General features: G+C 54.0%; 3 protein-coding genes across 14 annotated transcripts in view; 1 reads left to right on the forward strand and 2 right to left on the reverse strand.

Annotated features, from left to right (window-relative positions):
- LOC311164693 (fructose-bisphosphate aldolase A) overlaps nucleotides 1-16,226 on the reverse strand; it is a 34,344-nt gene extending 18,118 nt beyond the window's left edge. For 2 of the 5 annotated variants that reach the window (XM_084224239.1, XM_084224240.1), the window contains exons 1-2: nucleotides 8,110-8,269; nucleotides 4,859-4,983 (exon numbers count right to left, since the gene is read on the reverse strand). In XM_084224239.1, the coding sequence (XP_084080365.1) occupies nucleotides 4,859-4,970 (112 nt within the window). In that variant the 5' untranslated portion in view covers nucleotides 4,971-4,983; nucleotides 8,110-8,269. Of the gene's footprint in view, nucleotides 1-3,852; nucleotides 3,902-4,858; nucleotides 4,984-8,109; nucleotides 8,270-11,762; nucleotides 11,809-16,154 lie in introns of those variants that run through there. The other 3 variants (XM_084224237.1, XM_084224238.1, XM_084224241.1) reach the window with 3 other exon arrangements.
- A 4,928-nt stretch (nucleotides 16,227-21,154) lies between these two features.
- On the forward strand, nucleotides 21,155-42,561 carry LOC311164707 (ceramide synthase-like; the record flags this gene model as incomplete). Its single annotated transcript, XM_084224270.1, has 7 exons — nucleotides 21,155-21,225; nucleotides 22,765-23,163; nucleotides 29,975-30,061; nucleotides 30,656-30,872; nucleotides 30,984-31,046; nucleotides 36,302-36,397; nucleotides 42,289-42,561. 7 exons carry the CDS (start codon nucleotides 21,155-21,157, stop codon nucleotides 42,559-42,561), a joined length of 1,206 nt encoding a protein of 401 aa, XP_084080396.1.
- Nucleotides 42,562-50,521: 7,960 nt separating this feature from the next.
- Nucleotides 50,522-115,959, reverse strand: LOC311164721 (E3 ubiquitin-protein ligase BRE1B-like). 8 transcript variants are annotated; one of them, XR_014616880.1, is made up of 21 exons: nucleotides 115,940-115,959; nucleotides 112,167-112,304; nucleotides 111,179-111,346; nucleotides 108,894-109,050; nucleotides 107,654-107,803; nucleotides 100,757-100,869; nucleotides 98,628-98,774; nucleotides 95,840-95,914; nucleotides 94,134-94,253; nucleotides 87,838-88,017; nucleotides 83,068-83,203; nucleotides 80,524-80,645; nucleotides 77,267-77,763; nucleotides 73,717-73,834; nucleotides 70,400-70,549; nucleotides 65,163-65,375; nucleotides 61,332-61,457; nucleotides 59,390-59,530; nucleotides 56,693-56,794; nucleotides 51,720-52,801; nucleotides 50,522-51,375 (listed from the first exon to the last, which is right to left on the reverse strand). XR_014616880.1 is itself a non-coding variant. In XM_084224286.1 (21 exons), the coding sequence occupies exons 2-20, from the start codon at nucleotides 112,296-112,298 to the stop codon at nucleotides 52,625-52,627; spliced, it is 3,024 nt and encodes a 1,007-aa protein (XP_084080412.1). In that variant the 5' UTR covers nucleotides 112,299-112,304; nucleotides 115,940-115,959; the 3' UTR covers nucleotides 50,522-51,998; nucleotides 52,609-52,624. The 8 variants fall into 8 exon arrangements, 4 of the variants coding, with proteins under 4 accessions (XP_084080412.1, XP_084080414.1, XP_084080413.1 ...); XR_014616881.1 differs by having other exon boundaries at nucleotides 51,488-52,801; XR_014616882.1 differs by having other exon boundaries at nucleotides 50,522-51,354; nucleotides 51,466-52,801.
- Between the last annotated feature and the right edge of the window lie 8,098 nt (nucleotides 115,960-124,057).

The raw sequence follows: 124,057 nt of genomic DNA on the forward strand, positions 1-124,057 counted from the left end.
AACCAGTATGGACCAGTATAAGCCAGTACAGACCAGTATAAACCAGTTTGGCCCCTATGGACCAGTATAAACCAGTCTGGCTCAGCCGCTTGGCGATGCTGCCTGAGGGGGCACGGACCAGTTAGAACCAGTTCGAACCAGTATAAACCAGTACAGACCAGTATAAACCAGTACGGACCAGTTTAAATCAGTACGGAGCAGTATAAACCAGTATAAACCAGTACGGACCTGTATGGACCAGTATAACCCAGTCTGGCTCAGCCGCTTGGCGATGCTGCCTGAGGGAGCACAGACCAGTTAGAACCAGTATAAACCAGTACGGACCAGTATAAACCAGTACGGACCAGCATAAACCAGTATAAGCCACCATGGTCCAGTATAAGCCAGTTAGAACCAGTATAAACCACTATGGACCTGTATGGACCAGTATAAACCAGTTTGGCTCAGCCGCTTGGCGATGCTGCCTGAAATGGGGCATGGACCAGTCAGAACCAGTATAAACCAGTATGGACCAGTATGGACCACTATAAGCCAGTCAGAACCAGTATAAACCAGTATGGACCAGTATGGACCACTATAAGCCAGTCAGAACCAGTATAAACCAGTACAAACTGGTATAAGCCAGTATGGAGCAGTATAAACCAGTATGGACCTGTATGGACCAGTATAAACCAGTCTGGCTCAGCCGCTTGGCGATGCTGCCTGCGGGGGGCACGGACCAGTCAGAACCAGTATAAACCAGTATAAACCAGTATAAACCAGTATAAGCCACTATGGACCAGTAGAAGCCAGCTAGAACCAGTATAAACCAGTATGGACCTGTATGGACCAGTATAAACCAGTCTGGCTCAGCCGCTTGGCGATGCTGCCTACGGGGGGCACGGACCAGTCAGAACCAGTATAAACCAGTATAGACCAGTATAAACCAGTATAAACCAGTATAAACCAGTATGGACCTGTATGGACCAGTATAAACCAGTCTGGCTCAGCTGCTCTGAGATGCTGCCTGAAATGGGGCACAGACCAGTCAGAACCAGTATAAACCAGTATGGACCAGTATGGACCACTATAAGCCAGTCAGAACCAGTATAAACCAGTATAAACTGGTATAAGCCACTATGGACCAGTATAAACCAGTATGGACCAGTATGGACCAGTATAAACCAGTCTGGCTCAGCCGCTTGGCGATGCTGCCTGAGGGGGCACGGACCAGTCAGAACCAGTATAAACCAGTATGGACCAGTACGGAGCACTATAAACCAGTCAGAACCAGTATGGACCAGTATAAACTGGTATAAACCAGTATAAACCAGCCAGAACCAGTATAAACCAGTTTGGCTCAACCGCTTGGCGATGCTGCCTGAGGGGGCACGGACCAGTCAGAACCAGTATAAACCAGTATGGACCAGTACGGAGCACTATAAACCAGTCAGAACCAGTATGGACCAGTATAAACTGGTATAAACCAGTATAAACCAGCCAGAACCAGTATAAACCAGTTTGGCTCAACCGCTTGGCCATGCTGCCTATAGGGGGCACAGACCAGTTAGAACCAGTATAAACCAGTATGGACCAGTATAAACTGGTATAGACCAGTTAGAACCAGTATGGACCAGTACAAACCGGTATAAACCAGTATAAACCAGCCAGAACCAGTATAAACCAGTCTGCCTGAACTGCTTGGCGATGCTGCCTATAGGGAGCACAGACCAGTTAGAACCAGTATAAACCAGTATGGACCAGTATAGACCAATTAGAACCAATATGGACCAGCATAAACCAGTATAGACCAGTCAGAACCAGTATAAACCACTATGGACCAGTATAAACCAGTTTGGCTCAGCCGCTTGGCAATGCCGCCTGTGGGGGGCATGGACCAGTAAGAACCAGTAAAAACCAGTATAAACCAGTACGGACCAGTTAGAACCAGTACAAACCAGTATGGCTCAGCTGCTTGGTGATGCTGCCTGTAGGGGGACAGACCAGTCAGAACCAGTATGGACCAGTATAAACCAGTATGGACTGGTACAGAGCTGCTAGAACCAGTACAGACCAGTATAAACCAGTATGGACTGGTATGGAGCCATTAGAACCAGTACAGACCAGTATAAACCAGTATGGACTGGGATGGAGCCATTAGAACCAGTACAGACCAGTATAAACCAGTATGGACTGGTATGGACCCTCAGAACCAGTACAGACCAGTATAAACCAGTATGGACTGGTACAGAGCTGCTAGAACCAGTACAGACCAGTACAGACCAGTATAAACCAGTATGGACTGGTACAGAGCTGCTAGAACCAGTACAGACCAGTATAAACCAGTATGGACTGGTACAGAGCTGCTAGAACCAGTACAGACCAGTATAGACCAGTATGGACCGGTATGGACCCTCAGAACCAGTACAGACCAGTACAGACCAGTATAGACCAGTATAAACCAGTATAGACCAGTATGGACTGGTATGGACCCTCAGAACCAGTACAGACCAGTATAAACCAGTATGGACTGGTACAGAGCTGATAGAACCAGTACAGACCAGTATAAACCAGTATGGACTGGTATGGACCCTCAGAACCAGTACAGACCAGTATAAACCAGTATGGACTGGTATGGACCCTCAGAACCAGTACAGACCAGTATAAACCAGTATGGACTGGTATGGAGCCCTCAGAACCAAACCAGTTGATTTCCAGTATAAACCAGTATAAACCAACATAAACCAGTATAAACCAGTATAAACCAGTATAAACCAGTATAAACCAGTACGGAGCGGGTGCTGTGGGTGTGTTTGGGGTCTCCCCATTGCCATCCCAGTATAAACCAGTATAAACCAGTATAAACCAGTATAAACCAGTATAAACCAGTATAAACCAGTACGGAGCGGGTGCTGTGGGTGTGTTTGGGGTCTCCCCATTGCCATCCCAGTATAAACCAGTATGAACCAGTATAAACCAGTATGTGCTGGGTGCTGTGGGTGTGTTTGGGGTGTCCCCATTGCCATCCCAGTATAAACCAGTATGAACCAGTATAGACCAGAAACCCCAGCCAGGCTCCGGGCATTGCCTCGGTGCTTCCCAGTACAAACCAGTGCCTTCCAGTATAAACCAGTGCCTCCCAGTATAAACCAGTGCCTCCCAGTAACCCCCCCAGTCCCCCCCAGTCCATTCCCAGTCCCTCCCAGTCCCCCCCAGTCCATTCCCAGTCCATTCCCAGTCCATCCCAGTTTGTCCCAGTCCATTCCCAGTCCATTCCCAGTCCATCCCAGTTTGTCCCAGTCCATTCCCAGTCCATTCCCAGTCCATCCCAGTCCATCCCAGTCCATTCCCAGACCATCCCAGTCTGTCCCAGTCCATTCCCAGTCTGTCCCAGTCCATTCCCAGTCCATCCCAGTTTGTCCCAGTCCATTCCCAGTCCATTCCCAGTCCATCCCAGTCCATCCCAGTCCATTCCCAGTCTGTCCCAGTCCATCCCAGTCCATTCCCAGTCTGTCCCAGTCCATCCCAGTCCATTCCCAGTCCATCCCAGTCTGTCCCAGTCCATCCCAGTCTGTCCCAGTCCATCCCAGTCCATCCCAGTCTGTCCCAGTCCATACCAGTCCATTCCCAGTCTGTCCCAGTCCATCCCAGTCTGTCCCAGTCCATTCCCAGTCCATTCCCAGTCCATCCCAGTCTATTCCCAGTCTGTCCCAGTGTCTCCCAGTCCATCCCAGTCTGTCCCAGTCCATTCCCAGTATAACCCAGTCCCTCTCAGTCCCTCCCAGTCCATTCCCAGTATAACCCAGTATAACCCAGTATAACCCAGTCCATCCCAGTCCCTCCCAGTATAAACCAGTATGTCCCAGTCCGTACCAGTGGACTCATCGGCGGCCAGGATGCCCTTGCCGGGGGCCACGATGCGCTGGGCGATGGCCGCCAGCCCCTCCCAGTCCATTCCCAGTCCATTCCCAGTATAACCCAGTCCATCCCAGTCCCTCCCAGTATAAACCAGTATGTCCCAGTCCGTACCAGTGGACTCATCGGCGGCCAGGATGCCCTTGCCGGGGGCCACGATGCGCTGGGCGATGGCCGCCAGCCCCTCCCAGTCCATTCCCAGTATAACCCAGTCCCTCCCAGTCCCTCCCAGTATAAACCAGTATGTCCCAGTCCGTACCAGTGGACTCATCGGCGGCCAGGATGCCCTTGCCGGGGGCCACGATGCGCTGGGCGATGGCCGCCAGCCCCTCCCAGTCCATTCCCAGTCCATTCCCAGTATAACCCAGTCCATCCCAGTCCCTCCCAGTACAAACCAGTATGTCCCAGTCCGTACCAGTGGACTCATCGGCGGCCAGGATGCCCTTGCCGGGGGCCACGATGCGCTGGGCGATGGCCGCCAGTCCCTCCCAGTCCATTCCCAGTATAACCCAGACCATTCCCAGTATATCCCAGTATAACCCAGTCCCTCCCAGTCCCTCCCAGTATAAACCAGTATGTCCCAGTCCGTACCAGTGGACTCATCGGCGGCCAGGATGCCCTTGCCGGGGGCCACGATGCGCTGGGCGATGGCCGCCAGTCCCTCCCAGTCCATTCCCAGTATAACCCAGTCCATTCCCAGTATAACCCAGTCTGTTCCAGTCCATTCCCAGTATAACCCAGTCCATCCCAGTCCCTCCCAGTATAAACCAGTACGTCCCAGTCCGTACCAGTGGACTCATCAGCAGCCAGGATGCCCTTGCCGGGGGCCACGATGCGCTGGGCGATGGCCGCCAGTCCCTCCCAGTCCATTCCCAGTATAACCCAGTATAACCCAGTCCATTCCCAGTCTAACCCAGTCCATCCCAGTCCCTCCCAGTACAAACCAGTATGTCCCAGTCCGTACCAGTGGACTCATCGGCGGCCAGGATGCCCTTGCCGGGGGCCACGATGCGCTGGGCGATGGCCGCCAGCTCCTGCTTCTGCTCGGGGGTCAGCGCGGGCACGGGCGGTGACATCCTGACGGTGGCACTGAGGGGACACCGTGACGTCACAGGGGTGGCCGTGACGTCATCGGGCACGCCTGGGATGGGGGAGGGGCAGGGAGATGGACGCACCCCCGGGGGGGGTCCAGAAAGGGAGTGAGGGGCACTGGGAGGGACTGGGAAGGGACTGGGATGGACTGGGAGGGACTGGGAGGGGACTGGGAGGGACTGGGAGGGGACTGGGGGGGACTGGGAGGGAACTGGGAGCACTGGGGGGGACTGGGAGGGGACTGGGAGGGACTGGGGCATACTGGGAGGGGACTGGAGGGACTGGGAGGGGACTGGGAGGGACTGGGGCATACTGGGAGGGGACTGGAGGGACTGGGAGGGGACTGGGGGGGACTGGGAAGGGACTGGGAGGGGACTGGGAGGGACTGGGGCATACTGGGAGGGGACTGGAGGGACTGGGAGGGGACTGGGGGGGACTGGGAAGGGACTGGAGGGACTGGGAGGGGACTGGGAGGGACTTGGAGGGGCTGGGAAGGACTGGGGGCACTGGGGGGGACTGGGAGGGGACTGGGAGGGACTGGGAGGGAACTGGAAGGGACTGGGGGATACTGGGAGGGAACTGGGGGGGACTGGGAGGGACTTGGAGGGGCTGGGAAGGACTGGAAGCACTGGGGGGGACTGGGAGGAGACTGGGAGGGACTGGGAGGGGACTGGGAGGGACTGGGAGGGGACTGGGAGGGACTGGGAGGGACTGGGAGAGGACTGGGATGGACTGGGAGGGATTGGGGGATACTGGGAGGGAACTGGGGGGGGACTGGGAGGGACTGGGACGGCACTGGGAGGGACTGGGAGGGACTGGGAGGGAACTGGGGGGGACTGGGGGGGACTGGGGGATACTGGGAGAGAACTGGGAGTGAACTGGGAGTGAACTGGGAGTGACTGCCAAAGGTCAGAGAGCGCTGGGAGCACTGGGAGGAGATAAGGAGCGCACTGATAAGGACTGGGAGCACTGGGAGGGGACTGGGAGGGGACTGGGGACACTGGGAGGGAACTGGGAGGGGACTGGGAGGGACTGGGGACACTGGGGACACTGGGAGGGGACTGGAGGGGACTGGGAATGAACTGAGAGCACTGGGAGTGGACTGGGAGGGACTGGGAAGTGAACTGTGAGGGAGTGGGACTGAACTGGGGGGGACTGGGAAGTGAACTGGGAATGGACTGGGGACACTGGGAGGGAACTGGGAGGGGACTGGAGAGAACCGGGACTGAACTGGGAGGGACTGGGAATGAACTGGGGGCACTGGGGGAGGACTGGGAGGGGACTGGAGAGAACCGGGATTGAACTGGGAGGGACTGGGAATGAACTGAGGGCACTGGGTGTGACTGGGAGGGACTGGGAAGTGAACTGGGAGGGACTGGGACTCAACTGGGAGGGACTGGGAATGAACTGGGGGGGACTGGGGGCACTGGGAGTGTACTGGGAGGGAGTGGGAAGTGAACTGGGAGGGACTGGGAAGTGAACTGGGAGGGACTGGGACTGAACTGGGAGGGACTGAGACTGAACTGGGAGGGACTGGGGACACTGGGAGGGAACTGGGAGGGGACTGGAGAGAACCGGGACTGAACTGGGAGGGACTGGGACTGAACTGGGAGGGACTGGGACTGAACTGGGGCACTGGGAGTGGACTGGGAGGGACCGGGACTGAACTGGGAGGGACTGGGACTGAACTGGGGGCACTGGGACTGAACTGGGAGGGACTGGGACTGAACTGGGAGGGACTGGGGGGCACTGGGAGGGACTGGGACTGAACTGGGAGGGACTGGGGGGCACTGGGAGGGGAAGAACTCCGGGATTTTTGGGAAGAGCCCCAGGATTCCGAGGGGAATCCCCGGGATTTTGAGGAGGAAAATCCCCAAATTCTGAGGGGAAAAAAAAATCCAAATTTTTGAGGGGAAAGCCCCCAAAATTTTGAGATAAAAACCCCAAAATTTAAAAAGAAAAACCCCAAAATTTTGAGGGGAAACCTTGAAGATTTTTAAAGGAAAACCCCCACAATTTTAAGGGAAAAAATCCCAAAATTTTGAGGGCAGAACCCCAAAATTTTGAGGGAAAAACCCCAAAATCTTGAAAGGGAACCCTCAAGATTTTGAGGGCAAAATCCCAAAATGTTGAGGGAAAAACCCCAAGATTTTTGAGGAGAAAACCCCAAGATTTGGAGGTAAAAACTCCAAAATTTTGAAGGGAAATTCCCAAAATTTTGAGGGGGAAATCCATGAAATTTTAAGGAGAAAACCCAAAGATTTTGAGGTAAAAACCCCAAGATTTTAAGGGTGAAACCCCAAAATTTTGAGGTGAAACCCCCAGGATTTTAAGGTAAAACCCCCAAGATTTTAAGGGTAAAACCCCAAGATTTTGAGGAAAAACTCCCAAGATTTTAAGGTAAAACCCAAAGATTTTGAGGTGAAACCCCCAAGATTTTGAGGTGAAACCCCCAAGATTTTGAGAAAAAAGCCCCAAGATTTTGAGGTAAAACCCCCAAGATTTTAAGGGTAAAACCCCAAGATTTTGAGGTGAAACCCCCAAAATTTGAGGTGAAACCTCCAAGATTTTAAGGGTGAAACCCAAAATTTTAAGGTAAAACCCCCAAATTTTGAGGTGAAACCCCCAGGATTTTAAGGTAAAACCCCCAAGATTTTGAGGTGAAACCCCCAAGATTTTAAGGGTAAAACCCCAAGATTTTGAGGTGAAACCCCCAAGATTTTAAGGTAAAACCCCCAAGATTTTAAGGTGAAACCCCCCAAGATTTTAAGGTGAAACCCCTGAAAATTTGAGGTGAAATCCCTGAAATTTTGAGGTAAAACCCCCAAGATTTTGAGGTGAAACCCCAAGATTTTGAGGTTAAAACTCCAAAATTTTGAAGGGAAATCCCAAAAATTTTGAGGTAAAACCCCCAAGATTTTAAGGGTGAAACCCCCAAGATTTTAAGGGTGAAACCCCCAAAATTTTGAGGTGAAATCCCTGAAATTTTGAGGTAAAACCCCAAGATTTTAAGGTAAAACCCCCAAATTTTAAGGTAAAACCCCCAAAATCCGCAGGGGAAGCCCCAGGATTTATGGGACAGGGAGGGAGGGAGAACCGGGGGCTGTTCCGGGGGGCACCCACCGAGTGTCCGGGAGTGTCCGGGAGTGTCCGGTGGTGTCCGGTGGTGTCCGGTGGTGTCCGGGAGTGTCCGGAGTGTCCGGCGGTGTCCGGAGTGTCCGGCGGTGTCCGGGAGCTGCGGGAGCCGAGCCGGGAATGGCCGAGGGAGCCCCGGACCGGGCCCGCCCCGCCCCCGCCAAGGGCGTTTCAAGGGGAGGACGAGGAGGAGGAGGAGGAGGAGGAGGAAGGAGGAGAACCGGGAAAGGCTCGGGAAAGCCCCGGGCAGCGGCCGCTCCCTTCCCCCGCCGCCTTTGGAACCCCAAATCTGCCTTTGGGACCCCAAATCTGCCTTTGGAACCCCAAATCCGCCTTTGGGACCCCAAATCTGCCTTTGGGATCCCAAATCTGCTTTTGGGACCCCAAATTTGCCTTTGGGATTGGCAAATCCTCACTTTGCACCCCAAATCTGTCTTTGGGATCCCAAATCCGCCTTTGGGACCCCAAATCTGCCTTTAGAACCCCAAATCTGCACTTTGCACCCCAAATCTGCCTTTGGGACCCCAAATCTGCCTTTGAGATTGGCAAATCTGCACTTTGCACCCCAAATCTGCCTTTGGAACCCCAAATCTGCCTTTGGGATCAGCAAATCCTCACTTTGCACCCCAAATCCGCCTTTGGAACCCCAAATCTGCCTTTGGGACCCCAAATCTGCCTTTGGGATCATCAAATCCTCACTTTGCACCCCAAATCCTCACTTTGCACCCCAAATCCACACTTTGCACCCCAAATCCGCCTTTGGGACCCCAAATCCTCACTTTGGGACCCCAAATCTGCCTTTGGGACCCCAAATCTGCCTTTGGGATTATCAAATCCTCACTTTGGAACCCCAAATCTGCCTTTGGGACCCCAAATCCGCCTTTGGGATCATCAAATCCTCACTTTGCACCCCAAATCTGCCTCTGGGATCATCAAATCTGCCTTTGGGACCCCAAATCTGCCTTTGGAACCCCAAATCTGCCTTTGGGATCAGCAAATCCTCGCTTTGCACCCCAAATCTGCCTTTGGGACCCCAAATCTGCCTTTGGGACCCCAAATCTGTCTTTGGGATCAGCAAATCCTCACTTTGGAACCCCAAATCCGCCTTTGGGACCCCAAATCTGCCTTTGGAATCCCAAATCTGCCTTTAGAACCCCAAATCCGCCTTTGGGACCCCAAATCTGCCTTTGGGACCCCAAATCTGCCTTTGGGATCATCAAATCTGCACTTTGCACCCCAAATCTGCCTTTGGGACCCCAAATCTGCCTTAGGGACCCCAAATCCGCCTTAGGGACCCCAAATCCTCACTTTGCAGCCCAAATCCGCCTTTGGGATCATCAAATCCTCACTTTGCACCCCAAATCCGCCTCTGGGATCATCAAATCTGCACTTTGCACCCCAAATCTGCCTTTGGGACCCCAAATCCGCCTTTGGGATCATCAAATCTGCACTTTGCACCCCAAATCTGCCTTTGGGATCATCAAATCCACCCTTTGCACCCCAAATCCGCCCTTTGCACCCCAAATCCTCCTTCAGGATCATCAAATCCGCCCTTTGCACCCCAAATCCACCTTTGGACCCCATAAATTCAGACTTTTTTTCAATCTCGAGATTCGCCTTTTGAACACCGAGTTTGAATTTTGCACCCCCAAATTTCGATTTTTCCACCCCCAAATCCGACTTTAGGACCCTCAAATTCTCCTTTTCCACACCAAATCCGGTTTTTACACCCCAAAATTCAACTTTTTCACCCCAAAATTCAACTTTTATACCCCCAAATCCGACTTTTTCACCCCAAAATCAACTATTAGAACCCCAAAATTCGACTTTTCCCCCCAATATTCCCCCTTTTCCCCCCAAAATTCAACTTTTTCACCCCCAAATTCGACCTTTCGCACCCCAAATTCGAATTTTTCCCCCCAAAATTCGGCTTTTTCACCCCCCAAATCCACCTTTGGCACCCCAAATTTATCTTTATTTTACCCCCAAATTCACCCCAGACCCCAAAATCTGCACTTTTCACCTCAAAATTTGCATTTTTCGCCTCAAAAGCGCCAACTTCTTACTTCACAATTTCCTCCTACACCCCAAAATCTGCCTTTTTAACCCCAAAATCTGCTTTTTTACCCCAAAATCTGCCCTTTTAACCCCAAAATCTGCCTTTTTAACCCCAAAATCTGCTTTTTTACCCCAAAATCTGCCTTTTTTACCTCAAAATTTCCACTTTTTACCTCACGATTTCATCCCACATCACAAAATCTGCCCCAGAGCCCAAAATCTGCACTTTTCACCTCAAAATTTGCACTTTTCACCTCAAAATCTGCCTTTTCCACCCCAAAATCTGCTTTTTTCACCCCAAAATCTGTTTTTTTACCCTAAAATCTGATTTTTTACCCCAAAATCTGCCTTTTTTACCTCTAAATCTCCACTTTTTACCTCACGATTTCCTCACCCACATCACAAAATCTTCCCCACATCCCAAAATCTGCACTTTTCACCTCAAAATCTGCCATTTCCACCCCAAAATCTGCCTTTTTAACCCCAAAATCTGCTTTTTCACCCCAAAATCTGCATTTTTTACCTCTAAATCTCCACTTTTTGCCTCACGATTTCCTCACCCGCCACAAAATCTGCCCCAGATCCCAAAATCCGCTCTTTTCACCTCAAAATTTGCCATTTCCACCTCAAAATCTGCCTTTTTAACCTCAAAATCTGATTTTTTACCCCAAAATCTCCACTTTTTACCTCATGATTTCCTCACCCGCCACAAAATCTGCCCCAGAGCCCAAAATCCGCTCTTTTCACCTCAAAATTTGCCATTTCCACCCCAAAATCTGCCCTTTTTACCTCAAAATCTGATTTTTTACCCCAAAATCTCCACTTTTTACCTCACGATTTCCTCACCCGCCACAAAATCTGCCCCAGAGCCCAAAATCCGCTCTTTTCACCTCAAAATCTGCACTTTTCACATCAAAATTTGCCATTTCCACCTCAAAATCTGCCTTTTTAACCTCAAAATCTGATTTTTACCTCAAAATCTCCACTTTTTACCTCACGATTTCCTCACCCACATCACAAAATCTTCCCAACATTCCAAAATTTGCACTTTTCACCTCAAAATCTGCACTTTTTTTCCTTCAGGATTGCTCTCCGATCCCAAAATCTACTATTTCCCCCCCAAAATCTGCTTTTTTACCTCAAAATTTCCACTTTTTACCTCACGATTTCCTCCCACATCACAAAATCTGCCCCAGAGCCCAAAATCCGCTCCTTTCACCTCAAAATCTGCACTTTTCACCTCAAAACCACCACTTTTCACCTCAAAACCTGCACTTTTTAACTTCAGCATTTCCTCCCACTCCTCAAAATCCGCCCTTTTCACCCCAAAATCCACTTTTTTCCCTCAAACCCGGCACTTTTCCCCTCCAAACCTGCGCCTTTCCCCTCACGACTTCCTCCAACCGCCCAAAACGTTCCCCCCCGAGCGCCAAAATTCGCCTTTTTCCCCTCAAATTTCGCCCTTTCTGCCCAAATCCCGCCTTTCCCATTCCACCCTCACCCCTTTTTCCCTCACAATTCCCCGCCCGGCCCCAAATTTTCCCTTTTTCACCCCAAAATTCCGCCCCCCCCCCCGCCCCCACCTCAGCTCCGCTGCGGCGATCGCCGGCTGTGGGCGGGGCTTGCGCTGGTGACGTCACCGCGCGTCCGCCCCTAATGGGCGGAGCCTTAAAAGGGCAACGCCGCGAGCTGAGTCACGGTGGGGCCCACCGGGGGTTTTGGGGTTCCCGGGGGGATTTTGGGGTTCCCGGGGGGGATTTTGGGGTCCTGAGGGGATTTTGGGGTTTTTGAGGGGTTACCCTGCGAATTATGGGGCGCCTCAGGGGTTTTTGGGGTTCGGGGAGTGGTTTTTGGGGAGATTTTTGGGGTCCAGGGTCAGTTTTGGGGCATCAATTTTGGGGTTCGGGGTAATTTTTGGGGATTCCATTTGGTGGTTTTGGGGTCGCTTTGGGGTTTTTGGGGGGATTTTGGGGGTCCAGGAGCAGTTCGGGGGTTCAGGGTGGGATTTTTGGGGTTCCCGGGGGGAAATTTTGGGGGTTCAGGGCCATTTTTGGGGTTCCGGGGGAGCCGAGGGGGAAATTTTGGGGGTTCTGAGTCAATTTTGGGGGATTTTGGGGTTTCGGGGTCATTTTGGGGGTCCGGGGGGAATTTGGGGACAATCCCGGGGGATTTGGGGGTCCCTGAGGGGATTTGGGGACAATCCCGGTGGATTTTGGGGTCCCTGAAGGGATTTGGGGACAATCCCGGGGGGATTTTGGGGTCCCTGAGGGGATTTGGGGACAATCCCGGGAGGATTTTGGGGTCCCTGAGGGGATTTGGGGACAATCCCGGGGGGGATTTTGGGGTCCGGGGGGGATTTGGGGACAATCCCGGGGGATTTTGGGGTCCCTGAGGGGATTTGGGGACAAACCCGGGGGGATTTTGGGGTCCGGGGGCGATTTGGGGACAATCCCGGGGGGATTTTGGGGTCCCAGGGGGGATTTGGGGACAATCCCGGGGGGATTTTGGGGTCCCTGAAGGGATTTGGGGACAATCCCGGGGGATTTTGGGGTCCCAGGGGGGATTTGGGGACAATCCCGGGGGGATTTTGGGGTCCCTGAAGGGATTTGGGGACAATCCCGGGGGATTTTGGGGTCCCTGAAGGGATTTGGGGACAATCCCGGGGGGATTTTGGGGTCCCTGAAGGGATTTGGGGACAATCCCGGGGGATTTTGGGGTCCGGGGGGGATTTTGGGGTCCGGGGGGGATTTGGGGACAATCCCGGGGGGATTTTGGGGTCCCTGAGGGGATTTGGGGACAATCCCGGGGGGATTTTGGGGTCCCTGAGGGGATTTGGGGACAATCCCGGGGGATTTTGGGGTCCCTGAGGGGATTTGGGGACAATCCCGGGGGGATTTTGGGGTCCCTGAAGGGATTTGGGGACAATCCCGGGGGATTTTGGGGTCCGGAGGGGATTTGGGGACAATCCCGGGGGGATTTTGGGGTCCCAGGGTGGATTTGGGGACAATCCCGGGGGGATTTTGGGGTCCCAGGGGGGATTTGGGGACAATCCCGGGGGGATTTTGGGGTCCCAGGGTGGATTTGGGGACAATCCCGGGGGGATTTTGGGGTCCCAGGGGGGATTTGGGGACAATCCCGGGGGGATTTTGGGGTCCCTGATGGGATTTGGGGACAATCCCGGGGGGATTTTGGGGTCCGGGTTGGATTTGGGGACAATCCCGGGGGGATTTTGGGGTCCCTGAAGGGATGTGGGGACAATCCCGGGGGGATTTTGGGGTCCCTGATGGGATTTGGGGACAATCCCGGGAGGATTTTGGGTCCCTGAGGGGATTTGGGGACAATCCCGGGGGGATTTTGGGGTCCCTGAAGGGATTTGGGGACAATCCCGGGGGGATTTTGGGGTCCCTGAAGGGATTTGGGGACAATCCCGGGGGGATTTTGGGGTCCGGGAAGGATTTGGGGACAATCCCGGGGGGATTTTGGGGTCCCTGAGGGGATTTGGGGACAATCCCGGGGGGATTTTGGGGTCCCTGAGGGGATTTGGGGACAATCCCGGGGGATTTTGGGGTCCCTGATGGGATTTGGGGACAATCCCGGGGGGATTTTGGGGTCCCTGAAGGGATTTGGGGACAATCCCGGGGGGATTTTGGGGTCCGGGGGGGATTTGGGGACAATCTTGGGGGATTTTGGGGTCCGGGGGGGATTTGGGGACAATCCCGGGGGGATTTTGGGGTCCGGGTTGGATTTGGGGACAATCCCGGGGGGATTTTGGGGTCCCTGATGGGATTTGGGGACAATCCCGGGGGGATTTTGGGTCCCTGAGGGGATTTGGGGACAATCCCGGGGGGATTTTGGGGTCCCTGATGGGATTTGGGGACAATCCCGGGGGGATTTTGGGGTCCCTGATGGGATTTGGGGACAATCCCGGGGGGATTTTGGGGTCCGGGGGGGATTTGGGGACAATCCCGGGGGGATTTTGGGGTCCCTGATGGGATTTGGGGACAATCCCGGGGGGATTTTGGGGTCCCTGATGGGATTTGGGGACAATCCCGGGGGATTTTGGGGTCCCTGAGGGGATTTGGGGACAATCCCGGGGGGATTTTGGGGTCCCTGATGGGATTTGGGGACAATCCCGGGGGGATTTTGGGGTCCCTGAGTGGATTTGGGGACAATCCCGGGGGGATTTTGGGGTCCCAGGGGGGATTTGGGGACAATCCCGGGGGGATTTTGGGGTCCCTGATGGGATTTGGGGACAATCCCGGGGGATTTTGGGGTCCCTGAGGGGATTTGGGGACAATCCCGGTGGATTTTGGGGTCCGGGGGGGATTTGGGGACAATCCCGGGGGATTTTGGGGTCCCAGGGGGGATTTGGGGACAATCCCGGGGGGATTTTGGGGTCCCTGAAGGGATTTGGGGACAATCCCGGGGGGATTTTGGGGTCCCTGAGGGGATTTGGGGACAATCCCGGGGGGATTTTGGGGTCCGGGGGGGATTTGGGGACAATCCCGGGGGATTTTGGGGTCCCTGATGGGATTTGGGGACAATCCCGGGGGGATTTTGGGGTCCCTGATGGGATTTGGGGACAATCCCGGGGGGATTTTGGGGTCCCTGATGGGATTTGGGGACAATCCCGGGGGGATTTTGGGGTCCCTGAAGGGATTTGGGGACAATCCCGGGGGGATTTTGGGTCCCTGAGGGGATTTGGGGACAATCCCGGGGGGATTTTGGGGTCCCTGAAGGGATTTGGGGACAATCCCGGGGGGATTTTGGGGTCCCTGAAGGGATTTGGGGACAATCCCGGGGGGATTTTGGGGTCCGGGAAGGATTTGGGGACAATCCCGGGGGGATTTTGGGGTCCCTGAGGGGATTTGGGGACAATCCCGGGGGGATTTTGGGGTCCCTGAGGGGATTTGGGGACAATCCCGGGAGGATTTTGGGGTCCGGGGGGGATTTGGGGTCAATCCCGGGGGGAGTTTGGGGTCCAGGGGGGGATTTGGGGACAATCCCGGGGGGATTTTGGGGTCCCTGAGGGGATTTGGGGACAATCCCGGGGGATTTTGGGGTCCCTGAAGGGATTTGGGGACAATCCCGGGGGATTTTGGGGTCCCTGATGGGATTTGGGGACAATCCCGGGGGATTTTGGGATCCCAGGGGGGATTTGGGGACAATCCCGGGGGGATTTTGGGGTCCCTGAAGGGATTTGGGGACAATCCCGGGGGAATTTTGGGGTCCCTGAGGGGATTTGGGGACAATCCCGGGGGGATTTTGGGGTCCCTGAAGGGATTTGGGGACAATCCCGGGGGGATTTTGGGGTCCCTGAAGGGATTTGGGGACAATCCCGGGGGGATTTTGGGGTCCGGGGTGGATTTGGGGACAATCCCGGGGGGATTTTGGGGTCCCAGGGGGGATTTGGGGACAATCCCGGGGGGATTTTGGGGTCCCTGATGGGATTTGGGGACAATCCCGGGGGGATTTTGGTGTCCCTGAGGGGATTTGGGGACAATCCCGGGGGATTTTGGGGTCTCTGAAGGGATTTGGGGACAATCCCGGGGGGATTTTGGGGTCCCTGAGGGGATTTGGGGACAATCCCGGGGGATTTTGGGGTCCCTGATGGGATTTGGGGACAATCCCGGGAGGATTTTGGGGTCCGGGAGGGATTTGGGCACAATCCCGGTGGATTTTGGGGCTAATTTAGGGGATTTGGGGCCATTTTAGGGCATTTTTGGGCTCTTTCTCCCTCCCACCCCAATTTTGATTTTTTTGGGTTTTTTTCTCCTCCCTCCCCAGGCGGATTTTGGGGTTTTTTTTCGGGGTGTCCCTCCCGCCACCCCAGCACAGATTTGGGGTCATTTCCCCATTTTTGGGGTCATTTCAGCATTTTTGGGGTCATTTCACCATTTCCCCTCCTCTTTTCCCCTCCCTCCCCCAATGGGATTTTGGGTTCATTTCGGGCGTTTTTGGGGTTTCTCACTCACCGTGGGGAGTCCGTGGGGGGCGGCTCGGGGGGATCCGGGGGCTCCCCCTTATATCCCCCTGGGGACCCCCCCCCTTCCCTCCTCCCCTCCCCCCCCCCGTGACCTTCTCGGGTCCCCTTTGCCCTTTCGGGAGCCCCAAAATAGCCCCGCCCCTCCCCCACCCCCGCGCGTCCTTTGCCGGTGGGGGGAGGGGTGAGCCCGCCCCTCCCCCACCCCGCTCCATTTTTGGGGGGTTTCCCCTCCCCCCTCTCAAATTTTGGGTTTTTTTCCCCAAAATTTCCCCTCCCCCCGATGGTTTTTCCGCCCCTCCCCCCACTTTTTCCGCCCCTCCCCCCATTTTTTGGGTCTCCCCCCCTCCCCCACCCCTTTTTACCCCTCCCCCATTTGGGCTCCGATCCCCTCCCCCCCCCACTCCCTCTTTTTGCCCCTCCCCCACCTCATCTCGGGACCCTCCCCCCCAAATTTTTGGGACCCCCCCCCACCAAATTGGCCCCTCCCCCTTTTTGGGAACTCAAATTTTGGGGCCCCTCCCCCTTTTTGGCACCCCCCAATATGGCTCCTCCCCTTTTTTGGGAGGATTTGGCCCCTCCCCTTTTTCTGAACCCCCAATTTTGGCCCCTCCCCCTTTTATTGAACCCCAATTTGGCCCCTCCCCCTTTTATTGAACCCCTTTTTTGCCCCTCCCCCCTTTTGAGACCCCCAAAATTGGCTCCTCCCCTTTTTTTGAACCCCAAGTTTGGCCTATCCCCCCATTTTGGAAACGCCAAATTTTGGCCCCTCCCCCTTTTTCTGAACCCCAAATTTGGCCCCTCCCCTTTTTCTGAACCCAAATTTTTGCCCCTCCCCCTTTTATTGAACCCCAAATTTGGCCCCTCCCCCTTTAATTGAACCCCAATTTGTGCCCCTCCCCCTTTTTGAGACCCCCAAATTTGGCCCCTCCCCCTTTTTGGGGATGCTTCTAATTTGGCTCCTCCCCGTTTTTGAGCCCCCAAATTTGGCCCCTCCCCCTTTTTTGATCCCCGAATTTTGGCCCCTCCCCCTTTTATTGAACCCCAAATTTGGCCCCTCCCCCCTTTTGGGAACCCCAAATTTGGCCCCTCCCCCATTTTGAGCCCCCCAAATTTGGCCCCTCCCACTTTTTGAGACCCCCAAATTTAGCCCCTCCCACTTTTTTGAACCCCAAATTTTGCCCCTCCCCCTTTCTGAGACCCAAAAATTTGGCCCCTCCCCTTTTTTTGATCCCCGAATTTTGGCCCCTACCACTTTTTTTGAACCCCAATATTTGCCCCACCCACTTTTTGGGACCCCAAAATTTGGGGCCCCTCCCCCTTCTGGGAACCCCAATTTTTGCCCCTCCCCCTTTTTTCTGATCCCCTTTTTTGGCCCCTCCCACTTTTTTGAAGCCCAAGTTTGGCCCCTCCCCTTTTTCTGAACCCCAAATTTGGCCCCTCCCCCTTTTTCTGAACCCCTAATTTTTGCCCCTCCCCCTCTTTCGGAACCTCAAATTTGGCCCCTCCCCTTTTTTTAACCCCTAATTTGGCCCCTCCCCATTTGATTGAACCCCAATTTTTGCCCCTCCCTCTTTTTGACACACCCAAATTTGGCCCCTCCCTCTTTTATTGAACCCCAAATTTGGCCCCCCCCTTTTTTGATCCCCGAATTTTTGCCCCTCCCCCTTTTATTGAACCCCAAATTTGGCCCCTCCCCCTTTTATTAACCCCAAATTTGGCTCCTCCCCCTTTTATTGAACCCCAAATTTGGCCCCTCCCCCTTTTTCTGAACCCCAAATTTGGCCCCTCCCACTTTTTTGAATCCCAAGTTTGGCCCCTCCCCCTTTTATTGAACCCCAAATTTGGCCCCTCCCACTTTTTTGAACCCCAAATTTTGCCCCTCCCCCTTTTATTGAACCCTAATTTTGGCCCCTCCCCCTTTTATTGAACCCCTATTTGGCCCCTCCCCCTTTTATTGAACCCCAATTTTTGCCCCTCCCCCTTTTTGAGACCCCCAAATTTGGCCCCTCCCCCTTTTTTGATCCCCGAATTTTGGCCCTTCCCTCTTTTAATTGAACCCCAATTTTGGCCCCTCCTCCTTTGGGGAGGCTCCTCCCCTTTTTGAGACCCCTACATTTGGCCCCTCCCCCTTGTTTGATCCCCGAATTTTGGCCCCTCCTCCTTTTATTGAACCCCAAATTTGGCCCCTCCCCCTTTTTTGAACCCCAATTTTGGCTCCTCCCCTTTTTTCTGAACCCCAAATTTGGCCCCTCCCCTTTTTCTGAACCCCAAATTTGGCCCCTCCCCCTTTTATTGAACCCCAAATTTGGCCCCTCCCCCTTTTATTGAACCCCAAATTTGGCCCCTCCCCCTTTTTGAACCCCAAATTTGGCCCCTCCCCCTTTTATTGAACCCCAAATTTTGCCCCTCCCTCTTTTAAAAACCCTAAATTTCGCCCCTCCCCCTTTTATTGAACCCCAATTTTTGCCCCTCCCCCTTTTTCTGAACCCCAAATTTGGCCCCTCCCCCTTTTATTGAACCCCAAATTTGGCCCCTCCCCCTTTTATTGAACCCCAAAATTGGCCCCTCCCCCTTTTATTGAACAACATATTTGGCCCCTCCCACTTTTTTGAACCCCAAATTTGGCTCCTCCCCCTCTTAAAAACCCCAATTTTGGCCCCTCCCCACTTTTTTTAACCCAAATTTTGGCCCCTCCCCCTTTTTGGTACCCCCAAATTTTGCCCCTCCCCCTTTTTCTGAACCCCAAAATTTACCCCCTCCCACTTTTATTGAACCCGAAATTTGGCCCCTCCCACTTTTTTTAACCCCCAAATTTGGCCCCTCCCCCTTTTTGAGACCCACAAATTTGGCCCCTCCCCCATTTATTGCACCCCAATTTTGGCCCCTCCCCCTTTTATTGAACCCCAAATTTTGGCCCCTCCCCCTTTTATTGAACCCCACATTTGGCCCCTCCCACTTTTTTGAACCCCACATTTGGCCCCTCCCCCTTTTATTGAACCCCAATTTTTGCCCCTCCCCACTTTTTTAACCCCTAATTTTGGCCCCTCCCCCTTTTATTGAACTCCAAATGTGGCCCCTCCCCCTTTTTCTGAACCCCAAATTTGGCCCCTCACACTTTTTAGAACCCCAATTTTGGCCCCTCCCCCTTTTATTGAACCCAAATTTGGCCCCTCCCCCTTTTTGAGACCCCCAATTTTGGCCCCTCCCCCTTTATTGAACCCTAAATTTGGCCCCTCCCCCTTTTATTGAACCCCAAATTTGGCCCCTCCCCCTTATTCTGAACCCCAAATTTGGCCCCTCCCCCCTTTTGAGACCCCCAAAATTGGCTCCTCCCCTTTTTTTGAACCCCAAGTTTGGCCCCTCCCCCTTTTATTAAACCCCAAATTTGGCCCCTCCCACTTTTAAAAACCCCAATTTTGGCCCCTCCCCCTTTTATTGAACCCAAATTTGGCCCCTCCCCCTTTTTGAGACCCCCAATTTTGGCCCCTCCCCCTTTATTGAACCCCAAATTTGACCCCTCCCACTTTTATTGAACCCCAAATTTGACCCCTCCCACTTTTATTGAACCCCAAATTTGGCCCCTCCCCCCTTTTGGGAACCCCAAATTTGGCCCCTCCCCCATTTTGAGACCCCCAAATGTGGCCCCTCCCCTTTTTTGAACCCCAAATTTGGCCCCTCCCCCTTTTATTGAACCCCGAATTTTGGCCCCTCCCCCTTTAATTGAACCCCAAATTTGGCCCCTCCCCCTTTTATTGCACCCCAATTTTGGCCCCTCCCCCTTTTATTGAACCCCGAATTTTGGCCCCTCCCCCTTTAATTGAACCCCAAATTTGGCCCCTCCCCCTTTTATTGAACCCCGAATTTTGGCCCCTCCCCCTTTTATTGAACCCCGAATTTTGGCCCCTCCCCCTTTTATTGACCCCCAATTTTTGCCCCTCCCCCTTTTTTGAACCCCCAATTTTGGCCCCTCCCCCTTTTTGAGACCCCCGAATTTAGCCCCTCCCCCTTTTATTGAACCCCAAATTTTGGCCCCTCCCCCTTTAATTGAACAACAAATTTGGCCCCTCCCCCTTTTATTGAACCCCAAATTTGGCCCCTCCCCCTTTAATTGAACAACTAATTTGGCCCCTCCCCCTTTTATTGAACCCAAATTTTTGCCCCTCCCCCTTTTTTAAACCCCAAATTTGGCCCCTCCCCCTTTTATTGAACCCAAATTTTTGCCCCTCCCCCTTTTATTGAACCCCGAATTTGCCCCTCCCCCTTTTTTGAACCCCAAATTTGGCCCCTCCCCTTTTTCTGAACCCAAATTTTTGCCCCTCCCCCTTTTATTGAACCCCAAAATTTGGCCCCTCCCACTTTTATTGAACCCCAATTTTTGGCCCCTCCCCTTTTTGAACCCCCAATTTTGGCCCCTCCTCCTTATGGGAGGCTCCTCCCCTTTTTGAGACCCCCACATTTGGCCCCTCCCCCTTTGGGACCCCCAATATTTGGCCCCTCCCCCTTTTTTTAAACCATAATTTTGGCCCCGCCCCCTTTTAGGGTCTTGATGAGGGGGCGTGGCCTCGGTGGCGCGAGGTGCGGGGCCTCCTCCCCCTTCCTTTCCGTCAACATTAAAATCTCATTAATATTCACAAGCACAGCCCACTTTATCATTAAAATCATTAATATTCATAAGCCCAGCCTAGTTGAGCGTTTTATGCTAATTACTACCTCCTAGCCACGCCCAGCTAATAAATATTCAACAAAAAAACGTCGCCGTCGCCATGGCAACGCCTCCCCGCCGCGCTCCCATTGGCAGCCCGTCCTCAAACCACGCCCTCCTCCTCTCAGCCAATCAGCGCCGCCGGCACCGCCCCGGCTCTGCCCCGCGACGCCCTCTGATTGGCTGCAGGGCTCGGCCAATCAGCGCGCGCGGCCTTCCCGCCGCCGCCTGAGGGGAGGCGGGGGGGGGGGAGCGGTCCTCATGGAAATCCACGCAAATTTATGCAAATGAGCGGCGCCGGCGCCGCGCTGAATATTCATGAGGCGCTGAGGGAGGCCGCAGACCCGCCCGGGTGTCGGTGAGGGGAAAATTTATGCAAATTAAGGGGTCGGGCCATGGAGGCGGAGCTGCACTTGTCCCATCCCCCTTAGCCCCGCCCCTAATCACCGTAACCACGCCCCTCCCAAGCCCCGCCCCTCCGGCGTCCCTCCAGTGTCCCCTTGTACCATCCCCCTTTGGCCCCGCCCCTAATCCCATAAACCCCGCCCCTCCATCAATTCCCGGTGTCCCTCCTGTGTCCCTTTGGCCCCGCCCCTAATCCCATAAACCCCTCCCCTCCATCAATTCCCGGTGTCCCTACGATGTCCCTTTTGCCCCGCCCCTAATCCCATAAACCCCGCCCCTCCATCAATTCCCGCTGTCCCTCCGCTCTCCCTTTGGCCCCGCCCCTAATCCCCTTAACCCCGCCCCTCCATCAATTCCCGCTGTCCCTCCTGTGTCCCTTTGGCCCCGCCCCTAATCCCATAAACCCCGCCCCTCCATCAATTCCCGGTGTCCCTACGCTGTCCCTTTGGCCCCGCCCCAATCCCATAAACCCCGCCCCTCCATCAATTCCCGGTCTCCCTACGCTGTCCCTTTGGCCCCGCCCTAATCCCATAAACCCCGCCCCTCCATCAATTCCCGGTGTCCCTCCGCTCTCCCTTTGGCCCCGCCCCTAATCCGTTTAAACCCCGCCCCTCCATCAATTCCCGGTGTCCCTCCGCTGCCCTCTGGCCCCGCCCCTAATCCGTTTAAACCCCGCCCCTCCATCAATTCCCGGTGTCCTAACGGTGTCTCTTTGGCCCCGCCCCAATCCCCTAAACCCCTCCCTCCCCAAGCCCCGCCCCTCCAGGTGTCCCTCCGGTGTCCCCTTGTCCCATCCCTTTGGCCACGCCCCTAATCCCATAAACCCCGCCCCTCCATCAATTCCCGGTGTCACTTTGGCCCCGCCCCTAATCCCCTAAACCCCGCCCCTCCATCAATTCCCGGTGTCCCTCCGCTCTCCCTTTGGCCCCGCCCCTAATCCCCTAAACCCCGCCCCTCCATCAATTCCCGGTGTCCCTCCGCTGTACCTTTGGCCCCGCCCCTAATCCCATAAACCCCGCCCCTCCATCAATTCCCGGTGTCCCTCCGCTGTACCTTTGGCCCCGCCCCTAATCCCATAAACCCCGCCCCTCCATCAATTCCCGGTGTCCCTTCGCTGTCCCTTTGGCCCCGCCCCTAATCTCCTTAACCCCGCCCCTCCATCAATTCCCGCTGTCCCTTCGCTGTCCCTTTGGCCCCGCCCCTAATCTCCTTAACCCCGCCCCTCCATCAATTCCCGCTGTCCCTACGCTCTCTCAGGCCCCGCCCCTAATCCCCTTAACCCCGCCCCTCCATCAATTCCCGCTGTCCCTATGGTGTCCCTTCGGCCCCGCCCCAATCCCCTTAACCCCGCCCCTCCATCAATTCCCGCTGTCCCTATGCTGTCACTTTGGCCCCGCCCCTAATCCCATAAACCCCGCCCCTCCATCAATTCTCCGTCTCCCTCCGGTGTCCCCTTGGCCCCGCCCCACTCCCTTTACCCCGCCCCCCCAAGCCCCGCCCCTCGCGCTGTCCCCGCCGTGCCCCGGCCCCGCCCCCTCCGGCCATGCCCGCTGTCCCCTCGGTCCCCGCCGTGCCCCGCGCTGTCCCCGCGCTGTCCCCTCGCTGTCCCCTCGCTGTCCCCTCGCCGTCCCCGGTCCGCCCATCCCCCCCCCGCCCGCCCCGCCCCCCCGGCAGGCCCCGCCCGCCCGGCCATGCCCGGCGCCGCGCTGTCGCCGCCGGTGTCGCCGCCGGTGTCGCCGCCGGTGTCGCCGCCGGTGTCGCCGCCGGTGTCGCCGGCGCTGCTCTGCCTGCCGGGGCTGCTCTTCTTCCCCGGGCTCTTCCTGCTGGCCCGCCGCGGCCTGGCCGCCATCGCCGGCTGTCCCCGGGGCCGCGCCACCGTGCTGGCCGCCAGGTGACACCGCGGGGACAACGGGGGGGGCGGGGCACGGGATGGGGACAGGGGACAGGGGACAGGGGACAGGGATGGGGATGGGGACAGGGATGGGGACAGGGGACAGGGGACAGTGATGGGGACAGGGATGGGGACAGGGCACAGGGATGGGGACAGGGATGGGGACAGGGGACAGGGATGGGGACAGAGGACAGGGGACAGGGATGGGGACAGGGGACAGTGACAGGGGACAGGGGACACGGTTCTGGCCGCCATCGCCGGCTGTCCCCGGGGCCGCGCCACCGTGCTGGCCGCCAGGTGACACCGCGGGGACAACGGGGGGGGCGGGGCACGGGGATGGGGACAGGGGACAGGGGACAGGGACAGGGATGGGGACAGGGGACAGGGGACAGGGATGGGGACAGGGATGGGGACAGGGGACAGCTGGGGGGATGGGAGAGATGGGGACAGGGATGGGGACAGGGTGCTGGCCGCCAGGTGACACCGCGGGGACAACGGGGGGGTGGGGCACGGGATGGGGACAGGGGACAGGGATGGGGATGGGGACAGGGACAGGGGACAGGGGACAGGGGAAAGGGGACAGGGATGGGGACAGGGGACAGCTGGGGGGATGGGAGAGATGGGGACAGGGATGGGGACACGGTGCTGGCCGCCAGGTGACACCGCGGGGACAACGGGGGGGCGGGGCACGGGGATGGGGACAGGGGACAGGGGACAGGGATGGGGACAGGGATGGGGACAGGGATGGTGACAGGGGACAGGGATGGGGACAGGGGACAGGGATGGGGACAGGGGACAGCTGGGGGGATGGGAGAGATGGGGACAGAGACAGGGGACAGGGACAGGGGACAGGGATGGGGACAGGGGACAGGGACAGGGGACAGCTGGGGGGATGGGAGAGATGGGGACAGGGATGGGGACAGGGGACAGGGATGGGGACAGGGACAGGGGACAGGGGACAGGGATGGGGACAGGGACAGGGGACAGGGGACACGGTGCTGGCCGCCATCGCCGGCTGTCCCCGGGGCCGCGCCACCGTGCTGGCCGCCAGGTGACACCGCGGGGACAACGGGGGGGGCGGGGCACGGGGATGGGGACGGGGACAGGGGACAGGGGACAGGGGACAGGGGACAGCTGGGGGGATGGGAGAGATGGGGACAGGGATGGGGACACGGTGCTGGCCGCCAGGTGACACCGCGGGGACAACGGGGGGGGCGGGGCACGGGGATGGGGACAGGGGACAGGGATGGGGACAGGGACAGGGGACAGGGATGGGGACAGGGATGGGGACAGGGGACAGGGATGGGGACAGGGATGGGGATGGAGACAGGGGACAGGGATGGGGACAGGGGACAGGGGACAGGGATGGGGACAGGGATGGGGACAGGGGACAGGGACGGGGATGGGGACAGGGGACAGGGATGGGGACAGGGATGGGGACAGGGACAGCTGGGGGGATGGGAGAGATGGGGACAGGGATGGGGACAGGGTGCTGGCCGCCAGGTGACACCGCGGGGACAACGGGGGGGGCGGGGCACGGGGATGGGGATGGGGACAGGGGACAGGGAGGGGACAGGGATGGGGACAGGGATGGGGACAGGGGACAGCTGGGGGGATGGGAGAGATGGGGACAGAGACAGGGGACAGGGACAGGGGACAGGGATGGGGACAGGGGACAGGGACAGGGGACAGCTGGGGGGATGGGAGAGATGGGGACAGGGATGGGGACAGGGGACAGGGATGGGGACAGGGACAGGGGACAGGGGACAGGGATGGGGACAGGGACAGGGGACAGGGGACACGGTGCTGGCCGCCATCGCCGGCTGTCCCCGGGGCCGCGCCACCGTGCTGGCCGCCAGGTGACACCGCGGGGACAACGGGGGGGCGGGGCACGGGATGGGGACGGGGACAGGGGACAGGGGACAGGGGACAGGGGATGGGGACAGGGATGGGGACAGGGGACAGGGGACAGGGGACAGGGGACAGGGGACAGCTGGGGGGATGGGAGAGATGGGGACAGGGATGGGGACACGGTGCTGGCCGCCAGGTGACACCGCGGGGACAACGGGGGGGGCGGGGCACGGGGATGGGGACAGGGGACAGGGATGGGGACAGGGACAGGGGACAGGGATGGGGACAGGGATGGGGACAGGGGACAGGGATGGGGACAGGGATGGGGACAGGGGACAGGGATGGGGACAGGGGACAGGGATGGGGACAGGGACAGGGATGGGGACAGGGATGGGGACAGGGGACAGGGATGGGGACAGGGGACAGGGATGGGGACAGGGATGGGGACAGGGATGGGGACAGGGATGGGGACAGGGGACAGGGATGGGGACAGGGACAGGGATGGGGACAGGGGACATGGGACAGGGGACAGGCATGGGGACAGGGGACAGGGGACAGGGATGGGGACAGGGGACAGGGATGGGGACAGGGCTGGGGACACGGTGCTGGCCTCCAGGTGTCACAGCAAGGACAGGGGACAGGGACAGGGGACAAGGAGGGGGGTGGGGACAAGGAAGGGACAGGGATGGGGACAGGGACAGGGGGACAGCTGGCGGCCAGGTGGGCTTGGGGACAGCCAGGGGACAGGGAGGGGACAGAAAGGGACAGGGAGGGGGAGGGGACAGGGATGACACGGGATAGGGAGGGGACAGGGATGGGGACAGGGAGGGGACAGGGATGGGGACAGGGAGGGGACAGGGAGGGGACAGAGAGGGGACAGGGATGGGGACAGAGAGGGGACAGAGAGAGGACAGGGATGGGGATGGAGGGGACAGAGAGGGGACAGGGAAGGGACAGGGAAGGGGACATGGATGGGGACAGGGATGAGGATGGAGGGGACATGGATGGGGACAGGGATGAGGATGGAGGGGACAGGGAGGGGACAGGGAGGGGACAGGGATGAGGATGGAGGGGACAGGGAGCATGGAGGGGACAGGGAGGGGACAGGGAAGGGACAGGGATGGGACAGGGAAGGAACAGGGAGGGGACAGGGAGGGGACAAGGAGGGGACAGGGATGGGGACAAGAAGGGGACAGGGATGGGGGCAAGGAGGGGACACTGCAGGGACAGGGATGGGTGGCACCGGGCCAGGGAGGGGACAGGGCAGGAGGTGACACCGTGAGGGTGACAGGGACAGGGATGAGAGGAGGGGGGAGACTGCAGGGACAGGGAGGGGACAGGGATGGGGACAGGGAGGGGACAAGGACAGGGAGGGGACAGGGACAGGGATGGGGACAGGGAAGGACAGGGAGGGGACAGGGAGGGGACAAGGACAGGGAGGGGACAGGGACAGGGATGGGGACAGGGATGGGGACAGGGAGGGGACAGGGATGGGGACAGGGAGGGGACAGGGAGCATGGATGGGACAGGGACAGGGATGGGGACAGGGATGGGGACACTGCAGGGACAGGGAGGGGACAGGGAGGGGACAAGGAGGGGGACACTGCAGGGACAGGGCTGGGGACATTGCGGGGACAGGGATGGGTGGCACCAGGCCAGGGATGGGGACAGGGAGGGGACAGGGAGGGGACAGGGAGGGGACAGGGACAGTGACAGTGACAAGGCCAGGCCGGGGGGGTTGGTGGCACTCAGGAGGGGCTCGGTGACAATCCGAGCACGGTGACACTCGGGGGGGGGGAGGGGTTGGGGACAATCCGGGGAAGGGATTGGGGACAATCCGGGGGGGGTGGGGACAATCCGGGGGGGGCTGGGGACAATCCGGGGGGGGCAGGGCAGGATTAGCCGGTGACGCGGGGACAGCGCGGGGACACGGCTTAGTGACGTCAACGCCGGCCCCGCCCCCAACGTGACACCGGCGTGTCACCCGTGTCACCCGTGTCACCACTGTCACCCCAGTGTCACCCGTATCATCTGTGTCACCCGTGTCAGACCGGTGTCACCCTGTGTCATCTGTGTCACCTGTGTCACCTGTGTCACCCGTGTGTCACCCTGTGTCACCCTGTGTCATCTGTGTCACCCTGTGTCACCCTGTGTCACCCTGTGTCACCCTGTGTCCCTGTGTCCCTGTGTCACCCTGTGTCACCCTGTGTCCCTGTGTCACCCTGTGTCACCCTGTGTCACCCTGTGTCACCCTGTGTCCCTGTGTCACCTGTGTCCCTGTGTCCCTGTGTCACCCTGTGTCACCCTGTGTCACCCGTGTGTCACCCTGTGTCCCTGTGTCACCCTGTGTCACCTGTGTCCCCCTGTGTCACCCTGTGTCACCCTGTGTCACCCTGTGTCACCTGTGTCCCTGTGTCCCTGTGTCACCCTGTGTCCCTGTGTCACCCTGTGTCACCCTGTGTCCCTGTGTCACCCTGTGTCCCTGTGTCACCTGTGTCACCCTGTGTCACCTGTGTCACCCTGTGTCCCTGTGTCCCTGTGTCACCCTGTGTCACCCTGTGTCACCCTGTGTCCCTGTGTCACCCTGTGTCACCTGTGTCACCCTGTGTCCCTGTGTCACCCTGTGTCACCTGTGTCACCCTGTGTCACCTGTGTCACCCTGTGTCCCTGTGTCCCTGTGTCACCCTGTGTCCCTGTGTCACCCTGTGTCACCTGTGTCACCCTGTGTCCCTGTGTCCCTGTGTCACCCTGTGTCACCCTGTGTCACCTGTGTCACCCTGTGTCCCTGTGTCCCTGTGTCCCTGTGTCCCTGTGTCCCCCTGTGTCACCCTGTGTCACCCTGTGTCACCCTGTGTCCCTGTGTCCCTGTGTCCCTGTGTCCCCCTGTGTCACCCTGTGTCACCCTGTGTCACTTGTGTCACCCTGTGTCACCTGTGTCCCTGTGTCACCCTGTGTCCCTGTGTCACCCTGTGTCACCCTGTGTCCCTGTGTCACCTGTGTCCCTGTGTCACCCTGTGTCACCCTGTGTCCCTGTGTCACCTGTGTCCCTGTGTCCCTGTGTCACCTGTGTCACCCTGTGTCACCCTGTGTCCCTGTGTCACCCTGTGTCACCCTGTGTCACCTGTGTCACCCTGTGTCCCTGTGTCACCCTGTGTCACCCTGTGTCCCTGTGTCCCTGTGTCCCTGTGTCACCCTGTGTCCCTGTGTCACCCTGTGTCACCCTGTGTCACCCTGTGTCCCTGTGTCACCCTGTGTCCCTGTGTCACCCTGTGTCACCCTGTGTCACCCTGTGTCCCTGTGTCACCCTGTGTCACCCTGTGTCACCCTGTGTCACCTGTGTCACCCTGTGTCACCCTGTGTCCCTGTGTCACCCTGTGTCACCCTGTGTCACCCTGTGTCACCTGTGTCACCCTGTGTCCCTGTGTCACCCTGTGTCACCCTGTGTCCCCCTCTGTCACCCTGTGTCCCTGTGTCCCTGTGTCACCCTGTGTCACCCTGTGTCCCTGTGTCACCCTGTGTCCCCCTGTGTCACCCTGTGTCCCTGTGTCACCCTGTGTCACCCTGTGTCACCTGTGTCACCTTGTGTCACCCTGTGTCCCTGTGTCACCCTGTGTCACCCTGTGTCCCTGTGTCACCCTGTGTCACCCTGTGTCACCTGTGTCACCTGTGTCACCTGTGTCCCTGTGTCACCCTGTGTCACCTGTGTCACCCTGTGTCACCCTGTGTCACCCTGTGTCCCTGTGTCACCTGTGTCACCCTGTGTCACCCTGTGTCACCTGTGTCACCTGTGTCACCCTGTGTCCCTGTGTCACCTGTGTCACCCTGTGTCACCCTGTGTCACCCTGTGTCACCTGTGTCACCTGTGTCACCCTGTGTCCCTGTGTCACCCTGTGTCCCTGTGTCCCTGTGTCACCCTGTGTCCCTGTGTCACCTGTGTCCCTGTGTCACCCTGTGTCACCCTGTGTCACCCTGTGTCACCCTGTGTCACCTGTGTCACCCTGTGTCCCTGTGTCACCCTGTGTCCCTGTGTCCCTGTGTCACCTGTGTCACCTGTGTCCCTGTGTCACCCTGTGTCACCCTGTGTCCCTGTGTCACCCTGTGTCACCCTGTGTCACCCTGTGTCACCTGTGTCACCTGTGTCACCCTGTGTCCCTGTGTCACCCTGTGTCCCTGTGTCCCTGTGTCACCCTGTGTCCCTGTGTCACCTGTGTCCCTGTGTCACCCTGTGTCACCCTGTGTCACCCTGTGTCACCCTGTGTCACCTGTGTCACCCTGTGTCCCTGTGTCACCCTGTGTCCCTGTGTCCCTGTGTCACCTGTGTCCCTGTGTCACCTGTGTCACCCTGTGTCACCCTGTGTCACCTGTGTCACCCTGTGTCCCTGTGTCACCCTGTGTCCCTGTGTCACCCTGTGTCCCTGTGTCACCTGTGTCACCCTGTGTCACCCTGTGTCCCTGTGTCACCCTGTGTCCCTGTGTCCCTGTGTCACCCTGTGTCACCCTGTGTCCCTGTGTCCCTGTGTCACCCTGTGTCACCCTGTGTCACCCTGTGTCCCTGTGTCCCTGTGTCACCCTGTGTCACCCTGTGTCACCTGTGTCCCTGTGTCACCCTGTGTCACCCTGTGTCCCTGTGTCCCTGTGTCCCTGTGTCAGCCTGTGTCACCTGTGTCACCCTGTGTCACCTGTGTCACCCTGTGTCCCTGTGTCACCCTGTGTCACCCTGTGTCCCTGTGTCACCCTGTGTCACCCTGTGTCACCCTGTCCCTCACCTCTCTCACCTGTCTCTCACCTGTCTCACCTGTCTCTCACCTGTCTCTCACCTGTCTCACCTGTCTCACCTGTCTCTCACCTGTCTCACCTGTCTCACCTGTCTCACCTGTCTCTCACCTGTCTCTCACCTGTCTCACCTGTCTCTCACCTGTCTCTCACCTGTCTCTCACCTGTCTCTCACCTGTCCCTCCAGGTTGGTCTCCTCTGTCCAGGCCGTCATGGCCTCCACAGCCGGGTACATCATCTCCAGCTCCTGCCAGCACAACGTCATCGATGACCAGTGAGGGACACACCTGGGCACACCTGGGCACACCTGGGCACACCTGGGACACACCTGGGGGTGACACACCTGGGACACCTGGGCACACCTGTGACACCTGGGGACACAACTGGGACACATCTGGGGCACACCTGGGAGATACCAGGGCTCACCTGGGAGTACTTGGGGCACACCTGGGGCACACCTGTGCCCATCTTACCCGTGCCCATCTGTGCCCACCTGTCTCACCTGTGCAGGCACTGGCTGGCCTGGGCATACCCGCCCTTCAGGGCACACCTGGGGCACACCTGGGCACACCTGGGGGCACACCTGGGGACATCTGGGCACACCTGGGCACACCTGGGGCACACCTGGGAGGTACCTGGGCACACCTGGGCACACCTGGGACATACCTGGGCACACCTGGGCACACCTGGGACATACCTGGACACACCTGGGCACATCTGAGATACACCTGGGCACAACTAGGAGTACTTGGGGCACACCTGGGGCACACCTGAGACACACCTGGGGCACACCTGGGAGATACCCGGGCACACCTGGGGCACACCTGGGTCACACCTGTGCCCACCTGTGCCCATCTCACCTGTGCAGGCACTGGCTGGCGTGGGCGTACCCGCCCTTCGCCGTGCCCTACTTCGTGTACGACGTGTACGCCATGTACCTGTGCCACCTGCAGCGCGCCCAGGTGAAGGGCCACGCCCCCGGCGCCGCGCCCGCCCGCGCCGCCGCCGCCGCCTTCCTGCGCCAGGAGCTGCTGATGGTGCTGCACCACCTGGCCATGGTGCTGGTCTGCTTCCCCGTGGCCACCGTGAGTCACCTGCGCACACCTGGGCACACCTGGGCACACCTGGGCGCACCTGGGCACACCTGGGCACACCTGGGCACACCTGGGCGCACCTGGGCACACCTGGGCGCACCTGGGGCGGGGCTGATGGTGCTGCACCACCTGGCCATGGTGCTGGTCTGCTTCCCCGTGGCCACCGTGAGTCACCTGGGCACACCTGGGCACACCTGGGGGCACCTGGGGGCACCTGGGATACACCTGGGCACAGCTGGGCACACCTGGGGGCACCTGGGGGCACCTGAGAGGGGTGGGGACACACCTGGGCACACCTGGGATAGACCTGAGATAGACCTGGGGGCACCTGGGCACACCTGGGGGCACCTGGGATAGACCTGGGCACAGCTGGGATACACCTGAGTGATACCTGGGAGCACCTGGGCACACCTGGGCACACCTGAGAGGTGTGGGAACACACCTGGGCACACCTGGGGGCACCTGGGCACACCTGGGCACACCTGGGGGCACCTGGGCACACCTGGGATAGACCTGGGCACACCTGGGCACACCTGGGATACACCTGGGCACACCTGGGATACACCTGGGCACACCTGGGTACACCTGGGCACACCTGGGCTACACCTGGGCACACCTGGGCACACCTGGGCACACCTGGGCACACCTGGGCACACCTGGGTACACCTGGGATACACCTGGGCACACCTGGGATACACCTGGGATGGACGTGGGCACACCTGGGCACACCTGGGCACACCTGGGCACACCTGGGCACAGCTGCAGAGACTTTGGGGAGGTCTGGGGACACCTTGGGGGCACCTTGGGGGGTTGGGGACACGGGGTCACACCTGGGGACACCTGGGGACAGCTCACGGGGCTTGGGGACACCTGGGGACACCTGGAGAAGGTTTGGGGACACCTTGGGGACACTTGGGGGGGGTTGGGGACACTCGGAGGGGTTGGGGGACACTTTGGGGACACCCTGGGGGGCTTGGGGACATCCTGGGGACACTCGGGGGGGACACCTGGGGACACCTTGGGGACACCTGGAGAGGGTTTGGGGACACCTTGGGGACACTCGGGGGGGGTTGGGGACACTCGGGGAGGGTTGGGGACATTCTGGGGACACCCTGGGGGGGTTGGGGACACCCTGGGGACACCTTGGGGACACTTGGAGGGGGTTGGGGACACCCTGGGGGGGGGGGGGGAGACACTCGGGGGGGGTTGGGGACACCCTGGGGACACCGTGGGGACTTTGGGGACACCCTGGGGACACCGTGGAGGGGGTTGGGGACACTCGGGGGGGGGTTGGGGACACCTTGGGGACACTGGGGACACTTGGGGGGGTTTGGGAACACTCGGGGGGGCTTGGGGACACCCTGGGGGGGTTGGTGACACTCGGGGGGGGTTTGGGGACACTTTGGGGACACTTTGGGGACACCTTGGGGACACCATGGTGGGGGTTGGGGACACTTGGGGGAGTGTTGGGGACACCTTGGGGACACCCTGGGGGGCTTGGGGACACCCTGGGGACACTTGGGGGGGCTTGGGGACACTCGGGGGGGGGGTGGGGTACACCTGGGGACACCTTGGGGACACTTGGGGGGGGTGGGGACATTTTGGAGACACTCAGAGGGGCTTGGGGACACTTTGGGGACACTCTGGGGGGTTTGGGGACACTTCGGGGGGGTTGGTGACACTCGAGGGGGGGGTTTGGGGACACCTGGGGACACCTGGGGAGGGGTTGGTGACACCTTGGGGACACCCTGGGTGACATTTGGGGGTCTTGGGGACACTCTGGGGGGGTTTGGGGACACCTTGGGGACACCTGGGTGACCTTTGGGGACACCTGGGGACACCTTGGGGACACCTTGGGGGGGTTGGGGACATTCGGGGGGGTTGGGGACACCCTGGGGACACCCTGGGGACACTTTGGGGGGGGTCGGGGACACTTTGGGGACCCTGGGGACAGTTTGGGGACACCCTGGGGGGGGTTGGGGACACTTTGGGGACCTTGGGGACACTATGGGGACACTCGGGGGGGTTGGGGACACTCGGGGGGGCTTGGGGACATTTTTGGGGGGGTTGGGGACACCCTGGGGACACTCGGGGGGGGTTGGGGACAGTTTGGTGACACTTGGGGACGCCTGGGGACACTCGGGGGGGGTTGGGGACACTCGAGGGGGGTTGGGTACACCTGGGGACCCCTTGGGGACACTCGGGGGGGTTGGGGACACCTTGGGGGAGCTTGGGGACACTTTGGGGACACTTGGGGACACCCTGGGGGGGTTGGGGACACTCGGGGGGCGGTTGGGGACACCCTGGGGGGGTTGGGGACACTTGGGGACACTGGGGACACCTTGGGGGAATTGGGGACACCTGGGGACACCTGGGGACACCCTGGGGGGGGTTGGGAACACTCGGGGGGGGGTTGGGGACACTTTGGGGACACCCTGGTGACACTTGGGGGGGTTGGGGACACGTTGGGGACACCCTGGGGGGGGTGGGGACACCTTGGGGGAGCCTGGGGACACTTTGGGGACACTTGAGGACACTTGGGGGGGTTGGGGACACCCTGGGGACACCTTGGGGGAGTTGGGGACACCTTGGAGGGTTTGGGGACACTCTGGGGGGGGTTTGGGGACACCTGGGGACACCTGGAGAGGGTTTGGGGACACTCGAGGGACACCCTGGGGGGTTGGGGACATCTTGGGGACCCTCTGGGGGGCTTGGGGACATCCTGGGGACACTTGGGGGGGTTTGGGGACACTCGGGGGGGGTTGGGGACACCTGGGGATACCTTGGGGACACCTGGGGACACTCGGGGAGGGTTGGGGACACCCTGGGGACACCTGGGGGAATTGGGGACACCCTGTGTGGGGGTTGGGGACACCCTGGGGACCTTGGGGACACTTAGGGGACCTTCTGAGGGGGTTGGGGACATTTTTGGGACACCTTGGGGACACCTTGGGGAGCCTCTGGGGGGTTGGGGACATTCGGGGGGGGGTTGGGGACATTTGGGGGGGGTTGGGGACACCCTGGGGGGGACCTTGGGGACACCTTGGGGACACTCAGGGGGGCTTGGGGACACTCGGGGGGGACACCTGGGGACACCTTGGGGACACCTGGAGAGGGTTTGGGGACACCTTGGGGACACTCGGGGGGGGTTGGGGACACTCGGGGAGGGTTGGGGACATTCTGGGGACACCCTGGGGGGGTTGGGGACACCCTGGGGACACCTTGGGGACACTTGGAGGGGGTTGGGGACACCCTGGGGTGGGGGGGGAGACACTCGGGGGGGGTTGGGGACACCCTGGGGACACCGTGGGGACTTTGGGGACACCCTGGGGACACCGTGGAGGGGGTTGGGGACACTCGGGGGGGGGTTGGGGACACCTTGGGGACACTGGGGACACTTGGGGGGGTTTGGGAACACTCGGGGGGGCTTGGGGACACCCTGGGGGGGTTGGGGACACTCAGGGGGGGTTTGGGGACACCTTGGGGACACCCTGGGGGGGTTGGTGACACTCATGGGGGGTTTGGGGACACTTTGGGGACACTTTGGGGACACCTTGGGGACACCATGGTGGGGGTTGGGGACACTCGGGGGAGTGTTGGGGACACCTTGGGGACACTCGGGGGGGGTTGGGGACACCCTGGGGACACTTGGGGGGGCTTGGGGACACTCGGGGGGGGGTGTGGGGTACACCTGGGGACACCTTGGGGACACTTGGGGGGGGGTGGGGACATTTTGGAGACACTCAGAGGGGCTTGGGGACACTTTGGGGACACTCTGGGGGGGGTTGGGGACACTTCGGGGACACCTTGGGGACACCTGGAGAGGGTTTGGGGACACCTTGGGGGGTTTGGGGACACCTGGGGACACCTGGGGAGGGGTTGGTGACACCTTGGGGGGTTTGGGGACACCTGGGGACACCTGGGGAGGGGTTGGTGACACCTTGGGGACACCCTGGGTGACATTTGGGGACACCTGGGGACACCTTGGGGACATTGGGTGACATTTGGGGGGGTTGGGGACATTTTTGGGGGGGTTGGGGACACCCTGGGGACACCCTGGGGACACTTTCGGGGGGGTTGGGGACACTTTGGGGACCTTGGGGACAGTTTGGGGACACCCTGGGGGCGGTTGGGGACACCTGGGGGCCCTCTGGGGGGGTTGGGGACACCTTGGGGACACCCTGGGGACACCTGGGGGGATTGGGGACACTCGGGGGGGGGGGTTGGGGACACTTTGGCGACACCCTGGGGGGGTTGGGGACACTTGGGGGGGGTGGGGACACCTTGGGGGGGTTGGGGACACCTTGGGGACACCCTGGGGGGGTTGGGGACACTTGGGGGGGTTGGGGACACCTGGGGGACACCCTGGTGACACTTGGGGGGGGGTTGGGGACACTCGGGGAGGGGTGGGGACACCCTGGGGACACTTGGGGACCTTGGGGACACCCTGGGGACACTCGGGGGGGCTTGGGGACACCCTGGGGGGGGTTGGGGACACTCGGGGGTGGGGTTGGGGACATCTTGGGGGCCCTCTGGGGGGCTTGGGGACATCCTGGGGACACTTGGGGGGGGCTTGGGGACACTCGGGGGGGGGGTGGGGTACATCTGGGGACACCTTGGGGACACTTGGGGGGGTTGGGGACATTTTGGAGACACTCAGAGGGGCTTGGGGACACTTTGGGGACACTCTGGGGGGGTTGGGGACACTTCGGGGGGGTTGGTGACACTTCGGGGACACCTTGGGGACACCTGGAGAGGGTTTGGGGACACCTTGGGGACACCCTGGGGACACCTTGGGGGGGTTTGGGGACACCTGGGGACATCTGGGGACACCTGGGAAGGGGTTGGTGACACCTTGGGGACACCTTGGGGACACTTGGGGGGGTTGGTGACACCTTGGGGACACCCTGGGTGACATTTGGGGACACCTGGGGACACCTTGGGTGACATTGGGTGACATTTGGGGGGGCTTGGGGACATTTTTGGGGGGTTGGGGACACCCTGGGGACACTTTGGGGGGGGGTCGGGGACACTTTGGGGACCCTGGGGACAGTTTGGGGACACCCTGGGGGGGTTGGGGACACTCGGGGGGGTTGGGGACACCCTGGGGACACTCTGGGAGGGTTGGGGACACCTTGGGGACACCTTGGGGACACTCGGGGGGGGGTGGGGACACCCTGGGGACCTTGGGGACACCCTGGGGGGGGTTGGGGACACTCTGGGGGGGGGTTTGGGGACACTCGGGGGGGGGGGGTGGGGACACTTTGGGGACACCCTGGGGACACTTGGGGAGGGTTGGGGACATCCTGGGGGGGGTGGGGACACCTTGGGGACACCCTGGGGAGGTTGGTGACACTCGAGGGGGGGGTTGGGGACAGTTGGGGACAGTTTTGGGGACAGGGCGTGGCCGCTGTCCCCAGCTGTGGCGCCAGGGCAAGGGCGATTTCTTCCTGGGCTGCCTCCTGATGGCCGAGCTGAGCACCCCCTTCGTGTGCCTGGGCAAGGTCCTCATCCTGGTGAGAGATGTCCCCAAATGTCCCCAAGTGTCCCCAAGTGTCCCCAAGTGTCCCCAAGTGTCCCCAAATCCCGAAAACCCCAAAAAAATCCCACCAAAAATGACCCAAAAATGGCCCAAAAAAGGGAAAAAAACCCCAAAATCCACCCCAAAATCCACCTGGGCACGGTCCTCATCCTGGTGAGAGCTGTCCCCAAATGTCCCCAAATGTCCCCAAATGTCCCCAAATGTCCCCAAGTGTCCCCAATGTCCCCAAGTGTCCCCAATGTCCCCAAGTCCCAAAATGCCAAAAACCCCCAAAAAATCCCACCAAAAATGACCCAAAAATGACCAAAAATGGGAAAATCCCCCAAAAATCCACCCCAAAATCCCCCTGGGCAAGGTCCTCATCCTGCTGAGAGCTGTCCCCAAATGTCCCCAAATGTCCCCAATGTCCCCAAGTGTCCCCAAGTCCCAAAATGCTGAAAACCCAAAAAAAATCCCATAAAAAATGACCCAAAAATGGAAAAAACCCAAAAAAATCCACCCCAAAATCCACCTGGGCAAGGTCCTCATCCTGGTGAGAGATGTCCCCAAATGTCCCCAAATGTCCCCAAGTGTCCCCAAGTGTCCCCAATGTCCCCAAGTGTCCCCAAGTGTCCCCAAGTCCCGAAAACCCAAAAAAAATCCCACCAAAAATGACCCAAAAATGACCCAAAAATGGGAAAAAAACCCCAAAAATCCACCCCAAAATCCACCTGGGCAAGGTCCTCATCCTGCTGAGAGCTGTCCCCAATGTCCCCAAATGTCCCCAAGTGTCCCCAAATGTCCCCAAGTGTCCCCAATGTCCCCAAGCCCCAAAATGCTGAAAACCCCAAAAAAATCCCATAAAAAATGACCCAAAAATGGGAAAATCCCATTAAAAAATCCCCCTAAAATTCCCCCCAAAAAATCCCCAAAAATTCCCCCAAAAAATCCTCAAAAATTCCTCAAAAATTCCCCAAATTCCCAAATTCCTCAAAAAATTCCCAAAAAATTCCCCAATAATTCCCCAAAAAATTCTCCAAAAAATCCCCCCAAATTCCCCAAAAAATCCCAAAAAGTTTCCCCAAAATTCCCCAAAATTCCTCCAAAAATCCCCCAAAAATTCCCCAAATTCCCCCCCAAATCCCCCCCAAATTCCCAAAAATTTCCCCAAAAATCCCCCAAAAAATCCCCCAAAAATTCCTCCACAATTCCCCCCAAAATTCTCCAAAATTTCCCCCAAAATTCAAAAAAAATTCCCAAAAATTCTCCAAAATTTTCCAAAAAATTCCCAAAAATTCCCCCCAAAAATCCTCAAAAATTCCCCCAAAATTCCCAAATTTTTTTCAAAAATTCCCAAAAAAATTCTCAAAAAATTCCCCCAAAATTCCCCCCAAAATTCTCAAAAAATTCCCCAAAAATTCCCAAATTCCTCAAAAAAATTCCCCAAAAAATTCTCCACGAATTCCCCAAAATTCTCCAAAAATTCCCCCCAAAAAATCAAAAAATCCTCCAAAAATTCCCAGAAAAATTTCCCCAAAATTCTTTAAAAATTCCTAAAAAATCCCCCCAAAATCTCTCCAAGAATCAAAAAGAAAATTCAAAAGAAATCCCCCCAAAATTCCCAAAAAATCCCCCAAAATTTTCCCAAAATTCCCAAAAATTCCTCAGGAAATTCCCAAAAATTTTCCCCAAAAATTCCCCCAAAATTCCCAAAGATTCCTCAAAAAAATCCCAAAAATTCCTCAAGAAATTCTGCAAAATTTCCCCCCAAAATAAAAAAAAAAAAATTCCCAAAATCCCCCAAAAATCCCAAAGAATTTCCACAAAAATCCCCCAAAAATTCCCAAAAAATCCTCAAAAATTCCCCCAAAATTCCCAAATTCCTCAAAAAATTCCCAAAACTTTTTCCAAAAATTCCCCATAAAATTTTCCAAAAATTCCTCCAAAAATTTTCCCAAAATTCCCAAAACTTCCCAGAAAAATTCCAAAAAAATTCCCCAAAAATCCCCCAAAGTTCCACAAAAAATCCTAAAAAATCCCCCAAAAATTTCAAAAAATCCTCAAAAATTCTCCCAAAATTCCCAAATTCCTAAAAAAAATTCCCAAAAATTTTTTCAAAAATTCCCCAAAAAATTCTCAAAAAATTCCCCCAAAATTCCAAAAAAATTCCCAGAAACCCTCCCCAAAATTTCCCAAAAATTCCTCCAAAAATCCTCCAAAATTCAAAAAAAAATCCCAAAATTTTTTTCAAAAACTCCGCCAAAATCCCCCAAAATTCCCCAAAAAATCCCCAAAAGTTTCTCCAAAATTCAAAAAAATTCCTCCAAAAATCCCCCCAAAATCCCCCAAAATTCCCAAAAAATCCCCCAAAATTCCCCCCAAAATTTCCCAAAAATTCTAAAAAATTCCTCCAAAAATTCCTCCTAAAATTCCTCAAGAAATTCTCCAAAACTTCCCCCAAAAAATCCTCAAAAATTCCCCCAAAATCCCAAAAAATTCCTCCAAAAATCCCCCAAAATTCAAAAAAAATTCCTTCAAAAAAACCCCCAAAATTTTCAAAAAATTCCCAAAAAATTTCCCTAAAAAATTCCCCAAAATTCCCTCCCAAAATCCTCAAAAATTCCTCAAAAATTCCCCCAAAATTCCCAAATTCCTCAAAAATTCCCAAAAATTTTTTCAAAAATTCCCCCCAAAATTCCCTAAAATTCCCCCATAACGACGTCGGGATCCCTTCTAGAAGGTTCCACGATGGTTCCTCAAACCCCCCTGAGATGTGGCCACCAAAAATTCCCCTGGTTCTCCCCATCCTATGAGAACTTTTGGGGTCCCCTCTGGTTTTTCCACCCCCGTAGACCCCATAACGACGTCAGGATCCCTTCTAGAAGCTTCCACAGTGGTTCCTCAAACCCCCCTTAGATGTGACCACCAAAAATTCCTCCCCTTCCCCTCACCCCACTGGAACTTTTGAGGTCCCCCCTGGTCTTTCCATCCATGGAGACCCCATAACGACGTCAGGATTCTTTCCAGAAGGTTCCACAGTGGTTCCTCAAACCCCCCTGAGATGTGGCCACCAAAAATTCTTCCCCTTCCCCTCATCCAACCAGAACTTTTGAGGTCCCCCCTGGTCATTCACCCCATGGAGACCCCATAACGACGTCAGGATCCCTTCTAGAAGCTTCCACAGTGGTTCCTCAAACCCCCCTGAGATGTGGCCACCAAGAATTCCTCCCCTTCTCCTCCACCCAGAAAAATTTTTGGGGTCCCCTCTTGTCATTTAATCCCTGGAGACCCCATAACGACGTCAGGATTCTTTCCAGAAGGTTCCACATCGGTTCCTCAAACCCCCCTGAGATGTGGCCACCAAAAATTCCTCCCCTTCCCCTCACCCAACCAGAACTTTTGAGGTCCCCCCTGGTCATTCACCCCCTGGAGACCCCATAACGACGTCAGGATCCCTTCTAGAAGCTTCCACATTGGTTCCTCAAACCCCCCTGAGATGTGGCCACCAAAAATTCCCCTGGTTCTCCCCATCCTATTAGAACTTTTGAGGTCCCCACTTGCTCTCCAAGCCTTGCAGACCCTATAACCACATCAGGATTCTTTCCAGAAGGTTCCACAGTGGTTCCTCAAACCCCCCTGAGATGTGGCCACCAAAAATTCCTCCCCTTCCCCTCACCCCACCAGAACTTTTGAGGTCCCCCCTTATCAATCAACCCCTGGAGACCCCATAACGACGTCTGGATTCTTTCCAGAAGGTTCCTCAAATGGGTCCTCAATGGTTCCTCAAACCCCCCTGAGATGTGGCCACCAAAAATTCCCCTGGTTCTGCCCATCCCATCAGAACTTTTGAGGTCCCCATGGATTCCTCACACCCCGCAGACCCCATAACCACCTCTATCCCCGTCCGTCCGTCCCTCCCCGTCCGTCTGTCCCCGCAGTTCCGCCGGCAGCACACGGCCCTGCACAAGCTGAACGCGCTGGCGCTGCTCCTGACCTTCCTGGGCTGTGCCTCCCCTTCCCCTCATCCCGCCGGAACTTTTGGGGTCCCCATGGATTCCTGACACCCCAGAGACCCCAGAACCACGTCTGGATCCCTTCTAGAAGGTTCCACGATGGTTCCTCAAACCCCATTGAGATGTGACCACCAAAAATTCCTCCCCTTCCCCTCATCCCACCAAAACCTTTAAGGTCTCCATGGATTCCTGACACCCCAGAGACCCCATAATGACGTCAGGATTCTTTCTAGAAGGTTCCACAGTGGTTCCTCAAACCCCATTGAGATGTGGCCACCAAAATTTCCTCCCTTTCCCCTCACCCCACCGGAACTTTTGAGGTCCCCCCTCATCCTCCAACCCCTGGAGACCCCATAACGACGTCAGGATCCCTTCTAGAAGGTTCCACAGTGGTTCCTCAAACCCCTCTGAGATGTGGCCACCAAAAATTCCTCCCCTTCCCCTCACCCCACTGGAACTTTTGAGGTCTCCATGGATTCCTCACACCCCAGAGACCCCAGAACGACGTCTGGATCCCTTCTAGAAGCTTCCACATTGATTCCTCAAACCCCCCTGAGATGTGGCCACCAAAAATTTTCCTGCTTCCCCCTACTGGTCTGGAATTTTTGAGGTCCCCCCTGGTCATTCAACCCCTGGAGACCCCATAACGACGTCTGGTTCCGTTCTAGAACCTTCTATATTGATTCCTCAAACCCCCCTGAGATGTGGCCACCAAAAACTCTCCTGGTTCCCCTCATCCCACCGGAACTTTTGAGGTCCCCCCTGGTCTTTCCATCCATGGAGACCCCATAACAACCTCGGGACCCCTTCCAGAAGGTTCCACATTGATTCCTCAAACCCCCCTGAGATGTGGCCACCAAGAATTCCCGGGGTTCCCCTCACCCCACCGGAACTTTTGAGGTCCCCCCTTATCATTCAACCCCTGGAGACCCCATAACGACGTCAGGATCTTTTCTAGAAGCTTCCACGATGGTTCCTCAAACCCCCCTGAGATGTGGCCACCAAAAATTTTCCTGCTTCCCCCTACTGGTCTGGAATTTTTGAGGTCCCCCCTGGTCATTCAACCCCTGGAGACCCCATAACGACCTCGGGATCCCTTCTAGAACCTTCTATATTGATTCCTCAAACCCCATTGAGATGTGGCCACCAAAAATTTTCCTGGTTCTCCCCACCCCACCGAAATTTTTAGGGTCCCCTCTTGTTCTCCAACCCTCGCAGACCCCATAACGACGTCTGGATCCCTTCCAGAAGGTTCCACAGTGGTTCCTGAAACCCCCCTGAGATGTGGCCACCAAAAATTCCCCTGGTTCCCCTCACCCAACCAGAACTTTTGAGGTCCCCCCTTATCATTCAACCCCCGGAGACCCCATAACGACGTCAGGATCCTTTCTAGAAGCTTCCACGATGGTTCCTCAAACCCCATTGAGATGTGGCCACCAAAAATTCCCCTGGTTCCCCTCATCCCACCGGAACTTTTGAGGTCCCCCCTGGTCTTTCCATCCATGGAGACCCCATAACGACGTCAGGATTCTTTCCAGAAGGTTCCTCAAATGGGTCCTCAATGGTTCCTCAAACCCCCCTGAGATGTGGCCACCAAAAATTCCCCTGGTTCTGCCCACCCCACCGGAACTTTTGAGGTCCCCCCTTATCCTCCAACCCCTGTAGACCCCATAACCACGTCAGGATTCTTTCTAGAAGGTTCCACAGTGATTCCTCAAACCCCTCTGAGATGTGGCCACCAAAAATTCCTCCCCTTCCCCTCACCCCACTGGAACTTTTGAGGTCCCCATGGATTCCTCACACCCCGCAGACCCCATAACCACGTCTATCTCCGTCCGTGTGTCTGTCTGTCCGTCCGTCTGTCCCTCTGCAGTTCCGCCGGCAGCACACGGCCCTGCACAAGCTGAACGCCCTGGCTCTTCTCCTGACCTTCCTGTCCTGCCGGGTGCTGCTGTTCCCGTACCTGTACTGGGCCTACGGGCGGCACCGGGGGCTGTCCCCGCTGCGCGTCCCGGCCGCGCTGCCGCCCGCCTACAACGCCGCCGCCGCCGCCATGGCCGCCCCCCAGCTCTACTGGTTCGGCCTCATCTGCCGCGGCGCCTGGCGGCTCTTCCGGCCGGCGGGGACGGGGACACGGCCACCGTGAGGGGACAATGTGGGGGGGAGGGGGGGGAGGGGCCTGGAGAGTGGGGGAGGGGGTGGGGGGGGGGTGGGGGGGGGGTGGGACAGCGCTGGAGGTGGATTTGGGACATTGTGAGGTGGCTTTGGGACATCTGGGACACTCTGGGGTGGCTCTGGGACATCTGGGACACTCTGGGACATCCTTGGGATACTCTGGGGTGGCTTTGGGGACACTCTGAAGAGACCTGGGGTGGCTCTGGGACACTCTGGGACATCCATGGGACACACTGAGGTGGCCTGATGGGACTTGGGGACACCCTGGGGTGGCTCTGGGGACACCCTGAAGAGTCCTGGGGTGCCTCTGGGACATCTTTGGGACACCTTGAGGTGGCTTTGGGACATCTGGGACACCTTGGGACACCTTGAGGTGGCTTTGGGACATCCGTGGGACACTCTGGGGTGGCTTTGGGACACCTGGGGACACCCTGAGGTGGCTTTGGGACGTCTAGGACATCCCTGGGACACCCTGGGGTGGCTTTGGGACAACCCTGAGGTGGCTTTGGGACAGCCTGAGGTGGCTTTGGGACATCTAGGACATCCCTGGGACACTCTGTGGTGGCTCTGGGACATCCGTGGGACATCCCTGGGACACCCTGGGGTGGCTTTGGGACAACCCTGGGGTGGCTTTGGGACATCGCAGGACACCCTGGGGTGGTTTTGGGACACTCTGGGACACCCTGGGGTGGATTTGGGACACCTGGAGGTGGCTCTGGGACACCCTGGGGTGGCTCTGGGACATCTGGGATACTCTGGGACATCCCTGGGACATCCCTCGGGTGGCTCTGGGACACCCTGGGGTGGCTCTGGGACACCCTGAGGTGGCTTTGGGACATCCTGAAGAGACCTGGGGTGGCTTTGGGACATCTGGGGACACTCTGAGGTGGCTTTGGGACATCTGGGACACCTTGGGACACGCTGGGGTGGCTTTAGGACATCCCTGGGACACCCTGGGGTGGCTCTGGGACACTCTGGGACACCCTGAGGTGGCTTTGGGACACCCTGAGGTGGCTTTGGGACATTGTGAGGTGGCTTTGGGACATCCCAGGACACCTTGGGGTGGCTTTGGGACATCTGGGACACTCTGGGACATCCTTGGGACACCTTGAGGTGGCTTTGGGACACTCTGGGACACCCTGGGGTGGCTTTGGGACATCCCTGGGGTGGCTTTGGGACAGCCTGGGACACCGTGGGGTGGCTTTGGGACATCCCTGGGGTGGCTTTGGGACACTCTGGGACACCCTGGGGTGGCTTTGGGACATCCCTGGGGTGGCTTTGGGACATCTGGGACACCCTGAAGAGACCTGGGGTGACTTTGGGACACCTTGGGACACCTTGGGACACTCAGGGGTGGCTTTGGGACAACCCTGGGACACCCTGGGGTGGCTTTGGGACATCTGGGACACCTTGGGACACCTTGGGACACTCAGGGGTGGCTTTGGGACATCCGTGGGGCACCCTGGGGTGGCTTTGGGACATCCCTGGGACACCTTGGGACACCCTGGGGTGGCTTTGGGACAACCCTGGGGTGGCTTTGGGACATCCTGGGGTGGCTTTGGGACATCTGGGGACATCCTTGGGACACTCTGGGACAGTCTGGGGTGGCTTCAGGAAATTCCTGGGACACCCTGGGGTGGCTCTGGGACACTCTGGGACACTCTGAGGTGGCTTTGGGACACCTGGGGTGGCTTTGGGACATCCTGAAGAGTCCTGAGGTGGCTCTGGGACATTCCTGGGACACCCTGGGGTGGCTCTGGGACACCTTGGGACACCCTGGGGTGGCTTTGGGACATCTGGGACACCTTGGGACACCCTGGGGTGGCTTTGGGACATCCTGAAGAGTCCTGAGGTGGCTTTGGGACACCCCTGGGACACTCTGGGACATCCTTGGGACACCTTGAGGTGGCTTTGGGACATCTGAGACACCTTGGGACACCCTGGGGTGGCTTTGGGAACACTCTGAAGAGACCTGAGCTGGCTCTGGGACATTCCTGAGACACCCTGGGGTGGCTTTGGGACATCTTGGGACACCTTGAGGTGGCTTTAGGACTGCCTGGGGTGGCTTTGGGACATCCTTGGGACATCCCTGGGGTGGCTTTGGGACAACTGAAGGTGGCTCTGGGACATCTGGGACATCCCTGGGGTGGCTTTGGGACATTCCTGGGACACCCTGGGACACCTTGGGGTGGCTTTGGGACACCTGGAGGTGGCTTTGGGGACACCCTGAAGAGTCATGGGGTGGCTTTGGGACATCTGGGATGTCCTTGGGACACCCTGGGGTGGCTTTGGGACATCCTAAGGACACTCTGGGGTGGCTTTGGGACACCTGGGGTGGCTTTGGGACATCCTGAAGAGTCCTGGGGTGGCTCTGGGACATCCGTGCACACCCTGGGGTGGCTCTGGGACACTCTGGGACACCTTGAGGTGGCTTTGGGACTGCCTGGGGTGGCTCTGGGACATCTGCGACATCCCTGGGGTGGCTTTGGGACATCAGTGGGACACCCTGGGGTGGCTTTGGGACATCCTGAAGAGTCCTGAGGTGGCTTTGGGACACCCCTGGGACATTCTGGGACATCCTTGGGACACCTTGAGGTGGCTTTGGGACATCTAGGACATCCCTGGGACACCCTGGGGTGGTTCTGGGACACCTTGAGGTGGCTTTAGGACTGCCTGAGGTGGCTTTGGGACACCCTGGGACACTCTGGGGCGGCTTTGGGACATCCTTGGGACACCTGGGGACACCCTGGGGTGGCTTTGGGACACTCTGGGACACCCTGGGGTGGCTTTGGGACATCCTTGGGACACCTTGGGACACCTTGGGGTGGCTTTGGGACATCCCTGGGACACCTTGGGGTGGCTTTGGGACATCTGGGACACCTTGAGGTGGCTTTGGGACATCTCTGGGACACCTTGAGGTGGCTTTGGGACACTCTGGGGTGGCTTTGGGACACCTTGAGGATTCCTGAGGTGGCTACAGGACATCTGGGACACCCTGGGGTGGCTCCGGGACAACCCTGGGGTGGCTTTGGGACATCTGGGATACTCTGGGACATCCCTGGGGTGGCTTTGGGACAGCCTGGGACACCCTGCGACACCTTGAGGTGGCTTTGGGACATCCCTGGGACACCCTGGGGTGGCTTTGGGACATTCCTGAGACACTTTGGGACACCCTGGGGTGGCTTTGGGACATTGTGAGGTGGCTTTGGGACATCCCAGGACACCCTGGGGTGGCTTTGGGACATCTGGGACATCCCTGGGGTGGCTTTGGGACATCGCTGGGACACCTTGAGGTGGCTTTGGGACACCTGGGGACACCCTGGGGACACTCTGGGACACCCTGGGGTGGCTTTGGGACATCTGGGACACCTTGGGACACCTTGGGGTGCCTTTGGGACTGCCTGGGGTGGCTTTGGGACATCTGGGGAGACTCTGAGGTGGCTTTGGGACATCTGGGACACCTTGGGACACGCTGAGGTGGCTTTGGGACATCTCTGGGACACTCTGGGGCATCCTTGGGACACCCTGGGACATCCCTGGGACATCTGGGGACACCTTGGGACACCCTGGGGTGGCTCTGGGACACTCTGGGACACCTTGAGGTGGCTTTAGGACTGCCTGAAGTGGCTTTGGGACACCCTGGGACACTCTGGGGCGGCTTTGGGACATCCTGAAGAGACCTGGGGTGGCTTTGGGAGAACCCTGGGACACCTGGGGACACACTGGGGTGGCTTTGGGGACACCCTGAAGAGGCCTGGTGTGGCTTTGGGACATTCCTGGGACACCTTGGGGTGGCTTTGGGACACCTTGAGGAGTCCTGAGGTGGTTCCAGGACACTCTGGGACATCCTTGGGACACCCTGGGGTGGCTCTGGGACATCTGGGACACTCTGGGACACCCTGGGGTGGCTTTGGGACATCTCTGGGACACCCTGGGGTGGCTTCAAGACATCCTTGGGACATCCTGGGGTGGCTTTGGGACATCCTGAAGAGTCCTGGGGTGGCTTTGGGACACCTTGGGACACCCTGAGACACTCTGGGACATCCTTGGGACACCCTGGGGTGGCTTTGAGGACACTCTGAAGAGACCTGGGGTGGCTTTGGGACATCTGGGACACCTTGGGACACTCAGGGGTGGCTTTGGGACATCCTTGGGACACCCTGGGGTGGCTTTGGGACATCCTTGGGACACCCTGGGGTGGCTTTGGGACATCCCTGGGACACCCTGGGGTGGCTTTGGGACACCCTGGGACACCCTGGGGTGGCTCCGGGACACTCTGGGACACTCTGGGACATCCCTGGGACACTCTGGGGTGGCTTTGGGACAGCCTGGGGTGTCTTTGGGACATCCCTGGGGTGGCTCCAGGACAATCTGGGACACTCTGGGACATCCTTGGGACACGCTGGGGTGGTTTAGGGACATCCATGGGACACCTTGGGACACCTTGAGGTGGCTTTGGGACATCTGGGGACACCTTGGGACACCCTGGGGTGGCTCTGGGACATCTGGGGACACCTTGGTACACCCTGGGGTGGCTTTGGGACACCCTGGGGTGCCTTTGGGACATTCCTGGGACACCCTGGGGTGGCTCTGGGACACTCTGGGACACCCTGGGGTGGCTTTGGGAAAACCCTGGGGTGGCTTTGGGAAAACCCTGGGGTGGCTTTGGGAAAACCCTGGGGTGGCTTTGGGAAATCTGGGACACCCCGCGAGGTCCCTGTGGGGACATTTGGGGACATTTGTGACCTCCCCTGTCCCCTCCCCCATTAAAGAATTTCCAGGCAATTCTGAGTGACCAATGAGTGACCACTGAGTGACCAATGAGTGACCAATGAGTGACCAATGAGTGACCCCTGAGTGACCACTGAGTGACCACTGAGTGACCCCTGAGTGACCACAGAGTGACCAATGAGTGACCACTGAGTGACCCCTGAGTGACCAATGAGTGACCAATGAGTGACCCTGAGTGACCCCTGAGTGACCAATGAGTGACCACTGAGTGACCACTGAGTGACCAGTGAGTGACCACTGAGTGACCACTGAGTGACCAATGAGTGACCCCTGAGTGACCACTGAGTGACCAATGAGTGACCAATGAGTGACCAATGAGTGACCACTGAGTGACCAATGAGTGACCAATGAGTGACCAATGAGTGACCCCGAGTGACCCCTGAGTGACTCCACCCGGCCCCGCCCCCACAGACTCCGCCCACCAGCATGGGAACAACTCCGAGCGATTTTATTGGCTGAGAAAGGAAAAAAGGGGGCGGGGCCAAGCAGGGGGAGGGGTCAAAGGTCACGAATAAAGGGGGAGGGGTCAAGGGTGGGGGTGGGGCAGGGTGGACACGGGGGTGACCGCGAGTTACCAGTGAGTGACCACTGAATGACCACAGTGACCAATGAGTGACCAATGAGTGACAGAGTGACCACGAGTGACCAATGAGTGACCCCTGACCAGAGTGACCACTGAGTGACCACGAGCGACCACTGAGTGACCACAGTGACCAATGAGTGACAGAGTGACCAGGAGTGACCAATGAGTGACCACTGACCAGAGTGACCACGAGTGACCAATGAGTGACCACTGAGTGACCACAAGTGACCCTTGAGTGACCAGTGGTCAGCTTAGGGTGGTCAATGGTCACTTCAGGGTGACCAGGAGTGACCAGTGATGGCCAGGAGTGACCAGTGGTCACCTCAGAGTGACCAATGAGTGACCACAAGCAGCCAGAATGACCAGTCGTCACTTTGGGGTGGCCTGGAGTGACCAGTGGTCACTTTGGGGTGGCCTGGAGTGACCAGTGGTCACTTTGGGGTGGCCTGAGGTGGTCAGTGGTCACTCCAGGATGGACACACAGTGACCACAGGTGGTCAGTGGTCACTCCAGGATGGACACAGAGTGACCACAGGTGGTCAGTGGTCACTCCAGGATGGACACACAGTGACCACAGGTGGTCAGTGGTCACTCCAGGATGGACACAGAGTGACCACAGGTGGTCAGTGGTCACTCCAAGATGGACACACAGTGACCACAGGTGGTCAGTGGTCACTCCAGGATGGACACAGAGTGACCACAGGTGGTCAGTGGTCACTCCAGGATGGACACAGAGTGACCACAGGTGGTCAGTGGTCACTCCAGGATGGACACAGAGTGACCACAGGTGGTCAGTGGTCACTCCAGGATGGACACAGAGTGACCACAGGTGGCCAGTGGTCATCATGGGTGGTCATTGGTGGTCAGTGGTCACCAAGATGGACACAGAGTGACCACAGGTGATCATTGGTCACTCCAAGACGGACAGAGTGACCACGGGTGGTCAGTGGTCACCATGGATGGACACAGAGTGACCACAGGTGGTCAATGGTAGCTGTGGTCACCAAGAGTGACCATAGATGACCACAGATGACCACTGGTCACCACAGGATGGACATTGGGTGACCACAAATGGTCAATGGTGGCCGTGATCGCCAAGAGTGACCATGGATGACCACAGAGTGACCACGGGTGGTCAGTAGGGGCTGTGGTCACCAAGGATGGACACTGGATGACCACGGGTCGTCAGTGGTGGCCATGATCATCCAGAGTGACCGTAGATGACCACAGGTGACCACTGGTCACTGCGGGATGACCACAGGATGACCAAGGGTGGTCTGTGGTGGCCGTGATCACCAAGGATGGACACGGATGACCACGGGTGACCACGGATGACCAGTGGTCACCACGGGATGGACATTGAGTGACCACTGATGGTCAATGGTGGCTGTGGTCACCAAGACTGACCCTCGATGACCACGGATGACCACTGGTCACCACAAGATGACCACGGGTGGTCAGTGGTGGCTGTAATCATCCAGAGTGACCACAGATGACCACGGATGACCACAGATGACCACTGGTCACCACAAGATAAACATTAAATGACCACTGGTGGTTGCTGGGGGCTGTGGTCACCAGAGATGGACATGGATGACCACGGATGACCACAGATGACCACTGCTCACCACAGGATGGGCATTGGATGACCACAGATGGTTGATGTTGACTGTAGACATGGTGGAAGTCGTGGTGACCACAGGATGGACACTGGATGACCACGGGTGGTCAGTGGTGGCCGTGATCATCCAGAGTGACCACAGATGACCACGGATGACCCCAGATAACCACCGGTCACTGCGGGATGGACATTGGGTGACCACAGATGGTCAACGGTGGCTGTGATCGCCAAGAGTGACCCTAGATGACCACAGATGACCCCAGATGACCACTGGTCACTGCGGGATGGACATTGGGTGACCACAGACGGTCACTGGTGGCTGTGATCACCAAATATGGACACAGATGACCACGGATGACCACTGGTCACCACGGGATGACCACAGGATACCATGGGTGGTCAGTGGGGACTGTGGTCACCACGGATGGACACAGATGACCCCGGATGACACAGATGACCATTGGTCACCACAGGATGGACACTGGATGACCACGGGTGGTCAGTGGTGGCCGTGGTCACCAAGAATGACCATCGATGACCACAGATGACCATAGGTGACCACGGATGACCATGGGTCACCACGGGATGACCACAGGATGACCAGAGGTGGTCAGTGGTGGCTGTAATCAACCAGAGTGACCACAGGTGACCACAGATGACCACTGGTCCCCACGGGATGAACATTAAATGACCACTGGTGGTCGCTGGGGGCTGTGGTCACCAAGGATGGACACTGATGACCATAGATGACCACAGGTGACCACGGATGACCAGTGGTCACCACAGGATGACTGCGCTCGCTCAGCTGATATAGATGCGGTGGAAATCGTGGTCACCAAGGGATGGACACTGGATGACCACAGATGGTCAATGGTGGCCGTGATCACCAAGGATGGACATAGATGACCACAGATGACCACTGGTCACTACTGGACGACCACGGGTGCTCAGCTGATGCAGACACGGTGGAAGTCGTGGTCACCAGGGGATGGACACTGGATGACCACGGGTGGTCACTGGTGGCTGTGGTCACCAAGAGTGACCACGGATGCCCATGGATGACCACAGGTGACCACAGAGTGACCACTGGTCACCGCGGTCGCTGAGCTGATATAGACGCAGTGGAAGTCGTGGTCACCACGGGATGACCACAGGATGACCAGAGGTGGTCAGGGGTGGCTGTAATCATCCAGAGTGACCACAGATGACCCTCAATGACCATGGATAACCAGTGGTCACCACTGGTCACCACCGGTGGCCGCGGGCGCTCAGCTGATGTTGACGCGGTGGAAGTCGTGGTCACCACAGGATGGACACTGGATGACCACAGATGGTCAATGGTGGCCATGATCACCAAGAGTGACCACCGATGACCATGGATGACCACAGATGACCACTGGTCACCATGGGATGGACATTGGATGACCGTAGGTATTCAACGGTGGCCATGATCACCAAGGATGGACACAGATGACCCCAGATGACCACTGGTCACCGCTGGATGACCGCGGTGGCTCAGCTGATGTAGACGCGGTGGAAGTCGTGTGCGCCCAAGCATGGACACTGGGTGACCACCAGTGGTCATTGGGGGATGTGGTCACCAAGGATGGACACAGATGACCACGGATGACCACAGATGACCAGTGGTCACCACAGGATGACCGCGGTGGCTCAGCTGATGTAGACGTGGTGGAAGTCGTGCGCGCCCAAGGACGGACACTGGATGACCACTGGGTGGTCACTGGGGGCTGTGGTCACCAAGAGTGACCCTAGATGACCACAGGTGACCACTGGTCACTGCGGGATGACCACAGGATGACCAAGGGTGGTCTGTGGTGGCTGTGGTCACCAAGGATGGACACAGATGACAACGGGTGAACACGGATGACCACTGGTCACCACGGGATGGACATTGGGTGACCACTGATGGTCAATGGTGGCTGAGATCACCAAGGATGGACACAGATGACCACAGGTCACCACAAGATGATCAGGGGTGGTCACTGGTGGCCGTGGTCACCAAGAGTGACCCTAGATGACCACAGATGACCACTGGTCACCACTGGATGGACACTGAATGACCACAGGTGGCTGTTGGTGGCCGTAATCATCCATAGTGACCACAGGTGACCACAGAGTGACCACTGGTCACCACAGGATGACCGCGGTGGCTCAGCTGATGTAGACACGGTGGAAGTCGTGGTCACCAGGGGATGGACACTGGATGACCACAAGTGGTTACTGGTGGCTGTGGTCACCAAGAGTGACCCTAGATGACCACAGATGACCACGGATGACCACGGGTCACCACGGGATGGACATTGGATGACCATAAGTATTCAACGGTGGCCATGATCACCAAGAGTGACCATAGATGACCACAGATAACCCCAGATGACCACTGGTCACCACGGGATGACCACAGGATGACCAGAGGTGCTCAGTGGTGGCCGTGGTCACCAAGGATGGACACAGATGACCACGGATGACCACGGATGACCACTGGTCACCACGGGATGGACATTGAGTGACCACTGATGGTCAATGGTGGCTGTGGTCACCAAGAGTGACCCTCAATGACCACAAATGACCACTGGTCACCACAAGATGACCAAGGGTGGTCAGTGGTGGCTGTGATCACCAAGAGTGACCACAGATGACCACAGATGACCACGGATGACCACGGGTCACCACAGGATGGACATTGGATGACCAGGTGCAGTCAGTAGTGGCTGTGGTCACCAAGGATGGACACAGATGAACACGGATGACCACAGATGACCACTGGTCACCAGGGGATGACCAGGGGTGGTCAGTGGTGGCCGTGATCACCAAGAGTGACCCTAGATGACCACAGAGTGACCACTGGTCACCACGGGATGACCGCGGTCGCTCAGCTGACGTAAACGCGGTGGAAGTCATGGTCACCAAGGGATGGACACTGGATGACCACCAATGGTCACTGGGGGCTGTGGTCACCAAGAGTGACCCTAGATGACCACAGATGACCACTGGTCACTGCTGGATGACCACGGTGGCTCAGCTGATGTAGACGCGGTGGAAGTCGTGGGCGCCGAAGGCGGCGTTGCACTTGGGGCACTTCCTCTGGCGCGTGTCGTAGCGGCTCTTGACGCACTCGAAGCAGAAGACGTGAAAGCACTTGGTCAGCACCGCGTCCTTCTTGCGGGCGTTGCAGCACGGGCAGGTCAGCCGGGCCTGGACGGAGAGGGGACGGAGGGTCAGCAAGGGTGACCAATGGTGGTGACCGAGGGGCGGCTGAGAGCGTTAGGGGTCGTTAGAGGTCATTAAAGGTCAATCAAAGTCATTAAAGGTCAGCTAAGGTCATTAGCGGTCAACCAAGGTCGTTAAAAATCATTAATAGTCAACCAAGGTCATTAAAGATCACTAAAGATCATTAACGGTCAACCAAGGTCGTTAAAGATCATTAATGGTCAACCAAGGTCATTAAAGGTCATTAATAATCAACCAAGGTCATTAAGAGTTACTAATGGTCAACCAAGATCATTAAAGATCAGTGAGACTCATTAAAGATCCACCAAAGTTATTAAAGGTCAGCTAAGATCATTAAAAGGTCAACCAAGGTCGTTAAAGATCATTAATGGTCAACCAAGCTCATTAATGGTCAACCAAAGTCATTAAAGATCACTAAAGGTCATTAACAGTAAACCAAGGTCGTAAAGATCATTAATGGTCAACCAAGGTCATTAAAGGTCATTAATGGTCAACCAAGGTCATTAAAGGTCAACTGAGATCATTAAGGGTTAACCAAAGTCACTAAAGGGCAGCCAAGGTAATTAAAACTCAACCAAGGCCATTAAAGGTCATTAGGGGTCAGCCAAGGTCATCAATAGTCAACCAAGGTCATTAGAGATCATTAATGGTCATTAAAGGTCATTAATGGTCAATTAAGGTGGTTAAAGATCGTCAATGGTCAAGCAAGGTCATTAAAGGTCACTAATGATCAACCAAGGTCATTAAAGGTCAGCAAAGGTCATTAAGAGTTACCAATGGTCAACCAAGGTCATTAAAGATCATTAATGGTCAACCAAGGTCATTAATAATCAACCAAGATCATTAGAAATCATTAATGATCAACCAAGGTCATTAGAGATCGCTAATGGTCAACCAAGGTCATTAATGGTCAACCAAAGGAACTAGACACCATTAATGGTCAGCCAAAGTAATTAGAGATCATTAACGGTCAGCCAAAGTCATTAATGGTCAACCAAGGTTATTAAAGGTCAACCAAAGTCATTAAGGATCATTAATGGTCAACCAAGGTCATTAATGGTCAACCAAAGTCATTAGAAATCATTAATGGTCAACTAAAATCATTAAAGGTCATTAATAGTCAACCAAAGTCATTAAACATCACTAATGGTCAACCAAAGTCATTAAAGATCACTAATAATTAACCAAGGTCATTAAAGGTAATTCAAGATCATTAGAGCTCATTAACGGTCATTAAAGGTCATGAAAGGTCAGCCAAGGTAGTTAGAAGTTATTAAGGATCAACCAAGGTCATTAAAGGTCAACCAATCATTAAAGGTCATCAAGGGTCAATCAAGGTCATTAAGGGTCATTAATGGTCAACCAAGGTCATTAGAGATCATTAATGGTTAACCAAGGTCATTAATGGTCAACTAAAGTCATTAAAGATCATTAATGGTCAACCAAAGTCATTAAAGGTCAGCCAAAATCATTAAGGGTCATCAATGGTCAACCAAGATCATTAAAGATCATCAATAGTCAACCAAAGTCATTAAGGGTCATTAATGGTCAACCAAGGTCATTAAAGGTCAACCAAGGTCATTAGAGATCATTAACGGTTGACCAAAGTCATTAAAGGTCAACGAAAGTCATTAATGGTCAACCAAGGTCATGAAAGGTCAACAAAGATCATTAGAAATCATTAATGGTTAACCAAGGTCATTAAAGGTCAACCAAGATCATTACAGGTCACTAATGGTCAACCAAGGTCATTAACGGTCAACCAAAGTCATTAGAGATCATTAATGGTCAACTAAGATCATTAAAGGTCATTAACGGGCAACCAAAGTCATAAAAGGTCAACTGAGGTCATTAGAGATCATTAATGGTCAACCAAAGTCATTAAACGTCAACCAAGATCATTAAGAGTTACCAATGGTCAACCAAAGTCGTTAATGGTCAACCAAGGTCATTAAAGATCATCAATGGTCATTAAAGGTCAACCAAAGGTCATTAAAGGTCAACCAAAGGTCATTAAAGGTCAACCAAAGGTCATTAAAGATCATCAATGGTCATTAAACATCAACCAAAGGTCATTAAAGGTAATTAATAGTCAACCAAGGTCATTAAAGGTCAGCCAAGGTCATTAAAAGTCATTAATAGTCAACCAAGGTCATTAAAGGTCAGCCAAGGTCATTAACGATCATTAATGGTCCTGGAAGCTCCACCCAAAATTCCTCAAAGTCCCGGAAGCTCCACCCCAAGGTTCCTCAAGGTTCTAGAAGGTTCCTCAAGGTCCCTAAAGCTCACCCAAGATCCTGGAAGGTCCACCCAAGATTCCTGAAGGTTCTGGAAGGTTCCTGAAAACCCTGGAAGCTCCACCCAAGGTCCCCAAAGCTCCACCCAAGGTTCCTGAAGGTTCTAGAAAGTTCCTCAAAGCCCTGGAAGCTCCACCCCAGGTCCTGGAAGCTCCACCCGAAGTTCCTGAAGGGTTCTAGAAAGTTCCTCAAGGTCCCCCAAAGCTCCACCCAAGCTCCCTAAAGCTCCACCCCAGGTCCTGGAAGCTCCACCCAAGGTTCCTCAAGGTTCTGGAAGGTTCCTCAAAGTCCCCAAAGTTCCACCCAAGGTCCTGGAAGCTCCACCCAAGCTCCCCAAAGCTCCACCCGAGGTTCCTCAAGGTTCTAGAAGGTTCCTCAAGGTCCCCAAAGTTCCACCCAAGGTCCTGGAAGCTCCACCCAAGCTCCCCAAAGCTCCACCCAAGGTTCCTCAAGGTTCTGGAAGGTTCCTCAAGGTCCCCAAAGCTCCACCCAAGGTCCTGGAAGCTCCACCCAAGGTTCCTCAAAGTTCTAGAAGGTTCCTCAAGGTCCCCAAAGTTCCACCCAAGGTCCTGGAAGCTCCACCCAAACTCCCCAAAGCTCCACCCAAGGTTCCTCAAGATTCTGGAAGGTTCCTCAAGGTCCCTAAAGCTCCACTCAAGGTCCTGGAATCTCTACCTCAGGTCCTGAAAGCTCCACCCAAGGTTCTTCAAGGTTCTGGAAAGTTCCTCAAGGTCCCCAAAGCTCCACCCAAGGTCCTGGAAGCTCCACTCAAGGTCCTGGAAGCTCCGCCCAAGGTCCCTCAAGATTCTGGAAGGTTCCTCAAAGTTCCCAAAGCTCCACCCAAGGTCCTGGAAGCTCCGCCCAAGGTTCTTCAAGGTTCTGGAAAGTTCCTCAAGGTCCCCAAAGCTCCACCCAAGGTCCTGGAAGCTCCACTCAAGGTCCTGGAAGCTCCGCCCAAGGTCCCTCAAGATTCTGGAAGGTTCCTCAAAGTTCCCAAAGCTCCACCCAAGGTCCTGGAAGCTCCGCCCAAGGTCCCGGAAACTCCACCCAAGGTTCCTCAAGGTTCTGGAAGGTTCCTCAAGGTCCCTAAAGCTCCACTCAAGATCCTGGAAGCTCCACCCAAGGTTCCTCCAAGTTCTAGAAGGTTCCTCAAGGTCCCCAAAGCTCCACCCAAGGTCCCCAAAGCTCCACCCAAGGTCCCCAAAGCTCCACCAAAAGTTCCTCAAGGTTCTGGAACGTTCCTCAAAGCCCTGGAAGCTCCACCCAAGGTCCTGTAAGCTCCGCCCAAAGTTCCTCAAGGTTCTAGAACATTCCTCCATGTCCCCAAAGCTCCACCCCAGGTCCTGAAAGCTCCACCCAAGGTCCCTGAAGGTTCTAGAAGGTTCCTCAAGGTCCCCAAAGCTCCACCCAAGGTCCTGGAAGGTTCCTCAAGTTCCCTAGAAGTCCCAAGAAGTCCTGGAAGGTCCCAGAAGGTCCTGGAAGGTCCCAGAAGTTCCCGGAAGGTTCCAGAAGGTTCCGGAAGTTCCCGGAAGGTTCCGGAAGGTTCCGCGGGGCTCACCCGGTACTCCTTGATCTCCTCCTGCAGGATCTGGTCGGCGTCGGCGTAGACCTCGACCTTGCGCTGCTTCTCCAGCTTCCGGCGCAGGCGGGACAGCTCCTCCTGAGGGGGATCCCAAAAATGACCCCAAAAGCCACAGAAATTACCCCAAAAATGTCCCCAAAATTTACAGGAATTGCCCCAAAAAGGACCTCAAAATTTACAGAAATTGCCCCAAAAATGACCCCAAAATTCGCAGGAATTGCCCCAAAAATTCCACCAAAAGTTACAAAAAATTCACAAAAATGGTCCCAAAAATAGCCCCAAAATTCACAGAAATTGTCCCAAAAATGTCCCCAAAAATCACAAAAATGGTCCCAAAAATGTCCCCAAAATTTACAGAAATGGCCCCAAAAATGACCCCAAAATTCCCAGAAAAGGCCCCAAAAATGTCCCAAAAACTTCAAAAATGGTCCCCAAAAATTCCCTAAAAATGCACAAAAGTTGCCCCAAAAATTCATTAAAATGGCCCCAAAAAAACCCCCCCAAATACACAGAAATGACCCCAAAAAATTCACACAAATTGTCCCAAAAAAACCCCGGAATTCACAGAAATGGCCCCAAAAAAATTCCCAAAAAATTCACGGAAAAAGCACCAAAAATACCCCAAAAAATTACAAAAAAATCACAAAAATGGTCCAAAAACAGTCCCAAAAATGTCCCCAAAAATTCCCAAAAACCACAAAAATAGTCCCAAAAATGGCCCCAAAATTTACAGAAATGACCCCAAAAAATTCCCAAAAAATTCACAGAAAAGACCCCAAAAATGGCCCCCAAAAAACCCAAAATTCACAGAAATGTCCCAAAAAAATTCCCCAAAAAATCACAGAAAAGGCCCCAAAAAATTACAAAAAATCACAAAAATGGTCCCCAAAAGGGTCCCAAAAATTCACAAGAATTGTCCCAAGAATGTCCCCAAAAATTCCCAAAATCTCACAAAAATAGTCCCAAAAATAGCCCCAAAGTTTACAGAAATTGTCCCCAAAAATGTCCCAAACATTCACAGAAATGGTCCCAAAAATGTCTCCAAAATTCACAGAAATTGTTCCCAAAATGGGCCCAAAAAGTCACAGGAATGGGCCCAAAAAATGACTCCAAAATTTACAGGAATTGTCCCCAAAAAGATCCCAAAATTTGCAAGAATTGTCCTAAAAATTCACAGAAATTACCCCAAAAAATTCACAGAAAAGGCACCAAAAATGGACCAAAAATTTCAGAAATGGTCCTAAAAAATCCCCTAAAAATTCACAGGAATTGTCCCAAAAACGGCCCCCAAAAATTTCAGAGAGGGTCCCAAAAAATTCCCCAAAAATTCCCAGAAATGGCCCTAAAAATGTCCCAAAAATTACAGAGATGGTCCTAAAAAATTCCCTAAAAATTCCCAGAAATGGCCCCAAAAATGGCCCCAAAAATTCCCCAAAATTCCCAAAATTGGTCCCAAAAATGGACCAAAAATTCACAGAAACTGTCCTAAAAAAATCCCACAAAATTCACAGAAATTGTCCCAAAAATGTCCCAAAAATTCACAAAAATGGTCCCAAAAAGTCCCCCAAAAAATCACAAAAATTACCCAAAATTCACAGAAATCATCCCCCAAAAAAAGCCCCCAAACTCACAAAAATGGCCCCAAAAATTCCCTAAAAATTCACAGGAATTGTCCCAAAAAATTCCCCAAAAATGTCCCAAAACCTACAGAAATTATCCCAAAAAAACCCCAAAATTCACAGAAATGGCCCCAAAAATTCATAAAAATGGCCCAAAAAAAACCCCAAAATTCACAGAAATTTTCCCCAAAAAAACCCCCAAAATTCACAGAAATTCTCCTAAAAAAACCTCCTGAAATTCACAAAAATTGTCCCAAAAATGGCACCAAAAATGACAGAAATCATCCCAAAAATACCCCCCAAAATTCACAGAAATTAACACAAAAAATGGCCCCCAAAATCCACAAAAACGTCCCTAAAAAATCACCCCAAAATTCACAAAAATGGTCCCCAAAAATTACAGAAATTGTCCCAAAAATGGCCCCCAAAATTAAAAAAATGTCCCCAAAAATTCCCTAAAAATTCCTAAAAACTGCACCAAAAAATCCCAAAAATTGCCTTAAAAATGACCCCACAAGTTCAAAAAAAAAATTACAAAAATCACAGAAATGGTCCCAAAAAAATTCCCCAAAAATTACAAAAATGGCCTCAAAAATTCATAAAAATGGCCCCAAAAATGTCCCAAAAATCCCTAAAAATTTACCAAAAATCCCCAAAAATTCACCAAAAAAATCTCTAAAAATCCACCAAAAACTCCCACAAATTCATCCAAAAACCCTCCAAAAAATCCACCAAAACCCCTCCAAATTCACCAAAAATTCACAAAAAAACCCCAAAAAAACCAGCAAAAAAAATCCCCAAAATTCACCAAAAAACCCCCTAAAAATTCATCCAAAAAAATCCCAAAAATCCACCAAAAAAAAACCCCCAAAACCCCCTTAAAATCCACCAAAAAATCCCAAAAAATCCCCAAAAAATCCCCAAAAAACTTTTAAAAATCCCCAAAAATTCACCAAAAAATACCCAAAAAATTCTGAAATTCCCCCCAATATTCCCAATCTCTCGAAATCCCCGGAAATTTGGGAATTTGGGAATTTGGGAATTCTCTCCTCACCTGGGCTCGCTTGAGGCTCAGCGACTCCTTGTCCTTCGCCGCTCGGTTCTCGGCCGCGCACACCTGGAGCTCCCGCAGCCGCGCCTGCACGTGCTCGCCCTGGGCGCGGAGATCCTCCGCCAGCTGGGCCGCCTCCACCGCCTGGGGACACACCTGAGTTACCTGAGATACACCTGAGATACACCTGGGCACACCTGGGCACACCTGGATACACCTGGGATCCACTGAGATATCCCTGAGATACACCTAGATACACCTGGGCACACCTGAGATACACCTGAGCACAGCTGGGCACACCTGAGATACACCTGAGATCCATTGGGATATCCCTGAGATACACCTGGGCACACCTGAGATACACCTGGGCACACCTGAGATACACCTGAGCACACCTTGATACACCTGAGATACACCTGGGCACACCTGAGATACACCTGGGCACACCTGCAGCTCCCGCAGCCGCGCCTGCACGTGCTCGCCCTGCGCACGGAGATCCTCCGCCAGCTGGGCCGCCTCCACCGCCTGAGAGACACCTGAGTCACACCTGGGCACACCTGAGATACACCTGGGCACACCTGGGCACACCTGGGATACACCTGAGTCACACCTGGGCACACCTGGATACACCTGGGATCCACTGAGATATCCCTGAGATACACCTGGGCACACCTGAGATACACCTGAGCACACCTGGGCACACCTGAGATACACCTGAGATCCATTGGGATATCCCTGAGATACACCTGGGCACACCCGAATACACCTGGCATACACCTGAGATAGACCTGAGCGCACCTGAGATACACCTGAGCACACCTGGGCACACCTGCAGCTCCCGCAGCCGCGCCTGCACGTGCTCACCCTGCGCACGGAGATCCTCCGCCAGCTGGGCCGCCTCCACCGCCTGAGAGACACCTGAGTTACCTGAGATACACCTGCGCACACCTGGATACACCTGGGATACACTGGGATATCCCTGAGATACACCTGGGCACACCTGAGATACACCTGGGTACACCTGGGCACACCTGGATACACCTGAGATACACCTGGATACACATGGGATACACCTGAGATCCACTGGGATATCCCTGAGATACACCTGGATGCACCTGGATACACCTGGGCACACCTGGATACACCTGGGACACACCTGAGCACACCTGGGACACACCTGGGACACACCTGTGACTCACCTAAGCTCACCTGAGCACACCTGGGACACACCTGTGACACACACCTGAGCTCACCTAAGCACACCTGGGACACACCTGGGAATACCTGTGACACACCTGGGGGTACCTGTAACACACCTGGGACACACCTGGGGGTACCTGTGCCACACCTGTCCCCACCTGTGACACACCTGTGACACACCTGGGGGTACCTATGTCACACCTGTGCCACACCTGGGGGTACCTGTGACACACCTGGGGGTACCTGGGACACACCTGGGACACACCTGGGGGTACCTGTGCCACACCTGTCCCCACCTGCGACACACCTGTGACACACCTGGGGGTACCTGTGTCACACCTGGGACACACCTGGGACACACCTGGGGGTACCTGTGCCACACCTGGGACACACCTGTGACACGCCTGGGGGTACCTGGGACACACCTGGGACACACCTGGGGGTACCTGTGACACACCTGGGGGTACCTGTGTCACACCTTTCCCCACTTGTGACACACCTGTGTCACACCTATCCCCACCTGTCCCCACCTGTGACACACCTGTGACACACCTGTGACACACCTGTCCCCACCCATGGCACACCTGGGGGTACCTGTGACACACCTGTGACACACCTGTGACACACCTGAGCTCACCTGGGACACACCTGTGTCACACCTATCCCCACCCGTCCCCACCTGTGACACACCTGTCCCCGCCCGTGCCCCGCCCGTGCCCCGCCCCCGCTCAGGTGCCGCCCTCACCTTCCTCTTGTGCAGCTCGAGCGCCTGCGAGCGCAGGCTCAGCTCCTTCTCCACCGCGCCCAGGGCGCTCTGCAGGCCCCTCTCCTTCTCCTCCAGCTTCTGCACCACCTGCAGCTGCGCCTCCACCTGCACAGGTCATTAATTAATCACTAATTAATTAATAATTAGCGAAATCGGTGCACTAATAGCCAAAAAAACAGCGGTTGTACCTAAAATTAGCAAATTATTAGGCAATTATTAGGGCTAATTAAGGGTTAATGGGTCATTTTGGGGTCCTGCACCACCTGCAGCTGTGCCTCAACCTGCACAGACCGTTAATTAGCCGTTAATTAGCTAATAATTAGCAAAATCGGCGCATTAATAGCCAAAATAACAGCGGTTCTAGCAAAAATTAGGTGATTATTAGCCAATTATTACGGTTAATTAATGGCTGATGGGTCATTTTGGGCTCCTGCACCACCTGCAGCTGTGCCTCCACCTGCACAGACTGTTAATTAGCCGTTAATTAATTAATAATTAGCAAAATCGGCGCGTTAATAGCCTAAATAACGGCAGTTGTAGCCGAAATTAAGGAATTATTAGGGAATTATTAGGGCTAATTAAGGGTTAATTGGTCATTTTGGGGTCCTGTACCACCTGCAGCTGCGCCTCCACCTGCAGACCACTAATTAGCCATTAATTAATTAATAATTAACAAAATAGGCGCGTTAATAGCCAAAATAATGACGGTTCTAGCTAAAATTAGGGAATCATTAGCTAATTATTAGGGCTAATTAAGGGCTAATGGGTCATTTTGGGGTCCTGCACCACCTGCAGCTGTGCCTCCACCTGCACAGGGGGTTAATTAGCCATTAATTAATAATTAGCAAAATCAGCTCGTTAATAGCCAAAATAACGGTGATTCTAGCCAAAATTACTGAATTATTAGCTAATTATTAGGGCTAATTAAGTACTAATTAGTCATTTTGGGGTCCTGCACCCCCTGCAGCTGCGCCTCCACCTGCACAGGTCATTAATTAATCATTAATTAATTAATAATTAGCGAAATCGGCGCGTTAATAGCCAAAATAACAGCGGTTCTTGCTAAAATTAGGGAATTATTAGGCAATTATTAGGGCTAATTAAGGGTTAATGGGTCATTTTGGGGTCCTGCACCACCTGCAGCTGAACCTCAACATATACAGACCGTTAATTAGACGTTAATTAATTAATAATTAGCGAAATCGGCGTGTTAATAGCCTAAATAATGGCAGCTCTAGCCAAAACTAGGGAATTATTAGCTAATTATTAGGGATAATTAAGGGTTAATGGGTCATTTCGGGCTTCTGCACCACCTGCAGCTGCGCCTCCACCTGCACGGGGGTTAATTAGCCGTTAATTAATTAATAATTAGCAAAAGCAGCTCGTTAATAGCCAAAATAATGGCAATTCTAGCTAAAATTAGGAAATTATTAGCTAATTATTAGGGCTAATTAGGGCCTAATTAGTCATTTTGGGCTTCTACACCACCTGCAGCTGAACCTCAATATGTACAGACCATTAATTAGCCATTAATTAATTAATAATTAGCGAAATAGGCACGTTAATAGCCAAAAAAAACGGCGGTTCTAGCTACAATTAGGGAACTATTAGCTAATTATTAGGGTTAATTAAGTCCTAATTAGTCATTTTGGGATCCTGTACCACCTGCACCTGCACCTCCACCACCACAGACCTTTAATTAATCATTAATTATTCATTAATTAATTAATAATAAGCAAAATCAGCGTGTTAATAGCAAAAAAAACAGTGGTTCTAGCTAAAATTAGGGAATTATTAGGCAATTATTAGGGCTAATTAAGGGTTAATGGGTCATTTTGGGCTTCTGCACCATCTGCAGCTGCGCCTCCACCTGCACAGACCATTAATTAGCCGCTAATTAGCTAATAATTAGCAAAATCGGCGTGTTAATAGCCAAAATAACGGTGGTTCTAGCCAAAATTAGTGAATTATTAGGCAATTATTAGGGCTAATTAAGGGTTAATGCATCATTTTAAGCTCCTGCACCACCTGCAGCTGCGCCTCCACCTGCACAGACCGTTAATTAGCCGTTAATTAATTAATAGTTAGCAAAATTGGCACGTTAATAGCCAAAATAACACCAATTCTAGCAAAAATTAGGTGATTATTAGCCAATTATTAGGGATAATTAAGGGTTAATGGGTCATTTTGGGCTTCTGCACCACCTGCAGCTGCGCCTCCACCTGCACAGAACGTTAATTAGCCGTTAATTAATTAATAATTAGCGAAATAGGCGCGTTAATAGCCAAAATAACGGCGGTTCTGGCCAAAATTAGGGGATTATTAGCCAATTATTAGGGCTAATTAAGGGTTAATGGGTCATTTTGGGCTTCTGCACCACCTGCAGCTGCGCCTCCACCTGCACAGACCGTTAATTAGCCATTAATTAATTAATAATTAGCGAAATCGGCGCATTAATAGCCAAAATAACAGCGGTTCTAGCAAAAATTAGGTGATTATTAGCCAATTATTACGGTTAATTAATGGCTGATGGGTCATTTTGGGCTCCTGCACCACCTGCAGCTGCGCCTCCACCTGCACAGACCGTTAATTAGCCGTTAATTAATTAATAATTAGCAAAATTGGCTCGTTAATAGCCTAAATAACGGCAGTTATAGCCGAAATTAAGGAATTATTAGGGAATTATTAGGGCTAATTAAGGCCTAATTAGTCACTTTGGGCTTCTGCACCACCTGCAGCTGCGCCTCCACCTGCACAGGTGAATCATTAATTAGTAATTAATCATTAATTAGTAAAATTGGCTCATTAATAGCTTAAATCAGGTCATTATTAGCCATTATTAGGTGATTATTAGCCAATTATTAGAGCTAATTAAGTCCTAATTGATATTTTGGGGCTCCTGCTCCACCTCCACCTGCACAGGTAAATCATTAATTAATAATTAATCACTAATTAGCAATTAGGAAGAGCCAGCACCATCTCAGCCAGCTCATTAATGGCTATTAGGCCCCTAATAAACCCTATTAGTAACTAATAAACCCTATTAATATCTAATAATTCATTATTAATACCTATTAAAACTTAATTAATAATAATTAATGACTAATTAAAGATGTTTTGGGGGCTCACCTGTGCCTTGAGGGCCAGCACCTGCTCATTAATGGCTAATAAGCCACTAATAAACCTATTCATAACTAATAAACCCTATTAATAACTAATAAATCATTACTAATGCCTATTAAAAGCCCATTAATTACCAATTAATGACTAATTAATGATGTTTTGGGGCTCACCTGTGCCTTGAGGGCCAGCACCTGCTCATTAATGGCTATTAAGCCCCTAATTAACCCTATTAAACCCCTAATAAACCCTATTAATATCTAATAAATCACTATTAATGCCTATTAAAACTTAATTAATGATAATTAATGATTAATTAATGACTTCTTTGGGGCTCACCTGTGCCTTGAGGGCCAGCACCTGCTCATTAATGGCTAATAAACCCCTAATACACCCTATTAATAACTAATAAACCTTATGAATAACTAATAAATCCTATTAATAACTAATAAATCATCATTAATTCCAATAAAACCTTATTAATTACCAATTAACTATTAATTAATGATGTTTGGGGGGCTCACCTGCGCCTTGAGGGCCAGCACCTGCTCATTAATGGCTAATAAACCCATAACAAGCCCTATTAAACCCCTAATAAACCCTATTAATACCTAATAAGTCATTATTAATACCTATTAAAACTCAATTAATGATAATTAACGATTAATTAACGACCTTTTCGGGGCTCACCTGTGCCTTGAGGGCCAGCACCTGCTCGGCCAGCTCGTCCTTCTCCTCTCGGAGCAGTTTGTGGATCTGGTTGGCCTTGATGCGCTCCGACATCAGCTTGAAGTTGGCGTCGTCCTTCTCGCGCAGCTGCTGCAGCAGCCGCAGGTTCTGCTCCTGCATGTCCTCGAAGGCCTGGCCCGTCACGTCCATCTCCGACAGCAGCGCCTCCTCCTCCTGACGGGGGGGCCAGAAAAGATGGCCGCCGTCAGAGGGAGGGGTAACCCAGAGAGACAAGACGGCCGCCGTCAGCGGAGGGGGTCGGCCACAGGGACAAGATGGCCGCCATCAGCGGGGTGGGGTTGGCCACAGGGACAAGATGGCCGCCATGAGTAGGTGGGATAAACCAGAGAGACAAGATGGCCGCCGTCAGTAGGTGGGATAAGCCAGAGAGACAAGATGGCCGCCGTCAGTGGAGGGGGTCAGCCACAAAGACAAGATGGCTGCCATGAGTAGGTGGGATAACTCAGAAAGACAAGATGGCCGCCGTCAGATAGAGTAACCCAGAGAGACAAGATGGCTGCCGTCAGCGGGGGGGGGGGGGTCGGCCACAGAGACAAGATGGCCGCCATGAGTAGGTGGGATAACCCAGAGAGACAAGATGGCTACCACAAGGTGATATAATAACTCAAAGAAACAAGATGGCCGCCGTCAGTAGGTGGGATCACCTGGAAAGGCAAGATGGCCGCCGTCAGATAGAGTAACTCAGAGAGACAAGATGGCTGCCGTCAGATAGAGTAACTCAGAGAGACAAGATGGCCGCCATGAACAGATAGAATAACCCAGAGAGACAAGATGGCTGCCACAAGGTGATATAATAACTCAAAGAAACAAGATGGCCACCGTCAGTGGTGGGGGGTAACCCAGAAAGACAAGATGGCCGCCATCAGATAGAGTAACCCAGAAATACAAGACGGCCGCCGTCAGATACAATAACCCAGAGAGACAAGATGGCCGCCGTCAGCAGGGTGGTCAGCCGGAGAGACAAGATGGCCGCCGTCAGATAGAGTAACCCAGACAGACAAGATGGCCACTGTGAGTGGGTGGGATCAGCCAGAGAGACAAGATGGCCGTCACCAATAGATGAAATAACCCAGAAAAACAAGATGGCCGCCATGAGAGGATAAAGTAACTCAGAGAGACAAGATGGCCTCCATCAGCAGGTGGGACAACCCAGAGAGACAAGATGGCTGCTGTCAATAGATGGGATAAGCCACAGAAACAAGATGGCTGCCGTCAGATAAAGTAACCCAGAGAGACAAGATGGCCGCTGTCAGCGGGGGGGGTAACCCAGAGAGGCAAGATGGCCGCCAGCAAGAGATGGGATGAGGCAGAAAAACAAGATGGCCACCGTCAGATAGAGTAACCCAGAGAGGCAAGATGGCCGCCAACAAGAGATGGAATAAGGCAGAGAAACAAGATGGCCACCATCAGCAGATGGGATAACCCACAGGGACAAGATGGCCGCTGTCAGCAGGGGGGGTCGGCCAGAGACAAGATGGCCGCCGTCAGCAGAGGGGGTAACCCAGAGAGACAAGATGGCCGCCATCAGATAGAGTAACCCAGAGAGACAAGATGGCTGCCACCAATAGATGGGCTAACCCAGAGAGACAAGATGGCCGCCATCAGCAGGTGGGATAACCCACAGAGACAAGATGGCCGCCATCAATAGATGGAACAAGGCAGCGAAACAAGATGGCCGCCACCAGCAGATGGGATAACCCACAGAGACAAGATGGCCGCCGTCAGCAGAGGGGGTCGGCCAGAGGAACAAGATGACCACCATCAGCAGATGGGATCACCCAGAGAGACAAGATGGCTGCCATGAATAGATGGGATAACCCAGACAGACAAGATGGCCGCCGTCAGCCGGTGGGATCACGCAGAGAGACAAGATGGCCGCCACCAAGAGATGGGATAAGCCAGAGATACAAGATGGCCGCCGTCAGATAGAGTAACCCAGAGAGACAAAATGGCCGCCGTCAGCGGGTGGGATAACCCAGAAAGACAAGATGGCCGCCATCAGATAGAGTAACCCAGAGAGACAAGATGGCCGCCGTCAGTGGGTGGGGTCAGCCACAGAGACAAGATGGCCACCATCAGTGGTGGGGGGTAACCCAGAGAGACAAGATGGCCGCCACCAAGAGATGGAATAACCCAGACAAGATGGCCGCCATCAGTAGATAGAATAACTCAGAGCGGCAAGATGGCTGCCATCAGTAGTTGGGATCACCCACAGAGACAAGATGGCCACCACGAAGTGATGCACTGACCCACAGAGACAAGATGGCCGCCTTCAGTAGATAGAATAACCCAGAGAGACAAGATGGCCGCCATGAGGTGATGCAATGACCCAGACAGACAAGATGGCTGCTACCAATAGAAACACCCAAACAGACAAGATGGCCGCCATCAATAGATAGAACAACCCAGAGAGGCAAGATGGCCGCCATCAGATACAGTAACCCAGAGAGACAAGATGGCCGCCGTGAGGTGATGCAACGACCCACAGAGACAAGATGGCCACCATCAACAGATAGATGAAGCCAGGGAAACAAGATGGCTGCCGTAAGAGTAACCCAGAGAGACAAGAGGTGCCCTCAGGTGTGCCCAGGTGTGCTCAGGTGTGCCCAGGTGTATCCCAGGTGTGCCCAGGTGTATCCCAGGTGTGTCCCAGGTGTGTCCCAGGTGTATCCCAGGTGTATCCCAGGTGTGTCCCAGGTGTATCCCAGATGTATCCCAGGTGTGCCCAGGTGTATCCCAGGTGTGCCCAGGTGTATCCCAGGTGTGTCCCAGGTGTGTCCCAGGTGTATCCCAGATGTATCCCAGGTGTCTCCCAGGTGTATCCCAGGTTTGCCCAGGTGTACCCCAGGTGTATCCCAGGTGTATCCCAGGTGTGTCCCAGGTGTATCCCAGGTGTGCCCAAGTGTATCCCAGGTGCCCCCAGGTGTGCTCAGGTATATCCCAGGTGTATCCCAGGTGTATCCCAGGTGTATCCCAGGTGTATCCCAGGTGTATCCCAGGTGTATCCCAGGTGCTCCCAGCTGTGCCCAACTGTGTCCCTGTCCCCCCCAGGTGCCCCCAGGTGTGCCCAGCTGTGCCCAGGTGTGCCCCTCCCTCCTCTCACCTGTTTGGTGGCTGCCAGCTGCCTCTGCAGGTGCTCCATCTGCCCCAGGTGTGCCCAGCTGTATTCCAGGTGTATCCCAGGTGTCTCCCAGGTGTATCCCAGGTGTATCCCAGGTGTATCCCAGGTGTGTCCCAGGTGTATCCCAGGTGTGTCCCAGGTGTGTCCCAGGTGTATCCCAGGTGTGCCCAGCTGTATTCCAGGTGTATCCCAGGTGTCTCCCAGGTGTATCCCAGGTGTGCCCAGGTGTATCCCAGGTGTGTCCCAGGCGTATCCCAGGTGTGCCCAGGTGTGGCCAGATGTGCCCCAGGTGTATCCCAGGTGTATCCCAGGTGTATCCCAGGTGTATCCCAGGTGTATCCCAGGTGTGCCCAGGTGTATCCCAGGTGCCCCCAGGTGTGCCCAGGTGTATCCCAGCTCTGCCCAGGTGTGCCCAGGTGTGTCCCTGTCCCCCCCAGGTGCCCCCAGGTGTGCCCAGGCCTATCCCAGATGTATCTCAGGTGTGCCCAGCCATGCCCAGGTGTCCCCAGGTGTGCCCAGTTGCCCCCAGGTGCCCCCAGCCATGTCCCCAGGTGTGTCCCCGCCCCCCCAGGTGTGCTCTCACCTGTTTGGTGGCTGCCAGCTGCCTCTGCAGGTGCTCAATCTGCCCCAGGTGCCCCCAGGTGCCCCCAGGTGTATCCCAGGTGTATCCCAGCCGTGCCCAGGTGTGCCCAGGTGTATCCCAGGTGTGTCCCTGTCCCCCCAGGTGTGCCCAGGTGTCCCCAGCTGTGCCCAGGTGTATCCCAGCTCCGCCTAGGTGTGCCCAGGTGTATCCCAGGTGTGCCCAGGTGTGCCCAGATGTGCCCAGGTGTATCCCAGGTGTGCCCAGGTGTGCCCAGATGTGCCCAGGTGTATCCCAGGTGTGCCCAGGTGTGCCCAGGTGTGCCCAGGTGTATCCCAGGTGTGCCCAGGTGTATCCCAGGTGTGCCCAGGTGTATCCCAGGTGTGCCCAGGTGTGCCCAGGTGTGCCCAGGTGTATCCCAGGTGTGCCCAGGTGTGCCCAGGTGTATCCCAGGTGTGCCCAGGTGTGCCTAGGCCTATCTCACGCCTATCCCAGGTGTGCCCAGGTGTGCCCAGATGTCTCCCAACCCTTCCCAGGTGTGCGCAGATGTATCTCACCTGTGCCTAGGTGTATCCCAGGTGTACCCCAGGTGTATCCCAGGTGTATCCCAGGTGTACCCCAGGTGTACCCCAGGTGTATCCCAGGTGTACCCCAGGTGTATCCCAGGTGTATCCCAGGTGTACCCCAGGTGTATCCCAGGTGTATCCCAGGTGTACCCCAGGTGTATCCCAGGTGTATCCCAGGTGTGCCCAGCTGTGCCCAGGTACCCCCAGATGTATCCCAGGTGTATCTCAGGTGTATCCCAGGTGTGCCCAGGTGTGTCCCTGTCCCCCCCAGGTGTGCCCAGGTGTCCTCAGCTGTGCCCAGCCCTGTCCCCAGGTGTGCCCAGCTGTGCTCAGGTGTGTCCCCGCCCTCCCCAGGTGTGCCCAGGTGTATCCCAGGTCCCCCCAGGTGCCCCCAGCTGTGCCCAGCTGTGCCCAGGTGTGTCCCCGCCCCCCCAGGTGTGCCCAGGTGTGCCCAGGTGTGTCCAGCTATGCCCAGGTGTGTCCCCTCCCCCCAGGTGTATCCCAGCTGTGCCCAGGTGTATCCCAGGTGCCCCCAGGTGTGCCCAGGTGTATCCCAGCTCTGCCCAGGTGTGTCCCTGTCCCCCCCAGGTGCCCCCAGGTGTGCCCAGGCCTATCCCAGGTGTATCTCAGGTGTGCCCAGCCATGCCCAGGTGCCCCCAGGTGTGCCCAGGCCTATCCCAGGTGTTCCTAGCTGTGCCCAGCCATGTCCCCAGGTGTGCCCAGGTGTGTCCCTGTCCCCCTCAGGTGTGCCCACATGTGCCCAGGTGTGTTCCTGTCCCCTCCAGGTGTGCCCAGGTGCCCCCAGCTGTGCCCAGCTGTGCCCAGGTGTATCCCAGGTGTGTCCCTGCCCCCCCAGGTGTGTCCCCTCCCCCCAGGTGTGTCCCCTCCCCCCAGGTGTGTCCCCCCTCACCTGTTTGGTGGCCGCCAGTCTCCTCTGCAGGTGCTCGATCTGCTCCTCGCTCAGCCGCAGCCGCCGCAGCGCCTCCTCGTCGGCCAGCTTCTTGGATTCCCGCCGCTCCCGCTCCTCCAGCTCCCGCCAGCGCCCGCGCAGCTCCTCCAGCTCATTAATCATTAATTAGTGATCGTTAATTAGGGATTAATAATGGGTTATTAACCACTGCTCCATTCATTAACCCACAGGAACCAACGTGAGCTTCTTCGACTCGCGCCGCTCCCGCTCCTCCAGCTCCCGCCAGCGCCCCCGCAGCTCCTCCAGCTCATTAATGAGTAATTATTAATGATTAATAAACACTAATAATCGGTTATTAACTGGTTATTAACCATTGTTCCATTCATTAACCCACAGGAACCAATGGGAGCTTCTTGGATTCCCGCCGCTCCCGCTCCTCCAGCTCTCGCCAGCGCCCACGCAGCTCCTCCAGCTCATTAATGATTAATGATCGTTAATTAGGGATTAATAATGGGTTATTAACCGGTTATTAGTCATTGTTCCGTTCATTAACCCACAGGAACCAACAGGAGCTTCTTGGACTCGCGCCACTCGCGCTCCTCCAGCTCCCGCCAGCGCCCGCGCAGCTCCTCCAGCTCATTAATTAATGATTAATTAATTAATAACTAATAATCATTAATAATGGGTTATTAACCGGTTATTAGGCATTGTTTCATTAATTAATCCATAGGAACCAACGGGATCTTCTTGGACTCGCGCCGCTCCCGCTCCTCCAGCTCCCGCCAGCGCCCACGCAGCTCCTCCAGCTCATTAATTAGTAATTAATTAATGATTAATAATGATTAATAATTGGTTATTAGTCATTGCTCCATTCATTAACCCACAAGAACCAATGGGAGCTTCTTGGACTCGCGCCGCTCCCGCTCCTCCAGCTCCCGCCAGCGCCCCCGCAGCTCCTCCAGCTCATTAATTAGTAATTAATTAATGATTAATGATCATTAATAATGGGTTATTAACTGGTTATTAGGCATTGTTCCGTTCATTAACCCACAGGAACCAACGGGAGCTTCTTCGACTCGCGCCGCTCCCGCTCCTCCAGCTCCCGCCAGCGCCCACGCAGCTCCTCCAGCTCATTAATGATTAATTATTAATGATTAATTAGGGATTAATAATCAGCTATTAACCAGTTATTAGTCATTGTTCCAGTCATTAACCCACAGGAACCAACAGGAGCTTCTTGGATTCCCGCCGCTCGCGCTCCTCCAGCTCCCGCCAGCGCCCATGCAGCTCCTCCAACTCGTTAATTAATCATTAATTAATAATTAATAATCACTAATAATCGGTTATTAACCAGTTATTAGTCATTGTTTCATTAATTAATCCATAGGGACCAACGGGAGCTTCTTGGACTCGCGCCGCTCCCGCTCCTCCAGCTCCCGCCAGCGCCCACGCAGCTCCTCCAGCTCATTAATTAATCATTAATTAATAATTAATTAGGAATTAATAATCGGTTATTAATCGGTTATTAGGCATTGTTCCATTAGTTAATCCATAGGAACCAACAGGAGCTTCTTGGACTCGCGCCGCTCCCGCTCCTCCAGCTCCCGCCAGCGCCCACGCAGCTCCTCCAGCTCATTAATTAATGATTAATTAATGATCGTTAATTAATAATAAATAATGGGTTATTAGTCATTGTTCCATTAATTAACCCACAGGAACCAACGTGAGCTTCTTCGATTCCCGCCGTTCCCGCTCCTCCAGCTCCCGCCAGCGCCCACGCAGCTCCTCCAGCTCATTAATTAGTAATTAATTAATGATTAATGATCATTAATAATGGGTTATTAACTGGTCATTAGTTATTGTTCCATTCATTAACCCACAGGAACCAACGGGAGCTTCTTGGACTCGCGCCGCTCGCGCTCCTCCAGCTCCCACCAGCGCCCCCGCAGCTCCTCCAGCTCATTAATGATTAATTAATTAATAATTAATGATCATTAATAATCAGTTATTAATCTGTTATCGGTCATTGTTCCATTCATTAACCCACAGGAACCAACGGGAGCTTCTTCAATTCCCGCCGCTCCCACTCCTCCAAATCCCGCCAGCGCCCACGCAGCTCCTCCAGCTCATTAATTAATCATTAACAAATAATTAATAATCATTAATAATGGCTTATTAGCCACTTATTAGTCATTGTTCCATTCATTAACCCACAGAAACCAACGGGAGCTTCTTGGATTCCCGCCGCTCCCGCTCCTCCAGCTCCCGCCAGCGCCCCCGCAGCTCCTCCAGCTCATTAATCATTAATTAATAATCGTTAATTAATGATTAATAATGGGTTATTAATGGGTTATCGGTCATTGTTCCATTCGTTAACCCACAGGAACCAACGGGAGCTTCTTGGACTCGCGCCGCTCCCGCTCCTCCAGCTCCCGCCAGCGCCCCCGCAGCTCCTCCAGCTAATTAATCATTAATTAATGATCGTTAATTAATGATTAATAATGGGTTATTAATGGGTTATCGGTCATTGTTCCGTTCATTAACCCACAGAAACCAACGGGAGCTTCTTGGACTCGCGCCGCTCCCGCTCCTCCAGCTCCCGCCAGCGCCCGCGCAGCTCCTCCAGCTCATTAATGATTAATTAATGATCGTTAATTAGGGATTAATAATGGGTTATTAACTGGTTATCGGTCATTGTTCCATCCATTAATCCATAGGAACCAACGGGAGCTTCTTGGATTCGCGCCGCTCCCGCTCCTCCAGCTCCCGCCAGCGCCCCCGCAGCTCCTCCAACTAATTAATGATTAATTATTAATAATTAATAATGATTAATAATGGGTTATTAACCAGTTATTAGTCACTGTTCCATTCATTAACCCACAGGAACCAACGGGAGCTTCTTGGACTCACTCCTCCAGCTCCCGCCAGCGCCCACGCAGCTCCTCCAACTAATTAATCATTAATTAATTAATAATTAATAATCATTAATAATTAGTTATTAACCACTTATTAGTCACTGTTTCATTAATTAACCCACAGGAATCAACGGGAGCTCCTCGGGCTCAAGGCCTTCCAGCTCCTCCAGCTCCCGCCAGCGCCCACGCAGCTCCTCCAGCTCGTTAATTAATCATTAATTAATAACTAATAATCGGTTATTAACCACTTATTAGTCACTGTTTCATTAATTAACTCACAGGAATTAACGGGAGCTCCTCGGGCTCAAGGCCTTCCAGCTCCTCCAGCTCCCGCCAGCGCCCACGCAGCTCCTCAGCTCGTTAATTAATTAGCATTAATTAGCGTTAATTAGCATTAATTACCTCGGCCTTGCTCTTCCTCTCGGCCGCCATCAGCGTCACCTTGTCCCGCTGCTCCTTGGGCGCCGACTTGTACATGTCCAGCAGCAGCTTCATCTCCTTCTGGTTCTCCTGCGCCTTCCTGGACGCCATTTTGAGCTCGTTTGCATCTCATTTGCATACTCACAAAGGCCATGCCCCTTTGTTTGGCTCGACACCTTTAAATTTGGCCCCAAATCCCCCCGAAATGGACCCTGAAGGACCCCAAAAATCGACCCCAAGTTTCGTTTCCTGCACCTTCCTGGGGGTAATTTCAATCTAATTTGAATCTCATTTGCATACTCCGAATTGAACACGCCCCTTTGTTTAGCTCCACCCCTTAAATTTGGCCCCAATTCCCCCTGAAATTGACCCAGAAAGGCCCCAAAAATCGACCCCAAATTCCAACTCCTGCTGCCCCTCTGCCTTTCTGTGCTCCTCTGCATCCTATTTCCATCTCATTTGCATATTTGCAAAAGCCACACCCCATTCATTTGGCTCCACCCTTTTAAATTTGGCTCAAACCCCCCAAAATTTCTTCTCAAAATTCCCCAATATCGACCCCAAATTTCGTCTCCTTCTGCTTCTCCTGCGCCTTCCTGGCCGCCATTTGCACCTCATTTGCATCTCATTTGCATATTTAGAACCCACCATGCCCATCCGTTTGGCTCCACCCATTGAATTTTACCCCAAACCGCCCCAAAATTGACCCAGAAACGCCCCCAAAATCGACCCCAAATTCCAACTCCTGCTTTCCCTCTGCCTTTCTGTACTCCTTTGCATCCTATTTGCATCTCATTTGCATAATCCAAAACGCCATGCTCCTTTGTTTGGCTCCACCCCTTTAAATTTGGCTCAAACCCCCCCAAAATTTCGCCTCAAAAAACCCCAAAATTGACCCCAAATTTCGTCTCCTTCTGGTTCTCCTGCGCCTTCCTGGCAGCCATTTTGAGCTCATTTGCATCTCATTTGCATATTCACAACTGACCATGCCCATTTGTTTGCCTCCACTCCTTGAATTTTGTCCCTAAGCCCCAAAAATTTACGTGGAATGACCCCAAAAATCGACCCCAAATTTCATCTCCTTCTGGTTCTAGTGTTCCTTCCTGCCAGCATTTGCATCTCATTTGCATATTTGCAGAAACCACACCCCAATATTTGGCTCCACTCCTTGAATTCGGCTCCAATTCCCCCTATAATTGACCAAAATCGACCCCAAATTTCGTCTCCTTCTGGTTCTCCTGCGCCTTCCTGGCCGCCATTTGCACCTCGTTTGCATCTCATCTGCATATTCACAAAAGCCACACTTCTTTATTTTACTCCACCCCTTGAATTTTGCCCCAAACCCCCAAAAATTGACGCAGAAAGGCCCCAAAAATCGACCCCAAATTTCGTCTCCTTCTGGTTCTCCTGTGCCTTCCTGGCCGCCATTTCCACCTCATTTGCATCTCATTTGCATATTCACAAAAGCCACGCCTCTTTATTTTACTCCACCCCTTTAAATTTTGCCCCAAATCCCCCCAAAATTTCGTCTCAAAATCCCCCAAAATCGACCCTAAATTTCTTCTCCTTCTGGTTCTCCTGCGCCTTCCTGGCCGCCATTTAAAGCTCATTTGAATCTCATTTGCATATTCAGAATTGATCATGCCCTTTCATTTGGCTCCACCCATTGAATTTTGCCCCAAACCCCCCAAAATTTACGTGGAATGACCCCAAAAATCGACCCCAGCTTCCAACTCCTGCTGCCCCTCTGCCTTTCTGTGCTCCTTTGCATCCTATTTGCATCTCATTTGCATACTAACAAAGGCCAAGCCCCCTTCATTTGGCTCCACCCCTTGAATTTGGCTCCAAACCTCCAAAATTATTTCTCAAAAATCCCAAAAATCGACCCCAAATTTCGTCTCCTTCTGGTTCTCCTACGCCTTCCTGGCCACCGTTTGCACCTCATTTGCATCTCATTTGCATATTCACAACTGACCATGCCCATTTGTTTGCCTCCACCCCTTGAATTTCACCCCTAACCCCCAAAAATTTACGTGGAATGACCCCAAAAATCGACCCCAAATTTCGTCTCCTTCTGGTTCTATTGTTCCTTCCTGCCAGCATTTGCATCTCATTTGCATATTTGCAGAAACCACACCCCAATATTTGGCTCCACCCCTTGAATTTGGCTCCAAATCCCCCCGAAATTGACCCAAATCGACCCCAAATTTCGTTTCCTTCCGGTTCTCCTGCACCTTCCTGGCCACCATTTGCACCTCATTTGCATCTCATTTGCATATTCACAAAAGCCACGCCCACTCATTTGGCTCCATCCATTGAACTTTACCCCAAAATCCTCCAAAATTGACCCAGAAATGCCCCAAAAATCAACCCCAAATTTTATCCCCTGTTCCCCTCTGGGCTCATTTGCATCCTATTTGCATCTCATTTGCATAAAACACCCCCCAATTCCTCTCCAATCTTCAATTCCCCCCAAAATCTGCCCAAAATGTCCCAAAATCCAAACAATTTCACCTAAAATCCCCCCAAACCCTCCCAAGACCCCTCCCCAAACCCTCCCACATCCCTCATTAGCATCTCATTTGCATAAGTATCCCTTTAACACCATCCAAGCCGTCTCCGTATCCCCCAAATCCCCCTAAAATGTCCCAAAATCCCCCAAAATCTCCCTAAATTCCCTCAAGTCCCTCCCAAGATCCCTCTCCAAATCCTCCCACACCCCTCATTAGCATCTCATTTGCATAAATACCCCTTTAACGCTATCCAAGCCATCTCCATATGCCCTAAATCCCCCTAAAATGTCCCCAAATCCCCCAAAATCTCCCTAAAATCCCTCAACTCCCTCCCAAGACCCCTCCCTAGATCCTCCCGCTGCCTCTTTAGCATCTCATTTGCATAAATATCTCTTTAATACATCTCAAACCCTTAAAACTCCCCCTACAATCCACAAAAATTTTTCCAAAATCCCCCAAAATCTCCCTAAAATCCCCCCCAAACCTCCCAGAACCCCTCCCCAAACTTTCCCACACCCCTCATTAGCATCTCATTTGCATAAGTATCCCTTTAATACCACCCAAACCCTTTACAACTCCCCCTAAAATCTCCCCAAAATGTCCCAAAATCAAAAAAATTCCTCCTAAAATCCCCCCAAACCCTCCCAAGACCCCTCCCCAAACTTTCCCACACCCCTCATTAACATCTAATTTGCATAAATATAACTTTAATACTCTCCAAGCCCTTTAAAACTCCCCCCAAAATGCTCCTAAAATTTCCCAAAATCTCTCAAAATCACCCAAAAAATCTCTTAAGATCTTTTAAGAACCCCTCCCCAAACCCTCCCACACCCCTCATTACCATCTCATTTGCATAACCCCCCCTTTAACACCCCCCAAACCCCTCCCAACTCCCCCCAAACCCCCCTAAAATCCCCCCCAAAATCCCCCCACCCCCCAATTTCCCCTTTAGCCCCGCCCTCGCCCCAAACCACACTTCTCATTAGCATCTCATTAGCATAGCCCCGCCCCCAACTCACTTTAGCTCCGCCCTCAGCTGCTTCAGCACTTCCGAGTCTTTTTTCTTCCCCTCCTCGGCTCCGCCCTTCGGCCGTTCCCGCCCCTCCCCCCTGGCCCCGCCCCCAACCCCGCGTTCAGGGCGGGGCCTGGGAGGGGGCGGAGCCGGAGGGCGAGGAGGAGGCGGGGCTTGCGGAGCAGCCTGGGAGGGGGCGGGGTTTGGAGTGGGGGCGGGGCCTGGGGCTTCTTCCTCTTCCTCTTTTGGAGGGGGCGGGGCGGATTTAGGGGGTGGGTCTTGGGAAGGGGCGGGGCCAGCGGAGGCCACGCCCTCTTTGTCATCGGAAGGGGGAGGGGCAGGGGTGGGGGGAGGGGTTTCTTCAGGGGGAGGGGCGGAGCTTGAGGAAGGGGCGGGGCCTGAGGTGGAGGAGGAGGAGCTTGAGGAGGAGGAGGAGGAGGGGGGAGGGGGTGGGGGAGGGGCGGGGCTGGGTGGGGGAGGGGCGCCGCTGGCCTGAAGGCGGAGCTGGAAAAGAAAAGGGGGAGGAGTCAAAGGACACGCCCATTTAAAGGGGCTGCAGCCATTTAAGCCACGCCCATTTAAGCCCCACCCACTGGCTTAAAGAGGCCACACCCACTTTAGTTCAGTCTTTGCTCTTAAAGGGACCACGTCACTTTTTTAGGGAAGCCACGCCCCTTTATGGCCACACCCACGCGCTCTTAAAGGGGTAGCGGCCCATTTTTTGTCATGCCACGCCCCTTTAAATGGCCACACCCATCTCTTAAAGGAACCATACAGAATTTCTTTAAACCATACCCCCTATAAAAGAACCACGCCCACTCTTAAAGGAACAACACCTGCTCTTAAAGAGACCACACCCCTTTCTGAAATAAACCACGCCCCATCCTACAGGGTTCACGCCCATCTTAAAGGGGCCACAGCGTCTTTTAAAGTGACCATGCCCACTCTTAAAGTGACCACGCCCACTCTTAAAGGGATCGCAGTATTCTTAAAGAGACCACGCCCACTCCTAAAGTGACCACACCCTGTCTTAAAGAGACCACACCCACTCTTAAAGGGACCACGCCCACTCCTAAAAGGACCACACCTGCTCTTAAAGGGACCACACCCACATCCTAAAGAACCCCACCCACACTTAAGGAGAACACGTCCCCAAAAGCCACACCCCCTGGGGATTTTGAGGCCACGCCCCCTCAGGTGAGGCCCCGCCCACCTTGTTGATCTCAGCCTGCACCTCATGCAGCCTGACCTGCTTCTTTAAGCCACACCCCCTCTTAAAGGAACCACTCCCCTCTTAAAGGAATCACACCCCACTTAAAACAACCACACCCCTTAAAGCCACACCCCCTGGGGTTTTTTGGCCCCGCCCACCCAGGTGAGGCCCCGCCCACTCACCTTGTTGATCTCGGCCTGCACCTCGCACAGTTTGCCCTTATTTAGCCACATCCCCTCTTAAAGGAACCACACCCCTCTTAAAGGGACCACACCCCTCTTAAAGGAATCCCACCCTTTTAGGCCACACCCCAGGGGTTTGTTGGGCCACGCCCACCCAGGTGAGGCCCCGCCCACTCACCTTGTTGATCTCGGCCTGCACCTCGCGCAGTTTGCGCTTATTTAGCCACACCTCCTCTTAAAGCAACCACACCCCTCTTAAAGGAATCCCACTCATTCAGGCCACACCCCTTGTGGTTTTTTGGCCCCGCCCACCCAGCTGAGGCCCCGCCCACTCCTTGTTTATCTCGGCCTACACCTTGTGGTTTGTGCTGGTTCTTTAAGCCACACCTCCTCTTAAAGGAACCACACCTCTCTTAAAGGAATCACACCCGTCTTAAAGGAACCACACCCCTCTTAAAGGAACCACACCCTTTAAAGCCACACCCCAGGGTTTTTTTGCCCCGCCTACCCAGGTGAGGCCCCGCCCACTCACCTTGTTGATCTCGGCCTGCACCTCGCTCAGTTTGCCCTTATTTAGCCACACCCCCTCTTAAGGGAACCACACCTCTCTTAAAGGAACCACACCCTTTAGGGCCACATCCCCCGGGTTTTTGAGGCCCCGCCTACCCAGGTGAGGCTCCGCCCACCTTGTTGATCTCGGCCTGCACCTCGCGTAGTTTGTGTTGGTTCTATAAGCCACACCTCCTCTTAAAGGAACCACACTCCTCTTAAAGGAGCCGCACCCCACTTAAACGAATCCCGCCCATTTAGGCCTCACCCCCTGGGGGTTTCTGGCCCCGCCCACCCAGGTGAGGCCCCGCCCACCTGCTCACCTTATTAATCTCGGCCTGCACCTCGCGCAGTTTGTGCTTATTTAGACACACGCCCTCTTAAAGGAACCACGCCTCTCTTAAAGGAACCACACCCTTTAAAGCCACACCCACAGGGGTTTTTAGCCCTGCCCCCTCAGGTGAGGCCCCGCCCACTCACCTTGTTGATCTCCGCCTGCACCTTGCGGTTTGTGCTGGTTCTTTAAGCCACACCCCCTCTTAAAGGAACCACACCTCTCTTAAAGGGATCAAACCCTTTAAAGCCACACCCCCTGGGTTTTTTCCGGCCACGCCCACCCAGGTGAGGCCCCGCCCACTCACCTTGTTGATCTCAGCCTGTACCTTGCGATTTGTGCTGGTTCTTTAAGCCACACCCCCTCTTAAAGAAACCACACCCCACTTAAAGGAATGCCACCCATTTAGGCCACACCCCCCGGGTTTTTGAGGCCACGCCCACCCAGGTGAGGCCCCGCCCACCTTGTTGATCTCGGCCTGCACCTCGTGCAGTTTGACCTGGTTCTATAAGCCACACCCCCTCTTAAAGGAACCACACTTCTCTTAAAGGAACCGCACCCCTCTTAAAGGAACCACACCCCTTAAAGCCACACCCCCTGGGGCTTTTGAGGCCACGCCCACCCAGGTGAGGCCCTGCCCACTCACCTTGTTGATCTCGGCCTGCACCTCGCGCAGTTTGCACTTATTTAGCCACACCCACTCTTAAAGGAACCACACCTCTCTTAAAGGAGCCGCACCCCACATAAAGGAATCCCACCCATTTAGGCCACACACCCCGGGTTTGAGGCCCCGCCCACCCAGGTGAGGCCCCGCCCACCTGCCCACCTTGTTGATCTCGGCCTGCACCTCACGCAGCTTGTCTTATTTAGCCACATCCCCTCTTAAAGGAACCATGCCTCTCTTAAAGCAATCCCACTCATTCAGGCCACACCCCCTGGGGTTTCTGGCCCCGCCCACCCAGGTGAGGCCCCGCCCACCTGCCCACCTTGTTGATCTCGGCCTGCACCTCGCGCAGTTTGCGCTTGTAGCGCTGCACGTCGCCCTTGAGCTGATGGTTGTGGTTCTGCAGGGAACTGATCAGGTGACGCATCTCACGGTTAATGGGGCCTGGACAGGTGAGAGACAGGTGAGAGACAGGTGAGACAGGTGAGAGGCAGGTGAGACAGGGGAGAGACAGGTGAGAGACAGGTGAGACAGGTGAGAGACAGGTGAGAGACAGGTGAGAGATAGGTGAAAGAGATGAGAGACAGGTGAGACAGGTGAGAGACAGGTGAGAGACAGGTGAGAGAGGTGAGAGACAGGTGAGAGACAGGTGAGACAGGTGAGAGACAGGTGAGAGACAGGTGAGAGACAGGGGAGAGACAGGTGAGAGACAGGTGAGAGACAGGTGAGACAGGTGAGAGACAGGTGAGACAGGTGAGAGACAGGGGAGAGACAGGTGAGAGACAGGTGAGAGACAGGTGAGACAGGTGAGAGACAGGTGAGACAGGTGAGAGACAGGGGAGAGACAGGTGAGAGACAGGTGAGAGACAGGTGAGAGACAGGTGAGAGACAGGTGAGACAGGTGAGAGACAGGTGAGAGACAGGTGAGAGACAGGTGAGAGACAGGGGAGAGACAGGGGAGAGACAGGTGAGAGACAGGTGAGACAGGTGAGAGACAGGTGAGAGACAGGTGAGAGACAGGTGAGACAGGTGAGAGACAGGGGAGAGACAGGTGAGAGACAGGTGAGAGACAGGTGAAAGACAGGTGAGACAGGTGAGAGACAGGTGATAGACAGGTGAAAAAGGTGAGAGACATGTGAGAGACAGGTCAGACAGGTGAGAGACAGGTGAGAGACAGGTGAGAGACGGGAGACACAGGTGAGAAACAGGTGAGAAACAGGTGAGACAGGTGAGAGACAAGTGAGACAGGGGAGACAGGTGAGAGACAGGTGGGACAGGTGAGACAAGTGAGAGACAAGTGAGACAGGTGGAACAGGTGAGAGACAGGTAAGAGACAGGTGAGACAAGTGAGGGACAGGTGAGGTGGCACGCGGTGCCCGCCCGCCCGCAGGCGGCGCAGCAGCACGTCCAGGGCCTGCAGCTTACCTGGGGACAGGTGAGAGACAGGTGAGGGACAGGTGAGAGACAGATGAGAGACAGGTGAGAGACAGGTGAGAGACAGGTGAGAGGTGGGACAGGTGACAGACAGGTAAGAGAGATGAGAGACAGGTGAGACAGGTGAGAGACAGGTGAGAGACAAGTGAGACAAGTGAGAGAGAGAGCAGAAACAGACGAGAGACAGGTGAGAGACAGGTGAAACAGGTGAGACAGGTGAGAGACAAGCGACACCTGAGGGACACTCAAGTGCCACCCTCAGAGCTAAGCCACCTGAGCCAGGTGAGAGCTCACAGGTGAGATGGTTCCGGCCAGACACTCCAAGGTGTGCCCAAGTGTATTTTTAACCCCCCCATCTGCCCCCAGGTGTGCCCAGGTGTGTTTTTACCCCCCCAAGATGTACCCAGGTGTGCCCAGGTGTGTTTTTACTCCTCCAGGTGTGCCCAGGTGTGTCTCCCCCGCCCCCAGCTGTGCCAGCCATGCCCCCAGGTGTGCCCAGGTGCCCCCAGCTGTATCCACGTGTGCCCAGGTGTCTTTTTACCCTCCCAGATACCCTCAGATGTGTTTTTACCCAACCCAGCTGTGCCCAGGTACCCCCAGGTGTGCCCAGGTGTATCTCAGGTGTGCCCAGGTGGATCCCAGGTGCCCCCAGCTGTGCCCAGCTGTCCCCAAGTGTGCCCAGGTGTGTTTTTACCCCCCCAGCTGTTCCCAGGTGCCCCCAGGTGTGCCCAAGTGTATCCCAGGTGTGCCCAGGTGTGCCCAGCTGTGCCCAGGTGTATCCCAGCTGCCCCCAGCTGTGCCCAGGTGTGCCCAGCCCCCCCCAGGTGTGCCCAGGTGCCCCCAGGTGTGCCCAGGTGTATCTCAGGTGTTCCCAGGTGCCCCCAGGTGTGCCCAGCTGCCCCCAGGCGTATCTCAGCTGTGCCCAGGTGCCCCCAGGTGTGCCCAGGTGTGCCCCCAGCTGTCCCCAGATGTATCTCAGGTGCCCCCAGGTGTGCCCTGGTGTATCTCAGGTGTGCCCAGGTGCCCCCAGGTGTGCCCAGGTGCCCCCAGCTGTGCCCAGGTGCCCCCAGGTGTGCCCAGCTGCCCCCAGGTGTGCCCAGGTGTGCCCAGGTGTGCCCAGGTGTGCCCCAGGCCCCCCCCAGGCGTATCTCAGCTGTGCCCAGGTGCCCCCAGGTGTGCCCAGGTGTGCCCCAGGCCCCCCCAGGTGCCCCCAGGTGTGCCCCAGGCCCCCCCAGGTGTATCTCAGCTGTGCCCAGGTGTGCCCAGGTGCCCCCAGGTGTGCCCAGGTGCCCCCAGCTGTCCCCAGATGTATCTCAGGTGCCCCCAGGTGTGCCCTGGTGTATCTCAGGTGTGCCCAGGTGCCCTCAGGTGCCCCCAGGTGTGCCCAGGTGTGCCCAGCTGTGCCCAGGTGTGCCCCCCAGCCGTGCCTCACCCGCCTGCTCGTTGGCCGCCAGGTTCTGCTCGAACTCGATGCGCAGCATCTCGTACTCCTTGCGCACCTGGGCCAGCGTGTCCTCCAGCTGGATCACCTCCGTGCGCAGCCGCTTCTGCACCCCCAGCTCGTCGCTCTAGAACGTTCCAGAAACTTCCATTCAGTGTGGGAAAACTTCAAAGAACTTACCAATTTTTAAAAAAATTTTTTTTTTAATTTTTCCAGGTTTTTTAAGGGTTTTTTTTGATTGTAATTTGATTTTTAAATGAATTTTTGGAGTACTTTTATAGTATTTTTTTGCTCTTTTCATGCTTAAAAGTTCTTCAAGTTTTCTGGGATTTGTGTTTTGTATTTTAAGAATTTTTTAGGATTTTTTTGGCAATTTTTGAGGATTTTCTGAGAATTTTTTGAGAATTTTTGAGGATTTTTGGAGAATTTTTTGAAAAATTTTAGAGAGCTTTTTGATAAATTCTAAAGAATTTTTAGAGAAATTTTTGAGATTTTTGTGAAAATTTTTTGAGAATTTTTAGAGAACTTTTGGAGAATACTTTTAAAATTATTTGAGGATTTTAAGCGATTTTTTCAAAATTTTTAAACAATATTTTGAGGATTTTTTGAGAATTTTTAGGAAATTTTTAAAGAATTTTTTGAGAATTTTTGGAGAATTTTTTGAGAATTTTTAAAGAATTTTTTAGAATTTTCTGAGAATTTTTGGAGAATATTTTGAGAATATTTTGAGAATTTTTAAAGAATTTTTTGACATTTTTTAGAGAACTATTTGAGATTTTTTAGAGAATTTTTAGTGAATTTTTTGAGAGTTTTTAGAAAATTTTTATTGAATTTTTGGAGAACTTTTGGAAAATTTTTGGAGAACTTAAAAAAAATTTTAGAGAATTTTTGGAAAATTTTGTGACAATTTTTAAAGAATTTTTAAAGAATTTTCAAGAAATTTTTGGCGATTTTTAACTCTACTTTTTTGGTTTTTAAAATATATTTAAAAAATATTTTTCCTGAATTTTTTCTTAATTTTCTGATATTTTAGAACACTTTTTTTAGAAATTTTCAATAATATTTTTCCAATTTTTTTCACATTTTTTAGGGGGTTTTTTGGGGTCGTCGCTCTCAGCTGCATCCCCTCCGTGCGCAGCCGCTTCTGCACCCCCAGCTCGTCGCTCTAGAACGTTCCAGAAACTTCCATTCAATGTGGGAACACTTCAGAGAATTTATCAAATCTTTCAGAAATTTTTCTGGATTTTTTCCGGTTTTTTAAGGGTTTTTTTTGATTTTTATTTGATTTTTAAATTAATTTTTCGAGTATTTTTATAGTATTTTTTTCCTCTTTTCATGCTTAAAAGTTCTTCAAGTTTTCTTGGATTGGTTTTTTAAATTTTAGAAAAATTTTAGGATTATTTTAGAAAACTTTGTGTGTTTTTTGCGAATTTTTTAAAGATTTTTTGAAAATTTTTAGAGAATTTTCGAAGATTTTTTTGGAGAATTTTTTGAGAATTTTTGGAAAATTTTTTGATTTTTTTTTTTGAGAATTTTTTGAAAATTTTTGGGGAATTTTTGGAGAATTTTTAGAGATTTTTTTGAAAATTTTTAGAGAATTTTAGGAGAATTTTTAGTGATTTTTTTGAGAATTTTGTGAGAATTTTTTGAGAATTTTTTTAGAATTTTGGAGAATTTTTGGAGAATTATTTGAGAATTCTTAGAGAATTTCTTGAGAATTTTTTGAGAATTACTCGAGAATTTTTAGAGATTTTTTAGAGAATAATTTAAAATTTTTTAGGGAATTTTTGTAGAACTTTTAGAGAATTATTTGAGAATTTTTAGAGAATTTTTGAGAATCTTTGGAGAATTTTTAGAGGATTTTTTGAGAATTTTTGGAGAATTTTGTGAGAATTTTTAAAAAATTTTTGGCCATTTTTAAGTTTTCTATTTTGGTTTTTTAAATGTATTTTAAATTTTCTTTTTCTGAATTTTTTTTTAAAAAATTCTGATATTTTGGAGCTTTTTTTTGGGAAATTTTCAAGAATATTTTTCCAATTTTTTTAGCATTTTTTAGGATTTTTTCCAGGGGTCGTTGCTCTCAGCTGGATCACCTCCGTGCGCAGCCGCTTCTGCACCCCCAGCTCGTCGCTCTAGAACGTTCCAGAAACTTCCATTCAATGTGGGAAAACTTCAGAGGTTTTATCGAATTTTTAAAAAATTTTTCTATAATTTTTTCTGGTTTTTTTAGATTTTGATTTTTTATGAATTTTTTAAAGTGTTTTTTTCCAATATTTTTTCTCTTTTCATCTTTAAAATTTCTTTAAGTTTTCTAAGAATTTGTGTTTTATTTTTTGGAATTTTTAAGGATTTTTTTTGAGGATTTTTTGAGAAATTTTTGAGAATTTTTTGAGAATTTTTGGGGGAATTCTTGGAGAATTTTGGGATGATTTTTCATTCATATTTTAATGAATTTTTTTAAGGGTTTTTTTTGCAGCATTTTTTCCCTCAGTTTATTTTAAAACACCTTAAAATCTTCTGAGATTTAAAAAAAAAAATATTTTTAATATTTGGAATTTTTTAGGAATTTTTGGGGATTTTTTTTTAAATTTTTTTTAAATTCTTTTTTAATTTTTTGGGGATTTTTTAATGAATTTTTTTGGTTTTTTGGGCATTTTTTGGATGCTCAAAATGGCCGCCGGCGGCCACCTTGGATGAGGCATGATGGGATTGATGGCACTGGCGGCCATCTTGAATGAGGCATGATGGGATTGATGGCGCCGGCGGCCATCTTGGATGGGGCATGATGGGATTGATGGCACAAGCGGCCATCTTGGATGAGGCATTATGGGATTGATGGCGCTGGCGGCCATCTTGGATGGGGCATGATGGGATTGATGGCACTGGAAGCCATCTTGAATGAGGCATTATGGGATTGATGGCACTGGCGGCCATCTTGGATGAGGCATGATGGGATTGATGGCGCCGGCGGCCATCTTGGATGAGGCATGATGGGATTGATGGTGCCGGTGGCCATCTTGAATGAGGCATTATGGGATGGATGGCACTGGCGGCCATCTTGGATGGGGCATGATGGGATTGATGGCACCGGCGGCCATCTTGGGTGGGGCATGATGGGATTGATGGCTCCGGCGGCCATCTTGGATGAGGCATGATGGGATTGATGGCGCCGGCGGCCATCTTAAATGAGGCATGATGGGATTGATGGCGCTGGCGGCCATCTTGAATGAGGCATGATGGGATTGTAATGGCGGCCATCTTGGATGAGGCATGATGGGATTGATGGCACAGGCGGCCATCTTGGTGAGGCATGATGGGATTGATGGTGCCGGCAGCCATCTTGAATGGGGCATGATGGGATTGATGGCACCGGCGGCCATCTTGGATGGGGCATGATGGGATTGATGGCACCGGCGGCCATCTTGGATGGGGCATGATGGGATTGATGGCACCGGCGGCCATCTTGGATGGGGCATGATGGGATTGATGGTGCCGGCGGCCATCTTGAATGAGGCATGATGGGATTGATGGCACCGGCGGCCATCTTGGATGGGGCATTATGGGATTGATGGTGCCGGTGGCCATCTTGGATGAGGCATGATGGGATTGATGGCGCTGGCGGCCATCTTGGATGAGGCATGATGGGATTGATGGTCCCGGCGGCCATCTTGGATGGGGCATTATGGGATTGATGGCACTGGCGGCCATCTTGGATGAGGCATTATAGGATTGATGGCACCGGCGGCCATCTTGGATGAGGCATTATGGGATGGCACTGGCGGCCATCTTGGATGAGGCATGATGGGATTGATGGCGCTGGTGGCCATCTTGGATGAAGCATGATGGGATTGATGGCACCAGTGGCCATATTAGATGAGGCATTATGGGATTGATGGTGCCGGCGGCCATCTTGGATGAGGCATGATGGGATTGATTATGCCAGCAGCCATCTTGGATGAGGCATGATGGGATTGATGGCACCGGCGGCCATCTTGAATGAGGCATGATGGGATTGATGGCACTGGCGGCCATCTTGGATGAGGCATGATGGGATTGATGGCACTGGCGGCCATCTTGGATGAACCATTATGGGATTGATGGCACTGGCGGCCATCTTGGATGGGGCATGATGGGATTGATGGTCCCGGTGGCCATCTTGGATGAAGTATTATGGGATTGATTATGCCAGCGGCCATCTTGGATGGGGCATTATGGGATTGATGGCACCGGCGGCCATCTTGGATGAGGCATGATGGGATTGATGGCACCGGCGGCCATCTTGGATGGGAATTATTGGGATTTAAAGACCCCAAACCCCTCAAAAATCCAACGGGACCCCCTGGGTGACACTTGGGGACACCTGGGGACACCTGGGCAGGTGAGACCGCACCTCCATGTGCTCGATGTGGCACTGGCGGCCATCTTGGATGGGAATTATTGGGATTGATGGCACCGGCGGCCATCTTAGCTGAGAATTATTGGGATTTAAAGACCCCAAACCTCCCAAAAACCCAACAGAACCCCCTGGGTGACACCTGGGGACACTCTGGGGACACCTGGGCAGGTGAGGCTGCACCTCCCTGTGCTTGATGTGGCACTGGTGGCCATCTTGGATTAACAATTAAGAGATTCATGGCACTGGCGGCCATCTTAGATGGGAATTATTGGGATTTAGAGACCCCAAACCCAACGGGACCCCGTGGGTGACACCTGGGTGACACCTGGGGACACCTGGGGACACCTGATCAGGTGAGATCCCACCTCCATGTGCTCGATGTGGCGCAGGTGGCTGTTCTTGGTGGCCAGCAGCAGCGCCCGCGCCTCGTCCAGCTGCGTCTTCACCTGCAGGCTCTCGTGGTAGAGCAGCGAGAACTGAGACTGCAGCACCTTGTACTCCAGGGCCTCCTTCACCGCCTCCTCGGGCAGAGAGCGCAGTGCCACCTGCATGGGGGACAGCTGAGTGACACCTGAGGGACACCTGCAGCACCTTGTACTCCAGGGCCTCCTTCACCGCCTCCTCGGGCAGGGAGCGCAGTGCCACCTGCATGGGGGACAGCTGAGTGACACCTGAGGGACACCTGCAGCACCTTGTACTCCAGGGCCTCCTTCACCGCCTCCTCGGGCAGCGAGCGCAGCGCCACCTGGGAGGGGGACAGCTGGGTGACACCTGAGGGACCTCAGTGACACCTGAGTGACACCTGAATGACACCTGATTGGCACCAAATACACCTGAGAGACACCTGAGTGACACCTGAGCTATCTGTGATACACTTCAGTAACACCTGAGTGACACCTGAGTGACCTGAGGGACATCTGATACACCTGAGTGACACCTGAGTGACACCTGACACACCTGAGTGACACCTGAGTAACAGCTGACACACCTGAGAGACACCTGAGTGGCACCTGAGTTATCTGTGTTATACCCGAGAGACACCTGAGTGACACCTGAGTGACCTGAGGGACCTCAGTGACACCTGAGTGACACCTGAGTGACACCTGACACACCTGAGTGACACCTGAGTGACACCTGAGTGACCTGAGGGACACCTGAGTGACACCTGAGTGACATCTGAGCTATCCGTGATACACCTGAGTGACACCTGAGTGACACCTAACACACCTGAGTGACCCCTGAGTGACACCTGAGTGACACCTGATACACCTGAGTGACACCTGACACACCTGAGTGACACCTGAGTGACACCTGCAGCACCTTGTACTCCAGGGCCTCCTTCACCGCCTCCTCGGGCAGAGAGCGCAGCGCCACCTGGGAGGGGGACAGCACACCTGAGTGACACCTGAGTGACACCTGAGTGACACCTGAGTGACACCTGAGTGACACCTGAGTGACCTAAGGGACATCCGACACACCTGAGTGACACCTGAGCTATCTATGATACACCTGAGTGACACCTGAGTGACACCTGAGTGAAACCTGATACACCTGAGTGACACCTGAGTGGCACCTGAGTGACACCTGAGTGACACCTGAGTGACACCTGCAGCACCTTGTACTCCAGGGCCTCCTTCACCGCCTCCTCGGGCAGAGAGCGCAGCGCCACCTGGGGGGGGACAGCTGGGTGACACCTGAGTGACACCTGACACACCTGAGTGACACCTGAGTGACACCTGAGTGACACCTGAGTGACACCTGAGTAACACCTGATACACCTGAGTGACACCTGAGTGACACCTGAGGGACACCTGAGAGACACCTGAGTGACACCTAAGTGACACCTGACACACCTGAGCTATCTATGATACACCTGAGTGACACCTGAGTGACACCTGCAGCACCTTGTACTCCAGGGCCTCCTTCACCGCCTCCTCGGGCAGAGAGCGCAGCGCCACCTGCGTGGGGGACAGCTAGGTGACACCTGAGTGACACCTGAGTGACACCTGACACACCTGAGTGACACCTGAGTGACACCTGATACACCTGAGTGACACCTGAGCGACACCTGAGGGACACCTAATACACCTGAGTGACACCTGAGTGACACCTGATACACCTGAGTGACACCTGAATGACCTGAGTGACACCTGAGTGAGCTGTGATACACCTGAGTGACAGCTGGCACACCTGAAGGACACCTGAGTGACCTGAGGGACACCTGACACACCTGAGTGATACGTGATTGACACCTGAGTGAGCTGTGATACACCTCCATGACACCTGAATCACCTGAATGACCTCTGACACACCTGAGTGACACCTGAGTGACACCTGAGTGACCTGAGAAACACCTGAGTGACACCTGAGTGACACCTGAGTGACACCTGCAGCACCTTGTACTCCAGGGCCTCCTTCACCGCCTCCTCGGGCAGAGAGCGCAGCGCCACCTGGGGGGGGACACCTGAGTGACACCTGAGGGACACCTGAGGGACACCTGAGTGACACCTGACCTATCTGTGATACACTTCAGTAATACCTGAGTGACACCTGAGCGACCTGAGGGACACCTGATACACCTGAGTGACACCTGAGTGACACCTGAGTGACACCTGAGTGACCTGAGAAACACCTGAGTGTCACCTGAGTGACACCTGAGTGACACCTGCAGCCCCTTGTACTCCAGGGCCTCCTTCACCGCCTCCTCGGGCAGAGAGCGCAGCGCCACCTGCGTGGGGGACACCTGAGTGACACCTGAGTGACACCTGACACACCTGAGTGACACCTGACACACCTGAGTGACACCTGAGTGACACCTGAGTGACCTGAGGGACACCTGAGTGACACCTGAGTGACATCTGAGCTATCCGTGATACACCTGAGTGACACCTGAGTGACACCTAACACACCTGAGTGACACCTGAGTGACACCTGAGTGACACCTGATACACCTGAGTGACACCTAACACACCTGAGTGACACCTGAGGGACACCTGCAGCACCTTGTACTCCAGGGCCTCCTTCACCGCCTCCTCGGGCAGAGAGCGCAGCGCCACCTGCGTGGGGGACACCTGAGTGACACCTGAGTGACACCTGACACACCTAAGTGACACCTGACCTATCTGTGATACACTTCAGTAACACCTGAGTGACACCTGAGTGACACCTGAGTGACACCTGATACACCTGAGTGACACCTGATACACCTGAGTGACACCTGGGTGACCCTGAGTGACACCTGAGTGACACCTGAGTGACACCTGAGGGACCTGAGTGACACCTGATACAACGGAGTGACACCTGATACACCTGAGTGACACCTGGGTGACCCTGAGTGACACCTGAGTGACACCTGAGTGACACCTGAGGGACACCTGAGTGACACCTGAGTGACACCTGAGGGACACCTGAGCTATCTATGACACACCTGAGTGACCTCTGACACATGTAAGTGACACCTGAATGACAGCTGACACACCTGAGTGACACCTGAGGGACACCTGAGGGACACCTGACACACCTGAGTGACACCTGAGGGACCTGAGTGACACCTGAGTGACACCTGAGTGACACCTGACACACCTGAGTGACACCTGAGTGACACCTGCAGCACCTTGTACTCCAGGGCCTCCTTCACCGCCTCCTCGGGCAGAGAGCGCAGCGCCACCTGGGGGGGGACACCTGAGTGACACCTGAGGGACCTGAGGGACACCTGAGTGACACCTGAGTGACACCTGAGTGACACCTGATACACCAGAGTGACACCTGAGTGACCTAAGGGACATCCGACACACCTGAGTGACACCTGAGCTATCTATGATACACCTGAGTGACACCTGAGTGACACCTGAGTGACACCTGAGTGACACCTGAGTGACACCTGCAGCCCCTTGTACTCCAGGGCCTCCTTCACCGCCTCCTCGGGCAGAGAGCGCAGCGCCACCTGCGTGGGGGACACCTGAGTGACACCTGAGTGACACCTGACACACCTGAGTGACACCTGACACACCTGAGTGACACCTGAGTGACACCTGAGTGACCTGAGGGACACCTGAGTGACACCTGAGTGACATCTGAGCTATCCGTGATACACCTGAGTGACACCTGAGTGACACCTAACACACCTGAGTGACACCTGAGTGACACCTGATACACCTGAGTGACACCTAACACACCTGAGTGACACCTGAGGGACACCTGCAGCACCTTGTACTCCAGGGCCTCCTTCACCGCCTCCTCGGGCAGAGAGCGCAGCGCCACCTGCGTGGGGGACACCTGAGTGACACCTGAGTGACACCTGACACACCTAAGTGACACCTGACCTATCTGTGATACACTTCAGTAACACCTGAGTGACACCTGAGTGACACCTGAGTGACACCTGATACACCTGAGTGACACCTGATACACCTGAGTGACACCTGGGTGACCCTGAGTGACACCTGAGGGACACCTGAGTGACACCTGAGTGACACCTGAGGGACACCTGAGCTATCTATGACACACCTGAGTGACCTCTGACACATGTAAGTGACACCTGAATGACAGCTGACACACCTGAGTGACACCTGAGGGACACCTGACACACCTGAGTGACACCTGAGGGACCTGAGTGACACCTGAGTGACACCTGAGTGACACCTGACACACCTGAGTGACACCTGAGTGACACCTGCAGCCCCTTGTACTCCAGGGCCTCCTTCACCGCCTCCTCGGGCAGCGAGCGCAGCGCCACCTGGGGGGGGACACCTGAGTGACACCTGAGTGACACCTGACACACCTGAGTGACACCTGAGTGACACCTGAGTGACACCTGAGTGACACCTGATACACCAGAGTGACACCTGAGTGACCTAAGGGACATCCGACACACCTGAGTGACACCTGAGCTATCTACGATACACCTGAGTGACACCTGAGTGACATCTGAGTGACACCTGAGTGACCTCAGTGACACCTGAGTGACACCTGAGTGACACCTGAGTGACACCTGACACACCTGAGTGACACCTGACACCTGAGTGACACCTGAGTGACACCTGATACACCTCAGTGACACCTGAGTGACGCCTGATACCTGAGTGACACCTGAGTGACACCTGACACACCTGAGTGACACCTGAGGGACCTGAGTGACACCTGATACACCTGAGTGACACCTGAGGGACATCTGATACACCTGAGTGACAGCTGAGTGACATCTGAGTGACACCTGAGTGACACCTGAGTGACCTCTGACACACCTGAGTGACACCTGAGTGACACCTGAGTGACACCTGAATGACACGACACCTGAGTGACACCTGAGTGACCTCTGACACACCTGACACCTGAGTGACACCTGAGTGACACCTGAGTGACACCTGAGGGACACCTGAGTGACACCTGAGTGACCTCTGACACACCTGACACCTGAGTGACACCTGAGTGACACCTGAGTGACACCTGAGTGACCTGAGGCACACCTGAGGGACACCAGCGCCACCTATATGATACCTGATACATCTGAGTGACACTTGAGTGTCCCCACTGTCCCCAATGTCCCCAACCCCCCGACGTCCCCAATCCCCCAAACGTCCCCAAGTGTCCCCAATGTCACCTTGAGTCTCCAATGTCCCCAATGTCCCCAAGTGTCCCCAAATGTCACCTTGAATGTCTCCTCGTCCCTAACCTACCCAATGTCCCCAATGTCCCCAGTGTCCCCAATGTCCCCAACCCCCCCAATGTCCCCAAGTGTCCCCAGTGTCACCTTGAGTCTCTCCAATGTCCCCAATCCCCCCAATGTCCCCAACGTCCCCAACATCCCCAATGTCCCCAACATCCCCAATGTCCCCAAGTGTCCCCTTGGTGTCACCTTGAGTCTCTCCTGTCCCCTGACGGCCCCAATGTCCCAAATGTCCCCAGTGTCTCCAAATGTCCCCAATGTCCCCAATGTCCCCGTGTTCCCAAGTGTCACCTTGAGCCTCTCCAATGTCCCCAACCCCCCCAATGTCCCCAACCCCCACAATATACCCAAATGTCCCCAATGTCTCCTGGCTGTCCCCAACCCCACCAATGACCCCAATGTCCCCAATCCCCCCAATGTCCCCTCGGTGTCACCTTGAGTCTCTCCTGTCCCCGGACGTCCCCAATGTCCCAAATGTCCCCAATCCCCCCAACCTCCCCAGTGTCCCCAATGTCCCCAATGTCCCCAATCCCCCCAACCTCCCCAGTGTCCCCAATGTCCCCAATGTCCCCATTGTCCCCAATCCCCCCAACCCCCCCAATGTCCCCAAGTGTCCCCAACCCCCCCAATCCCCCCAATATCCCCAAGTGTCCCCTCAGTGTCACCTTGAGTCTCTCCTGTCCCCTGACGGCTCCAATGTCCCCAATGTCCCCAGTGTCCCCAATGTCCCCAACCCCCGCAATGTCCCCAAATGCCCCCAACCCCCCCAATGTCCACAAGTGTCCCCAGTGTCCCCAACATCCCCAAGTGTCCCCACTATCCCCAATGTCCCCAACCCCCCCAATGTCCCCAATGTCCCCAATGTCCCCAACCCCCCCAATGTCCCCAATGTCCCCAATGTCCCCAGTGTCCCCAATGTCCCCAAGTGTCCCCAATGTCCCCAATGTCCCCAACCCCCCCAATGTCCCCAATGTCCCCAAGTGTCCCCACTGTCACCTTGAGTCTCTCCTGTCCCCTCACGGCCGCCTGCAGCTCCTGCTGCAGCTTCTCCAGCTCGGCCATGCGGGAATTGGCCAATTCCTGGTTCCCCTCCAGCTCCGCGTTCAGCATCTCAAACTGAGGGGGAGAAAAACCCAAAAACGCCCAAATTCACCCCAAAATTCCAAAATCCTAAAATTCCACAAAAATTCCCCCAAAATTCACAAAAAATTCCCACCAAAAAATGCCAAAATTTGACCCAAAATCGACCAAAATCCCACCCAAAATCTGGCCCAAAGTCATTTCAAACTCAAGTTTAGCATCTTAAACTGAGGTGAAAAAACCCAAAAATGCCCAAATTCACCCCAAAATTCCAACATCCAAAATTTCCCAAAAATGCCTAAAAAATTCCCACTAAAAAATCCCAAAATTTGACCCAAAATCCACCAAAATTCCACCCAAAATCAGCACCAAGGTCAGGTCAAATGCAAGTTCAGCATCTCAAACTGAGGGGGAAAAAACCCCAAAAATGCCCAAATTCACCCCAAAATTCCAAAATCCAAAATTTCCCCAAAAATACCAAAATATTCACGAAAAAATCCCATCAAAAAACACCAAAATTTGACTCAAATCCTTCAAAATTCCAACCAAAATTTGTTCCAAATTCAGGATCTCAAACTGGGCACAAAAACCCCAAAATGCCCAAATTCACCCCAAAATTCCAAAATCCTAAAATTCCACAAAAATTCTCAAAATATTCCAAAAAAATTTCCACCAAAAAACCCCAAAATTTGACCCAAAATCCACCAAAATCCCACCCAAAATCAGCACCAAGTTCAGTTCGAGTTCAGCGTCTCAAACTGAAGGGAAAAAAACCCAAAAATGCCCAAATTCACCCCAAAATTCAAAAATCCAAAATTTCCCAAAAATTCCAAAAAATTCCCAAAAAATAAAAAAAAAATTCCCACTAAAAAACCCCAAAATTTGACACAAATCCATCAAAATTCCACTCAAAATCTGGCCCAAAGTCATTTCAAACTCAAGTTCAGCATCTTAAACTGAAGGGAAAAAACCCAAAAATGCCCAAATTCACCCCAAAATTCCAGTATCCAAAATTTCCCAAAAAATTCCCCAAAAATCCCAAAAAAATTCCCAAAAAATTCCCACCAAAAACACCAAAATTTGACCCAAAATCCACCAAAATCCCACCCAAAATCTGGCCCAAAGTCATTTCAAACTCAAGTTCAGCATCTCAAACTGAGGGGAAAAAACCCCAAAAATGCCCAAATTCACCCCAAAATTCCAAAATCCCAAATTTCCCAAAAATTACTAAAAAATTCACAAAAAATGCAAAAAAAATTCCCACTAAAAAATCCGAAAATTTGACCCAAATCCATCAAAATCCCACCCAAAATCTGACCCCAAATCCTCCCCCAAATCCCCAAATCCTCCCCAAAATTCCCAATTTTCTCCAAAAATTCACCCCAAAGTTTCCAAATTTTCTCCAAAATTTCCCAATTTCCCCCAGAAATTCTCCCAAAACCCCCCAAAATTCTCTTTAAAAACCCCAAAATCCCCAAATTTCCCCCCAAAATCCCCAAATTTTTTCCCAAAATCCCCAAATTCCCCCCCAAAATCCCCAAATTTTCCCCCAAATCCCCGGATCTGGCCCCGGTTCCGGAATGTTCCGGAAATCCCCGGAACTCCGCCCGTTTTTCCGGTACCTTCTGCATGCTCAGGGTGATCTGACCCCCCTGGAAGCCGCCGGAGCTGCCGGAGCCGTACGAGCCCGAGGTCAGCTGGGACAGGTGAGAGAGACAGGTGAGATTGGACAGGTGAGACAGGTGAGACAGGTGAGAGACAGGTGAGAGACAGGTGAGACAGGTGAGACAGGTGAGAGACAGGTGAGAGACAGGTGAGACAGGTGAGGGACAGGTGAGAGACAGGTGAGAGACAGGTGAGAGACAGGTGAGACAGGTGAGAGACAGGTGAGAGACAGGTGAGGGACAGGTGAGAGACAGGTGAGAGACAGGTGAGACAGGTGAGAGACAGGTGAGAGACAGGTGAGAGACAGGTGAGGGACAGGTGAGAGACAGGTGAGACAGGTGAGAGACAGGTGAGACAGGTGAGGGACAGGTGAGACAGGTGAGAGACAGGTGAGACAGGTGGGACAGGTGAGAGACAGGTGAGACAGGTGAGACAGGTGAGGGACAGACAAGTGACGAAGGTGAGACTAGACAGGTGAGACCCCAACAGGTAAGACAGGTGAGGGACAGGTGAGATGCCGCAGGTGAGACCAGACAGATAAGACAGGTGAGACAACAGAGAACAGACATACGAGATTAGACAAGTGAGACATGTGAGACCCCAGAGGCGAGACCTGACAGGTGAGACGTGACAGGTGAGACAAGTGAGATCAGACAGGTAAAACCCCACAGGTGAGACCCCACAGGTGAGACATGGACAGGTGAGAAACAGGTAAGACTCCACAAGTGAAACACGTGAGACCCCACATGTGAGACAGGTGAGACACAGACAAGTGAGACAAAGACAAGTGAGACCTGACAGGTGAGACAGCGATGTGTGAGACAGAGAAGTCCCAGGTACGCCCAGGTGTATACCTGGTGTGCCCAGGTGTGTCCCAGGTGCCCCCAGCTGTACCCGAGGTGCAGCCAGGTGTATCTCAGGTGTATCCCAGGTGTGCCCAGGTGTATTCCAGGTGCCCCCAGGTGTGCCCAGGTGTGCCCAGGTGCCCTCAGGTGTATCCCAGGTGTGCCCCAGGTGTATCCCAAGTGTGCCCAGGTGTGCCCAGCTGTACCCAGGTGTATCCCAGATGTGCCCAGGTGTATCTCAGGTGTGCCCAGGTGCCCTCAAGTGTATCCCAAGTGTATCCCAAGTGTGCCCAGGTGTATCCCAGGTGCGTCCAGATGTACCCACGTGCCCTTCAGGTGTGCCTAGGCATATCTCAGGTGTATCCCAGCTATGCCCAGGTGTACTCCAGGTGTATCCAGGTGTATTCCAAGTGTACCCAGGTGCCCCCAGGTGTACCCCCAGCTGTGCCCAGGTGTGCCCAGGTGCGGTACCTGCTCCAGCACCTCGGCCAGGTGTCTGTCCAGCCGCCCCTGAGCACAGGGGTACCCAGGTGTGCCCCAGGTGTATCTCAGGTGTGCCCAGGTGCCCTCAGGTGTATCCCAGGTGTGCTCAGGTGTCCCCAGGTGTGCCCAGGTGTATCTCAGGTGCCCCCAGGTGTGCCTAGGTGTGCCCAGGTGCCCCCAGCTGTACCCCAGGTGTGCCCAGGTGTATCTCAGGTGCCCCCAGGTGTGCCCAGGTGTATCTCACGTGCCCCCAGATGTATCTCAGCTGTTCCCAGGTGTGCCCAGCTGTACCCCAGGTGTGCCCCAGGTGTATCTAAGGTGTGCCCAGGTGGCCTCAGGGGTATCTCAGGTGTATCCCAAGTGTGCCCAGGTGTCCCCAGGTGTATCTCAGGTGTGCCCAGGTGTATCCCAGGTGCCCCCAGGTGTATCTCAGGTGTATCCCAGGTGTGCCCAGGTGTGCCCCCAGGTTTGCCCAGGTGCGGTACCTGCTGCAGCGCCTCGGCCAGGTGTCTGTCCAGCCGCCCCCGGGCACGGGGAGTACCCAAGTGCCTCCAGGTGTGCCCAGGTGCCCTCAGTTGTATCCCAGATGTGCCCAGGTGTATCTCAGGTGTGCCCAGGTGTATCTGAGGTGTGCCCAGCTGTCCCCAGGTGTATCCCAGGTGTGCCCACATGTGCCCAGGTGTACCCCAGGTGTATCTCAGGTGTATCCCAAGTGTGCCCAGGTGTGTCCCAGGTGCCCCCTAGTGTCACCAGGTGTGCCCAGGTGTACCCAGCTGCACCCCAGGTGCCCCCAGGAGCCTCCAGGTGTACCCCAGGTGTATCTCAGGTGTATCCCAGCTGCCCCCAGGTGCCCCCAGGTGTGCCCCCAGGTGTGCCCAGGTGCGGTACCTGCTCCAGCGCCTCGGCCAGGTGTCTGTCCAGCCGCCCCTGAGCACAGGGGTACCCAGGTGTGCCCCAGGTGTATCTAAGGTGTGCCCAGGTGCCCCCAGGTGTATCCTAAGTGTGCCCCAGGTGTATCCCAGGTGTGCTCAGGTGTGCCCAGCTGTACCCAGGTGTACCCCAGATGTGCCCAGATGTATCCCAGGTGTGCCCAGGTGTGTCCCAGATGGCCCCAGGTGTGCCCAGGTGTATCTCAGGTGTATCCCAGGTGTGTCCAGGTGTATCCCAGGTGTGCCCACGTGTATCCCAGGTGTGCCCACATGTGCCCAGGTGTACCCCAGGTGTATCTCAGGTGTATCCCAAGTGTGCCCAGGTGTGTCCCAAGTGCCCCCTGGTGTCACCAGGTGTGCCCAGGTGTACCCAGCTGTACCCCAGGTGTGCCCAGGTGTATCTCAGGTGTACCCAGGTGTATCCCAAGTGTGCCCAGGTGCCCCCAGGTGTGCCCAGGTGTGCCCCCAGGTGTGCCCAGGTGCGGTACCTGCTCCAGCGCCTCGGCCAGGTGTCTGTCCAGCCGCCCCTCGCGCTTGCGCAGTTTGGCGCTGTCCCACTGCAGCCCCTCCAGCGTCGTCCCCATTTCCAGAACCTTCGTCTCGGCTGAGGTGGCCTTGTCCTGCAGCTCGGCCAGCTGGGACAGGTGAGACAGGTGAGAGACAGGTGAGACAGGTGAGAGACAGGTGAGAGACAGGTGAGAGACAGGTGAGAGACAGGTGAGAGACAGGTGAGACAGGTGAGAGACAGGTGAGAGACAGGTGAGAGACAGGTGAGAGACAGGTGAGACGGTGAGACAGGTGAGACAGGTGAGACGGTGAGACAGGTGAGACAGGTGAGAGACAGGTGAGAGACAGGTGAGAGACAGGTGAGACAGGTGAGAGACAGGTGAGAGACAGGTGAGAGACAGGTGAGAGACAGGTGAGACGGTGAGACAGGTGAGACAGGTGAGACGGTGAGACAGGTGAGACAGGTGAGAGACAGGTGAGACAGGTGAGACAGGTGAGAGACAGGTGAGAGACAGGTGAGACAGGTGAGAGACAGGTGAGAGACAGGTGAGACAGGTGAGAGACAGGTGAGACAGGTGAGACAGGTGAGAGACAGGTGAGACAGGTGAGACAGGTGAGACAGGTGAGAGACAGGTGAGAGACAGGTGAGACAGGTGAGAGACAGGTGAGAGACAGGTGAGAGGTGAGAGACAGGTGAGACAGGTGAGACAGGTGAGAGACAGGTGAGAGACAGGTGAGAGACAGGTGAGAGACAGGTGAGACAGGTGAGACAGGTGAGAGACAGGTGAGAGACAGGTGAGACAGGTGAGAGACAGGTGAGAGACAGGTGAGAGACAGGTGAGAGACAGGTGAGAGACAGGTGAGACAGGTGAGAGACAGGTGAGAGACAGGTGAGAGACAGGTGAGAGACAGGTGAGACAGGTGAGAGACAGGTGAGAGACAGGTGAGAGACAGGTGAGAGACAGGTGAGACGGTGAGACAGGTGAGACAGGTGAGACGGTGAGACAGGTGAGACAGGTGAGAGACAGGTGAGACAGGTGAGTGCCTAGGTGACACAGGTGACACAGAGGTGGAACAGGTGATACACACATGACATAGGTGAGTGCCCAAGTGACACAGAGGTGACACAGGTAAGTGCCCAGGTGACACAGGTCAATACCCAGGTGACACAGCTGACACAGGTGAGTGCCCAGGTGACACACAGGTGACACAGGTGACACATCTGAGTGCCCAGGTGTGCCCAGGTGTGCCCAGGTACCTCCAGCGCCTCCCTCTGGTGTTTCTCGTGCAGGTTCTGGGTCAGGGCAGGGACAGGTGAGACACAGGTGAGACACAAAGGTGGAATAGGTGACACAGGTGACACAGGTGACACACATGTGTCACAGAAATGGGACAGATGACACAGGTGAGTGCCCAGGTGACACAGGTGTGACACAGAGGTGACACAGGTGAGTGCCCAGGTGACATACAGGTAGGACAGGTGACACAGGTGACACAGAGATGGGACAGGTGACACACAGGTGAGACAGGTGACACACAGGTAACACAGGTGACACAGGTGAGTGCCCAGGTGACAGACAGGTGACACAGGTGACACAGAGGTGACACCCAGGTGCCCTCCCAGGTACCTCCAGCGCCTCCCTCTGCTGTTTCTCGTGCAGGTTCTGGGTCAGGGCAGGGACAGGTGAGACACAGGTGACACAGAGGTGGGACAGGTGACACAGGTGACACAGGTGACACACATGTGTCACAGAAATGGGACAGATGACACAGGTGAGTGCCCAGGTGACACAGGTGAGTGCCCAGGTGACACACAGGTAGGACAGGTGACACAGGTGACACAGAGATGGGACAGGTGACACACAGGTGAGACAGGTGACACACAGGTAACACAGGTGACACAGGTGAGTGCCCAGGTGACACACAGGTGACAGACAGGTGACAGACAGGTGACACAGGTGTGCCCAGGTACCTCCAGTGCCTCCCTCTGGTGTTTCTCGTGCAGGTTCTGGGTCAGGGCAGGGACAGGGACACACACAGGTGTGACACAGAGATGGGACACAAAGGTGGAATAGGTGACACAGGTGACACACAGGTGTGTCCCAGGTACCTCCAGCGCCTCCCTCTGGTGTTTCTCGTGCAGGTTCTGGGTCAGCTCCTGCAGCCGCCGGTGCTCCCGCAGCAGCTCCCGCAGCAGCTCCCGGCCCGCCTCCGACAGCTCCGCTGGAATCCCAAAAAAAACGCCCAAAATCACCCCAAAATCAACCCCAGAACCCAAAAAAATCCAAAATTATCAAATCCCAAAATGCCCAAAAAAAATCCTGGAAAAAAATCCCAAAATTTTACAAAAATCCCACAAAAACTGCACAAAATTCAACAAAAATCCCATAAAAAGAGTCCAAAATTCATTCAAATTCACCCAAAATTTTACCAAAATTTCTCCCAAAATAAGAAATTCTGAAAGGTCCCAAAATCCCCAAAATTCCCAAAAAATTCCCATTAAAAGCACCCAAATTTCCCCAAATTCCCCAAAAATCGGGGTCCCGCAGCAGCTCCCGGCCCGCCTCCGACAGCTCCGCTGGAATCACAAAAAAACACCCCAAAATCACCCCAAAACCACCCAAAAATCCCAAAATTACCAAATTCCAGAATTCCCACAAAATTCCTAAAAAATTCCCAAGAAAAAAGACCAAAATTTCACAAAACTGTCACAAAAAACCCCAAAATTCCACAAAAATCCCATAAAAAACGCTCAAAATTTCTCCAAATTCACCCAAAATTTTACCAGAATTTCTCCCAAAATAAGAAATCCTCAAAGGTCCCAAAATCCCAAAAATTCCACCCAAAAATCCCAAAATGATTAAGTCCCAAAATTCCCAAAAAATTCCCTTAAAAATGCCCAAATTAAAAAAAAAAAAAATCCCACCAAAAATGACCCAAAATTTCATCAGGATTTCTCCCACAACTCCACCAAAATCAGAAATTCTCAAAGGTCCCAAAATCCCCAAAATTCCACCCAAAAACCCCAAAATTATCAAGTCCCAGAATTCCCAAAAACTCCCCAAAAAATTGCAGGAAAAAAGAGCAAAATTCCACAAAAATCCCACAAAAAAGGCCCAAAATTACAGAAAAATCTGACAGAAAATGCCCCCAAATTCATTCAAATTCACCCCAAATTTTACCAGAATTTCTCCAAAATTCCACAAAAATCAGAAATTCTCAAAGGTCCCAAAATCCCCAAAATTCCACCCAAAACCCCAAGAATTCCAGAAAAGTTCCACCCAAAAAGTCCCAAAATTCCACAAAAATCACCCCAAAATGCCCAGAATTCTTCCAAATTCACCCAAAATTTTACCAGAATTTCTCCAAAATTCCACAAAAATAAGAGACCCCCAAGAGGCCCAAAGTTCCCAAAATTCCACCCAAAAGTCCACAAAAATTCCGACCAAAATGCCTCCAAAATCCCAGAAAAATGCCCAAAATTGTAGAAAACCCAGCAAAAAAAAACCCCAAAATTCCACCAAAATCAGAAATTCAGAAAAAAAACTAAAATCCAAAAAATTCCAACCAAAAAATCCCCAAATGATCAAATCCCAGAATTGCCAAAGAATTCCCAAAAAATTTCCAGGAAAAAAGAGCAAAATTCCACAAAAATCTCACAAAAAAAACCCCAAAATTAAAAAAAAATCCCACAGAAAATGCCCCAAAATTCATCCAAATTCACCCAAAATTCCACCAAAATCAGAAATTCTCAAAGGTCCCAAAATACCCAAAATTCTACCCAAAATTCCAGAAAAATTCCCACCAAAAATGCTCAAAAATATCCCAAAATTGCAGAAAATCCCACCCAAAAAGGTCAAAAATTCACCCAAAATCCACCCAAAATTCTACAAAAATCAGAAATTTTCAAAAGCCCCAAAATCCCAAAAATTCCCAAAAAATCCCCCTAAAAAGGCACAAAATTCCACCAAAATCCCACAAAAAACAACCAAAATTCACCCAAATTCCTCCAAAATTCCACCAAAATTCCTCCCAAAGTAGAAATTCACAAAAGTCCCAAAATTCCAAAAATTCCACTCAAAAGTCCCAAAACAATCAAGTCCCAAAATTCCCAAAAATTCCCAAAAAATTTCAAGAAAAAACCAGCAAAATTTCATAAAATTCCCACAGAAAATGCTCAAAATTCACCCCAAATTCCACCAAAATTCCACCAAAATCAGAAATTCACAAAAGTCCCAAAATCCCAAAAATTTCACCCAAAATTCCACAAAAATTCCCAGCAAAAAAACCAAAAAATCCTCCCAAAAAGCCCCAAAATTGCAGAAAATGCCACTAAAAGAGCCCCAAAATTCCAAAAAAAATTCTCCCAAAAGTTCACAAAAATCAGAAATTCTCAAAGGTCCCAAAATCCCAAAAATGCCACCCAAAAATTCCAAAATTCCAAAAAAATTCCCCCCAAAAAGGCCTAAAATTAAAAAAAAATCCCACAAAAAAGCCCAAAATTCATTCAAATTCACACCAAATTCCACCAAAATTTCGCCCAAAATTCCACCAAAATGAGAAATCCTCAAAGGTCCCAAAATCCCCAAAATTCCACCCAAAATTCCAGAAAAATTTGAAAAAAATTCCACCCAAAAAGTCCCAAAATTTCACAAAAATCTCATAAAAAGAGTCCAAAATTCATCCAAATTCACCCAAAATTTTACCAGAGTTTCTCCCAAAATTCCACAAAAATCAGAAATTCTCAAAGGTCCCAAAATCCCCAAAATTCCACCAAAATTCCCACCAAAAAGCCCAAAAATCCCCCCCCCAAAAAAACCAAAATTGTAGAAAATGCCACTAAAAGAACCCCAAAATTCCATTAAAATTTCTCCAAAATTCCACCAAAATCAGAAATTCTCAAAGGTCCCAAAATCCCCAAGATTCCACCCAAAAATCCCAAAATTCCCAAAAAATTCCCCCTAAAAAGGCCTAAAATAAAAAAAAATCTCACTAAAATGCCCAAAATTCATCCAAATTCACCCAAAATTCCACCAAATTTTCTCCAAAAATTCCACAAAAATCAGAAATTTTCAAAGGTCCCAAAATCCCCAAAATTCCACCCAAAATTCCACAAAAATTCCAAAAATATTCCACGTAAAAACGTCCAAAATTCCACAAAAATCCGCCAAAAATGCCCAAAATTCATCCAAATTCACCCAAAATTCTACCAGAATTTCTCCCAAAATTCCACCAAAATCAGAAATTCTCAAAGGTCCCAAAATCCACAAAATTCCACCCAAAATTCCACAAAAATTCCCACCAAAAAAACCAAAAATCCAGAAAAAACCAAAATTGCAGAAAATCCAACCAAAAAACCCCCAAATTTCACCCAAAATTTCTCCCAAAATTCCACAAAAATCAGAAATCCTCAAAGGTCCCAAAATCCCAAAATTCCACCCAAAATTCCCAAAAAATTCCCAACAAAATGCCCCAAAAATCCCAGAAAAAAACCCAAAATTGTAGAAAATCCAACCAAAAGAACCCCAAAATTCCATTAAAATTTCTCCAAAATTCCACAAAAATCAGAAATTCTCAAAGGTCCCAAAATCCCCCAAATTCCACCCAAAAATCCCAAAATTCCACAAAAAAATTCCACCTGAAAAGGCCAAAAATTAAAAAAAAATCCCACAGAAAATGCCCCAAAATTCATCCAAATTCAGCCAAAATTTTATCAGAATTTCTCCCAAAATTCCACCAAAACCATAAATTCTCAAAGGTCCCAAAATCCCAAAAGTTCCACCCAAAAATCCCAAAATTCGAAAAAAAATCCAGCTAAAAAGGCCTAAAATTCCACAAAAATGCCACAAAAAACGCCCAAAATTCATCCAAATTCATCCCAAAATTGCACCAAAATTCACCCAAAATTCCACCAAAATCAGAAATTTTCAAAGGTCCCAAAATCCCCAAAATTTCACCCAAAATTCCACAAAAATTCCCAGCAAAAAAACCAAAAAATCCCCCCAAAAAAGCCCCAAAATAGCAGAAAATCCCACCCAAAAAAAGACACAAAATTCACCCAAAATTCCACCAAAATCAGAAATTCCCAAAAGTCCCAAAAGTCCCAAAAATTCCACCCAAAAATCCCAAAATTAAAAAAAAATTCCCCCCAAAAAGCCCTAAAATTTAAAAAAAAATCCCACAGAAAATGCCCAAAATTCATTCAAATTCACACAAAATTTTACAAAAATTTCACCAAAATTTCACCCAAAATTCCACCAAAATCAGAAATTTTCAAAGGTCCCAAAATACCCAAAATTCCACCCAAAATTCCCAAAAAATTCCCAACAAAATGCCCCCAAAATCCCAGAAAAATGCCCAAAATTGTAAAAAATCCAACCAAAAAACCCCCAAATTTCACCCAAAATTTCTCCCAAAATTCCACCAAAATCAGAAATTCTCAAAGGTCCCAAAATCCCAAAAATTCCACCCAAAAATCCCACGAGAATTCCCTGAAAAAAACCCCAGAAATCCCAAAAAATTCCCTCAAAATCCCCCCGGAATCGGCCTCAAAGAGCCTGGAACTGCCCAGGTGTGCCCAGGTGTGCCCAGGTGTATCCCAGGTGTGCCCAGGTGTGCCCCAGGTGTGCCCCAGGTGTGCCCAGGTGTATCCCAGGTGTGCCCAGGTGTGCCCAGGTGTGCCCAGGTGTATCCCAGGTGTGCCCAGATGTATCCCAGGTGTGCCCCAGGTGTATCCCAGCTATGCCCAGGTGCCCCCAGGTGCCCCCAGGTGTGCCCAGGTGCGCCCAGGTGTGCCCAGGTGTATCCCAGCTATGCCCAGCTGTGCCCAGGTGTATCCCAGGTGCCCCCAGGTGTGTCACAGGTGTGCCCAGGTGTGCCCAGGTGTGCCCAGGTGTGCCCAGGTGTGCCCAGGTGTGCCCAGGTGTGCCCAGGTGTATCCCAGGTGTGCCCAGGTGTGCCCAGGTGTATCCCAGGTGTGCCCAGGTGTGTTTAACCATGCCCAGGTGTGCCCAGGTGCCCCCAGGTGTGCCCCAAACCCCCTTTAACCCCTCCCAGGTGTGCCCAGGTGCCCCCAGGTGTATCCCAGGTGTGCCCAAGTGCCCCCAGGTGTATCTCAGGGGTGCCCAGGTGTGTTTAACCATGTCCAGGTGCCCCCAGCTATGCCCAGGTGTATCTCAGGTGCCCCCCAGGTGTGCCTAGGTGCCCCCAGGTGTATCTCAGATGTGCCCAGGTACCCCCAGCTGTGTTTAACCATGCCCAGGTGTATCTCGGGTGCCCCCAGCTGTGCCCAGGTGTGCCCATCACTCACCCCTGGTCCCCAGGTGCGCCCCCAGCTGGTGCAGCCCCCTCTGCACCCGGCCCAGCTGTGCCCAAGTGTGCCCAGGTGTATCCCAGCTATGCCCAGGTGCCCCCAGGTGCCCCCAGGTGTGCCCAGGTGTATGTCAGGTGTGCCCAGGTGTATGTCAGGTGTGCCCAGGTGTATGTCAGGTGTGCCCAGGTGTATCTCAGGTGTGCCCAGGTGCCCCCAGGTGTGCCAGCTGTGCCCAGGTGTATCTCAGGTGCCCCCAGGTGTATCCCAGGTGTGCCCAGGTGTATCTTAGGAACCCCCAGGTGTGCCAAATGTGCCCAGGTGTATCTCAGGTGCCCCCAGGTGCCCCCAGGTGTATCTCAGGTGCCCCCAGCTGTGCCCAGGTGCCCCCAGGTGTGCCAGCTGTGCCCAGGTGTATCTCAGGTGTATCTCAGGTACTCACCCCTGGCCCCCAGGTGCGCCCCCAGCTGGTGCAGCCCCCTCTGCACCCGGCCCAGGTGTGCCCAGGTGCTCCCAGCTGTGCCCAGGTGTGCCCAGGTGTATCCCAGGTGTGCCCAGGTGTATCCCAGGTGTGCCCAGGTGTATCCCAGGTGTGCCCAGGTGTATCCCAGGTGTGCCCAGGTGCCCCCAGGTGCCCCCAGGTGTGCCCAGGTGTATCTCAGCTGTACCCAGGTGTATCTCAGGTGTGCCCAGGTGTATCCCAGGTGCCCCCAGCTGCCCCCAGGTGTGTCCAGGTGTATCCCAGGTGTATCCCAGCTGTGCCCAGGTGTATCTCAGGTGTGCCCAGGTGTATCTCAGGTGCCTCCAGGTGCCCCCAGGTGTGCCCAGGTGTATCTCAGATGTGCCCAGGTGTCTCTCAGGTGTGCCCAGGTGTATCTCAGGTGTATCTCAGATGCCCCCAGGTGTGCCCAGGTGTATCTCAGGTGTCCCCAGGTGTCTCTCAGGTGTGCCCAGGTGTATCTCAGGTGTATCTCAGATGCCCCCAGGTGTGCCCAGGTGTGCCCAGGTGTGCCCAGGTCTATCCCAGGTGTGCCTAGACGCCCCCAGGTGTGCCCAGATCTATCCCAGGTGTATCTCAGATGCCCCCAGGTATGCCCAGCTGTGCCCAGGTGCCCCCAGGTGTGCCCAGGTGTATCTCAGGTGTGCCCAGCTGTGCCCAGGTGTGCCCAGGTGCCCCCAGGTGCCCCCATCACTCACCCCTGGCTCCCAGGTGCGCCCCCAGCTGGTGCAGCCCCCTCTGCACCCGGCCCAGGTGCCCCCAGGTGTGCCCAGGTGTACCCAGGTGTATCTCAGGTGTGCCCAGGTGTATCCCAGGTGTGCCCAGGTGTGCCTAGGTGCCCCCAGGTGTGCCCAGGTGTATCCCAGGTGTGCCCAGGTGCCCCCAGGTGTGCCAGGTGTGCCCAGGTGTATCTCAGCTGTACCCAGGTGTATCTCAGGTGTGCCCAGGTGTATCCCAGGTGCCCCCAGCTGCCCCCAGGTGTGCCCAGGTGTGTCCAGGTGTATCCCAGCTATGCCCAGGTGTATCTCAGGTGTGCCCAGGTGTATCTCAGGTGCCTCCAGGTGCCCCCAGGTGAGCCCAGGTGCCCCCAGGTGTGCCCAGATGTATCTCAGGTGTGCCCAGGTGTGCCCAGGTGTATCCCAGGTGTGCCCAGGTGCCCCCAGGTGTGCCAGCTGTGCCCAGGTGCCCCCCTCACTCACCCCTGCTGCCCAGGTGCGCCCCCAGCTGGTGCAGCCCCCTCTGCACCCGGCCCAGGGCCCCGCCCAGCCTGGCCACGGCCTCGGGGGCGAAGCTCAGCCTGGGGGGGGGAGGGGCGGCGGCCACGCCCTCCTCGGGCCCCGCCCACGCCTCTGCAACTCATCAAATATTCATATATGCTAATTAGAACATAATCATGCAAACGAGATGCAAATTCCCACCCAAATTTTCTCCTTAAAAACGGCCCAAAACGCCCCAAAATTTTCCATTTTTTCCCCCAAAATTTCAAATTTTCTCCCCTAAAACTCCTGGAAAATCCCCAAAATCCCAATTTTTCTGAACCCCAAAGCCACAAATTTCTGGTTAAAATCTCAAATTTTCCACTAAAATTCCAAATTACCACCACAAAAATACCAAATTTTTCCCTAAAATGACCCAAAATTCCCAAATTTCCCACCCAAAATCCCCAAGTTTTCCCCCAAAACCCCAAATTTTGCCCCCAAATCCCAAATTTCCCCTGAAATCCCCCAAAATCCCCAATTTCCCCCCCAAAATCCCCAATTTCCCCCCCAAAATCCACAAAATTTTCCCCAAAATCCCCAAATTTTGCCCCCAAATTCCACAAATTTCCCCAAAATTTCCCCCCAAAATCCCCAAATTTCCCCCCAAACCCCCAAATTTCCCCCAAATTTTCCCCAAAAATCCCCAAATTTCCCCCCAAAATCCCAAATTCCCCCAAATCCTAAATATTCCCCAAAATCCCTAAATTTCCCCTGAAATCCCCCAAAATCCCAAATTTCACCCCTAAAATCCCCACATTTCCCCCAAATTTTTCCCCAAAAATCCCCAAATTTCGCCCCCAAAATCCCCAAATTTCGCCCCCAAATTCCCCAAATTTCGCCCCAAATCCTCAAATTTCCCCCAAAATCCCCCAAAAATCCCAAAAGTTCCCACAAAATCCCAAAACTTCCCCCAAGTTTTCCCCCAAAATCCCAAAATTTTCCCCAAATTCCCCGAATTTCTCCCAAAATCCCAAATTTCTTCTAAAATCCCCAAATTTCCCCCTAAGATCTCCAAATTTTCCCCAAAATCCCCAAATTTCCTCCAAATTTTCCCCAAAAATCCCTAAATTTTCCCCCAAAATCCCCAAATTTCCCCCCAAAATCCCCAAATTCCCCCCAAATTTTCCCCAAAATCCCAAATTTTCCCCATTTCCCCCCCAATCTCCCCTCCCCCGCTCACCTCTCCTCTCGGGGTCCCCGGGGGGGTTCGGGGGGGGCTCGGGGGGATCCCCTGGGGGATCCCCGGGGGGCGGGGCCAAAGCCCCTCCCCCACTCCCGGCCCCGCCCCCTTCGCCGCCGTCGCAGCGGCGCAGCAGGGCCTGGACCTCCGAGTCCAGCTGGGGGGGAAAGGGTTAAAAATGAGCCAAAAGAGCCCAAAATTGACCCAAAAAATCCCAAAATTGAGCCAAAAAACCCCAAAATTGACCCAAAAATCCCAAAATTGAGCCAAAAAACCCCAAAAATGACCCAAAAAACTCCAAAATTGACCCAAAATCCGACCCCAAATCCAGGTGGGGAGGAAAGGGTTAAATATGAGCCAAAAGAGCCCAAAATTGACTCAAAAATCCACCCAAAATTAACTCAAATTCAGGTGGGGAGGAAAGGGTTAAAAATGAGCCAAAAACCCCCAAAATTGACCCAAAAGTCCCCAAAATTGACCCAAAAACTGATCCTGAATCCAGGTGGGGAGGAAAGGGTTAAAAATGAGCCCAAAAAGCCCAAAATTGACCCAAAAATCCCCAAAATTGACCCAAAACTGACCCCGAATCCAGGTGGGGAGGAAAAAGTTAAAAATGAACCAAAAACCCCAAAATTGACCCAAAAATCCACACAAAATTAACTCAAATTCAGGTGGGGAGGAAAGGGTTAAAAACGAGCCCAAAAAAGCCCAAAATTGACCCAAAAAACCCCAAAATTGACCCAAAAATCAACAAAATTGACCCAAAAAAGGCCTCAAATTCAGGTGGGGAGGAAAGGGTTAAAAATGAACCCAAAAAGCCCAAAATTGACCCAAAAATCCCCAAAATTGACCCAAAAAACTCCAAAATTGATCCAAAAATCGGCCCCGAATCCAGGTGGAGAGGAAAGGGTTAAAATTGCGTCAAAAAAGCCCAAAATTGACCCAAAAATCCACCCAAAATTGACCCAGAATCCAGCCCTGAATCCAGGTGGGGAGGAAAGGGTTAAAAATGAACCCAAAAAGCCCAAAATTGACCCAAAAAAGGCCTCAAATTCAGGTGGGGAGGAAAGGGTTAAAAATGAGCCAAAAAAGCCCAAAATTGACCCAAAAATCCCCAAAATTGACCCAAAAAAGCCCAAAATTGACCCAAAATCCAATCCCAAATCCAGGTGGGGAGGAAAGGGTTAAAAATGAACCAAAAACTCCAAAATTGACCCAAAAAAGGCCAAAGTTTAACCAAAAAAGCCCAAAATTGACCCAAAAATCCCCAAAATTGACCCAAAATCCAACCCCAAATCCAGGTGGGGAGGAAAGGATTAAAAATGAGCCCAAAAAGCCCAAAATTGACCCAAAAAAGTCCAAAATTGACCCAAAAATCCACCCAAAATTAACTCAAATTCAGGTGGGGAGAAAAGGGTTAAAAATGAACCAAAAAGCCCAAAATTGACCCAAAAAACCCCAAAATTGACCCAAAATCCAGCCCTGAATCCAGGAGGGGAGGAAAGGGTTAAAAATGAGCCAAAAAACCCCAAAATTGACCCAAAAAACCCCAAAATTGACCCAGAATCCAGCCCTGAATTCAGGAGGGGAGGAAAGGGTTAAAAATGAGCCCAAATAAGCCCAAAATTGACCCAAAAACTGACCCAAAAACCAGGTGGGGAGGAAAGGGTTAAAAATGAGTCAAAAACCCCAAAATTGACCCAAAAAACCCCAAAATTGACCCAAAATCCAACCCAGGAATCCCCAAAAACTCCAAGTTTGGCCTTTTCAACCTGGCCCAGGTGTGCCCAGGTGTGCCCAGGTGTATCCCAGGTGTGCCCAGGTGTATTCCAGGTGTATCCCAGGTGTATCCCAGGTGTGCCCCCAGGTGTGCCCAAGTGTGCCCCAGGTGTGCCCAGGTGTGCCCCAGGTGTATCTCAGGTGCCCCCAGCTTGTGCTCAGGTGTGCCCAGGTGTGTCTCACCTGCCCCAGGTGTGTTCAGCTGTGCCCAGAACCCCAATTTTGGCCCTTTTAACCACATTTTTCAGGTGTCTCACCTGCCCCAGGTGTGCCCAGGTGTGCCCCAGGTGTGCCCAGGTGCACCTGGGTGTCCCCTGACCCCATTTCAGGTGTGCCCAGGTGTGCCCACAACTCCATTCCAGGTGTTCCTGACCCCATTTTTGCTCCTTTCAATCCCCTTTTTTTGGGGTTTAACCCATCCCAGGTGTGCCCAGGTGTGCCCAGGTGTATCCCAGGTGTGCCCAGGTGTGTTTTAACCCCCCAGGTGTGCCCAGGTGTGTTTTTACCTGCGCCCAGAAGCGGTTGACCAGGTGCAGGGTGGCGTCGTCGGTGGCCTGGCGCTTCTCCAGCTTCTCGATGCGCTCGCGCAGCTCGTCCTCACACACCTGGCGCTGCTCCAGGCGCTCGGCCAGCTTCTTGTTCCGGAACTGCAGCACCTTGAGATCCATCTCCTCCTGGACAGGTGAGACAGGTGAGACAGGTGAGAGACAAGTGAGAGACAGGTGAGAGACAGGTGAGAGACAGGTGAGAGACAGGTGAGAGACAGGTGAGACTGGACAGGTGAGACAGGTGAGACAGGTGAGAGACAGGTGAGACAGGTGAGACAGGTGAGACAGGTGAGACAGGTCAGACACAGCTTCTTGTTCCGGAACTGCAGCACCTTGAGATCCATCTCCTCCTGGACAGGTGAGACAGGTGAGAGACAGGTGAGAGACAGGTGAGAGACAGGTGAGAGACAGGTGAGAGACAGGTGAGACTGGACAGGTGAGACAGGTGAGACAGGTGAGAGACAGGTGAGACAGGTGAGACAGGTGAGACAGGTGAGACAGGTGAGACAGGTGAGACAGGTGAGAGGTGACACAGGTGTGACACAGGTGAGGCCCAGCTCAGGCAGGTTCCGGTTCCGCACCTGCAGAATCTTCACGTCCATCTCCTCCTGCACAGGTGAGGGGACTGTGCCCAGGTGTGCTTAACCCTGCCCAGGTGTGCCCAAGTGCCCCCAGGTGTGCCCAGGTGTATCCCAGGTGTATCTCAGGTGTGCCCAGGTGTGCCCAGGTGCCCCCAGGTGCCCATCTCACCGTGGAGGAGATTCCCCCCAGGCGCAGGGGCTCGGTCAGGGTGGGGCTTTAACCTCCCCCAGGTGTGCCCAGGTGTATCTCAGGTGTGCCCAGGTCCCCCCAGCTGTGCCCAGGTGCCCCCAGGTGTGCCCAGGTGCCCCCAGGTGTGCCCAGGTGTGCCCAGGTGTGCCCAGGTGCCCCCAGGTGCCCGTCTCACCGTGGAGGAGATGCCCCCCAGGCGCAGGGGCTCGATCAGGGTGGTCGGCGGCTGCTCCTCCCTCGGGGGTCTCTTCTCGGGGGGGCCCCCCCCGGGCTCGGGGGGTCCCCGCTTGGCCCCGACCCCCGCCATGGACACCTGGGGGGGACAGGTGGGGAATTGGGGGGACAGGTGAGGATTTGGGGGGACAGGTGAGGATTTGGGGGGGATTTAAGGGGATTTTGGGGAGATTTTGGGGGTTTGAGAGGGATTTTGGGGGGTCCCCGCTTGGCCCCGACCCCCGCCATGGACACCTGGGGGGACAGGTGGGAAATTGGGGGGACAGGTGAGGATTTGGGGGGACAGGTGAGGATTTGGGGGGAATTTGGGGGCAATTTAAGGGGATTTTGGGGGGATTTAAGGGGATTTGGGGGGGTTTGAGTGGGATTTAAGGGGATTTTGGGGGGTTTGGGGGGAATTTGGGGGATTTTTGGGGGTCCTGAAGGGGATTTGGGGGGGTCTGAGGGGGATTTAAGGGGATTTTGGGGAGATTTAAGGGGATTTTGGGGAGATTTTGGGGGATCCTGAAGGGGATTTTGGGGGTCTGAGGGGAATTTAAGGGGATTTTGGGGGGATTTTGGGGGGATTTTGGGGGTTTTGGGGAGATTCTGGGGGTTTGAGAGGGATTTTGGGGGGTCCCCGCTTGGCCCCGACCCCCGCCATGGACACCTGGGGGGGACAGGTGAGGAATTGGGGGGACAGGTGAGGATTTGGGGGGACAGGTGAGGATTTGGGGGGGATTTAATGGGATTTTGGGGGGATTTAAGGGGATTTTGGGGGGTTTGAGAGAGATTTTGGGGGATTTTGGGGGGTCCTGAAGGGGATTTGGGGGTGTCTGAGGGGGATTTAAGGGGATTTTAGGAGAGTTTTGGGGAAATTTTGGGGGTTCTGGGGGGGATTTGGGGGATCTGAGTGGGATTTAAAGCGATTTTGGGGGGATTTTGGGGGATTTAAGGGGATTTTGGGGGATCCTGAAGGGGATTTGGGGGGGTCTGAGGGGCATTTAAGGAGATTTTGGGGGGATTTAAGGGGATTTTGGGGGGTTCTGGGGGGGTTTGGGGGGAATTTTGGGGGGTCCCCGCTCGGCCCCGACCCCCGCCATGGACACCTGGGGGGGACAGGTGAGAAACTGGGGGGACAGGTGAGGATTTGGGGGGACAGGTGAGGATTTGGGGGGATTTAATGGGATTTTGGGGGGATTTAAGGGGATTTTGGGGGGATTTGGGGTATTTTGGGGGGATTTTGGGGGAAATTTGGGGGATTTTGGGGGGTCCTGAAGGGGATTTGGGGTGTCTGAGGGGGATTGAAGGGGATTTTGGGGAAATTTTGGGGGGTTCTGGGGGAGATTTGGGGGATCTGAGTGTGATTTAAGGGGATTTTGGGGGGATTTAAGGGAATTTGAGGGGATTTTGGGGGGTCCCAACTCCATCCCGACCCCCTCCATGGGCACCTGGGGGGGACAGGTGAGGATTTGGGGGGACAGGTGAGGATTTGGGGGGGATTTAAGGGGATTTTGGGGAGATTTTGGGGGGTTTGGGGGGAATTTGGGGGATTTTGGGGGGTTCTGGGAGGATTTGGGGGGTCTGAGAGTGATTGAAGGAGATTTTGGGGGGATTTAGGGAGATTTTGGGAAGATTTTGGGGGTTCTGGGGGGGATTTGGGGGGGTCTGAGGAGGATTTAAGGGGATTTTGGGAGGGTTTGGGGGAAATTTTGAGGGTTCTGGGGGGGATTTGGGGGATCTGAGTGGGATTTAAGAGGATTTTGGGGGAATTTTGGGGGGTTCTGGGGAGAATTGTGGGGTCTGAAGTGGAATTTAAGGGGATTTTGGGGGGATTTAGGATGATTCTGGGGGGATTTTGGGGGGTTCTGAGGGGATTTGGGGGGTCTGAGGGGGATTTAAAGGGATTTTGGGGGGATTTAAGGGGATTTTGGGGGATTTTTGGGGGTCCCCACATGATCCCGACCCCCGCCATGGACACCTGGGGGGGACAGGTGGGAAATTGGGGGGACAGGTGAGGATGTGGGGGGACAGGTGAGGATTTGGGGGGGATTTAAGGGGATTTGGGGAGATTTTGGGGGGATTTAAGGGGATTTTGGGGGGTCCTGGAGGGGATTTGGGGGCTCTGAGGGGCATTTAAGGAGATTTTGGGGGATTTAAGGAGATTTTGGGCGGTTCTGGGGGGGGAATTGAGGGTCTGAGGAAGATTTAAGGGGATTTTGGGGAGATTTTGGGAGTTTGAGAGGGATTTGGGGGGATTTTGGGGGGATTTAAGGGGATTTTGGGGAGATTTAGGGAGATTTTGAGGGGTTCTGGGTGGGTTTGAGGGCTCTGAGAGAGATTTAAGGTGATTTTGGGGGAATTTTGGGGGGATTTTGGGGGGTTCTGGGGGGGATTTGGGGGATCTGAGGGGGATTTCAGGGGATTTTTGGGGGATTTAAGGGGATTTTTGGGGGTATTTAGGGGGGTTTGGAGGGAATTTTAGGGGGTTCTGAAGGGATTTGGGGGGTCTGAGGGTGATCTAAGGGGATTTTGGGGAGATTTTGGGAGATTCTGGGAAGATTTTGGGGTTCTGGGGTGGATTTGGGGGATCTGAGGAGGATTTAAGGGGATTTTGGGGGGATTTAGGAAAATTTTGGGGGATTTTGGGAGGTTCTGGGTGGGTTTGAGGGGTCTGAGAGAAATTTAAGGTGATTTTGAAGGGATTTTGGAAAAATTTTGGGGGAATTTCCAGGAATTTTGGGGGGCTTTGAGGGTGATTTGTGGAATTTATGAGAATTTGAGAAGATTTTGGGGGGATTTTAGAGAATTTGGGGGGTTTTAGGGTAGTTTTAGGCAAATTAGGGAAAATTTTGGGTTATTTTGAGGGGTCCTGAGAGGATTTTGAGGGGTCTGAAGGGGATTGAAGGTGATTTTGGGTGGATTTATGTTAATTTTTGGATAAATAATTGCAAAAATTGGGGGTTTTTTCAGTTCTTTTCGAGGCTCTGGGGGTTTTTAAAGCAAATTTTGAGCAATTTTCAGTGAAATTGAGGATCCCAGGAATCATTTAAGAGACATTTTTGGTTTTCAGGGGGATTTTTGGGGAGGATTTTGAGAAAGATTAAAGAATTTTGGGGTGAAAAAAGGAAAATTTGGGGATATTTGGGACATGAGGGGGATTGGGGGGGGAGGTCCCAGGACGAGAATTTGTGGAAAATTTTGGAATATCTGCCGAAAACTTCGGAAAATTTTTAGGATTATTTCCTAAATAAGACTTGGGGCAAATTTTGGAGGATTTTGGGGAAGATTTTTGAGGATTTGGGGGAAATTCCCGAGAGATTTTGAGGAAATTTCGGAGCCTTTAAAGCTGCCGGGAGCCTCGGGAGAGATTCGATCGCTCCGGGAACGAAATTTTGGAAGAATTTAAATTTTTTTTAACGACAAAGCGACCTGAGCGTCACGAGATGAAATTAAGGGGATGAGGGGAGGGAATTTGGAGCATTTTGGGCGAAATTTCAGCGATTTTCGGCCCTTTCAGCGCTCGGCGCCGCCTGAGGCGCCAAAATGGCGGCCTGAGGGAACCGTGAGGGGCGAGGGCGGGAACGGCGCCTCGGAGGGGCCCGGGAAGGTTCCAGGGGTTTTCGGGGGTGCTTCCGAAGGGATTTGAGGTGGTTTTGGGTCGATTTCCAGCGATTTTGGGGCTTTTTTGGGGTTTTTTTAAGGGCCCTTCCCGCCTCCCCCCTCAGAGCTCACCGGAGCCGGCGCCGCCGTCAGCGCCCCCTAGCGGCGCGGCGGCACCGCGCAGGCACAAGCCACGCCCACCGCCGACACCGATTGGCTGATTACCCGCTAACCACGCCCCGACTCCCGCCAGCGCGCGTTCTGATTGGTTGCGCTGTCTCGGTCACGCCCATGTCACCATGGTAACGGCGGAAGGGCGGGAAAAGGCCGAGTCGCCGGTTCTTAAAGCGGTAACGGGAAGCTCTTAAAGCGGCGATGGTGGCGGTGGGGACCATAATTGATTTTGGGGGGATTTTGGGGATCCCCCGGGAATTTTGGGGACCCTCCGCGAATTTTGGGGACCTTCAGGGACTTTTAGGGACCCTCGGACCCCCCCAAACCCCTTTGGTGACCTTTTAAGACCTCTGAGACTCCCAGGATGCCCCAAAATCCTCAAATCCCCAAAAGAGACCCCAAAATTCCCCCGGGGATCCCCAAAATCTCGTCAAGCCCCAAAAGCCTCCCCAAAAATCCTCTGGGACTCCTCGATAAACTCTGACCACCACTGAGACCCCAAAATCCCCTTGGGGACACCAAAATCACCCACAGATTGCCCCAAATCCTTTGGGACGCCCCAAAAATTTCTCTGGGAACCCCAAAAGTCCCAAAAATCCTCAAAAAGCCCCAAATTCCACTCACTTTTAAAAGAATCCCAAAAATCTTCCTGGGGACCCTGAAAATTTCTCTGGGAACCCCAAAAATCCTCAAAAAAAACCCCAAATTCCACCCACTTTTAAAAGAACCCCAAAATTTCCCTAAATCGTAAAAAAACCACCCCAAAATCAAAAAAATCCTCAAAAAAACCACCCAAATTTCACCCATTTTTTAAAGAATCCCAAAAATCTTCCTGGGGACCTCCCGAAATCTCTCTGGGAACCCAAAATTCCCCAAAAAACCCCAAAATTTCCAGAAATCCTCAAAAAACCAAAAAAAATCCAAAAAACTCCGCAAAAAACCCCAAAATTTCACCCAATTTTTAAAGAATCCCAAAAATCTTCCTGGGAACCCCAAAAATCTCTCTGGGAACCCCAAAAAATCCCAAAAAACCACCAAAATACCCCAAAATTTTACTCTTTTTAAAAAGAATCCCCCAAATCTTTCTGGGAACCCCAAAATTCGCCAAAAAAACCCAAAATTCCCAAAAATCCTCAAAAAAAATCCCAAAATTTCACTCACGCTTAAAAGAACCCCAAAAATCTCTCTGGGAACCCCAAAATTCCCAAAAAAACCCCAAAATTCTCAAAAATTCTTAAAAAACCCCCCAAAAATCCTCAAAAAAAAACCCAAAATTGAAAAAAATCCACAAAAAACCCCAAATCTTCACCCAACCTTAAAAGAATCCTAAAAATCTGCTGGGACACCCCCAAAACCTCTCAGAGAACCCCAAAATTCCCCAAAATCCACAAAAAAACCCCCAAAAATTCACCCAATTTTTAAAGAATCCCAAAAATCTTCCCGGGAACCCCAAAAATCTCTCTGGGACCCCAAAAAATCCCCAAAAACTACAAAAACACCCCAAAATTTCACCCACTTTTAAAAGGACCCGAAAACCTCACAGAAAGTCCCAAAATTTCCCAAAACCCCCCAAAATTCCCAAAAATCCTCAAAAAAAAAATCCCAAAACTTCACCTATTTTTATAAGAACCCCAAAAATCTCCCTGGGGACCCCAAAAATCCCAAACACGACAAAAAAAAACCCCAAAATTTCACTCAATTTGCAAAGAACCCCAAAACCTCTCAGGGAACCCCAAAATTCCCAAAAAAAACCCCAAAATTTCCAAAAATCCTCAAAAAACCCCCGAAATTCCCAAAAATCCTACAAAAACACCCTAAAACCCAAAAAAATCCTCAAAAAACTCCAAAATTTCACCCATTTTTAAAAGAACCCCAAAAATCTCCCTGGTACACCCAAAAATCTCTCTGGGAACCCCAAAATTCCCCAAAAAACCCCAAAATTTCCACCCATTTTTTAAAGAATCCCAAAAATCTCCCTGGGAACCCAAAAAATCCCCAAAAAAACACCAAAATACCCCAAAATTTTACTCTTTTTAAAAAGAATCCCCAAAATCTTTCTGGGAACCCCAAAATTCCCCCCAAAAATCCCAAAATATCCCCAAATTCCTCAAAACCACCCCAAAATTTCACCCATTTTTAAAAGAACCCCAAAAAATCTCTCTTGGAACCCCAAAAATCCCCCAAACCCTCCTCAAAATCCCCTCCCCCAATCAAAACCCTGCCCCCACTGAAGCCCCGCCCCCACTGAAGCCACGCCCCCACCGAAGCCACGCCCCCTCAAACTCCTCCCCCACCCCAAAATTGGGATTTTCGAACCCATTTTTATTCACGGCAGGAAAAATTTCCGAGCTCCGCCCCCTCCCCCCGGACAGGGTGGGGGAGGGGCGGGAACTTCCCTCAAGACCCCTCCCCCCTCCACCCCATAACTTGGCCCCACCCACTTCCGGCCCAGCACAAAGCACATTTGCATAGATCGGGTTCAAAAGGAACCAATTTTACAACGAGGCTCGTGTGGGGGGAGGGGAAACGAGGGGGGATCCTCCCCTCCCCCACCCCCCCCCCCTCCCACCCCATCCCCCCCTCCCCGACTCCGCCGGGAACGGTCCTGAAAAACAAGATGGCCGCCGAGGAGGTAAGATGGCCGCCAAGATTAAAGATGGCTGCCGGGAGGCAAGATGGCCGCCGGGAATCAAGATGGTCGCCGGAAGTCACGTGAGCGGGGCGTGAGCAGCCAAGATGGCCGCCGCTGTTAACTCGTAGTCAAGATGGCTGCCGGGAATCAAGATGGCCGCCGGGTTTTGATGTCAGCTTTATGTCAAGATGGCTGCCGGGAATCAAGATGGCCGCCGGGTTTTGTGGTTAGTTTGTAGTCAAAATGGCCACCAAGAATCAAGATGGCTGCCGGGCATCGACGAAGTCGGCAGGAGGCAAGATGGCCGCCGGGTCACGCGGTGGTCAAAATCAAGATGGCCGCCAAGAAACAAAATGGCTGCCAAGGTTTTGCGTCTGCTCGCGGTCAAGATGGCCACCAGGAGTCACAGAGGTTGCCAAGATCCAAGATGGCCGCCCGGTGAGGTGTCAATCAGTCAAGATGGCCGCCAAGAAGCCAAGATGGCCGCCAAGAGTCACGGAAGTGGACGAGATCCAAGATGGCCGCCCGGTGAAGAGTCGATCAACCAAGATGGCCGCCAAGATGCAAAATGGCCGCCGGGTCACGTGATAATCAGATCAAGATGGCTGCCAGGAACCAAGATGGCCGCTCCAGAGAAACAAGATGGCTGCCAATTTCAAGATGGCCGCCGCTTGTGACATCATCACCTTCGACACGTCCCATACCCGCTCGCTTTTCAAGATGGCCGCCGGAAATGACGTCATAGATGAGTAAAGTCGGCCATCTTGGATTCTTTGCGGCGGCCATTTTGTGACTCCGCCCCGTTTCACGGCGGCCATCTTGGGGTCACGGCGTCAGCCATCTTGGGGGACGGCGTCGTCGGCCATTTTGAAACCGCTGTCGGCCATCTTGGTTTCGCTCCGGCCTCTCCTCGTCGGCCATCTTGGGGTCACCCAGAGGTCGCGGCGTCGGCCATCTTGGAGTCGCTTCGTCGGCCATTTTGAAACGTGGAGGGCTGAGCGTGTCGGCCATCTTGGGGTCACCCAAAGGTCACTATGGCGGCCATCTTGGAATCCCTCAAAGTTTCACCGCGTCGGCCATATTGGTGCCAATTGTCGGCCATATTGGAATCTCCCAAAGATCACGTGACCGCACCCACGCCTCCCTCCTGTCGGCCATCTTGAGCCCCTCCCGCACCGCCGGCCATCTTCCCCCTTTCCGGCCGCCGCCATCTTGCCACGCCCATCACGTCTTGGCCTTCCTCCCCCTAAGCCCCGCCCCCACCCCGGTGGGCGGGTCCTGCGGCGCCGCCCCTCCCCCGCCCTGGGCGGGGCCTGCGCAGCGCCGGGGGGGCTGCAGCCTCCGAGGGGGCGGGGCTAACGCGGGGGAGCCACGCCCACGCCTCCTCCTCCTGGCGGGGGCGGGGCCGGCGTTAGCCCCGCCCCCTCTCCTCCGCTTGGCCGGGGGTTGTGGGAGGGGCTCCCTGCGCCTGGCCCCGCCCCCGTTGGCGGCGGCCACGCCCTCGTCGCCGCTGTCCTCGGGTGGGCGTGGCCTCCGCCGTGGTTCCCTCTGAAGGGGCGGAGCCAAAGGTGCTCCGGGGCGTGCCCTGGTGGTTCTGGGCGGGGCCGGCGAGGGTGGGCGGGGACTGGGCGGTTTTGACCCCTCCCCTTCCCCGTCCCCGCCCCTTTCGGGCGACGCCATCTTGGGGGGCCGCCCCCGGCGCCGCTTCCGGGGCGGGGACTCCTCCTCGGCCCCGCCCCCCGCTCCCCTCATTGGCCGCCCGCGACGCCGCCTCCGCCGAGGCCCCGCCCCTTCTTGGGCGGGGTTGGGGGCGGGGCGTTGCACGGGCGCGGCCCCGGGGGCGGGGCGTCGCCGCCGCGCCCTGGCCCCGCCCCCTCCCAGCAGCCTCCGCTTGGGCGGGCGTCCCCGGCGGCGCTTGGTGGGCGGGGCCTGGGCGGGCGATGCTAATGAGGTGGGCGTGGCCGGGGCGCCGTCGCGCGGGGGGCGGCGCCGGGCGGCGCGGGAGGCTCCGCCCCCTCTGGAGGAAGGAGGCGGGGCCTCGAGGACGGTGACCAATCGGCCGGGCAGGGTGCGGAGCACTTTGGCCGCCGGCCCCGCCCCCCGGCTCTGCCGGATCTCCACGTCGGCGCTGCGACGGCGCCGGGGGGGCGGGGCCGCCGGGGGGGCGGGGCTTGGCTCCTCATGCCCCGCCCTGTGCGGGGAGGGCGGGGCAGGGGGCGGGGATGACGTCGCGGCGGGCGGCGATGACGTCACGGCGGGGGGAGGGGGCGGGGACGCCGGGGGAGGGGGCGGGGATGTCGAAGGGGGAGGGGGAGGGGGTGATGACGTCATGGTGGGAGGGGGCGGGGGCGATGACGTCACTGGAGGGGGCGGGGTTGACGTCGCGGAGGGCGGGGGAGGGGAGGGGGGCGGCGGTGACGTCGGCGGGGGGCGGGGAGGGCGGGGGCGTGGCTTGAGGGGGCGGCGACGTCGCGGGGGGGCGTGGCCGGCGGCGGCGATGACGTCACGGCGGCGTGGGGCGGCGATGACGTCACCGGGCCGGGCTGCGACGTCGCGGGGGGCGGAGCAGCCTCCGCCGCCGCTGACGTCGCCGATGACGTCATCACGGCCCGCAGGCGTTGGCTGGCGCGAGTCCCCGCCCTCTCGGGGTGGGGTGGGCGGGGCCTGGCCCTGCGCGGTTTCCGGGACGCGGCCCCGCCCCCTCCTTTCGGCTCCGCCCCTCCCATTCTCTCGGCGTGAAGCTCCGCCTCCCCCGGGGCGGCGGCTCCGCCCCCTGTGGTGGTGGCCACGCCCCCTCCGGGCTCTTCCTCCTCCTCCTCGTCCTCCTCCGGCTCTGGCCCCGCCCCCGGGGGGTGGAGCCGGAAGCGGCCCCCGCCCCCCTTGGCCTGGTCGATGTCCTTGCGGGCGGCCTCCACCTGCTCCTGTGGGGGGAGGGGCCAGGTGAGACCCCAGACCCAATTGGGGACACCCAGAGCCAATCAGAAGCCCCCAGACCCAACTGGGGACACCCACAGCCAATCACGAACCCCCAGACCCAATTAGGGACGCCCACAGCCAATCAGAGACTGCCAAACCCAATTCGGTACCCCCAGAGCCAATCAGGAGCCCCCACACCCCATGGGGAGACCCCAGACCCAATTAGGAATCCCCAGAGCCAATCAGGGACCCCCAGACCCAATTTGGGACACCCACAGCCAATCAGGAGACCCCAGACCCAATTGGGGAGCCCCACAACCAATCAGAAGCCCCCAGACCCAATTGGGAACACCCAGAGCCAATCAGGAATCCCCAGACCCAATTGGGGAGCCCCAGAACCAATCAGGAGCCCCCAGACCCAATTGGGGACACCCAGAGCCAATCAGGAGCCCCCAGACCCAATTGGGGACCCCCAGAACCAATCAGAAGCCCCCAGACCCAATTGGAGACAGCCACAGCCAATCAGGAGACCCCAGACCCAACTGGGGACACCCACAGCCAATCAGGAGCCCCCAGACCCAATCGGGGACAGCCAGAGCCAATCAGAAGCCCCCAGACCCAATTGGGAACACCCAGAGCCAATCAGGAGCCCCCAGACCCAATTGGGGACACCCAGAGCCAATCAGTGACCCCCAGACCCAATCGGGGTCAGCCAGAGCCAATCAGGAACCACCAGACCCAATTGGGGACACCCAGAGTCAATCAGGAGCCCCCAGACCCAATTGGGGACACCCAGAGCCAATCAGAAACCCCCAGACCCAATTGGCGACACCCAGAGCCAATCAGGAGCCCCCAGACCCAATTGGGGACACCCAGAGCCAATCAGAAGCCCCCAGACCCAATTGGGAACCCCCACAGCCAATCAGAAGCCCCCACACCCAATTGGGGACACCCAGAGCCAATCAGGAGCCCCCAGACCCAATTGGGGACACCCAGAGCCAATCAGAAACCCCCAGACCCAATTGGCGACACCCAGAGCCAATCAGGAGCCCCCAGACCCAATTGGGAACCCCCACAGCCAATCAGAAGCCCCCACACCCAATTGGGGACACCCAGAGCCAATCAGGAGCCCCCAGACCCAATTGGGGAACCCCAGAGCCAATCAGAAACCCCCAGACCCAATCGGGGTCAGCCAGAGCCAATCAGAAGCCCCCAGAGCCAATTGGGGACAGCCAGAGCCAATCAGGAGCCCCCAGACCCATATAGGAACAGCCACAGCCAATCAGAAACACCCAAACCCAACTAGGGACACCCACAGACAATCAGAAGCCCCCAGACCCCATCGGGAGACCCCAGACCCAATTGGGGACACCCACAACCAATCAGGAGCCCCCAGACCCAATTGGGAACCTCCTGAGCCAATCAGGAGCCCCCAGACCCAATCGGGATAAGCCAGAGCCAATCAAGAACCCCCAGACCCAACTGGGGACACCCAGAGCCAATCAGGAGCCCCCACACCCCATGGGGAGACCCCAGACCCAAATGGGGACCCCCCGAGCCAATCAGGAGCCCCCAGACCCAGTTAGGGACAGCCACAGCCAATCAGGAGATCCCAGACCTAATCAGGACCTCCAGAGCCAATCAGAAGACCCCAGACCCAATTGGGGATACCCACAGCCAATCAGGAGCCCCCAGAGCCAATTGAGGTCAGCCACAGCCAATCAGGAGCCCCCAGACCCGATTGGGGACCCCCTGAGCCAATCAGGAACCCCCAGACCAAATTGGGGACACCCAGAGCCAATCAGGAGCCCCCAGACCCAATTGAGGTCAGCCAGAGCCAATCAGGAGCCCCCAGACCCAACTGGGGACACCCACAACCAATCAGGAGCCCCCAGACCCAATTGGGAACACCCAGAGCCAATCAGGAACCACCAGACCCAATTGGGAACACCCAGAGCCAATCAGGAATCCCCAGACCCAATTGAGGAACCCCAGAGCCAATCAGGGAGCCCCAGACCCAATTGGGGACAGCCACAGCCAATCAGGAGCCCCCACACCCAATTAGGGACCCCCAGAGCCAATCAGAAGCCCCCAGACCCAATTGGCAGCCCCAGAGCCAATTAGGAGCCCCCAGAGCCAATTGGGGACACCCAGAGCCAATCAGAAGCCCTCAGACCCAATCGGGGTCAGCCAGAGCCAATCAGAAGCCCTCAGACCAAATTGGGGAGCCCCACAGCCAATCAGAAGCCCCCAGACCCAATTGGGGAACCCCAGAGCCAATCAGAAGCCCCCAGACCCAATCGGGGTCAGCCACAGCCAATCAGAAGCCCCCAGAGCCAATTGGGGACAGCCAGAGCCAATCAGGAGCCCCCAGACTCAATTGGGGAACCCCAGAGCCAATCAGGAGCCCCCAGACCCAATTGGGGAACCCCAGAGCCAATCAGGGACCCCCAGACCCAATTTGGGGCCCCCAGAGCCAATCAGGGACCCCCAGACCCAATTAAGACCCCCCCCAACCCAATTAAGAT

Source organism: Fringilla coelebs (assembly GCF_963513975.1).
Source record: "Fringilla coelebs genome assembly, chromosome: 35".
Classification (NCBI taxonomy): Eukaryota; Metazoa; Chordata; class Aves; order Passeriformes; family Fringillidae; genus Fringilla; species Fringilla coelebs.

What these genes read in the sequence shown, in the direction of transcription:
- LOC311164721 (XM_084224286.1), bottom strand. Translation starts at nt 112,298, where the DNA reads ATGGCGGGGGTCGGGGCCAAGCGGGGACCCCCCGAGCCCGGGGGGGGC. An exon ending in TGGGGGGCATCTCCTCCACG is followed by an intron (nt 111,347 to 112,166) that starts GTGAGACGGGCA and finishes TCACCTGTCCAG; the next exon opens with GAGGAGATGGATCTCAAGGT. An exon ending in TCAACCGCTTCTGGGCGCAG is followed by an intron (nt 109,051 to 111,178) that starts GTAAAAACACAC and finishes TTTCCCCCCCAG; the next exon opens with CTGGACTCGGAGGTCCAGGC.